Below are 144,179 nucleotides of genomic sequence, written 5' to 3'. Positions count from 1 at the left end.
GACTGATTCCCGCAAGGCAGCTCGCTGAGCTGGCCTACGAAGGCCAGCTCGCCCGAGCAGGCCCCTGAGGGCTTGCTAGGCGAGCTGGCCTCTAGGGACCAGCTCGGCCGAGCTGGCCCCTTAAGGGCCTGCTCGATAGGCTGGCAGTGCTAGCTCACCGATCTAGCCCCAAAAAGGCCATTTCGATGAGCGGGATTGCCCAGAACGCCTTGCACGACTGTTGGATGCCCCAAAACGCAAATTTCATCCGAACTCGTTCCTGTTTTAGCCTGCACATGCACGGAAACTCCAAATAACATTAGTCCCGAGGCTAAATTGACTCGTCAATCGCTTATTTCCAGTAAACACTCCATTTGGTGCGACTTTTGGCGGATCAATTACCTATAAAAGGTAATGGAATTTTAACGCACATGCTATTTTGGCCATATTTGCCTAAAATAACCAGAAAACGAGCCTAAACAACGAAAAGTAAATAAAACATTTCCAATTTACAACACAAAAGCATATAAATGCGAGAATTGCTCTCTTATTCATGAAATAACGCTAAAAACCGTCCTAAAATCGTACCTAAAGATAGGGTTTTTTAACCCCTATCATCCGCCGCCTGCTCCGGATTATAAACTGGTGCGCTAGATTCCGTCGGGTTCGAAATGGATTAAAGTGAAACCGACGGGTCTGCTGAAGGAGCGCCGGGTCCAGCGGGTGCAGGGGGGATTTTTAGAAATGGGAGAGGCTTTGCTCGAGGGTGTTTTGCTTTTCCGATACTAGACAACTTTGCACACCTTGCGGAACTAAGAGCTGTTATTTTCGCCATTGAGATAGCTTGAGAGAAATAATGGTTTCATTTATGGATCGAATCAGATTCAAGCATGGTGGTTCACTTGCTCCGCCAACGCTCTTCGGTGGTGCCTTGGGAAATAAAGAACATATAAATAAAGAACTGGTCTCAAGTGGGAAACCACTAGTATCGTAAAAATAGGCTAGGATATTGGGAAGTGGGTTGCAAATTATTGTATTTAATCCCTTGGGCTTTTCTAGAGAGGATATCTGAATTTTGAATTATAAATTTCTTATTGTGGTTTGTTCTTACCCGAAATAGAACTCAATTTCATTGATTGAAAATCATCTCCTGATTGGGACCTAACATTGGTATCAAAGCGAGGTTTTCATGGCGAGCAACAAAGAGAGAATAGAGAATTTAGAGAAAGAAATCGGTAGTCTTCATGACAGTTTCACCAAAATAGAATTGGGAATTACAGACAAGATGACTAAGATTGAAGAAGCCATCAGCAAGATGTCAGGATCGTATGGGCCAAATCATACTAGTGAAGGTAGCAACAATTCCAGGCACTCTGAAAATCGACACGTGACGGGTGAGGAGGAAAACAAGAAGACTTTTAGAGGAGGAAAACCAATGTTTTCTTCACAACTAGCCAAACTCAAATTTCCTAGGTTTGCTGGGGAGGATCCGACTGTCTGGTGTACACGAGTCGAACAATTCTTTGACTACCAACTGACCACCGAGGCTCAAAAGGTACCGTTAGCATCGTTTCACCTAGAGGGTGAAGCTAGTGAATGGTGGCAATCTCTAAAAAGAACGTACAAAGAAGAGAGCATGGAGATATCATGGGCCATTTTTTTTGGAGGAGTTGTGGGCCAGGTTTGGTCCAACAAATTGTGAGGATTTTGATGAAGCTTTATCCTGGGTGAAGCAGATAGGGTCCTTGCATGAATACCAAAAAGAGTTTGAACGCCTCAGGAACCGAGTACAAGGATGGACTCAAAAGGCACTGATATAATTAGTGGAATGGTTTTTGTGTTTTAAAGTTAGAGTTTGATGCAATGAAACTAATTTTGTTCTAAATTAGTAAATGAATATGTTGTTCTAGACATGTGCACCTAGTGATGTTCAATTTCCAATTCCAAATGATTATTTGGAGTTTCTCATATTTGGAGTTTGCCCTCGAATTCCATTACTTGCCAACTAAGAGTAGTTTAAGCTTCCCTATAACTTCGTCGCCAGATTAAAGAAAATTAGGGATAAGATATGTTTTTTTCCTGCCACTGGCTCCACCCTTTCTTAACTCTAGCTTTCCACGGGTGGGACTCAATCAAACTGTTCTTCTAGAAACAATGGGATACTGACAACACCAAAGAAATCTTATTTTTGGATTTAGTTTCAGACAAATCAATCTACTTAATCTTATAATTAATAAATTTTAATAACTTTTTTAATTGCAATATCCTTTCAAAAATCAAGCACAAACATAGTATGCATATCATGTGATTTTATTTTGTTTAATCCATTATTTTTCTCAATTAAGTACTTATAAGCCTAACTCCTTCCAAAGTCGTTGAAAAAAATAATGATTTTGTCCTTATCTTATAAAACAAGTTAATTTTTTCCATTCATAATTTTTTTGTGATTTTTATTTTGATAATAGAAAATTGGATTTAATTTTATCATTTTCAAAATAATTTCGAATAAAACGTGCCCACGGAATTTATTAGAAAATGATAAAATTGAACCAATATTTTACGGCAAGGATAAAAATTAATGAGATGGAGAATCCCAATAACCTGAAGATTAAAAGTGAGGTTTTCCTAAAAATAAATTTGATCCAAATTAAAATTAAATATGACTCGACAACACCACACGTAATCGATACTATCCCGATTAGGTTAATACGAGATTGATATGAAATTTTTTGGGTTGGACTATGGTTTAATCATTTTGACACTAATTCGAAATTGACACAACATGATCACAATACAAACTCAATAATTGCAACATGTGATATTTATGTTGTAAGTTTTTGTACATTTTTTTTATTGGGATAAGGGTCAAATTTAACCATAACGCTTCAATCAAAGTGCATATTTAGCCCCTAACATATGAAGTGATGCAAATTAAATCCTAATTTTTTCAAGCAAGACTAATTTTAGCAAAACACTGTTGAAAATTTAAAAAGATTGGTTTACTGTTATTTAATTGTCACATTGTATCTTCTAAATAAGTTTGTCAATAAATCGAAGCAATTTCATATATTTTTTAATTGTTGTTTATAACTATATTAATAAGACTGTAATGTTTTACACAATTTGATAAAAAAAATTGTGATTAATTTATATGTAGCAGATTTAGTTTTTAGCATTTTAGCAGAATTTTTACAATTTTTTTAGTAATAAACTAATAACCTAAAGTGGTAGTAAAATACAAATAAAACATGTTTTTTCTAATTTTTGATAATGTAGGACTAAAATTGATCTTACTTGGAAATATTATACTTAAATTTGCACCATTTTGTACGTTAAGGTTAAATCAACACTACACTTAAAAATATTAGGGTTAAATTAAAGACTAATATTTGGCCTAAACTCTTGCAGTGAGAGACACCCTGTGTCACATGTAAAAATAAATAAAATAAATTATAGGTAAATACTTATGAACTTTTAAAAATTTAGACAAAAATTGAAGTTTTGAGGCTTTCGAATTTAATTATATAAAGATAGAAGTTATTAAATGCAATTGGACAAACATAGGAGGTTATTAAAGATAATTAGACAAAAATAGAGGGTGTAATTTAAAACTTTAAAACTTTAGGGAGTAGGTGAGGTTTGAGAGTAAGGGATGACATCACCTATATAACTGGACTTACACCTTTGCTCTTCTCAATCGCGGAATAGCAATTAGGGTTACCCAATGTTCATAGATATCTCCTCTTTGAGATCTGAATAACAGATAACCCTTATATCAATTATGGACACGGTTAGGATTAGGGTTTATCTTCTCCAGAAAGTGGCGTAATCAAATCTATAGAAATCAATGGTTAGAATTAGGGTTTTTCTTCTCTATCAAGTTAGCATTCAACAATGGTTTTAAGATCTCATCTCTAACTGCTCGTTCGTCGGGTAAATTTCCAATGAGAGTCAAGCTTAATTCGGTAGAAACCCTTCCTCAAGAAATAAGGGAGGAGCATCAAGTGATGGTTATTAACCCTACAAAATCATCTTCCAGATTAATAATCTCCATAACTTTATCTGCTAAAATATTATTAGCAAAAAAGGGTTGTGTTTATTTACATGTGAATTGAGCAATTGTAACTTCTTTATGTATTTTTGTTTTTTTGTTGCTCACTAATCCATATGTATTTTGATCCTATCTTTTTTTGCAGGAAACTATCTTGCTTAACAAATCAAATTACTGCTTACAATTGTTTATGGTAAATCTTTGCACTTTTTCTTTGTTGGGTTTTATGTTTTAATGGCAATTCTGAAGATATAATGAGTTTTGCCGCTACCCTATCTTATTATATGTGTTTACAAATGGTGTATCATTATTAATCTTTCTTTAATTACTTGTTTACTATAGTGGTTTTTTTAAAATTATTATGCCAAAATGTGAGAATTTGAGGATTGTAATTGTGATTTCAATAGATCTATTGTTAAATGTGTTTGCTTATGAGTGGCTTACATAAGCTGTCTGATGTGTTCTATGATGATATGATATGATTATTTGAAACCCTATATGTTTGTTTTAAACTGGATATGCTAATTTTTGTTATTAGATGTTGCTCTCTGGTGTGTTTTTCTATATAACCTAGCTATCTGATGTGTCTGGATGATATGATTACTTGAAATTGAAACCATAAGTTTGTTTATGCTTTTTTTGTTATGATAATTTTTTGATACAAATGAAGATTGTTTGTTATTTGTTGTGATGAGACTATGCTGGTGATGCTTGATCTGAATATTATCTAAATTTCATCAGACAATTATCTTTGTTGTAATTTCATTCATTTCCAACTAGTTGAGATTGCGGCTTTGGGAGTAACCATTTTTAGCTTAATTTGCAATGGAGAAAATTGCAGAGTCCAAATCGTGTTTGTTCATTTAGTAAAACATTAGCAATTGTTCATTTTAGTTTGGCAATGCTAGATATTTCTCTCAAAATACTAATTTGTTGTTTGTAACAAATTATTACGAAGTTGTTGGCGTCTGATTTTCTGAAATGCTATTATTGTTTTGCTTCAATTCAGTTGCATACTTTTAGGCAGATTGATTCAACTCATGTACTTTTTATGCTTTTCCTGCATTCTTGTTTGGTATTTTCTGGTAGTAATTCATTGCATTTGTAATGACTATATTATATGGGTATTTTAATTGTTTGATCAACACCGAATGAATTTAAATCCATTGAACATCTTAATCTATTTCCATTGTTTCCAAGTAAAGAGAGCGAATTATGAGATGAGCATTTTTGAGGATTATATATGTGCTATGTTGCACTGAAACTGAATTTGAAACGAAATGCTGAAAAGCTAAGAAAGAAGAGTTCAACATAGTATATAAAAATGTAACTTGCTGGAAAAGAAAAATGTCTCCGTCTGTACAGGAAATGGAAGGATGATTTGAGCCATGTTAGGAATTCAATTCTTACGTTTACTGGCTTTTTAGATGCTTAATTAATTCCGATTTAGGAAAACTTATGCGCAATAATCAGTGATTCATCAGAGAAAGAGAAAAGAATTCTTGTTAGAATATTTTAGATTCCATTGAGACAAGATGAAGATAATAATTAATTAATTAATTATAAAACAGATGAAGAAATTAATTCTGTTTTTATGGTTGTTTCGTCTTTGATCTACATGTCGGTTGAAGTTGATATGTTCCCTTACATGATGAAATCTAATTCGATCGAGGGCATTTCTTAAAAGCAAATGCCTTTATGTGGATGTCTTAGATTATCCATTTGTTTTATTATAATTAAAACCGCATCCTGCTTTCAGATCGTGATCCTTATTTTTGCATCCTGTCTGCAGTTAGTGGAAATCCAAAGCAAGGAGATTCAGATGGCGATGATTGCTCAAAGATTTTTTTTCTAAAAAAGATGGACGCAGCAATGGAGATTCAGATGCTCCATCATCTGGTTGCTGCAAGAAGAAATGGTGGTCATCCAGCTTTAATGTCCAATCACTATGTGCCTTGACAAGAGTGATGGCTTTGACAAGTTGTTGTGGCAAGCATATGTTTCTGGTAATAAAATTTTTGCACATAGGGTTATGAAGGTTATTAATCTTGAAGATGCTTTTGTATGGGTTCATGACCATCACTCTATGGTCCTCCTTACATTTTTGAGGAAGTGTTCCTACCGAGTTGAGCTTGGTTTCTTCATAAGTAGTTCATTAGAGACGAGATTATGTAAGCATTGCTCAATGCTTTGATATATTAGTGGAATGGTTTTTGTGTTTAAAGTTAGAGTTTGATGCAATGAAACTAATTTTGTTCTAAATTAGTAAATGAATATGTTGTTATAGACATGTGCATCCAGTGATGTTCAATTTCCAATTCCAAATGATTATTTGGAGTTTCTCATATTTGGAGTTTGCCCTCGAATTCCATTATTAGCCAACTAAGAGTAGTTTAAGCTTCCCTATAACTTCGTCGCCAGATTAAAGAAAATTAGGGATAAGATATGTTTTTTTCCTGCCACTAACTCCACTCTTTCTTAACTCTAGATTTCCACGGGTTGTACTCAATCAAACTGTTCTTCTAGAAACAATGGGATACTGATAGCACCAAAGAAAACTTATTTTTAGATTTAGTTTCAGACAAATCAATCTACTTAATCTTATAATTAATAAATTTTAATAACTTTTTTAATTGCAATATCCTTTGAAAAACCGAGCACAAACATAGTAAGCATATCATGTGATTTTAATTTGTTTAATCCATTATTTTTCTCAATTAAGTACTTATAAGCCTGACTCCTTCCAAAGTCGATGAAAAAAATAATGATTTTGTCCTTATATTATAAAACAAGTTAATTTTGTCCATTCATAATTTTTTTTGTGATTTTTATTTTGATAATAGAAAATTTGATTTAATTTTATCATTTTCAAAATAATTTCGAATAAAACGTGTCCACGGAATTTATTAGAAAATGATAAAAGTGAGGTTTTCCTAAAAATAAATTTGATCCAAATTAAAATTAAATATGACTCGACAACACCACACGTAATCTATACTATCCCGATTAGGTTAATACGAGATTGATATGAAATTTTTTGAGTTGGACTACGGTTTAATCATTTTGACACTAATTCGAAATTGACACGACATGATCACAATACAAACTCAATAATTGCAACATGTGATATTTATGTTGTAAGTTTTTGTACATTTTTTTATTGGGATAAGGGTCAAATTTAACCATAACGCTTCAATCAAAGTGCATATTTAGCCCCTAACATATGAAGTGATGCAAATTAAATCCTAATTTTTTCAAGCAAGACCAATTTTAGCAAAACACTGTTGAAAATTTAAAAAGATTGGTTTACTGTTATTTAATTGTCACATTGTATCTTCTAAATAAGTTTGTCAATAAATCGAAGCAATTTCATATATTTTTTAATTGTTGTTTATAACTATATTAATAACACTGTAATATTTTACACAATTTGATAAAAAAAGTTGTGATTAATTTATATGTAGCAGATTTAGTTTTTATCATTTTAGCAGAATTTTTACAATTTTTTTAGTAATAAACTAATAACCTAAAGTGGTAGTAAAATACTAATAAAACATGTTTTTTTCTAATTTTCGATAATGTAGGACTAAAATTGATCTTACTTGAAAATATTATACTTAAATTTGCACCATTTTGTAAGTTAAGGTTAAATCAACACTACACTTAAAAATATTAGGGTTAAATTAAAAACTAATATTTGGCCCAAACTCTTGCAGTGAGAGACACCCTGTGTCACATGTAAAAATAAATAAAATAAATTATAGGTAAATACTTATGAACTTTTAAAAATTTAGAGAACAATTGAAGTTTTGAGGCTTTCGAATTTAATTATATAAAGATAGAAGTTATTAAATGCAATTGGACAAAAATAGGAGGTTATTAAAGATAATTAGACAAAAATAGAGGGTGTAATTTAAAACTTTAAAACTTTAGGGAGTAGGTGAGGTTTGAGAGTTAGGGATGACATCACCTATATAATTGGACTTACACCTTTGCTCTTCTCAATCGCCGAATAGCAATTAGGGTTACCCAATGTTCATAGATATCTCCTCTTTGAGATCTGAATAGCAGATAGCCCTTATATCAATTATGGACACGGTTAGGATTAGGGTTTATCTTCTCTAGAAAGTGGCGTAATCAAATCTATAGAAATCAATGGTTAGAATTAGGGTTTATCTTCTCTATCAAGTTAGCATTCAACAATGGTTTTAAGATCTCATCTCTAACTGCTCGTTCGTCAGGTAAATTTCCAATGAGAATCAAGCTTAATTCGGTAGAAACCCTTCCTCAAGAAATAAGGGAGGAGCATCAAGTGATGGTTATTAACCCTACAAAATCATCTTCCGGATTAATAACCTCCATAACTTTATCTGCTAAAATATTATTAGCAAAAAAGGGTTGTGTTTGTTTACAGGTGAATTGAGCAATTGTAACTTCTTTATGTATTTTTGTTTTTTTGTTGCTCACTAATCCATATGTATTTTGATCCTATCTTTTTTTTTGCAGGAAACTATCTTGCTTAACAAATCAAATTACTGCTTACAATTGTTTATGGTAAATCTTTGCACTTTTTCTTTGTTGGGTTTTATGTTTTAATGGCAATTCCGAAGATATAATGAGTTTTGCCGCTACCCTATCTTATTATATGTGTTTACAAATGGTGTATCATTATTAATCTTTCTTTAATTACTTGTTTACTATAGTGGTTTTTTTAAAATGATTATGCCAAAAGGTGAGAATTTGAGGATTGTAATTGTGATTTCAATAGATCTATTGTTAAATGTGTTTGCTTATGAGTCGCTTACATAAGCTGTCTAATGTGTTCTATGATGATATGATATAATTATTTGAAACCCTATATGTTTGTTTTAAACTGGATATGCTAATTTTTGTTATTAGATGTTGCTCTCTGGTGTGTTTTTCTATATAACCTAGCTATCTGATGTGTCTGGATGATATGATTACTTGAAATTGAAACCATAAGTTTGTTTATGCTTTTTTTGTTATGATAATTTTTTGATACAAATCAAGATTGTTTGTTATTTGTTGTGATGAGACTATGCTGGTGATGCTTGATCTGAATATTATCTAAATTTCATCAGACAATTATCTTTGTTGTAATTTCATTCATTTCCAACTAGTTGAGATTGCGGCTTTGGGAGTAACCATTTTTAGCTTAATTTGCAATGGAGAAAATTGTAGAGTCCAAATCGTGTTTGTTCATTTAGTAAAACATTAGCAATTGTTCATTTTAGTTTGGCAATGCTAGATATTTCTCTCAAAATACTAATTTATTGTTTGTAACAAATTACCACGAAGTTGTTGGCGTCTGATTTTCTGAAATGGTATTATTGTTTTGCTTCAATTCAGTTGCATACTTTTAGGCAGATTGATTCAACTCATGTACTTTTTATGCTTCTCATGTATTCTTGTTTGGTATTTTCTGGTAGTAATTCATTGCATTTGTAATGACTATATTATATGGGTATTTTAATTGTTTGATCAACACCGAATGAATTTAAATCCATTGAACATCTTAATCTATTTCCATTGTTTCCAAGTAAAGAGAGCGAATTATGAGATGAGCATTTTTGAGGATTATATATGTGCTATGTTGCACTGAAACTGAATTTGAAACGAAATGCTGAAAAGCTAAGGAAGAAGAGTTGAATATAGTATATAAAAATGTAACTTGCTGGAAAAGAAAAATGTCTCCGTCTGTACAGGAAATGGAAGGATGATTTGAGCCATGTTAGGAATTCAATTCTTACGTTTACTGACTTTTTAGATGCTTAATTAATTCCGATTTAGGAAAACTTATGCGCAATAATCAGTGATTCATCAGAGAAAGAGAAAAGAATTCTTGTTAGAATATTTTAGATTCCATTGAGACAAGATGAAGATAATAATTAATTAATTAATTATAAAACAGATGAAGAAATTAATTCTGTTTTTATGGTTGTTTCGTCTTTGATCTACATGTTATAGCCATAAACTGGAGACCTTTTTTGCTTAATTTGAAAAAGTTTGAGACTGATGTCGGTTGAAGTTGATATGTTCCCGTACATGATGAAATCTAATTCGATCGAGGGCATTTCTTAAAAGCAAATGCCTTTATGTGGATGTCTTAGATTATCCATTTGTTTTATTATAATTAAAACCGCATCCTGCTTTTAGATCGTGATCCTTATTTTTGCATACTGTCTGTAGTTAGTGGAAATCCAAAGCCAGGAGATTCAGATGGCGATGATTGCTCAAAGATTTTTTTTCTAAAAAAGATGGACGCAGCAATGGAGATTCAGATGCTCCATCATCTCGTTGCTGCAAGAAGAAATGGTGGTCATCCAGCTTTAATGTCCAATCACTATGTGCCTTGACAAGAGTGATGGCTTTGAGAAGTTGTTGTGGCAAGCATATGTTTCTGCTAATAAATTTTTTGCACATAGGGTTATGAAGGTTATTAATTTTGAAGATGCTTTTGTATGGGTTCATGACCATCACTCTATGGTCCTCCTTACATTTTTGAGGAAGTGTTCCTACGAGTTGAGCTTGGTTTCTTCATAAGTAGTTCATTTTCCTCGTCGGAAATTTATCAAACTCTACAAGTTGGAGACGAGATTATGTAAGCATTGCTCAATGCTTTGATATATTAGTGGAATGGTTTTTGTGTTTAAAGTTAGAGTTTGATGCAATGAAACTAATTTTGTTCTAAATTAGTAAATGAATATGTTGTTCTAGACATGTGCATCCAGTGATGTTCAATTTCCAATTCCAAATGATTATTTGGAGTTTCTCATATTTGGAGTTGGCCCTCGAATTCCATTATTAGCCAATTAAGAGTAGTTTAAGCTTCCCTATAACTTCGTCGCCAGATTAAAGAAAATTAGGGATAAGATATGTTTTTTTCCTGCCACTAACTCCACTCTTTCTTAACTCTAGATTTCCACGGGTTGGACTCAATCAAACTGTTCTTCTAGAAACAATGGGATACTGACAGCACCAAAGAAAACTTATTTTTAGATTTAGTTTCAGACAAATCAATCTACTTAATCTTATAATTAATAAATTTTAATAACTTTTTTAGTTGCAATATCCTTTCAAAAACCGAGCACAAACATAGTATGCATATCATGTGATTTTAATTTGTTTAATCCATTATTTTTCTCAATTAAGTACTTATAAGCCTGACTCCTTCCAAAGTCGATGAAAAAAATAATGATTTTGTCCTTATCTTATAAAACAAGTTAATTTTGTCCATTCATAATTTTTTTTGTGATTTTTATTTTGATAATATAAAATTTGATTTAATTTTATCATTTTCAAAATAATTTCGAATAAAACATGTCCACGGAATTTATTAGAAAATGATAAAATTGAACCAATATTTTACGGCAAGGATAAAAATTAAGTCATTTTATAACATGAGAGGGAGAATCCCAATAACCTGAAGATTAAAAGTGAGGTTTTCCTAAAAATAAATTTGATCCAAATTAAAATTATATATGACTCGACAACACCACACGTAATCGATACTATCCCGATTAGGTTAATACGAGATTGATATGAAATTTTTTGGGTTGGACTACGGTTTAATCATTTTGACACTAATTCGAAATTGACACGACATGATCACAATATAAACTCAATAATTGCAACATGTGATATTTATGTTGTAAGTTTTTGTACATTTTTTTATTGGGATAAGGCTCAAACTTAACCATAACGCTTCAATCAAAGTGCATATTTAGCCTCTAACATATGAAGTGATGCAAATTAAATCCTAATTTTTTCAAGCAAGACCAATTTTAACCAAGCGCTATTGAAAATTTAAAAAGATTGGTTTACTGTTATTTAATTGTCTCATCGTATCTTCCAAATAAGTTTGTCAATAAATCGAAGCAGTTTCATATATTTTTTAATTGTTGTTTATAACTATATTAATAACACTGTAATATTTTACAAAATTTGATAAAAAAAAGTTGTGATTAATTTATATTTAGCATTTTAACAGAATTTTTACAATGTTTTTTAGTAATAAACTAATAATTTAAAGTGGTAGTAAAATACTAATAAAACATGTTTTTTCTAATTTTCGATAATGGAGGACTAAAATTGATCTTACTTGGAAATATTATACTTAAATTTGCACAATTTTGTACGTTAAGGTTAAATCAACACTACACTTAAAAATATTAGGGTTAAATTAAAGACTAATATTTGGCCCAAACTCTTGCAGTGAGAGATACCCTGTTTCACATGTAAAAAAAAAAATTATAGGTAAATACTTATGAACTTTTAAAAATTTAGAGAACAATTGAAGTTTTGAGGCTTTCGAATTTAATTATATAAAGATAGAAATTATTAAATACAATTGGACTAAAATAGGAGGTTATTAAAGATAATTAGAGAAAAATAGAGGGTGTAATTTAGAACTTTAAAACTTTAGGGAGTAGGTGAGGTTTGAGAGTAAGGGATGACATCACCTATATAACTGGACTTACACCTTTGCTCTTCTCAATCGCCGAATAGAAATTAAGGTTACCCAATATTCATAGATATCTCCTCTTTGAGATCTGAATAGCAGATCGCCCTTATATCAATTATGGACACGGTTAGGATTAGGGTTTATCTTCTCCAGAAAGTGGCGTAATCAAATCTATAGAAATCAATGGTTAGAATTAGGGTTTATCTTCTCTATCAAGTTAGCATTCAACAATGCTTTTAGGATCTCATGTCTAACTGCTCGTTCGTCGGGTAAATTTCCAATGAGAATCAAGCTTAATTCGGTAGAAACCCTTCCTCAAGAAATAAGGGAGGAGCATCAAGTGATGGTTATGAACCCTACAAAATCATCTTCCGGATTAATAACCTCCATAACTTTATCTGCTAAAATATTATTAGCAAAAAACGGTTGTGTTTGTTTACAGGTGAATTGAGCAATTGTAACTTCTTTATGCGTTTTTGTTTTTTGTTGCTCACCAATCCATATGTATTTTGATCGTGTCTTTTTAATCACGTGTTTATGTTTAATAAAAAAAATACGTTTAATTGATGGAATTGGTTTGGGTAAATTAGAGAACAGTTATGTCTTGAGATTTTGATTATAAGACAGATACTTCCGTAATTGGAATAAATAGAAGGTATAAAACTTATTTTCATTAAGCAAAGAAATCAACTTTAACTTTGTAAGATTATGGACATGTAATAATATAGGAATTTATTCAATTAAATGGCTTTGAACCGTAGAAATCTCTCTGGATCGGAGCTGATTTCTACCTTAATCAAACTAGTATTTTATGTCTGATAAGCCGCCATCAGCGATCATATCATCCATAAAAACTAAATCTGTCAAGTGTTCAACAAAGTTCTTATATGAATAAGATGGAATAGAACGTTTTAATAAAAACACCAATTTATCATTTTGAAAATCATTTTGTCAGAACAATATCAAAATAACAACAGTAAGAATGTATTGAATAAATAAGTATGTCATTAATTAAATGTGAATTTTCACAAGTTAACAGAGAAGTAGAAACTTGGATAGCATTGCAACGAAAATTTTGAGATCCTGGTTGTCAATCTTTCCCTCAAACTCCGTAGGTTTGTCAGACCTTAAACGCTTCAGCCGTCAATCCTTCTCACTGAATTTTCGGAATAGAGACTGGTTAGTCCACTATCAGAATGAAAACTTGTCTCTGATCTACCTTTGAAACTAAACTAATACCGTGTTTATAACTAATCTAATAACAACTTGTGTACAGCAAGTTTGTTTATACAGAAATGTAATCTAACTTTCTGACTCATTTCTGAGTCAGAGTTTCTTCAAAATAACAACTCTCTAATTTCTCTAACTATTTTCCAACATAACCAACATTTTAATTTCTGAAATGGATCACTTATTTATAGTTGTTGAAGGGTTGTAAATGATGGGTCGTGTCCGTTGGTGAAGGGTCGCTTTTATCCAAATAAACAGACGCGTTTCTTCGCTGTCTCATATGAGATTCCGAAAATCTCATATGAGATTCTGAAAATTTCAGTCGCGACAGGGGGTGCAGGGGCGAGTTGAAAGTTGCATTTTTTCCCGTGACGCCTTTCATAAGTCGCGACTGAGATTATGAAAATCTCAGTCGCGACAGGGACTTGTCTCCCCTTCTCTGGACTGCTTCTTGTCCTCATTGAGCGTTCTTCTGACTAATATGCATTCTTGGTACGTTTTTTAGGTTTTTCCTCCATTTTAGCTTCGTTTTAGCTCCTATTTGGATTTAACCAAATAATTAAGTACATTGCATCAAAGAAGTGAATAAAGACGTAAAAGTATTCCAAATGAATATAATTAGTACGATTTCAATGTAAATTTAACATATTTATATAGGATATTTTAGGTATATTTTGGGCTTAACATCAGCACTATCAGGTTAGCCCTTGCTCCCCAAATTAAGATGATTGTGTTGACGGAGACATCTCCGAAAGAGTTATGGAATAAGTTGGAGAGCACTTATTTGTCGAAGTCATTGGCTAGCCGGTTGTGTCCGAAGATGGATATGTACACACTCAAAATGGAACAGGGAGGTAACATTCTTGACCACATTAATAATTTTAATCAATAGGTGTGTCAGTTATTGAGTATTGGAAATAAGATTGACGATAAAGAGCAGTTGTTGCTCATGTTAGCTTCTTTGCCTAGATCTTTCAAATCCTTAGTGTAAACGATGTTAGTGGGGAAGAACACGTTGCACCTAAATGATGTTATGGCGGCTTTGAAAGAGAATGAAAAGATGATGCGAGAAGATGACAGTTGTCCCAAGATACTCATAGCTGGAGAGAGTGGAGAAAGGGGGAGGAACTATAAGAAGAGTGACTGTGGCAGGAGATCAAAATCTCGACAGAAGGATATGAGTACTGTTGAGTGCTTTTATTATGGTGAATCCGGTCACATGCAATCCCGTTGCCCACATTTTTTGGAGGACTTGAAGAGTCTACGGAAGGGTAATGGTAAAAATGGTGAATCCTCTACTAATGTGGTTGAAGATCATGATTTTTTATTGACGTTTGCTGATGATCTTGTTGAAGATCATTATGATTGGGTGTTAGATTTGCTGCTGATATTCATATTTGTAGAGATCGAGTTTGTTTTGACACTTTACTAGTTGATGGAGATTTTGGCTACATTCGGAGTGGGAGCAATTGAAGATGACGATTAAAGGCATCGGAAGAGTTCGCCTGAAGCTCCAGAATGGTGTAGTAAAAAACTTGCTGATGTGAAGTTTGTGCCTAGTGCTAGAGCCAGTATAATTTGGTTGGGAGAGTTGGCTTCACGTGGGTACAAATATGTTGGAGCCGACAAGTTTTGCAAAGTGTTTAAATGTGGAAGCTTGATACTGCAAGGAATGAAAAGAGGGAAACCGATTTATTATCTGGATGGATGTTCCCTTGGCAGAATGAAGAAAAAGAAGACTGCAAAGAGGGTTCATTTTTCTAAAGATGTTGAGATATGTGGGGATTTGGGTCGAGGGAGGATTTGTTGGGATATCTCCCCAAATCCCACATTGTTTAAAAGTGTTGTAAAGGAATGTGTGAATCCCACCTTCCCTACAAATAAGGAAGTCAAGGGAGAGTTCCCCTATAAATAGGTTTTAGGCATTTAGTTGATGTATTCCATATTCTCAATGCTAGTTAACTAGGAGGTGTAACTTAGGCTTTGAGTTTGTGTGAGAGAGCGAGGGTTTTTGTTACAGTTTTGTCCATCCAAAAATTGTAGTCCTTCGATAGTAGAGTTTTAAGAGGCCTACGGGTCCCGTGGTTTTTATTTATTATTGAAGAGGTTTCCACGCTAAAATTGTTGTATGCCTTTGTTGCTTTTCTCTATTATTTTTTTTGTGTGGGTTGTGTTTGTTTGTTTGTTTGGTCCCAACATCACTATAGATCAAATTTATTTTTAGGAAAACCTCAATTTTAATCATGAGGTTATTGGGAATTTCCCTCTAATTTTATAAAATGGCTTAATTTTTATCCTTGCCATAAAATATTGGTTCAATTTTATTATTTTCTAATAAATTTTGTGGAAACTTTTTATTCGAAATTATTTAGAAAATGATAAAACCAAATCAAATTTTCTATTATCAAAATAAAATTCACAAAAGAAATTATTATGAATGGACAAAATTAAGATGTTTTATAAGATAAGAACAAAATTAATTTTTTTCAATAACTTTAGAAGGAGTTAGCCTTATAAGTACTTAATTGAGTAAAATAACGAATTAAACAAAATAAAATCACATGACATGCATACTATGTGTGTGCTTGTTTTTGAAAGGATATTGCAATTAAAAAAGTTATTACAATTTATTAATTATAAGATTAAGTAGATTGATTTTTCTGAAACTAAATCTAAAAATAAGATTTGTTTGGTGTTGTCAGTATCCCATCGTTTCTAGAAGAACAGTTTGATTGAGTTCCACCCGTTGAGGGGTTAGAGTTAAGAAAGAGTGGAGCACTTGGCAGGGGAAAAACCTATGTTGTCCCTAATTTATACTATATATAATTACGGAAGCAAGAGAATTTGCAAGAAGAGTTTTAGAGGAGCAAAGAGAATAAAAGAGTTAATAAGTTCTAATTATCTTTATATAATTAGTACTATATTAATACATTATTTATTTTCAATTAATAGTCCATCAATTAAGTAATAAAATAAAGTAAAAGTTACAAGAAGATGAAAAAACACAAAGTGAAGGAAATCCAAAAGTCACAAATAAACCTATATATAAAGCATGACAGATAGCATTCTATCAGTATACTCATTGGCCAACGAAAATCAAAGTCATCATCAACTTTTATTTTTTTTATTTATGTATTAGTTTTGTTCTTAATCATATATTTTTTTATATAATTTTGTTCTGATTTCATTAAGAGATTCAGATTTATTTAGGTGCGATTTCCATTGATAAACTGTATTAATAACATTTTCTTCCAGAATTGTCAAAATTTAGACTTTGATATCTCCAATTGAAGAAATCTGATGGAAATAAAAGAGGCATGGACAACTGGAATTGGGAAAAGCAAAAGAGTAAAAAATTCAGGAAATCGTTATGTTTCCCAAGGTAATAAAAAATTCAGGAAATCGTTATGTTTCCCAAGGTAATATTCTATCATTATATTCATTGGCCACCGAAAATCAAAGTCATCATCGACCTTTATATTTTTATTATGTATTAGTTTTGTTCTTAATCATATAATTTTTTGGGTAATTAATTTATTAGTCCCTATATTTTGACAAAACACAATGTTTAGTCCCTGTATTTTCAAAAACACACGGTAAGGTCCCTAACCTTTTTCTCGATGAACTGTTTAGTCCCTAACGTTTTTCTCGGTGAACTGTTTAGTCCCTACCGTTAAACTTTCATGAAGATTCTGGTAGTCAATTTGGATTTGAGTCAAAATCTATTTAAAAAAATGTAATACCTTAACTATCTTTTGCCATAAAATCAAATATATAAGACCATTATCTTCATTATTTCTGATCTCTGTGTTCTTCTGGTTGATTTGAGTCGATTATGGGTTAGAGATTCAATCATTTCTCCATTTTTTTAGTGCGAGTTGCGAGAGAAAGATATAAAGGTGTGAATTGCTTTTGACTGATAAATATTAAAGGGTAATTTAGTCATATCTGAATTCATAAACGGTAAAAAATCTAACAAATAGACAAAAGGAGTAAACAGTTCACCGAGAAAAAAAGTTAGGGACCTTACCCTGTGTTTTTGAAAATACAAGGACTAAACAGTGTGTTTTATCAAAATATAGGGACTAATAAATTAATTACCCTAATTTTTTTTTTATAATTTTGTTCTGTTTTCAGTAAGAGATTAAGATTTATTTAGTAACGATTTCCATTTATAAACTCTATTAATTGTATTTTTTTCTTCAAGAATTGTCAGAATTTAGACTTTGATATCTTCAATTGAAGAAATCTGATGGAAATAAAAGAGGCATGGACAACTGAAATCGGGAAAAGCAAAAGAGTAAAAAATTACAGGAAATCGTTATGTTTCCCAAGGTAATTATTTGATTTTTTTATATGTAATAGTTAGTTTGTTCTCAATTCATGTTTTGTCATGATTACTATTATAAGTTTCTTTCTCATTTTTAAAGATGGATTTTATATCTATATCTATATTTTATATATAATAGTGGAGTCGGAGAGAAATAGATGAGAAGAGTTTTAGAGACATTTTTTATTAGTTACCAAAATAGTAACAAAAGAAAATTATAAATATGTAATCTAATTTATATTTAATAGATATGATAAAATAACTTACAAAATATCAAAATGAAAGAAAATTATATGATGAAACATATATGTAAGGATCCATTCAAATTCCATTCATTTAACTTTAATAAATAACATTAAAACCAATATAACTGAAAAAAAATTATATTTAAATTTAATAGATATAATAAATTAAGTTACAAAATATCCCAACGAACACAAATTATGTAACGATAAAAAAATATATGTAAGGATTCATTCAAATTACATTCATTTTACTTTAATAAATAGCATTAAAGTTAATATAACTACAAAAATTTATAACACATAATAATTAACACAATATTTAAACCTCGAAAATACAATCTAAACTAAATAAAATTTAAAAAGAAAGACGTACTTATTTCAAATTCATTGATTTATCAAAGGATTTAGAAAACACGTAAAAAAAATTTGAGGAGACCTAAAATTTGATTGAAAAAATATCGCTACAAAGTGTAATAAATATTTTAAAATTATAAGATTATATAAAAAAAATATTATGCAAGAACGGAAATGAATGATCCTTGCAAACATGTGAACATGGTATTATCAAGCAATTATAAACGGTTTAGTTAATTTATTTACAATTTTTAAATTTAAATTATTTTAAATCAAAATATTAATGTCACTATATATAAATGATACAAAATTTTAAAAATATTAAAATGTTAAATTTATATACAAAATTATTTAAAATGTTGCGCGGGCATAATACTAGTTTTCTTCAATCTAGAGACAAAGTTACAGGGAAGCTTAAACTACTCTTAGTTGGCTAAGAATGGAATTTGGGGGAAAACTCTAAATATGAGAAAGTATGTTGTCTACCATATAATAAAATACTGTTAACCTTCGGTGATACATAAAAGAGGAACACCAAAGAAAAGAAAAGATAAGATAAGAGATATAGCAGCCACTCAAGAGATATGTTTAGTTACTTTTACCGTTTCAGTCATTTTTTCCACACGTTGAAACCATACGAAATTTTTTTACCATAGGAGGAGATGTGAATAAGTTCGATAAAATACATTTTCTGCATAGATATCTGGTCTGTCCAAATCTGATATTCACGTATATCAACAATCATGACAACATTCATTTGTTCTATTCTAATTTAGAGTGAAATGCCGATTTTGTGGTGTGGAATGATTGTGAAAGGAGAGTCAGAAGCTATTAGGAAATTCAAGTAGCCTGAAAATGCAAATATAGCACCTACCTTGGTTGTAACAATCTGAAATATTTTTGTAACATCCTCAACAAAAAATATAATAATTTGGAATTGGAAATGACTAGAACAACATATGACTAAAACAACATATTCATTTACTAATTTAGAACTTCATAGCAATCAAACTCTAACTTTAAAAGACAAAAACCATTCTACCTATTAAACTAGAGCATTGAGCAATGCTTACATAATCTCGTCTGTAACTGGTAAAGTTAGATAAATTTCCAACGAGAAAAATGAACTATGAAGGAAGAACCAAGCTTAACTCGGTAAGAACACTTCCTCAAAAATGTAACGACGACCATAAAGTGATAGTCATGAACCCATACAAAAGCATCTTCAAGATTAATAACCTTCATAACCCTATGTGCAAAAATTTTATATGCACAAACATTTGCTTGCCACAACAACTTGTCAAATCGACAATCCTTTTCAAGGCATAGTGAATCAACATTAAAGCTGAATGACCACCTGCTGGAATTTCTTCTTGCAGCAACAGGATGATGGAGCATCTGAATCTCCATTGCTGTGTCCATCTTTTTAGAAAAAAATTCCTGGAGCAATCATGGCCATCTGAATCTCCTTGCTTCGGATTTCCATTAACTACATAGAGGATGCAAAAATAAGAATCACGATCTAAAAGCACGTTGCAGATTTAATTATAATAAAACAAATGGGTAATCTAAGACATCCACATAAAGGCATTTGCTTTTAAGAAATTCACCCTAGGGAGTTAGATTTCATCATCTATCCGAACACATCAAGTTTAACCAACATCAGTCTCAAACTTTTTCAAATGAACCAAAAAAAGGTCTTCAGTTCATGGCTATAACATATAGATCAAAGACAAAACAACCATAAAAACAGAATTAATTTCTTCATCTGTTTTATTATTACTTAATTAATTTCTTCATCTTGTCTCATTGGAATCTAAAAAATTCTACCAAGAATTCCTTTCTATTTCTCTGATGAATCACTGATTATTGTGTATAAGTTTTCCTTAATCAGAATTAATTGAGCATCTAAAAAGCCAGTCAACATAAGAATTGAATTCCTAACATGGCTCAAATCATCCTTTCATTCCCTGTACAAATGGAGACATTTTTCCTTTCCAGCAAGTTACATTTTTATATATTATGTTCAACTCTTCTTCCTTAGTTTTTCCGCATTTCATCTTAAATTCAGTTTCCGTGCAACATAGCACATATATAATCCTCTAAAATGCTCATGTTGACTCTATTTACTTGGAAACAAATGGAAATAGATTAAGATGTTCAATGGAATTAAATTCATTTTATGTTGAACAAGCAATTAAAAAAAACCCATATAATTAATATAGTCATTACAAATGCAATGAATTATTACCAGAAAGCATCAAACAAGATTAATGAAGAAGCATAAAAAGTACATGAGTTGAATCAATTTTGCCTAAAAGTGGGCAACTGAATTGAAGCAAAACAATAATGCCATTTCATAAAGTCTGACACCAACAACTTCCTTATCATTTGTTACAAACAACAAATTAGTATTTTGAGAGAAATATCTAGCATTGCCAAACTAAAATTAACCATTGCTAATGCTTTACTAAATGAACAAACACCTCCATTGAAAATTAAGCTAAAAATGGTTACTCCCAAAGCCGCAATCTCAACTAGTTGGAAATGCAGGAAATTGCAACAAAGATAATTGTCCGATGAAATTTAGATAATATTCAGATCAAACATGACCAGCATAGATTCATCATAGCAAATAAAAGACAATCTTGATTTGTATCAGAAAAACTTATCATAACAAAAGAAGCATAAACAAACTTATGGTTTCAATTTCAAGTAATCATATCATCCTGACAGATCAAATAGGGTATATAAACAACACCAGAGAGCAACATCTAATAACAAAAATTAGCATACCAAGTTTAAAACAAACTTATAGGGTTTCAAATAATCATATCATCATAGAACACATCAGATAGCTTATGTAAGATACTCATAAACAAACACATTTAACAATAGATATATTGAAATCACAATTACAATCCTAAAATTCTCACCTTTTGGCATAATCATTTCAAAAAAACCACTATAGAAAACAAGTAATTAAAGAAAAATTAATAATGATACATCATCTCTAAACACATATAATAAAATAGAGTAGCTACAAAACTCATTATATCTTTAGAATTGCCCTTAAAACATAAAACCCAACAAAGAAAAAGTGCAAAGATTTACCATAAACAATTGTAAGCAGTAATTCGATTTGTTAAGAAAGATAGTTTCGTGCAAAAAAAATTAAGACAACATCAAAATACATATGGATTGGTGAGCAACAAAAAACAAAAACACATAAAGAAGTTACAATTGCTCAATTCACCTGTAAACAAACACAACTCTTTTTTTGCTAATAATATTTTAGCAGATAAAGTTATGGAGGTTATTAATCCCAAAGATGATTTTGTAGGGTTCATGACCATCCCTTGATGCTCCTCCCTTCTTTCCCGAGGAAGGGTTTCTACCGAATTAATCTTGATTCTCATTAGAAATTTACGCACGACGGAGCAGTTAGAAATCAGATCCTAAAAGCATTGCTGAATGCTAGCTTTCTAGAAAAGATAAAACCTAATCCTAAGCATTGATTTCTATAGATTTGATTATGCCACTTTCTGGAGAAGGTAAACCCTAATCCTAACTCTTGAGTATACATCCCAAGTCCCACATTGGAAAGATATAAGGGAGTTGCATAGTTTATAAAGAAGTTCACCAACTACATTAGGATGAGGCCTTTTGGGAAGGAGCCAAAAAACAAATCCGTGCGGGCTCGGCCCAAAGCGGAAAATATTATACTAATGGTGGAGCTGTTGGTGAACTTGTGGGCCCAACAAATGGTATCAGAGCCCGACCTTGCGATGTGAAATCTAAGGAGATGTGGGAGGCTCTCAGTCCGACCTTGCGATGGGAAATCTGTGCTTGGTGCCTTCTGTCGAAAGTCTTCCTGATATTGTGGTGGTCAGGCGGCGTGTTTCGTGGGTTGGCGGCGTACAAGATGATTAGACAGATTATCGCTGAAGGGGAGGCTTGTGGTCCTTGGTCTGAGGGGAGGATTGTTGAGTATACATCCCAAGTCCCACATTGCAAAGATATAAGGGAGTTGCATAGTTGGAGCTGTTGGTGAACTTGTGGGCCCAACACTAACAGTATCCATAATTGATAGATGGGCTACCTTCTATTCAGATCTCACATAGGAGATACCTATGAATGCTAAAAATTCTGCTAAAAAAAAAAATTGAAAAACAAATAAAAAATATATGAAATTTCTTCGATTTAACGACAAACTTATTTGGAAGATACTATGTGACAATTCAATGACAGTAAACCAGTCTTTTTAAATTTTGGACAGAGCTTGGTTAAAATTGGTATTGCTTGAAAAAATTAGGGTTTAATTTGCATCACTTCACACATTAAACCTGCACTTTGATTGAAGCGGCACACTTAAATTAGACCCTTGTCCCAATAAAAAATGTATAAAAACTTACAACATAAATATTACATGTTGCAACTATTGAGTTTGTATCGTGATCATGTCGTGTCAATTTCGAATTAGTGTCAAAATGAGTAACCGTAATCTAACCCAAAAAAGGTCATTTCAATCTCGTATTAACCTAATCGGGATAGTGTCGGTGTTGTCGAGTCATATATAATTTTACTATGGATCAGATTTATTTTTAGGAAAACCTCAATTTTAATCATGAGGTTATTGGAAATTTCCCTCTAATTTTATAAAATGGCTTAATTTTTATCCTTGATGTAACATATTGGTTCAATTTTATTATTTTCTAATAAATTGCGTGGAAACTTTTTATTCGAAAATATTTTGAAAATGATAAAACTAAATCAAATTTTCTATTATCAAAATAAAATTCACAAAAAAAATTATGAATGGACAAAATTAAGATGTTTTATAAGATAAGGACAAAACTAATTTTTTTTCAATAACTTTAGAAGGAGTTAGCCTTATAAGTTTGAGAAAAATAACGAATTAAACAAAATAAAATCACATGATATGCATACTATGTGTGTGCTCGGTTTTTGAAAGGATATTGGAATTAAAAAAATTATTACAACACTACAAGAAAATTTACAGTTAGGGACTGAAAATTCGGTCGCAATTCAGTCCCTAAACTCGTTTACCGACTGAATTTCATGAGTTACCGACTGAAATCTTTCGGTCAGTAACTGGCTGGTTGGTAACAGGTTAGTGACAATTTTTTTGATTCAGTCGTTAGCTTCGCGACCAGCATTATATGGTTGTAAAAAGATGTCGCTAGGTTACCGACTAAATATTTAGTCGCAAACCACATACAATTTGGTCGCTAATTGTGCTTATGAGATATTGCCCATCCCTGCCTTACTGACGGAAATGGCATATTTGTGGCCAACCTTTCCGTCACTAAACTGGATAACTTTTTCTTTTTTGTAAATTAATTAATTTGCAGCAAAACAGAAAACTAGCTTTGGATTGAAGAGAGTTCATGTCCAACAAACAAATAACTAAAACATAAATTACACAACTTGTTCAGAAATCTAAAAGTAAGAGAACTAAAAAATCTATCAGTAATTAATGCCAAAAGGTCATGAAGCTTTCCACGAAATCAATATGTCATACATGGACGCCCTCTGAGCATACAGTTCCTTAATCAAATCAAAAGAGAAAATGGGTAGAAAGAAAAACCCTAGAAATCTAAGAAATGCAAGATTTTAGTAAGAGAGAAGGAATTAAAGCAAAACCCTAAGTACCTGCTCTTTCGGAACGATGATTTCGCTACTTCGCTCTCTCAGATCGACAGTTCAGTAGTTCTCCGTAGGTTTTCAGTTTTCGCAATTAGAAAAAACAAAAACATGGACAAGAGAGATAAAGGAGAGGAGAAGGATGTTGGGTGGAGAAGAGAGGGATGAACAGATCTAGAAGGGATGCCCGATGTTTTAGCCGAAGTTGAGAAACGAGAGCTAGGTTTATGTCTCGGTTTTCTCTCCGTCAATGTTATGTTCTGAAGAGCAGTAGAGAGATAAAAGAGGAATAATAGAAATAATTATATATATTAATACTTTTATATTAATATTTTTGAGGACCCAAAAAGATAATGACCAGCATTTGGTCTTTATTTGTGCAGCGAATTCACTATCTATTAATTTCCAACCAACAAAAATGTTAGTGACTGACGTTAGTAGTAAATTAATGACTAAAATTGATTTAGTCATTAATTTCAGTCCTTAACTAGTGATTTTCTTGTAGTGCAATTTATTAATTATAAGATTAAGTAGATTGATTTGTCTGAAACTAAATCTAAAAATAAGATTTGTTTGGTGCTGTGAGTATCCCATCATTTCTAGAAGAACAGTTTGATTGAGTCCCACCGGTTGAGCTGCTAGAGTTAAGAAAGCGTGGACTACTTGGCAGGGAAAAAAACTTATCTTATCCCTAATTTTCTTCAATCTTACCACGAAGTTACAGGGAAGCTTAAACTACTCTTAGTTGGTTAAGAATGGAATTTGGTGGTAAACTCCAAATATGAGAAAATATGTAATAAAATACCATTTTACTTAAATTCAACCATTTGGTGTGAAGCTGTTGTCTACCATATAATAAAATATTGTTAACCTTCTGTGATACATAAAAGAGGAACACCAAAGAAAAGAAAACATAAGATAAGAGATATAGCAGCCACTCAAGAGATATGTTTAGTTACTTTTACAGTTTCAGTCATTTTTTCTACACCTTTAAACCATAAGACAAAATTTTACCAGAGGAGGAGACGTGAATAAGTTCGATAAAATAAAATTTCTATATAAATATGTTTGGTCTGTCCAAATCTGATATTCACGTATATCAATAATCATGACAATATTTATTTGTTCTACTCTAATTTAGAGCGGATTGCTGATTTTGTGGTGTGGAATGATTGTGAAAGGCGAGTCAGAAGCTGCTTACGAAATTCAGGTAGCCTGAAAATGCAAATCTTGGTTGTAACATTCTGAAATATTTTTGTAACATCCTCAACAAAAAAAAATAATAATTTGGAATTGGAAATTGAACGTCATTAGGTGCACATGACTAGAACAACATATTCATTTACTAATTTAGAACAACATTAGTTTCATTGTAATCAAACTCTAACTTTAAAAGACAAAAACCATTCTACCTATTAAACCAGAGCATTGAGCAATGCTTACATAATCTCGTCTCTAACTGGTAGAATTTGATAAATTTCCGACGAAGAAAATGATCTATGAAGGAAAAAACCAAGCTTAACTCGGTAGGAACACTTCCTCAAAAATTTGAGGAAAGACATTGTTTTGGCCTCATTGGAGCATAAAAGAAAATGCATAACCCTTCATATGTTGGGAGCCGCAATCGCAAATAAAGATGGATAGATGAGTAGGGGCCAAACCATCCCTATAAATGATGGTTCTCCGTTGTAAAAAAAAATATGTCGGTACCGTTATGCAAACAGTCCGTGTTCCCTTCTGTGAATCTTCATATATGCCCTTAAAAGAATGCAATTTCTTTAATCAAACATCTATCCTTAAAAAGAGCATTATTAAAGAGAGGAATGGACTATGAAGGAAGAAACAATGCTTAACTCGGTAGAAACACTTCCTCAAGAAAGTAGGGAACACCATCAAGTGATAGTTATGAACCCATAACCCGATCTGCAAAAATTTCATTAGCAGAAAAGTATGCTTGCTGCAGCAACTTGTCAAAACTTATCAAGCCACATACTAAATCCTCATCAAAGCTGAATAACCATCTACTCCATTTGAACCTTATGATGATGGAGCATCTGAATCTCCTTTATAGTGAATAAAAGAAAGATGTCAATTATTTCCATCACATTTATTAACGTGGTGGGTTTAATTTTGAAAATATGGAGCAAGTCTTACATTTATATGACCACAACTGAAATAAAAGTCAAAGATGAACATAACATTTCTTTTTCGTTTATATTTACGTTTCTTTTTAGAAATAACATTTCTGATATCTATTTGTGTGAAACTTAGCACATATATAATCCTTCTAATTCAGAAATGCGCATATATAAATTTTCACTCTATTTACTTGGAAACAATGGAAATACATATTAAGATGTCAAATGGAATTAAATTGGATCAAATAATTTCAATTAAAAACATCTCATAAAGATACAGAGGATCATAGGCTGATGTAGATAACATTCAAATCAAGTTACCTTCCAAGCATAGCTGGCATAGTTTTATCATAGACAAACTAATTATGATAGAAACGTCTAATAACAAAAATTAGCATACCAATAATGTTTAAAACAAAGTTAAAAAGTTTCAATCAAATTTCACTTAAAACATAAAGTTGGATCAGTTAAATAGATTGTTGAGTAACTTGTTTTTCGGATGGAGCACATTCTGTCATATCTTATTCTTCAGCTGGAGCATATTGTGTCATCTCTTCTTTAAAAGGCAACTTCTCCTGTTCACCCGTGCTCAAAATAGGACCACCAGACCCTGTATCCATGTAAATTGGTTCTTCAGGACCACCATACTCGGTGAATTCTTTAGTTGTCTCCTTCAAAGCTTTTTTCATAGCCATCTAAGAGATTTCTCGTCATGTATAGTTCGTGTTTGAGCCTAGAAGTCTCCATATGTCTTCTGATGATCGAACTCGCTAAGCAACATTTGATGTTGCATAATCAAGTTTTGATAAGCCTGCTCTTTCTCATGGTAGGACATCCAAGCTTTTTCCAAGACTTGTTGCATTTGCTCCATATACATATTGAATTGGGATGCTGACTTCAAATTATTATCCCAATTTCCACGAAAAACAATAATATAAAGAAGTGATTATAGTTCATGTTCGGATGTGAAAACCACTGGTACCAAAGAAAATGACACTTTCTTATATGCATATTTATAAATAGGAAACATCTAGCAGATAAATACCTCTAACATGAACAAGCATGTGAGAGTTTTTCTCGAGGTTGTCATAAGGGTCAGAATTGACTCTTACAATACTTCGTACTATCTTTTCTTTAAATGTTTCTGAATCCTGGAGAAGCTCCTGAACTAAACTCTTTTTCAGGTAGATAAGTTTAATATTATCAGGAATAATGAAATGGTGATTGCTGATAATATTAAACTTATCTCCGGATAAGTTTAGTTCAGGAGCTTCTCCAGGATTCAGAAACATTTGAAGAAAAGATAGTAGGAAGTATTGTAAGAGTCAAATCTGAGCCTTATGACTACCTCCAGAAAAACTCTCACATGCTTGTGCAAGTTATAGGTATTTATCTGCTAGCTGTTTCCTATTTATACATATGCATTAAGAAAGTGTCATTTTCTTTGCTACCAGTGGTTTTCACATCCCAACATGAAATATAATCACTTCTTTATATTATTGTTTTTCGTGGATTGATACTTCCGATGTACCTATTTCCAAGACTTGTTACTATTTGGAGATTCTGCCTCCTTAAACTAATAAAAGGAGTTCCTGAAGCTTCTATGACAACTATAAGACTCTCAGAACTACCCCTGGAAATTCAATAGATACACATATTTCCCAATAGCGTAGATTAGGAGTAATATAGATCGCTTCGCAATTCTCATTAAAACCTAAAATTCAAGAGATGAAAAGTCCAAAGTTTTACCAGAAAGAATTATGCTTCTAAAATTCAATAGCTTTCAAGTAGTTGCTCGGAAAGAAAATATTTCCTGCAAAAAAAAAACATTATAGAATTAAAATCCAATGAGCAACAAATAGTAAATGCCAACAAAAACTCAGAAATAACTTGGAATTGGGCAATTCAAATATAGAGCTTTGTGCTATTAATATTTTAGCAGATAACGTCATGGAGGTTCATGACTATCACTTGATGAGATTCTAAAAGCATTGGTTTTCATAGATTTGTTACCTAGAAGATCTGTTGAGATTCTAAAACATCAACTATCTCGTTGAAGTTCCAAGAGTTCATAATTATTTATATATTTGGCATTCCTTTTTGACATGTGGCGGAACATGTCTCTCACTTTCTACATCCAAAAGATTCTATTCAGAAATATGAGGTTATCGAATGTAATTACAAAGGAATGACTGACCATTTAGAACTTTTGAAAGTTCGGGGCAAGTTAAACTTTGGGTAATTAATTTATTAGTCCCTATATTTTGATAAAACACACTGTTTAGTCCCTGTATTTTCAAAAACACAGGGTAAGGTCCCTAACATTTTTCTCGATGAACTGTTTAGTCCCTAACGTTTTTCTTCGTGAACTGTTTAGTCCCTACCGTTAGACTCCAATGAAGATTCTGTTAATCAATTCGGATTTAAGTCAAAATCTATTTAAAAAAATAACTACATTTACCACAAAATTAAATATATAAGACCATTATCTTCATTGTTTCTCATTTCTGTGTTCTTCTGGTTGATTTGAGTCGATTATGGGTTAGAGAATCAATCATTTCTCCATTTTTTCCAGCGCCGTTTGTGAAAGAAAGACATAGAGATGTGAATTACTTTTGACTGATAAATAGTAAAGGGTAATTTAGTCATTTCCGAATTCATAAACGGTAAAAAATCTAACAAACAAACGGAATGACTAAACAGTTTATTAAGCAAAAGGTTAGGGACCTTACTGTATGTTTTTGAAAATACAGGGACTAAACAGTGTATTTTGTCAAAATATAGGGACTAATAAATTAATTACCCTTAAACTTTTGGGCCAAGTAGATGGAACAAGAGAAAATAAGAGAGTAAAATCGTATCAGAATTTTATGGGTAGATAATTTATTAGACCTCTCTTTTATCCCCAACACATTGTTTAGTACTTCTATTTTGAAAACACATCATAGAATCTCTAAAATCTGTTACTCTTAATGTTTTGGTCTGTGGTTGTATTTTAAAAAAAGTAACCGTTATATTTTGGCGTAAATAGATAGACAAAAAATAACAGAGTAATAGGATCGTTTTGTATCCCAATATGACTGTCGTGAAAGATACCATATGTTTGCTTAAAAAAATTAAAAAATAGACAAAAGGACTAAAGGACTAAGCGTGACAAATGATAGGGACCTCATAATGTGTTTTTCAAAATAGGAAGACTAAATAATATGGTGCGCAAAAATATGAAGACTAATAAATTATTTATACTAATTTATTAACCGAATTGAATTCATGTCTTGCAAATATTGTTTTGGCGTGACATATGATTTTACTTTTTATTTTTTGTTAATATAAACATGGAAAAATACAGGAGGAATATAGTATTCATACTAATTTAGGGATAAGACTAGATAGATTTTAGGGATAAAACCAAGTTTAACCTTAACGTCTTAAGGATGTGTCGATTTAACGTTAATATATGAAACAATACAAATTTAAACGTTTCCAAGTAAGATCAATTTTAGTCCTACGTTATAGAAAATTAGAAAAAAAAAACATGTTTTATTAGTATACATTTTACAATCACTTTAGACCATCCAAATATCAATTATGTCTAAGATATTTAGTTTAACAAAATTACAAAAATTTTGCTAAAATGCTACTAAAAACTAAATCTGCTACATATAAATAATCATAATTTTTATGTCAAACTGTCTAAAATATTTAGAGTGTTATTAATATAGGAATAAAAAGTATATGAATCTGCTTCAATTGATCGACAAACTTATTTGAAAGATTCGACGTGATAATTAAATAACAGTAAATCAGTCTTTTTAAATTTTCGATAGCGCGGGGCTAAAATTGATATTGCTTGAAAAAAATTAGGGTTTAACTCGCATCATTTCATACGTTAGGGGCAAAATCTGCACTTTGACTAAAACATTAGGGTTAAATTTGACCTTTATCCAAATAAAAAATAGTGTATAAACTAACAACATAAATATTAGAGGTTGCAATTATTGTGTTTGTGTCGTGATAATGTCGTGTCAATTTCGAATTAGTGTATTATATTAAACCCTAACCAACCCAAAAAAAATTCATTTCAATCTCGTATTAACCTAATCGGATAGTACCGATTCGTGTTGTGTTGTCGAGTCATATATAATTTTACTATGGATCAAATTTTTTTTTAGGAAAAACTAAACTTTAATGTTGAGGTTATTGGAAATTTTACTTAGTTTATAAAATGGCTTAATTTTTATCTGTGCCGTAAAATATTGATTCAATTTTATCATTTTCTTTTTTTTTTTTGGTAGAAATTTAGGAACTTTTTATTCAAAATTATTTTGAAAATGATAAAATTAAATTTTTTATTTTCAAAACAAAATTCATAAAACATTTTATGAATTGACAAAATCAAGCTATTTTATAAGATAAGAACCAAATTATTATTTTTTTCAATAACTTTAGAATGAATTAGGTCCTGTTCTTTTTTACTGAAATCAAATTAACTGAACTGAACTGAATGCAACTGAACTGAACTAAACTGGACTTAACTTAACTTAATTGATTGCATAAAATAATTATAATTATAATAATTTTATACATAATGATATATTTTATATATAAAAATTATAATTACAATAAATAATGATAAATTATATATATAAAACGATAAATGATATCTTATATATAAAAAATTATAATTATAATAAACTTTATATATTATATATATAATAAATTACATATAAGTAATTATAATTATAATAAATAATGATGAATTTATATATTTTTTATAGAAATTGGGACGAGATAGAACTTGGGCCGGGTGAGCACCCGTGGTCCAAGAACTGACATACCCACAATATATTAATAAACGAAAAATGAGTGTTTGAACAAGAGAATAGGAAGGAGAACAAACAAAAAGAAGGGGGGGAGGAGAAAAGTTTAGGAAAGTCAAGAAGAACGCAAGTGAGAAATACTACAAATGTCATCATTGATAAACCTATGACAAAAAGCAGGAGCTGAAGGCCACCAATTGATCACCGAGGAAGAGACTCCAAACTTTTCCGGTGGATCAGCAACTCTATTTCCTTCCCTAAATATGTGTGAAAAAAGAATGTTCATCCTAAAACAAATACTGAGACAATGCAACCATTCTTGACGAATACTCCAAGGAACATCCATAGAACGTGACTAAGCAGATTAACAACGTACATTGAGTCTGACTCAACCCAAAGCCGATGCCAATTTTTTCCCAAGCAAGTTCAATTGCAAAAATAGTGGCTCTCAATTCAGCCATATAAGCAAAAGAAGGAGGGGTAGAAAAATCAAAACAGCCTTTGGAAAATCCACGATAGTTGCGAAAAATACCTCCCGCTCCTGCCTCACCTGGAGTGCCAAAAGCAGAGCCGTCCACATTGACTTTAACCCAACCCGGAGGAGGTTTAAGCCAATGGACCAGAATAATGTTGGGAACTGGAGGCGGCCTAGGAGAAGCCAGAAGACGGGATACGATAACATCATCTCTTCGTAAAGAGCAAAAACCTTTAGAAATGGCAAAGGACTCTCGAATCATTCGAAAAAGGGTGATCTTCGAGTGCTGAATAGAAGGAGAAACTTCTTTAAAGATTGCTTCATTCCTGCAATGCCAAATTAACTAGATGCAAGTGACAGCGGCAACACGCCAGATCATCGACACCTCTGAGCCAAAATGAATGCTAGGAAGAGAGCTGAAGAAGTGGATGAATTGTGAATAACGAGGCAAAGAGCAGCCAAAGTGAAATTCAAGGGCCCTCCAAAGAGAATCTGCAAAAGAACAGCTAATGAATAGGTGGCTAATGACTCAGCATCCCTACCACATAGAACACAACGAGAGGCAAAGGAGAATCCAAGATGCTGTAAGAGGTCGTGATCGGAACCCGACCATGCAAAACTCTCCAGAAAGTGAAGGAACGAAAAGGGGGAGTGTGAGCATTCCAAACAAATTTATACCAGTCCATCGAAGAGGAACTAGGACTCATAATTAAATAGTACTCTTTGGCAGAGAAAATACCCTTCGTAGAGGGCTGCCAAGCGCAGAAATCAAGATCATCTCTACCCCTATGAATAGATCGAATACTGTCTTGAACAACCAAAGGAAGAGTGCCTAAGTCAATCCACTCCGAATTAAGAAAAAAAATCATCAACAGAATTAAAGCGTCAACGCTTATCCCGATGATCAAGATCCAATCTGTCCGCCACCGATGGAATAATCCACCTATCAGTCTAGAAATTGAGCTTTGAAGACAGGCCAATCCACCAAAAGGTCTGGTCCCAAATGGATGAATAAACAAACTTACAAGAAGACCAAATCGAGGACGGAGCAATTGAAGCTTTAGGCAAACTAGAGACAGCCATAAATCCAGACTTCATCAGAGAAATAGCAAGACTGGTGCCTTGAATTAATTTCCAACATATCTTAACCAAGAGAGCATGGTTAAAGATCCTAAAGTCCTTAATGCCCAAGCCTCCATCCTCCAAACTTTTGCAACAAGTTTTCCAGGGAACCGTGATTGACTTCCTCTGGTCAACACAACCCGTCCAAAGCCAACTTGGAGCCAAAGGTAAGCTAGATGGCTTTATTGTTATGATTATTATTATTATCGTTATCATTATTATTTGTTATTTCATTTTTTATTTATTTATTTATTTTTTTTAAATAAAAGCTAACAAATGCACTTGGCATTCGGCCAAGTGCATTTGCTGCACTTGGCCGAATGCCAAGTGCAGGGAGGGCTGGGCCTGGGCGGCCCAGCCCTCGTCACGGGCCGTCCAACGGCCCGTGACGTAAATACCGGCCCCGACGGGGCCGCGTTTATATATACTAAAAAAAATAAATAAGTTTAACTAAATAAAATACATCTAAAAACAACCAAAATCAATAACGATTGATTTTCGTCAAAACCGATTTTATTAGCTTTTATAAAATTGATCCTTTTACAAAACCATATATATATATGTATTCTTTGGATTGCTCGAATACCAAAATAAATCCCTCTATCATCCGGAGATTTTATTAATAATAAAATTAGTAAGAAAAGGGTGTGAAATACCCCGAACTCGGCTAAATTCCTCACCAGAGACAGCCATAAATCCAGACTTCATCAGAGAAATAGCAAGACTGGTGCCTTGAATTAATTTCCAACATATCTTAACCAAGAGAGCATGGTTAAAGATCCTAAAGTCCTTAATGCCCAAGCCTCCATCCTCCAAACTTTTGCAACAAGTTTTCCAGGGAACCGTGATTGACTTCCTCTGGTCAACACAACCCGTCCAAAGGAAATTCCTAACACTTATATTGAGCTTATTCAACAAACCCACTGACCACTTATAGATCAAGAATAAGTGAACTAGAGAACCAATAATAGCAGATTTAATTAGAGTTAAATGCCCTGCAAATGAGAGAGAGCTACCTTTCCACTTACTAAATTGAGAGAGAAATTTGTCTGCAAGACTGCTGAGTAACAAGCTCTTGGAGCTCCTTTAAATAGAGGGAATCCTAAGTAACCGAAGGGGAGAGACTCCAAACGGATGCCAAGATAGTGAGCAAGATGAACCCTCCTCAGAGGACTCACTTGAGAACCAAAAAAGACAGCAGATTTGTCCCAACTAACCTGCTGACCGGAGATCTGTCCATATAGCATGAAGAAATTCTTGAGAGCATGCAAATTGCTCAAGGATGCCACTCCAAAAATGAGCATGTCATTAGCAAAAAGAAGGTGAGAGGGAAAAGAATTTCCACCAGAATAATACGTAGAAGAATAAATACCATTCCTCACCATCTTGGCAAGCCAACGAGAGAAAAAGTCCTCAGCAATGTCAAACAGAAGAGGAGAGAGGGGTCCCCTTGTCTAACCCCTATGGAACAAGAAACGTAACCCTTTGGAGAACCGTTAATCATCACAGAAATACGAGCAGAAGCCAGAATGTTTAGGATTCAATCTCTGAAAGTGAGAGAAAAACCAAAAGAGTCTAATACAGCCAAGAGAAAGTTTCAATCTAAAGTATCAAAAGCCTTACGAATATCAACTTTTAAGGCCATGTGACCACCAAAATGTTTTCTGTCAAGCATATTAATTCCCTCAGAAGCTAAGGCAATCCACTAGTGAATGCTTCTACCTTTAAGGAAACCATACTGGTTGGAAGAGACAATCCTTGCTGCAATAACTGCAAGGCGATCTGCAAGAATTTTTTAGATGATTTTGAAACTAAAGTTACTCATTACAATTGGACGAAAATTCTCTATTCTGTCAGCTTCAGCAACTTTAGGAATTAGAGCCATAATACTAGAGTTTAAGCCAGACAGGATGCAACCATGATCAAAGAAAGCCTGAACCATGTTGCAAACATCCTCCCTTATAATATCCCAAAAGAAATGATAAAAAGTTCCCCCAAAACCATCAGGACCAGGTGCACTGTCAGGATCCATGGAAATGACCGTATCTTTAATAACTTCAATGGAAGGATTAGAAATTAATTCTTCATTCTCTAAGGAAGTTACTAAGTTGGGAATTACCTCATTTCTTTAGGAACTTTTTATTCAAAATTATTTTGAAAATGATAAAATTAAATTTTTTATTTTCAAAACAAAATTCATAAAACATTTTATGAATTGAAAAAATCAAGCTATTTTATAAGATAAGAACCAAATTATTATTTTTTTCAATAACTTTAGAATGAATTAGGTCCTGTTCTTTTTTACTGAAATCAAATTAACTGAACTGAACTGAACTAAACTGGACTTAACTTAACTTAATTGATTGCATAAAATAATTATAATTATAATAATTTTATACATAATGATATATTTTATATATAAAAATTATAATTACAATAAATAATGATAAATTATATATATAAACGATAAATGATATCTTATATATAAAAAATTATAATTATAATAAACTTTATATATTATATATATAATAAATTACATATAAGTAATTATAATTATAATAAATAATGATGAATTTATATATTTTTTATAGAAATTGGGATGAGATAGAACTTGGGCCGGGTGAGCACCCGTGGTCCAAGAACTGACATACCCACAATATATTAATAAACGAAAAATGAGTGTTTGAACAAGAGAATAGGAAGGAGAACAAACAAAAAAGAAGGGGGGAGGAGAAAAGTTTAGGAAAGTCAAGAAGAACGCAAGTGAGAAATACTACAAATGTCTTCATTGATAAACCTATGGCAAAAAGCAGGAGCTGAAGGCCACCAATTGATCACCGAGGAAGAGACTCCAAAATTTTCCGGTGGATCAGCAACTCCATTTCCTTCCCTAAATATGTGTAAAAAAAGAATGTTCATCCTAGAACAAATACTGAGACAATGCAACCATTCTTGACGAATACTCCAAGGAACATCCATAGAACGTGACTAAGCAGATTAACAACGTACATTGAGTCTGACTCAACCCAAAGCCGATGCCAATTTTTTCCCAAGCAAGTTCAATTGCAAAAATAGTGGCTCTCAATTCAGCCATATAAGCAAAAGAAGGAGGGGTAGAAAAATCAAAACAGCCTTTGGAAAATCCACGATAGTTGCGAAAAATACCTCCCGCTCCTGCCTCACCTGGAGTGCCAAAAGCAGAGCCGTCCACATTGACTTTAACCCAACCCGGAGGAGGTTTAAGCCAATGGACCAGAATAATGTTGGGAACTGGAGGCGGCCTATGAGAAGCCAGAAGACGGGATACGATAACATCATCTCTTCGTAAAGAGCAAAAACCTTTAGAAATGGCAAAGGACTCTCGAATCATTCGAAAAAGGGTGATCTTCGAGTGCTGAATAGAAAGAGAAACTTCTTTAAAGATTGCTTCATTCCTGCAATGCCAGATTAACTAGATGCAAGTGACAGCGGCAACACGCCAGATCATCGACACCTGTGAGCCAAAATGAATGCTACGAAGAGAGCTGAAGAAGTGGATGAATTGTGAATAACGAGGCAAAGAGCAGCCAAAGTGAAATTCAAGGGCCCTCCAAAGAGAATCTGCAAAAGAACAGCTAATGAATAGGTGGCTAATGACTCAGCATCCCTACCACATAGAACACAACGAGAGGCAAAGGAGAATCCAAGATGCTGTAAGAGGTCGTGATCGGAACCCGACCATGCAAAACTCTCCAGAAAGTGAAGGAACGAAAAGGGGGAGTGTGAGCATTCCAAACAAATTTATACCAGTCCATCGAAGAGGAACTAGGACTCATAATTAAATAGTACTCTTTGGCAGAGAAAATACCCTTCGTAGAGGGCTGCCAAGCGCAGAAATTAAGATCATCTCTACCCCTATGAATAGATCGAATACTGTCTTGAACAACCAAAGGAAGAGTGCCTAAGTCAATCCACTCCGAATTAAGAAAAAAAATCATCAACAGAATTAAAGCGTCAACGCTTATCCCGATGATCAAGATCCAATCTGTCCGCCACCGATGGAATAATCCACCTATCAGTCTAGAAATTGAGCTTTGAAGATAGGCCAATCCACCAAAAGGTCTGGTCCCAAATGGATGAATAAACAAACTTACAAGAAGACCAAATCGAGGACGGAGCAATTGAAGCTTTAGGCAAACCAGAGACAGCCATAAATCCAGACTTCATCAGAGAAATAGCAAGACTGGTGCCTTGAATTAATTTCCAACATATCTTAACCAAGAGAGCATGGTTAAAGATCCTAAAGTCCTTAATGCCCAAACCTCCATCCTCCAAACTTTTGCAACAAGTTTTCCAGGGAACCGTGATTGACTTCCTCTGGTCAACACAACCCGTCCAAAGGAAATTCCTAACACTTATATTGAGCTTATTCAACAAACCCACTGACCACTTATAGATCAAGAATAAGTGAACTAGAGAACCAATAATAGCAGATTTAATTAGAGTTAAATGCCCTGCAAATGAGAGAGAGCTACCTTTCCACTTACTAAATTGAGAGAGAAATTTGTCTGCAAGACTGCTGAGTAACAAGCTCTTGGAGCTCCTTTAAATAGAGGGAATCCTAAGTAACTGAAGGGGAGAGACTCCAAACGGATGCCAAGATAGTGAGCAAGATGAACCCTCCTCAGAGGACTCACTTGAGAACCAAAAAAGACAGCAGATTTGTCCCAACTAACCTGCTGACCGGAGATCTGTCCATATAGCATGAAGAAATTCTTGAGAGCATGCAAATTGCTCAAGGATGCCACTCCAAAAATGAGCATGTCATCAGCAAAAAGAAGGTGAGAGGGAAAAGAATTTCCACCAGAATAATACGTAGAAGAATAAATACCATTCCTCACCATATTGGCAAGCCAACGAGAGAAAAAGTCCTCAGCAATGTCAAACAGAAGAGGAGAGAGGGGGTCCCCTTGTCTAACCCCTATGGAACAAGAAACGTAACCCTTTGGAGAACCGTTAATCATCACAGAAATACGAGCAGAAGCCAGAATGTTTAGGATTCAATCTCTGAAAGTGAGAGAAAAACCAAAAGAGTCCAATACAGCCAAGAGAAAGTTCCAATCTAAAGTATCAAAAGCCTTACGAATATCAACTTTTAAGGCCATGTGACCACCAAAATGTTTTCTGTCAAGCATATTAATTCCCTCAGAAGCTAAGGCAATCCACTAGTGAATGCTTCTACCTTTAAGGAAACCATACTGGTTGGAAGAGACAATCCTTGCTGCAATAACTGCAAGTCGATCTGCAAGAATTTTTTAGATGATTTTGAAACTAAAGTTACTCATTACAATTGGACGAAAATTCTCTATTCTGTCAGTTTCAGCAACTTTAGGAATTAGAGCCATAATACTAGAGTTTAAGCCAGGCAGGATGCAACCATGATCAAAGAAAGCCTGAACCATGTTGCAAACATCCTCCCTTATAATATCCCAAAAGAAATGATAAAAAGTTCCCCCAAAACCATCAGGACCAGGTGCACTGTCAGGATCCATGGAAATGACCATATCTTTAATAACTTCAATGGAAGGATTAGAAATTAATTCTTCATTCTCTAAGGAAGTTACTAAGTTGGGAATTACCTCATTAATTGAAGAAAGGTCAATATGCTCCCTAGAACTACGAAAAATATTAGAGAAATACTCAATAACATGATCAGCTAATCTTACAGTGTCAGAAGTGGGACCCCATCGCCGATTCTTAAATGATGAACGCCAGCCCAAGTCTTTCTAACTTTAACAGACCTTTGGAAAAAATTAGCGTTCATATCCCCCTCTTTAAGCCACTTAACACGACTTTGCTCTCTATACATCATCTCCTACCGAAGAAGTTGTAAATCCAGGTTGGAGCAGGTGACAGAAGTAGCACTACTCAGCTCCGGAGAATCTCATTGCTCTAAAATTTGCTTTTGAATATCGGCAAGATGAACTTCTGCCAGAGGGATATTAGAATCAATTCTACCAAACACATTTTTATTCCAATCCCTGAGAATAGGCCTAAGAGTGACATAATAGTTGTGCAGGATGGAGAGAGGTGTGGGATGTTGTCCAGTGATTAGCAATTACCCCCTTTAAAGAATCATTATTGGTTCACATGGCATGGAATCTGAACCTAGCAATCCTTGGTTCCCCAAATCTGCATTGAAGGAGCATAGGGAAATGATCAGAACTATACCTTGCCAAAGACGTGCAAGAGATAGAGTCCCAAGAATCTAAAAAGCCCTCGGACACCAAAGCTCTATCCAGACGACATTCAACATGAGCCGCCTCATGCCGACCATTGGACCAAGTAAACCTCTGACCCAAAGTATCAATATCAATAAGATCACAATCATGAATAAAATTCCTAAATTCCCTGTAGGATCCAGCAGCAGGAGGAGAACCAAGTTTCTCATGAGAGCCCATAATAGCATCACTACAAGAAAAAGAGCTTTTAATGATCAAAATTTAATGTGGGTTAAAAATACACTCATTAAAAATATGTTTTCAAAATATTTAATGAGTGGATAAAGACAATGCTACTATTATTGACTAAAATATGCCTTTTCTCAATTTCACTAAAAATTTCCACTCATTATTTCCTCCTTTTCACCTTTACTTTTACCGCCCTTAACTTCTCCCAAAATTTTCCCAATTTTTCAAGGGTTACAATTTAGGGTTCCCCCCAATTTTTCACTTTAGTTAAAAATCCCAGACCTTGATAGTCATCCATTGCTTCACCTAATCGAGCCCTTCACACCATCAGCAAGAGTCTGACCCAGCTCCTCCCCTGCAACGGCTTCTGCCATTCACCACCGTAGTCATCCACTCCCCTTAATCGTCGATCTACTTCCAATTTCTTTCTATCCTACATTTTCTTTCTCCTCTACCTTTTTAGATCTGGCCATTGAACCGACATTTCTCGAACCAACCCTTTCTTTCTCCTCTACCTTTTTAGATGAGGGTTTATAAATCACTTCGACTTTAATGGAAGAATCTCCAATTGAAAGTTTTCTCCTCAGCCGTGTGTCCTCTAGTACTTCTATTGTGCTGCTCTGTGCACCACCGCTGCTCAGGTACCTTTTCGGCTTTAGAATCTGTAAAAAAAGTTGATGCTCGATATGTTTTACTATTTGTATTGATTTAATAGTTTAATTGAATGGTTTTTGAGTTGGATTTTATTTAGTTGTAGTTTAAGAGTCTAAGAGTTCAAAGATTTTGCTGTTACAAAACTCGTATATTTCACCTTGATGACACCAACTCAACTTATAAGGCTGTAAAATCCTCATAATTTTTTTTTGTTACATAAAATCCTGTTAACTAACTGTGGTAAACATGCATATTATCAATGACACTGGCTCGAATCATTTAAGGTCGAAGTTTTTTATTTTTTTTGTATGAGCAACATGATGCTAAACATGACATTTGTGACAAAAACTTCAAAATCTTTAAAGTGAAAAGTCCAATCTTTGAAAATGAACATTTGTGAAAAATTGCAGGATATGCTAGAGAATTAGAGAAAAAGAGTAAGTGATCCTCGGGAGAGCTTATCTGTGTTCATTTCGATCCAACACCAAGATTTTCGTGACTATTTTACAGCTACATTAAAAGCTAAAAGAATTCCCGCATCATTGGTGTCAGATCATGATCTGTTCTTCTGGTTGATGCCTCGTAAAGTTAAAGTATGGATATATTTGCTTGTAAGTGAATTATGCTAAAGATAATCTTTGTCTGACTCATGTTTGTCATGCTGACTTACTAATCTAATGTCACAATTGTCTATTGACTTTGCTCAATCATATTATCTTAGTTTCAAATTAGGAATGTGCTCTTATCTTCATAATAATGATATATTATTTAATTTCAGAACAGGCAAACAACTATTGTTTTGCCTAATTGCTGTTAGAATAACTCATACTCTCCTCTGTTTTCAAGTTTCAAAATTCTGGTTGTAGAAGACTCAAAATTGTTCAAGAACTATTTGAAATTGATTACTATAGATGTATGCTCTCTTTCACTATCACTTATGCAGGCTCTGTGGTGGAAAATGTGGAATTTATCCAACACTTAAGGTATAGTTATCGTAGATATAGGGGGGAGGCTTAACAACAGGCTCTTAAGTTGCTTTGTTTAAATATTTATTTCTATTGTACTTACAATTCTTATATGTTTGAAATTTGATCCTTCAAATGCAATACCTTAGGCTAGCTATCAATGGATTTTTTCTTCACTATTTTGCTCATGTTAGCACGATGCTTATTTGTACGAAAGTATCTTAGGATAATAATGATGAAAATTATTAAATTTGCAAGTGTGAAAATTAGTATAAGCAGCATGCTTAAGCATTTGAAAACATGAATATTACTGCCTTCACAACTATTTTGTGATCTCACATGCACCTCTTCTCCTAAGAGATTCCATTCAGCCATTGCAGGTGAGGTCTGTGTGGATCTGAGGGGATGTCTCTTTGCCAAGATATGTTCACGATCCTTAATTCAATTGCTGCTTCATCAATGGCATGTGTTTCAGTTTGTTGTTGTGATTCATACTATTTTGCTTCTGGGAATGATAGGATGTGCTATTCTTGTTTTAACCATTGTCTTAACTTAAAGATTTTGTACTGGAAAAATTTGGCATGGATGATTGGGTTTTTATCAGTTGTCAGGCTGAACAGTTCTTGTTCAGAGTGGGGTTCAATTTCTACTTCACCAATGATATGTAATGTAATGACATGTAATGTAATTGTTCTGTCTGCTGGATCTTTTCATGCTGACAGTCAAGTCATGCTTTCATGACATGCCACAAGTGTGTGCTTGGATGAAATAGCTCAATTTGGTTGAAGTGATTTAGTGTTATGTTCCTATGATGATTATATTAAAAACCCTCAAGAATATTGGTCTAATCTTTATTTTGTATAATTTTGTGGATGTCACTTTTATTGCACCATCAAAGGTCAATCTGATAAATTCCTGTAGTTTCCAACTGCCTAAACGATTTACTGCATATGATTTGGACATGCATTTTAAGGTCATCTTCTGTAAAATTTATGAGAGAAACTAAACTAGTTATCAATGCCCTGTTGTTTGCTGGTACATGCTTGGAGATCAGGCTCGTAGCAGTTAAATTACATATCTCCCCCCAAATCCAGAAGTGAAACTAGTCGATATCAGATCAAAACTCATGTATTCCGTGAATGGTTTCATGGAATGAATATATTATGTTTTGCTTAACATTGAGTAGTTTGATTGTGTGATAACCATGAGCGCTACATGATCATTTTTGCATTTTCACTTGTGACTCACTCATTGCGTGCAAGCATTGTCTTCATTGCGTGATCACTGTCTTACTGTTCCTGCCTGCCATTGTTAAATAACATGCAACTAGGAACATCCTAAAGCATTTGTTCCATGGCTTTGCTTTATTGAAAATCTGGTGATGGATTTTTATTATGGCTTGGCTTCAGATGAGATGGTCATGGTCCAAGTATTAGAACCACAACTTGAATGTGCTAATTCTCTACTTTGTAGTTCAACTTTTTTGGTTCTTCTTTCATTTTTGGTTCTTGACACAATTGGTCATACATTTAGTCAGAAGTACCACAATAGAGTTGTTCAAGTAAGATATCCATCTCTCTTATTTTACTTACCTAGGCCTTTGTACTTGTCCGGAACTTTGTAGATGTACGTTAGCCTCCTCAACTTGCTTACAATATTGACCTCTAAACTTGTTTAAAGTGACCAATAACCTTTCAAAGTTGTTAGAATGATCTATTAGCCCCTAAACTTTGTTAAAGCGATGCATTTTAAGTTGTCAAGATATCTCTTATTTTGCCAAGTGTATTTAGGGGGCTAACGAGACATTTTCAACAAGTTCAGGAGCTAATGAGATATCTCCAAAGTTCAAGAGGCTAATCGGATAACCTGGACAAGTACAAGGCCCCCATGATGTATTAATCCCTTGCTTTTATTTGAAATTAGACATGTTAGTATGTGCCAATTTCATTTCCATTTTATTTTTATTGACTGCAGCATGAAGCTGGCCATTGATTGATTGCCTATTTGATGGGAATTCTTCCAAAGGGGTATACATTATCTAGTTTTGCTTTTATTTGAAATTAGACAGCCTTTCTGTATGGAGATTTGGAGGAAGAGATCTACATGACCCAACCAGATGGTTTTCAGATTCCTGGGAAGGATAATTATGTTTGCAAGTTGAAGAAGTCCTTGTATGGACTTAAGCAATCTCCCAGGCAGTGGTATAAGAGGTTTGACAGCTACATGATGCACCTTGGCTACACCAGGAGCCCATATGATTGTTGTGTCTATTACAATAAACTAGAAGATGAGTCTTTTATCTATCTGGTGTTATATGTAGATGACATGTTGATAGCTGCAAGGAAGAAGCACGACATTCAGAAGTTGAAGGGTCTTCTCAGCGCAGAGTTCGAGATGAAGGATTTAGGTGCAGCTCGGAAAATTCTGGGAATAGATATTTATAGGGACAGAAGCAAAAGGAAACTTTTTCTGTCACAAAAGGGCTATATTCAAAAGATCTTGTCAAGATTTGGCATGTCTACCGCAAAGCCCATAAATACTCCTAGTGCTGCAAGTGCACATCTGTCTATTGCTTTTGCATCTAAGTCTGCTGAAGAGAAGGAGTACATGTCTCGAGTTCCCTATGCTAGTGCAGTAAAAAGCTTGATGTATGCAATGGTCTGCACTAGACCTGATCTTGCACAGTCTGTTAGTGTTGTTAGCAGGTTTATGGTTGAACCTGGCAAGGAGCATTGGCAAGCTGTGAAGAGGATCTTTCGGTACCTAAAAGGTACATCTGACGTTGGTCTTATTTATGGAGGTGATACAGAGTGTTTGGTGACAGGTTTTTCAGACTCTGATTATGCTGGAATGTTGACACTAGAAGATCTATGACTGGTTATGTTTTCACTCTTGGCGGTTCAGTTGTCAGTTGAAAGGCTACTTTGCAGCCTACAATGACTTTGTCTACTACAGAAGCAAAGTATATGGCACTGACTGAAGCTGCTAAGGAGGGGATTTGGCTTAAAGGACTGGTTAGTGATCTTGGTTTACATCATGATCAGGTAACAGTGTATTATGACAGCTTGAGTGCAATCTGTTTAGCCAAGGATCAGGTTCATCATGAGAGGACCAAGCATATAGACGTGAGGTATCATTTTCTGAGAAGTGAGAAGAGGGTCAAGGTGAAGAAGGTAGGCACTACTGACAATCCGGCTGACATGTTTACCAAGCCTGTTCGACAAAGCAAGTTTCAACACTGTTTGGACTTGCTAAACGTTAGAGATTACTAGTTACCCCGTGGGGGCAACTTTGAGGTAGAGGGAGAAGTCTGTTCATCTAGCACTGTCATGGGTGCATCTGTTATGTTTTCAAGAGGATTCAAGTCAAGATGGAGATTTGTCGTAATGCCTTGAATCAGTATATCCCATTTCCTATTCGGAGTAGGATTTGGGCTTCGGATTCCTAGTTGGATTAGGATCATGGGTTCCTATTTGGATTGGGATCATGAGTTCCTAGTTGGATTGGGATTGGGATCATGGGTTCCTAGTGGGATTAGGTTAGATTGGGTATTCTAAATACCCCATTATGTAACCTAATCATTGTAATCTGATTTTTGCCTCCTAATAATACTATTCTCCTTCTGCCTGTGGACTAGCCAACACAACGTTGGTGAACCACGTAAATCTGTGTTTTTCGATTGATTGTTTATTTATCTTTCATTAATTCCGCACAACACGTATATAAATAATCATCACAAAACTCCTTTGTTCTACTCTAATTTAGAGCCAATTGCTGATTTTGTTGTGACGAATGATTAGGAAAGGCGAGTCAAAAGGTACTTAGAAAATTCAGGTAGCCTGAAAATGCAAATATAGCACATTGGTTGTAAAATTTTGAAACTTTTTTTTGACAGCCTAAAAAAAATAATCATTTGGAATTGGAAATTGAACATCATTGGGTGCACATGATCACTGGAACAACAAATTTAGAACAACATAAGTTTCATTGCATCAAACTCTAACTTTAAAACACAAAAACCATTCTACCAATCAAGTCAGAACATTGAGCAATGCTTACATAATCTCGTCTCCAACTAGGAGAGTTCGATAAATTTCCGATGAGGAAAATGAAGGAAGAAACCAAGTTTAATTCGGTAGAGTGTTGGTTGAGAGCTTACCTATGACCATAGAGGTCATGGATTAGAATCACATGGTGTGGGGTGGGTTGATGGTTTTTCTTTCTCTTTAATGTAATCTTCTTGAGTTGAATGTGGGTTAATCCTAATATAAATAGTCACATCTGCCAATTTTAAGTCTACTATTTTAATGGAATTGCAAATTTAACTCAGGCATACCTTACAGAAATTTTAAAAGGATTGGTTTGACTAAGCAGTTTCATAAATTTGTTTGTTCGTTATTTGTAATCATGTTAGCAACATAGTAATATTTTAAACAGTTTGACTAAATTAAAATTGTGATTAACTTATAGTGAAAAATTTAGTTGTTAACATTTTATCAAATTTTTTTTTTTTTTTTTGTATTTGTTCTAGTAACATACTAAATATCTTAGAATAATGGGGTAAGGTTCCAAATTTCCCTTACCGTTTTTGGAAAGTCATATTTACATCTAATGTATGAAATGATGCAATTTTACCATTAAAATTTCCAATCAATATCTTTTACCTCTATCCAATAGAACTTTGAACTGATTGATTTGACAGTTATTTGTCTATCAAATCGCATCTTCTAAACAAATTTGTTAATAAAATAAAACAGTTGTGTATAGTTTATGACTGTTTTAATAACATAGTACAAAAGTAAGGTTTTTTTCGTGGGTAACTTGTATTTGTCAAACTTAAATATTGACATTTCAACATGTTGTTTATAACTGTGTTATGAAGAGAATAAATATTTCAGAAACTGTTGACGTTTGAAATGTCTGGTGTTAATTAAATAACGAGTCAAATAACAGTAAATCAATCTTTTTAATTTTTATTTTGTTAAAACATAGATAAAATTTATCTTATTTGAAAACATTAGGAGTAAAATTGTACCATTTCATATGTTATGAGTAAATCTGCAAGGTAGGCCAAGACTATGATGCCTTGGATCTCTTGCAAATTCTTTCATATTTCAAATAAAGTGAACCTATATCCGGGTAGGCTTTCCCACACTTCATAAGTCTTGGTTGCATCTTTGCTCTCTGAGCCTATATCCCGTAGGCTTTCCCAAAAATAATAAGGGAAGTTTGCAACTAATTCCTAAAATAATTGATATTTGGAAAGAGTAAAGTGCATTAAAACCAGTTTTTTAAAGTTTTCTATTAACATATATTATAATTTCTAGGCCAAAACCATACACAGCCCCTAAATTTGTCACTTTTGGTCATTTTGTCCCCGAACTAATGGGACGACGTATTTGTCCATTCAACTATTTAAAAGTGGTATTAACAACCTCATGTTTTCATTATAACGGAAACAATCATGACATTTTCTCTTTCTAAATCGTCTACATATATACTGTATGATTCTAACACTTCCATTAACACTTATACTAATGTTGAAACTACATCTTGTTTCCGTTTGTTAATACTACTTTTAAATAGTTGAGGGGGAAAATAAGTTATCTTGTAAATTCAGGGGGCAAAATGACCAAAAGTGATAAGTTCAGGGGCTGCCTATGGTTTAGACCTAATTTCTAATACATTAACATGATTTTCAATGAATATGATAATCACATTGGATTCAAATTGTAAAAAAATCATGCTATAATTTTAAATATTATAAAAAAAATGTTACTTACAAAAAATACAAAAAATAATTAAGATGTTGCCAACACAATTATTAATTAAATGAAACAAATTATAACTTATTTGATACGATGTAATAATCAAATAATGTTCAAACTAGTACAATCATTCTACCACAAGAGCCCTACTGGCAATCTATTTTGCCGTCAATTCTCATGCTTAATGTTATTTGTGATCTTATGCCTTCTGATGCATCTACTACCTCTGCATTTACTTCTTATTTTTCTTTCTCAAACATTATATAATTTGGCTTAATACGTTACAAGGCATCATATATAATTGTATTTAGCAATAATCCAATTGAGGCTAACCCTTGTCGGCGCCGCCACCCCCTTTATCCTCTTTCGCCGGCCTGCCCCATTTCAATGGCTGCTAACTGCGATTCCCCTCCGGAAGACCATGTTAGCATTCGAGTTCTCTTCAATCCAAATCTCAGATTCAACAAACAACCTATATTTCAACCTGCGACAGAAAATAGAGCTTCATTCTCTCAGATTCTCAAAAAGAATATTCCTGTTCTGTCGGTGTCAACGGCCTCTGTATCAGAAATCGGAGGATTCAGGACAGTGAAAATTTCGCAAGCAGCATATGAAAGCAGAATAGCTATGTGTGCTCATTCACTGATAGGAAGAATCATCCTTGCTAAGGGAGAAAGCCCATGGAAAATAACAGCGCTCAAGGCAAAATTGAACAAGGAATGGGGAATCAAAGAACCATGGAGGCTAATTTCAGTAGGAAGAGGATACTTCCAGGTTTTTCTCGGCTCTAAGGAGTCGAAGGATCTAGCGCTAAGCAAAGGTATACTGAACTTGATGCCGGGTACGTTCAGACTCTAACCTTGGAAACCCGATTTTAATCCTTATGCAGAGAAATCCTCCCACGCACAGGTCTGGGTTCGGCTCTATGCATTACCATGGGAATACTGGGACACACAGATCCTGGCAGATATTGCAAAAGGAATAGGAGGCCTCATCAAGCTGGATAGAGCAACTCTTGAGGGAGATTTTGGGCACTTTGCCAGGCTCCTTATTGATATTGACCTAGCGGAAGAAATTCCTACTCAGCTGGGAATCGAAAGAGATGGTAAGCAATTCTGGATCGATGTTTCTTATGAAAACTTGCCTTCTTTCTGTAAAATTTTCTCAAATATTGGACACATGCCGTATGAATGCCGAAAAAACATGAAACCTAGTGAACCCAATAAGCGAACAGATCATGAAAAAAGTAGGGGAATCCAAAAGCAGAAATTGGAATGGACAGAGAAAATAAATGAAGTAGGAAAGGCAGAACAAACACTAATCCCAGTTGCAGCTATCACAAATAAGATCATCACAGCACTAGAAACAGACCCCAAGCCGAAAAATGTTGAAGTGAATGGAACGGTTCTACACCCGGAGCCGTTAGAATCGGATGAGGAAGTGGAAAACTGGGATGAAGAGGTGGAAAACTGGGAGGAGAGATGCGACAGAGCAGAATCACCAGGAAATTCCAACATTGTTTCCAACATTGTAGAGACCACTACAGGAATTGACTCACCGACTAACTCTGGGAGCTCACATGATAGAAGCACAGAAAAAACTCCTTCTTCAATCCGGTGGGCTGATCAGTTGGAAGAGGAAGAGCAGGAATGGGAAACAGTGACTTCAAAACAAAAGAAGGGTTCAAAAAATCAAAACAAGACAGAATTTTCCAAAGCTCGTGCAAAAAGAGCCATTAAACCGCCGGCCCGCTTCCAATGACTGTCATCTATTGGAATTGCAGGGGGATCCTGAACGTGGACACCCAGAGGTATGTTTATAACTTATGCAATACTCATAAGCCGGATTGGCTCTGCATTGCGGAACCAATGGGAAATTTTAGCTCTATTGACAGTCGCTATTGGAGGAACCTTGGAATGACTCTCTTTGCTGAGAACCAGGGTAGCAATTCAACACTTTGGTTATTTAAATCTGATAGAATTACTTACCCTGCATCGATCATCATAAGCCGTGATCAATTTATCTTAATCCAATGTCTTCTTATGGGACAAGTTCATCAGTTTTGCTTCGTGTATGGCAGCGTCTGGGCTAACAGACGGAAAATTATGTATAAGGAAATTGCAGATCTCCGTGCAGGTGCTCAGGGAAATTGGTTTGCGATTGGTGACTTCAACGCGGTTCTGGGTGCTCATGAAAAGACGGGCAGGACACCTGCACCACGACCCTGCAGAGAATTTAGAGCTTTTCTTGATGAAGGAGAATGGCGTGATGTCCAGGCGTTGGGTTCTTTCTTTACCTGGTCTAATAGTAGACATGGTCAATCTCGAGTGGAGAGGAGACTTGATAGGGCTATTGTTTCAGGCGAGTTTGCAGAATTATGGAATTATAGCTGTACCGTTTTAACCAGACACCACTCTGACCATCACCCCCTGCCTTTTCGGTTTGATCAAGGTGCCAAAATACCGGCCCGCTTTCGCTTCCAATCAATGTGGGTGACACACCACGGTCTGTGGGAAGTAATAAAAAAATTCTGGGACGACAACAACCCTGCAATGGGACCGATGCAGTTACTCTGTTTTAAATTACGGGGTCTCCGTTCTGTCCTTCGGCAATGGAATAAAGATGTGTTCGGGAATCTTGATAGGAATATTGCGGTCAGCCAAGCCTCTCTAGACTCCATACAGTTAGAGATACATAATTCAGGTTTCACATATGACCTTCACAAGCAGGAACTGCTAGCTCATGATTTACTTGACCATCATCTGCTTAAAAAAGAGATTTATTTGAAAGAGAGTAGTCGTGTGAAATGGTTGGAAGCTGGGGATAGGAACAACTCTTTCTTTCACAGAATGGCCAATCAGAGACGAGCAACGGCATGTATCTCTTCTTTGACCATCGAGGGCAAAATCTGTACTGATAAGGATCAAATTGCTATGCACATCACCGATTATTTTGGCAATCAGTTCAAAAATCCGTTGGTGGAGCCAGCGAATCTCTCAATTGTCCATGAGATCATCCCGAACTTGGTCACACCGGAGATGAATGCAGAGTTACTGCGCTGCCCGCTAAAAGAGGAAATTAAGATGTCAGTTGACAGTATGAGTGCGGAAAGCGCCCCCGGGCCAGATGGATTCACTGGGAAATTTTTTCAGGTTTATTGGGACATTGTCGGTGCAAATTTTTGTCAAATGGTGCAATGGTTCTTCCACACAGGAATAATCAGTACAGGTCTGAACTCAAATATCATGGCCCTTATCCCCAAGACTGCGGATGCTGTGAGCATTGCCCAATACAGGCCAATCGTGATGAGCAACTTCGGTTTCAAAATCATCTCGAAAATATTAGCTGACAGATTAACAATAGTGGCTGGCTTGATAACCTCTCAGAACCAATTCGGTTTCATCAAAGGACGGAATATTCATCATTGCATCGCCTTGGCTTCGGAAGGGATAAACAATCTGCAAAAAAAGAGCTTTGGGGGGAATATAAGTCTCAAAATTGACATCTCAAAGGCGTTTGACACCCTGGACTGGAATTTTATCTTAACAGTGCTCGAAGCTTTTGGGTTCTCCTTGCAGTTCCGTGATTGGATGCTGAACATTCTCTCCTCCGCAAGGATTTCTATTATCACAGGAGCTGGCATTAGAGGATACTTCCCCTGCTCTCGGGGTGTGCGTCAGGGGGATCCCCTTTCTCCAATCTTGTTCAGCCTAGCAGAGGATTTTTTGAGCAGGATATTGACTCGGTACACTGAAAGAGGGGAGCTAATTCCTTCTGCTTACTCTAGCAAATGCAACATGCCAACTAATCTTATGTACTCTGACGATATTCTGATATTTTGCAAAGCCTCAATTTCTAACGTTCAGATCTTGAGATCAATCTTCGACCTCTATGGCAATATCTTGGGTCAGATGGTGAATTGGAGCAAATCCGAAGTGTTTTTTGGGGATAGCATTACACAACGGCGTCGAAACAGACTTGCAGGGATCACGGGTATCAGATCTGGCAAACTCCCCTTACTGTATTTAGGGGCTCCGCTGTTTGTTGGGGCTCCTAGAGCTCGTTTTCTCTCCTCCACAGCAGATAAAATTACAGATAAATTTTCCAGGTGGAAAGGCAGTGCGCTGTCTATGGCGGGAAGGCTTACTTTAATCAAGACGGTAATTACGGGCTCTCTAACTCACACCTTTATGTTATACAAATGGCCATCCAGCTTAATGAAACGTCTTACCAAATATATGAGGAACTTTCTCTGGTCGGGATCAATTACTGAAAGGAGGCTTGTTATCCCTTCCTGGGACTCCTGCACTAAATCACTAAAGGAAGGAGGTCTATGTATTAAAAAACTTGAGATTTGGAATATGGCGCTCACGGGGAAGCTTGCTTGGGGAGTGTTGACTGAGGATTCTTTATGCTTCAATACCTTACGATCTCGTTTCATAAACTTGGCTGGCTTACCAAGGAAGATCCCTGCCCTCTCTTCGGTTTGGTGTTCTATCAAAAACGTCTACAACACTCTGAGAGATAACTGTTGTTGGCTACTGGGCACGGATACGAATCTCTCCTTTTGGAATGCCGAATGGATTATCCCAACCATTGCTGATCAGATGGGGATTAGTAGATCTGAAAGAGCCAAATTCCGCGATAGCACGAGAGATTTCCGTTTTGATGACCGATGGACAAACATGCCGGATTTAAGCACGGAAACCGCAGAGGCGGTAAATCTGATTAGCGGAAGTGGAGATCACAAAGATAAGTGTTATTGGCGACGTGCCTCAGATGGTATTTTCACGGTTAAGCTCTTCTATAAATGGCTGCAGAACCCGCCACAGAACTGTACGATTAATCTGATATGGCAACCGACTATCCCCCCATCGCACTCTTTAACTCTTTAGCGAGCTTACATGGGGAGGCTCCCCACGCATGACAGTTTGAAATCAAGGGGAATGGTGATCGTTTCCCGCTGCTGTTACTGTTTGGTGCAGGAGGAAAGCCTTGAACATCTAATGATAAGATGTAAATATGCAAAGCAGCTTTGGCAGGGCATTGCTACACTGTTTGGGAGGCGGCTTCGATATGATGATGATTTTCGTGATTTTGTGGATCAGGCACTAAAGATGAGGTTCAGCCCGCAGATAAAAAACCTCTGGATAAGCGCGATTGTTCATGTAGTTTGGGTCATGTGGAGAGTTAGGAACGACTGTTTCTTTAACAATGTTATACCCAATATTCATGTAATGTTCAGGTCTCTATGGTATCAAATAAGGCACGCTGATCACTTTGAGAAAGGCTCTGTTTGGAATGCAACGATCGAGAGGAAGATTCTTTACTCGCTGGCCCTCAAACCTAGACTTCAGAAAGCTCCGAAGATCATTCCGGTCAAATGGCAACCGCCACCAACGGGCTGGATAAAGGCGAATACAGACGCCTCGGTCATGAACACAACGGCCGGATGTGGGGGAATATTCAGGGACAGCTCAGGGAAGATGGTGGGAGCTTTCACTTTTCCAACAGCAGCGCCTCTTGCACACATTGCAGAGCTAAAGGCGGCAATCGCGGCAATCTCTTACGCTTATAATCAGGGTTGGAATCGGCTTTGGATTGAAAGCGACTCGTCATATGTCATTACGATCATGCGGTCACGCACGAGCAGGGTTCCGTGGGAGTTAATTACTGCATGGTCAGATTCTAACAAGAAATTGAAGAAAATGCAAGTGTCCTTCTCCCACACTTACCGGGAAGGTAATCAAGTTGCCGACCGTCTAGCGAACTACGCCCGCAACAATACAGGAGAGCGTTGGTGGGATGCCCCTCCAGTTTTTTGTAAATTTCTACTGGCAGACAACAGCTCTGGTCGAGCCTCTTATAGGTTCAACTAATTTTTGTCATCATTCTTTATTCTGTTTAGCTCTGTAATTTTTTGACTTTCCTCTTAATAAATCGGGTCGGAGCATTCGCTCCCTCCTCATTTCCATCAAAAAAATAATCCAATTGACACATGATTACTCCTAAGTCCTACATGACATCTACATAAAAATAGATATTCAGATAAGTTAAAGTGATGATCATGAATCCATACAAAATCAGCTTGAGGGCTAATAACCTCTATAACCGGATGTGCAAAAAATTTATTGGCAGAAATATATGCTTGTCCCACCAACTTGTCAAAATGATCACCGTGATAAGGGGACATAGTGAATCCTCATCCAAGCTAAATGACCACTGGCTCTAATTTGAATCTTTATAAGCATCTGAATCTCCATTATTTTGTGCATCACCACCACATGTTTCAAACACAATTCTGGGAGCAGTCATCACCGTCTTAATCTCCTTGCTTCGGATTCCTATTATTTAAAGGGAGGATGCAAAATAAGAATCAAAATCTAAAAAGTAGATTACATTTTTTATTATAAGAAAACAACTGGAAATAATGAACAAGAGAAGGATATCAATGATTTTATTCACATTTAGTAACATAGGTTGCTTATATTTTCAAAACAGCTAGTCCTACATTTATACCAACTAAATTCGATTTTTCAGTAAGGAACGCAACTTAAATGGCAGTAATATTAGATGAACATAAATATATTGCACATAAAATCTTTCTCATTAGTGTTTCCGTTCCAGTTTCTTTTCTGTTTCCTAGCTATATTTTTAGAAATAAAGATTCTCTTGTGTCCTTTTCCATCTCTATGCAACATATCATATATATAACCCTCTAATCAACAAATGCACTATATTTACTTGGAAACAATGGAAATAGATTAAGATGTTCAATAGAATTAAATGCAATGAACATATATTATAATCCAAAGGCTTGCAGCAAAGACACGAGTTTAACAGCAAAGATAATGTTCTAAACACTGATTATATACATATTAGATTAGAGAGCATCCCATTAATACATATAAGTTTGGAATATTTATACATTTATTCGTCTTGCAAGGATGTTGTTCATTCTTAAAAAGCAGAAATTCAGAACAAGAGGCTATGATGGAATTGTTACTGGAGGAGATTGTGACAGAAATTCTATTAAGGTTGCATGTGAAATCTCTTTTGAGATTTAAGCATGCTTCATATTCATGTCTTTTTACAAAGAAGATTATGATAGCAGTATACCTGAAGGATTTGATTTTCCATATAATTTTTTTTGGTGATGAAAAGCTGATTCCTGTCAGTGTTTCTAAGTCGTGTGATGGATTAATAGAGATCAAAGGCCCATGTGAGTATAAAATAATACAATCTCCATTTGAAATATTTGAAATCAATGGAGATTGTATTATCTTATACTCATTTGGACCTTTGATCTCTAAGGAAGCATATTAATCCATCACAAGAGTTACAAAGGCTGACACAAATCCACTTTTCATGATAAAAAAAAACTCATATGGAAAATCAAATCCTTCAGTATGTATAGTGCCATCATAATCTTCTATGTACAAAAGACATGAATAGAAAGCATGCTTAAATCTCAAAAGAGATTTCCGAGGCAACCTTAATAGAATTTATGTCACAATCTCCTCCGGCAGCAATTCCCCCATAGCCTCTTGTTCTGAACTTCTCCTTTTTTTATCCATTTCGCCTTTGGCAACCAAATCAACATCTGCACATCTTAAAAAGCATATGTATTTGATGTTTTTCCTCTTTACCTTCCATTTGATTCTGCCTCTTTTTCCAGAGCATTCCAATCAATGGACTCTCTTATTTCATCTCCAACCCTTCTACTTTTGGCTTTTTTTTTATGCAGTTGCTGCTTTCTGCAATATCTTCTTGTTTTCCCTGACGGTTTTGGTAACTTAATATTTTGCTGCAGGTTCTCAACAATGGTGAGGTCTTTGACAATCCTATTGCCATGACTAGGAACTTCATGTAGTTCCTTCAAGCCTTCATCAAGAGTTCCATAAAAGTATTACATCTGTTTAAACATCTATCTTTGTGTCCATCAATAGCATTTTTTCTTGGTTGTCTGACAATGATTCCTTTATGTCAGGAGTTTAGAAGAAAATTAAAGTTAGTATGTATTTTAACATAAATTCTATTATAAACCACCTGGACTAATAAAAAAAATGGATGCATACCAATTCATGGGAGATTGTTTGCCACTCACTTCTAGGAAGCTTCTGATATTTGGTTTGAAGAAGCATTGTCCATTCCAGTCTCAGATCCCTAAATTATTTTAAAACAAGTTTTTAGTTTTGAAAACTTAAATTGACATTGTCCTTGAGCTTTTTCTTTCCGTCATAACCTGTAGCAAGAATCACAACATCAACTTTCAATTAGGAGCATCAGATTTCAGATTAATGATAAAATAAAAGTCCATACTTTTAAGTTCATGGTTGTATAGACTTTGAATCTAAATGTCCATACTTTTAGAGATATAAAAGCTACTTTCGAAAACTTAAGTTCTACAAAAAAACAAAAGCTAAAAGGCACAAGATCAAAAACTTCATTTGCAACAATTTTTTTTAGTTATAACATATTCAATTAATTCTTAAACTATTTTTGAATTTAACATCATATGATTCTTAATGCATCCGAAGAACACACTATTTAAATATTCAATCAATATGCCCCTTCTCGTACACTCCCTATTTCATTAATAACAATCAAGTTAGGATTAGGGTTTATCTTCTCCAGAAAGTGGCGTAATCAAATCTATAGAAATCAATGGTTAGAATTAGGGTTTATCTTCTCTATCAAGTTAGCATTTCAACAATGCTTTTAGGATCTGATCTCTAACTGCTCGTTCGTTGGGTAAATTTCCAAATCTGAATCAAGCTTAATTCGGTGGAAACCCTTCCTTAAGAAAGAAGGGAGGAGCATCAAGTGATGGTTATGAACCCTACAAAATCATCTTCCGGATTAATAACCTCCATAACTTTATCTGCTAAAATATTATTAGCAAAAAAGGGTTGTGTTTGTTTATAGGTGAATTGAGCAACTGTAACTTCTTTATGTATTTTTGTTTTTTTGTTGCTCACTAATCTATATGTATTTTGATCCTATCTTTTTTTTTTTGCAGGAAACTATCTTGCTTAACAAATCAAATTACTGCTTACAATTGTTTATGGTAATCTTTACACTTTTTCTTTGTTGGGTTTTATGTTTTAATGGCAATTCTGAAGATATAATGAGTTTTGCCGCTACCCTATCTTATTATATGTGTTTACAAATGGTGTATCATTATTAATCTTTCTTTAATTACTTGTTTACTATAGTGGTTTTTTTAAAATGATTATGCCAAAAGGTGAGAATTTGAGGATTGTAATTGTGATTTCAATAGATCTATTGTTAAATGTGTTTGCTTATGAGTGGCTTACATAAGCTGTCTGATGTGTTCTATGATGATATGATATGATTATTTGAAACCCTATATGTTTGTTTTAAACTGGATATGCTAATTTTTGTTATTAGATGTTGCTCTCTGGTGTGTTTTTCTATATAACCTAGCTATTTGATGTGTCCGGATGATATGATTACTTGAAATTGAAACCATAGGTTTGCTTATGCTTTTTTTTTTGTTATGATAAGTTTTTTGATACAAATCAAGATTGTTTGTTATTTGCTGTGATGAGACTATGCTGGTGATGCTTGATCTGAATATTATCTAAATTTCATCAGACAAATATCTTTGTTGTAATTTCATTCATTTCCAACTAGTTGAGATTGCGGCTTTGGGAGTAACCATTTTTAGCTTAATTTGCAATGGAGAAAATTGCAGAGTCCAAATCGTGTTTGTTCATTTAGTAAAACATTAGCAATTGTTCATTTTAGTTTGGCAATGCTAGATATTTCTCTCAAAATACTAATTTGTTGTTTGTAACAAATTATCACGAAGTTGTTGGCGTCTGATTTTCTGAAATGGTATTATTGTTTTGCTTCAATTCAGTTGCATACTTTTAGGCAGATTGATTCAACTCATGTACTTTTTATGCTTCTCCTGTATTCTTGTTTGGTATTTTCTGGTAGTAATTCATTGTATTTGTAATGACTATATTATATGGGTACTTTAATTGTTTGATCAACACCGAATGAATTTAAATCCATTGAACATCTTAATCTATTTCCATTGTTTCCAAGTAAAGAGAGTGAATTATGAGATGAACATTTTTGAGGATTATATATGTGCTATGTTGCACTGAAACTGAATTTGAAACGAAATGCTAAAAAGCTAAGGAGGAAGAGTTCAACATAGTTTATAAAAATGTAACTTGCTGGAAAAGAAAAATGTCTCCATCTGAATAGGAAATGGAAGGATGATTTGAGCCATGTTAGGAATTCAATTCTTACGTTCACTGGCTTTTTAGATGCTTAATTAATTCCGATTTAGGAAAACTTATGCGCAATAATCAGTGATTCATCAGAGAAAGAGAAAGGAATTCTTGTTAGAATATTTTAGATTCCATTGAGACAAGATGAAGATAATAATTAATTAATTAATTATAAAACAGATGAAGAAATTAATTCTGTTTTTATGGTTGTTTCGTCTTTGATCTACATGTTATAGTCATGAACTGGAGACCTTTTTTGGTTAATTTGAAAAAGTTTAAGATTGATGTTGGTTGAAGTTGATATGTTCCCGTACATGATGAAATCTAACTCGGTCGAGGGCATTTCTTAAAAGCAAATGCCTTTATGTGGATGTCTTAGATTATCCATTTGTTTTATTATAATTAAAACCGCATCCTGCTTTTAGATCGTGATCCTTATTTTTGCATCCCGTCCGTAGTTAGTGGAAATCCAAAGCAAGGAGATTCAGATGGCGATGATTGCTCAAAGTTTTTTTTCCTAAAAAAGATGGACGGAGCAATGGAGATTCAGATGCTCCATCATCTGGTTGCTGCAAGAAGAAATGGTGGTCATCCAGCTTTAATGTCCAATATGTGCCTTGACAAGAGTGATGGCTTTGACAAGTTGTTGTGGCAAGCATATGTTTCTGCTAATAAAATTTTTGCACATAGGGTTATGAAGGTTATTAATCTTGAAGATGCTTTTGTATGGGTTCATGACCATCACTCTATGGTCCTCCTTACATTTTTGAGGAAGTGTTCCTACCGAGTTGAGCTTGGTTTCTTCATAAGTAGTTCATTTTCCTCGTCGGAAATTTATCAAACTCTACAAGTTAGAGACGAGATTATGTAAGCATTGCTCAATTCTTTGATATATTAGTGGAATAAAATGAAACTAATTTTGTTCTAAATTAGTAAATGAATATGTTGTTCTAGACATGTGCACCCCAGTGATGTTCAATTTCCAATTCCAAATGATTATTTGGAGTTTCTCATATTTGGAGTTTGCCCTCAAATTCCATTATTAGCGAACTAAGAGTAGTTTAAGCTTCCCTATAACTTGGTCGCCAGATTAAAGAAAATTAGGGATAAGATATGTTTTTTTCCTGCCACGGGCTCCACTCTTTCTTCTAAAAACAATGGGATACTGACAGCACCAAAGAAATCTTATTTTTAGATTTAGTTTCAGACAAATCAATCTACTCAATCTTATAATTAATAAATTTTAACAACTTTTTTAATTGCAATATCCTTTCAAAAACCGAGCACAAACATAGTATGCATATCATGTGATTTTATTTTGTTTAATCCATTATTTTTCTCAATTAAGTACTTATAAGCCTAACTCCTTCCAAAGTCGTTGAAAAAAATAATGATTTTGTCCTTATCTTATAAAACAAGTTAATTTTGTCCATTCATAATTTTTTTGTGATTTTTATTTTGATAATAGAAAATTTGATTTAATTTTATCATTTTCAAAATAATTTCGAATAAAACGTGTCCACGAAATTTATTAGAAAATGATAAAATTGAACCAATATTTTACCGTAAGGATAAAAATTAAGTCATTTTATAAAATGAGAGGGAGAATCCTAATAACCTGAAGATTAAAAGTGAGGTTTTCCTAAAAATAAATTTGATCCAAATTAAAATCATATATGACTCGACAACACCACAACTAATCGATACTATCCCGATTAGGTTAATACGAGATTGATATCAAATTTTTTGGGTTGGAGTACGGTTTAATCATTTCGACACTAATTCGAAATTGACACGACATGATCACAATACAAACTCAATAATTGCAACATGTAATATTTATGTTGTAAGTTTTTGTACATTTTTTTATTGGGATAAGGGTCAAATTTAACCATAACGCTTCAATCAAAGTGCATATTTAGCCCCTAACATATGAAGTGATGCAAATTAAATCCTAATTTTTTCAAGCAAGACCAATTTTAGCCAAGCGCTGTTGAAAATTTAAAAAGATTGGTTTACTGTTATTTAATTGTCACATCATATCTTGCAAATAAGTTTGTCAATAAATCGAAGCAGTTTCATATATTTTTTAATTGTTGTTTATAACTATATTAATAACACTGTAATATTTTACACAATTTGATAAAAAAAGTTGTGATTAATTTATATTTAGCAGATTTAGTTTTTATCATTTTAGCAGAATTTTACAATGTTTTTTTAGTAATAAACTAATAACCTAAAGTGGTAGTAAAATACTAATAAAACATGTTTTTTCTAATTTTCGATAACGTAGGAATAAAATTGATCTTACTTGGAAATATTAAATTTGCACCATTTTGTACGTTAAGGTTAAATCAACACTACACTTAAAAATATTAGGGTTAAATTAAAGACTAATATTTGGCCCAAACTCTTGCAGTGAGATACACCCTGTGTCACATGTAAAAAAATAAAATAAATTATAGGTAAATACTTATGAACTTTTAAAAATTTAGAGAACAATTGAAGTTTTGAGGCTTTCGAATTTAATTATATAAAGATAGAAGTTATTAAATGCAATTGGACAAAAATAGGAGGTTATTAAAGATAATTACACAAAAATAAAGGGTGTAATTTAGAACTTTAAAACTTTAGTGAGTAAGTGAGGTTTGAGAGTAAGGGATGACATCACCTATATAACTGGACTTACACCTTTGCTCTTCTCAATGGCCGAATAGAAATTAGGGTTACCCAATGTATCTCCTCTTTGAGATCTGAATAGCAGATAGCCCTTATATCTTCTCCAGAAAGTGGCGTAATCAAATCTATAGAAATCAATGGTTAGAATTAGGGTTTATCTTCTCTATCAAGTTAGCATTCAACAATGCTTTTAGGATCTGATCTCTAACTGCTCGTTCGTTGGGTAAATTTCCAAATCTGAATCAAGCTTAATTCGGTAGAAACCCTTCCTCAAGAAAGAAGGGAGGAGCATCAAGTGATGGTTATGAACCCTACAAAATCATCTTCCTGATTAATAACCTCCATAACTTTATCTGCTAAAATATTATTAGCAAAAAAGGGTTGTGTTTGTTTACAGGTGAATTGAGCAATTGTAACTTCTTTATGTGTTTTTGTTTTTTGTTGCTCACCAATCCATATGTATTTTGATCATGTCTTTTTTTTTTGCAGGAAACTATCTTGCTTAACAAATCAAATTACTGCGTACAATTGTTTATGGTGAATCTTTGCACTTTTCTTTGTTGGGTTTTATGTTTTAATGGCAATTCTGAAGATATAATGAGTTTTGCTTATGAGTGGCTTACATAAGCTGTCTCATGTGTTCTATGATGATATGATTATTTGAAACCCTACAAGTTTGTCTTAAACTTGATATGCTAATTTTTTTTATTAGATGTTTCTCTCTGGTGTGTTTGTTTATGAGTGCATTATATAACCTATCTAATGTGTTAGGGTGATATGATTACTTGAAATTGAAACCACAAGTTTGTTTATGCTTCTTTTGTTATGATATGTTTTTTGACACAAATCAAGCTTGTTTGTTATTTCTTATGATGAAACTATGCTTGTGACACTTGATCTGAATGTGAGAAAATGGCTTTGTTTTGAAGAAAATGAATTTGATTGGTGGGGGTGTATTTGTTATTAGGGACTTTGCTCTTAAGAGCTCTTTTCCTATCCCACGTGGAAAACTTACCAATAGTTGAAAGAGTATATATAGAGTTGGGTCTCACAAGCCTTTAAATTTTGTTTAGTAGGTTTTGGCAAATACACCACATGCATGCATTGCAATTTTAGGAGTAACAATTTTTAGCTTAATAAAGCATTAGCAATTGTTCATTTTAGTTTGGCAATGATCAGGAAGTTGTTGGTGTCTGATTTCTGAAATGGTATTATTATTTTTCTTCAATTCAGTTGCCTACTTTTAGGCAGATTGATTCAACTCATGCACTTTTTATGCTTCTTCTTTATTCTTGTTTGATATTTTCTGGTAATAATTCATTGCATTTGTAATGACTATATTATATGTTTTTTTAATTGTTTGATCATCACCAATAAATCATCTACCAATAAAATTATGAGACGATTTTACTCTCTTATTCTTGTTTGATTGCCTTTAAGCTCCCCCGAACTTTCAAAAGTTCTAAATGGTCTCTTATTCTTGTTTGATTGCATTCAATAACCCCTTATTTCTGAATAGAATCTTTTGGATGTAGAAAGTTAGATACATGCTCGGCCACATGTAAAAAAAAACTTCAAATATATAAATAATTATGAACTCTTGTGATTTCATGGGGATAGTTGAAGTTTTGAGATTATACAATTGGACAAATATAAAGGTTATTGAATGGCATTGGATAAGAATATAATGTTATTGAATGTAATTAGATAAGAATAGAGAGTAATTTAGCACTTTTAAAAATTTAGAGGGTTGTTGGAATGTATGAAACTTATTATTTGATACTGATTAAATATCTCAAACAAATGGTCTCGCCTATATAACTTTACTTACTTCACAACTTTGGTTTTCTCCGTCCCTCTCTTCTCTTCTCTGTAAATGTGTGTGCATTCTAATGATACCTCCCCCGATAGATCTCAAATCTGGAAAGTTGTTGTGATCTCAAATCTATGAAAACCAATTAAATGAGCATTCAACAATGCCTTCAGAATCTCATCAAGTGATGGTCATGAACCCTGCAAAATCATCTTGACTATTAATAAACTCCATGACTTTATCTGCTAAAATATTATTAGCACAAAGCACTATATTTGAATTGGCCAATTCCAAGTTATTTTTGACTTTTTGTTGGCATTTACTATTTGTTGCTCATTGGATTTTGATTCTATAATGAATTATTTTTTTTTGCAGGAAATATTTTGTTTCCGAGCAACTAGTTAAAAGCTATTGAATTTTAGAAGCATAATTCTTTCTGGTAAATCTTTGGACTTTTCACCTGTTGAATTTTAGGGTTCAATGAGAATTGTGAAGATTATACACCTAATCTATGCTATTGGGAAATATGCTTATCTAATATTAGTTGAATGCTAGGAACGACATCACTATATTCCATGAATTACTGGTAATGAGGTTTGGGGCTTACTAATTGTTTTCTAACCGTCAAAAAAGATTCTCTGTAATTATAAATATAATCATAATTTTTGTGGAATAGTAATAGTCTTCCAATTCAATTGAATTTCTAGTTTGAAAACTTTATTTGTTTATAACCAATTATAATTCAATTTAATTAATTGTCATAGTAAAATTCAATTAATTATTTTGTAAGTGTAAAAAGAAGACTATAATTAAAATGCATAGTCCGTTGGTTCTGGCTGGTCAGGAAGAGATTCACATAGGGACTAATGTTATTTGGAAATTACTTTCTATATGAGCTAGCATGCGGGCTTCCAGTGGTAGTTGTGAGAGTCTTATACTCCATCGTTCCACAATACATGTCTTTCTAGAGAATTTTTTTTTGTTCCACAATACATGATATTTTGCTTCAATTTATGCACATTAATTTGCTTTGACCAAATATACCCCTATTTTAGTTGACTTTTTGCCTTGGGAATAGATAAAGTTACTAATAGATGCAGTTAATATAAGGTAACAAAGTCTCTCACTTAAAATTAATTGCATTTCTTAATTAATGTGCATTAACCTTAAAAGGGATGTATTTTGGAACAGAGGGAGTACTTGTCATAGAAGCTTCACAAACTCCTTTTATTAGTTCAGGGATGCAAAATCACCAGATAGTCACAAGTCTTCGAAATAGGTACATTGGAAGTATCAATCCATGAAAAACAATAATATAAAGAAGTGATTATAGTTCATGTTCGGATGTGAAAACCACTGGTACCAAAGAAAATGACACTTTCTTAATGCATATTTATAAATTGGAAACATCTAACAGATAAATACCTATAAGTTGAACAAGCATGTGAGAGTTTTTCTGGAGGTAGTCAAAGGGTCAGATTTGAATCTTACAATACTTCCTACTATCTTTTCTTCAAATTTTCTGAATCCTCAGAAGCTCCTGAACTAAACTCTTTTTCAAATAGATAAGTTTAATATTATCAGGAATAATGGCAGACTAATAGCAAATTCAATTTTGACTGTTGTTCGCTGTTTGAAATTAATTGCATTAGTGTTAATGAATATCTCCTTGCCTTTGTTCTTTATTTGTTCAGAAAACTACCAACAAATAAAGAACAAAGGCAAGAAGATACCCATTAACACTAATGCAATTAATTTCAAATAGCGAACAACAGCCAAAATTGAATTTGCTACCAATCTGCCATATTCTTGATAATATTAAACTTATCTGTTTGAAAAAGAGTTTAGTTCAGGAGCTTCTCCGGGATTCATAAACATTTGAAGAAATGATAGTAGGAAGTACTGTAAGAGTCAAATCTGACCCTTATGACTACCTCCAGAAAAACTCTCACATGCTTGTTTAAGTTATAGTTTTTTTTATTTGCCAGCTGTTTACTATTTATAAATATGCATTAAGAAAGTGTCATTTTTCTTTGGTACTAGTGGTTTTCACATCCGAACCTGAACTATAATCACTTCTTTATATTATTGTTTTTCCTGGACGTTGGGATAATAATTTGAAGTCAACATCCGAATTCCATATGTATATGGAGCAAATGCAACAAGTCTTGGAAAAAGCTGGGATGTCCTATCATGCGAAAGAGCAGGCTTATCAAAACTCGAGTATCCAACAACAAATGTTTCTTAGCGAGTTCGATCATCAGAATAACATGGTTCATAATTTGCACAAGGCGAAGATGGAGGAGCAACAAAGAAGACATATGGAGACTTCTAGGCTCAAACACGAACTATACATGACGAGAAATCTCTTAGATGGCTATGAAAAAGCTTTGAATGAGACAACTAAAGAATTCACCGAGTATAGAAAGAAATGCCATTTGCATGAAGAACCAATTTACATGGATACAGGGTCTGGTGGTCCTGTTTTGAGCACGAGTGAACCGGAGAAGTTGCCTTTTAAAGAAGAGATGATACAATGTCACAATGTGCTCCAGCTGAAGAACAAGATATGACAGAATGTACTCCATCCGAAAAACAAGTTACTGAACAATCTATTTAACTGATACAACTTTATGTTTTAAGTGAAATTTGGTGGAAATTTCTTAACTTTGTTTTAAACATTGTTGCTATGCTAATTTTTGTTATTAGACGTTTCTATCATAATTAGTTTGTCTATGATAAAACTATGCATGCGATGCTTGAAAGGTAACTTGATTTGTAACTATATGAGATGTTTTTAATTGAAATTCTTTGATCCATCACTGATAAAGAGAGTCAATTAAATTCCATTTGACATCTTAATGTATTTCCAACGTTTCCAAGGAAAGAGAGTGAATTTATAGATGAGCATTTCTGAAATTGCATTCTTTTAAGGGCATATATGAAGATTCACTGAAGGGAACACTATCTGTTTGCATAACGGTACCAATATATTTTTTACTAGGAAGAACCATCATATCTTTAACTGTACATGGAGCACTGTTTGTATATGTGTGTTTGTATAACTATATACTTATTTACCATATGAGTACAAAAGCAATCCAATATATTAGCTAATATCTATTAGCTACCAGCAAAATTGTAAAAATAACTGAACAAGTATAGTATTCTAATGGAATCTAATGTATTATTCCTATGGTCGCATGGCATTTGATAATATGAACATAAAAAAAGTGACTTTACATTTGTGCATACACATTGTTTCAGCTTAATACATTTGTTTCCTCTTTATTTGGCTCAAAACCTTAACTGCTCCCACATTTGTTGCCTCTTTATTTGTTGCCCTTTGCCTCAATTTTTAAAAGTTCCTAATGACCCACATTCATATCTAATTTCATCCAATACCCTCTATTATTGTTAGAGAAGTAACTAAAAACATTAGTATAATTTTTTGTTGTATAAATGAGAAAGTTGAGTTACAAGATTATATGTTTATATTATTATAACTTTAACCCAAACATTTTAAGAAAAATGCACATATAGCCTTTCCAAGTAAGATCAATTTTAGCTCTACCTTACTGAAAATTAGAAAAAACTGAATTAACTAATATTTGTCAATCACTTAAAATCTTCCAAATATCATCTAATGCAATGATATAAACCTTTTCCTAAAAAAATGAAAAATACCGTGTAACTTTAAAATTTGGGAAAAAAGAAAAAAATAATCATAAAACATAACAATATTATTATCTAAAATTTGCCATGACCCTTTTAGATGTAAAATTGCTAATTAAAATTTATATTCGATGTTAATTTTTATTTATTTTTAACAGATAATACAACTAATCAATAAAATATTATTCATATATGAAAAAATTATTATATATGCACCTATTTTTTGGCGCACCTAGGCGACCGCTCTATTCCTAAAGGCAGAGCTGGCGCTGCTTATATCTCAATAGAATTTTCGGGATGTAGAAAGTGAAAGACACTTTGCCACATGTAAAAAAAACGCAAAATATATAAATACCAGGGTAAATAATTATAAGGTTTTTATGTATTTACTTAACACGCTAGTAAATCCATCATATTATTATAAGTTCCCTAAGTTTTATCTTAATCAATTCTTTAGTCTTTACATTTGTTTTTGTAAATGAAAGTCTAAAATTGCCTCTAGTTATATACATAAAAAAAATTTATCTTTTAGTTTCAAATTTAATCTAATTAATTTTAAAGAAGTTTTGGAACTACATATACACCAAAATTAATATACTTGAAAAAATGTATTATTAATTTTTTCAAATTGTAATTATTTTTTAATATAATATCTTTAAACCAATATTAAATATTATTATAAATTTTTTAACATCATATTTTTTTTTCTTCATTCATAAAATTTATTTATGTGTTTTTGTTTTTTTTTGTTGCTAACAAACCCACATGGATTTTGATTTTGTCTTAAATTTTTTTGTAGGCACCTATTTTTCTTAACCAATCGAGTTAGCCTTATGGTAAATCTTTGCACTTTTGCTTTGTTGGGTTTTATGTTTTAATGGAAATTCTGAAAACACTGTAATGATTCTTCAAAAACTAGCATATTACGTTGTCCTAAGAACTGAATAAATAGAAACAACCTTCAAATTCAGAGATAACCATGGATTAGACAAGATGATTAAAACGTGGGCAATATTGATACATTAACTCTAAACTGAAGTACAACCAAAGCCTGTAATCTCAACTACTTGGATTATTTATACCTTTGTTCATTCTAAGTGTCTTTATTATTTTGGCAACCTCATCAACATTTGCACATCTTGCATTCCCAATATAGTGAATCCATTGTATTTGGTGTTTTTTCTCTTTACCTTCCATTTGATTCTGCCTCTTTTTCCAATGTAGTGCATTCCCTTCATCTAGCTGTTGCTACTACTGCTTTGAATTACTCTGTTGCTGCTGCTGATGTAAAAATTACTCATGGAGGTGTTCTTTCGCCCAATATGACAGAGAAATCTATCCAGGATCATTTTTCCAAACAATGGTTGTTCATTTTCTGGCATTTTTTTTTTGCATCTTAACATCAACAACACCCACACCAATTAACTCAATGAAAAGAGTTGTAACTTCCTTCGTCACTGGAAAACCTCTTGAAAACGCCACGAACATAGTACGGTCATCTTCAGGGACGTTTTTGCAAGGATCCCAGTCCCATAATTCACGTGCACCCAAGTCAAAATCCACAGCGCTTGGGACAATGCTCATACTCCCGAACACTCGATGAGGAAAACTGGGAATTACTAGCGCTTCGCTTGAGCTTGACGATCCTAGAACATGTCGCAATATGTCAGTGAAAATTTTTTATGGCGGAACATTTATAAAGAAACTTCTTTCTCCACTATCCTAGCAGTGAGAGAGATTTCTGCTGACATTTCTAAAGGTAATGTGTTTGCATCAAGACTTTTCAGACATAAAACAGCCTCATCTGCAATGGCATTGAGCAAAATATCCTAGAGGGGGACGGGGTTCATAACAATACCCAAGAGTGTTCTAGATATTAAGTACTCTGTTGCTGCTGCTTCTCTAAACAAATTGATCAATATTAATTTTTAGGTACAGCACCATGGTTTTGTAGGATCAATCAACCAAAAATGCATCTAAACAACACAAGATCTCTAGAATGATTTTCTTTAAATAATGCATATTTAAAGAAGAAATTAGTAATTTAAACATAAACTTACTTGCAGTCTCATATCATCCTCGCTGTTAGAAGAGATTGTTTTCGCCGGCAACATTCAGCAATCACTGATAAAATATCCTTTTTTTGTTCTTGAGAAAGCCTGAAAGATCTTTGCTGTTCTCATGTTTCTTCACCATTGTTTTTCCTGCACATAGTTAAGGTTTTTCAGATTTTTGTGAATATTTTCCGTTCTTAACAACCCTAGCTATCTATAAAATAATGATTCTTATTACCTCTTTGATGTTGATTTCGATTTGATTTTATTTGTTGCCTGCCAGATCTGTTGAGCCGCTTTTTGTGGAACGTAAACCCTAATCCACAGCACATAAGATTGGAGATATCAATGTCTAATGCACAACCACATTTACAATATGCATTTATGTAGGTCAGGCTATTTGTATGGGATATTGAATTCATATCAAATAATAGGCATCATACATAAAACAACCCCTACATTTTTTAAGTTCTAAATTACCCTCTATTCTAATCTAATTACATTAAATAACCTTATAATCTTATACAATTACATTCAATAATCCATATTATTGTTCAATTGTATTTAATAATCTCAAAAATCTCATGAACTTTCAAAAGTTCATAATTATTTATATATTTGGCGTGTCTTTCACTTTCTACACCCAAAATATTATCTAAAAAATTCTAACAAGAATTCCTTTCTCTTTCTTTGATGAATCACTAATTATTGTGTATAAGTTTTCCTTAATCGGAATTAATTAAGTATCTAAAAAGCCAGTCAATGTAAGAATTGAATTCCTAATATGGCTCAAATCATCCTTCCATTTCCGGTACAAACGGAGACATTTTTCTTTTCTAGGAAGTTACATTTTTATATACTCTGTTGAACTCTTCTTCCGTAGATTTTCCGCATTCCGTTTCCGTGCAACATAGCACATATATATTCCTCAAAAATGCTAATCTCTAAATTCAATCTCTTTACTTGGAAACAATGGAAATAGATTAAGATCTTCAATGGAATTAAATTCATTCGGTGTTGATCAAACAATTAAAAAAGCTGATAATATAGTCATTACAAATGCAATGAATGATATCGGTTGAATCAATCCGCCTAAAAGTAGGCAACTGAATTGAAGCAAAACAATAATACCAATTGAGAAAATCAGGCACCAACAATTTCCTAATCATTTGTTACAAACAACAAATTAGTATTTTGAGAGAAACATCTAGCATTGTCAAACTAAAATGAACAATAGCTAATGCTTTACTAAATGAACAAACACAGATTTGGACTCTGCAATTTTCTCCATTGCAAATTAAGCTAAAAATAGTTACTCCCAAAGCCACAATCTCAACTAGTTGAAAATGCAGGAAATTACAGCAAAAATAATTGTCTGCTGAAATTTACATAATATTCAGATCAAGCATTAGCAGCATAGTTTCATCATAGCAAATAACAAACAATCTTGATTTGTATAAAAAAACTTATCATAACACCAGAAGCATAAACAAACTTGCGGTTTCAATTTCAAGTAATCATATCATCCTCACACATTAGATAGGTTATATAAACAAACACACTAGAGAGCAACATCTAACAAAAATGAGCATATCAAGTTTAAAACAAACTTATAGAACACATCAGACAACTTATGTAAGGCACTCACAAACAAACAAATTTGACAATAAATCTATTGAAATCACAATTACAATCCTAAAATTCTCACCTTTTGGCATAATCATTTTTTAAAAACCACTATAGAAAACAAGTAATTAAAGAAAAATTAATAATGATAGATCATTTGTAAACACATATAATAAGCTAGAGTAGTTGAAAAACTCATTATATCTTCAGAATTGCTATTAAAACATGAAACCCAACAAAGAAAAACGCAGGAATTTGATTTGTTAATAGTTTCCTGCAAAAAAAATTATTAAGATAGGATCAAAATACTGACCATCACTTGATGCTCCTCCCTTCTTTCTTGAGGAAGGGTTTTTATAGAATTAAGCTTGATTCTCTTTGGAAATTTACTCGAGGACAGAGCAGTTAGAGATAAGATCCTAAAAGCATTGATGAATGCTAACTTTCTAGAGAAGATAAACCCTAATCCTAAGTATTGATTTCTATAGAATTGATTATGCCACTTTCTGGAGAAGATAAACCCTAATCCTAACCGTATCCATAATTGATATATGGGCTATCTACTATTCAGATCTCACACAGGAGATATCTATGAACATTGGGTAACGCTAATTGCTATTCCGCGATTGAGAAGAGTAAAGGTGTAAGTCCAGTTATATAGGTGATGTCATCCCTTCCTCTCAAACTTCACCTACCCACTAAAGTTTTAAAGTTCTAAATTAGACCTTCTATTTTTGTCTAATTATCTTTAATAGCCTCATATTTTTGTCCAATTTTATCTTTATATAATTAATTTCAATAACCTCAAAATTTCAATTGTTCTCTAAATTCTTAAAAGTTCACAAGTATTTACCAATAAGTTATTTTCTTTTTGACATGTGACACATGGTGTCTCTCACTGTAACAGTTTGGGCCAAATATTAGTCTTAAATTTAACCCTAACGTTCTTAATTCTATTGTGATTTAACCTTAACGTATGAAATTATGCAAATTTAACTCTGATAGTAAGATCAATTTGAGTCATACCTTACGAAAATTAGAAAAAACATGTTTTATTAGTATTTTACTATCACTTTAGTTTATTAATTTATTAGTAACAAAACTATAAAAATTCTGCTAAAATGCTAAAAACTAAATCTGCTACATATAACTTAATCACAAATTTTTTATCAAATTCTCTTAAATATTTATAGTGTTATTAATATAGTTATAAGAAAAATAAAAAATATATATAACTGCTTCAATCTAACGACAAACTTGTTTGGAAGATACGACGTGATAATTAAATAACAGTAACCAGTCTTTTTGCATTTTCGACAGAGCTTGGCTAAACTTGGTCTTGCTTGGAAAAATTAGGGTTTTATTTGCATCACTTCATATGTTAGGAGCTAAATATGCACCTTGATTGAAGCGTTATGGTTAAATTTGACGCTTATCCCAATAAAAAAATATACAAAATTACAAAATAAATATTACATGTTGCAATTATTGAGTTTCTATAGGGATCGTGCCGTGTCAATTTCGAAGTAGTGTCAAAATTATTAAACCGTAATCCAACCCAAAAAATTTCATTTCAATCTCGTATTAACCTAATCAGGATGATATCGATTACGTGTGGTGTTGTCGAGTCATATATAATTTTACTATGGGTCAAAATTATTTTTAGGAAAACCTCAATTTTAATCTTGAGGTTATTGGGAATTTCCCTCTCATTTTACAAAAAGGCTTACTTTTAATCATTGCCCTAAAATATTGGTTCAATTTTATCATTTTCTAATAAATTCCGTGGAAACTTTTTATTCGAAATTATTTTGAAAATGATAAAATTAAATTAAATTTTCTATTATCAAAATAAAATTCACAAAAAAGTTTATGAATGGACAAAATTAAGCTGTTTTATAAGATAAGGACAAAATTATTATCTTTTTCAATAACTTTAGAAGGAATTAGCTTTATAAGTAGATTGATTTGTGTGAAACAAAATCCAGAAATAAGATTTGTTTGGTGCTGGAGAATTCTTCAATTCCACGATAACACCTGCTGGCCCATTCGCCGACTTCTTCAATGATTTGCAACATCGAAGGATTCCTAAACATTTGATGAACCTTTGGAGAGTGGCAATCATCACTTGCCCTTGGCTGATCCGGAAAACTCAGAACCATGCTTTTTTTAAAGATATCAATCCAAATTACTAAATCCCGGCTATGGCTCTCGGTTCGTGAGACTAGACATTTTGCTGACCCCGGAACCATTCGACAGCGGCCTGCCCCGAACATAATTATCGTTCGCTGGGTCCCCCGCCGGCGGGATGGACCAAAGCCAACACAGATGGATCCGCATCAGGCTCACCAGGTTTGGCAGGTTCAGGAGGCATTTTTCGACACCATAGAGGGTTCCCGAAGGGCTGTTTCGCCTTCCCCATTGGTGAATCCTTTGTGCATATTGCTGAGCTGGGGCTGTCATTTTCGCAATTGAAATCGCATGGGAAAAAGGGTGGCACCAACTATGGATAGAATCAGACTCTTCTTTTGTGGTAAGCATGTTAAAACAGCGTTCTTCGAAGGTCCCGTGGCTGATCCGACAAGCTTGGACGAGATTTTTACACTAATGCGCTAATATGGAGGTAATAATTACACATTTACAGGGAAGGAAACCGCTCGGCTGACTCTTTGGCACGCTTTGGAGCTTCATCCCCGTGATTAACCTGGTGGCACTCTGCCCCTGAATTTTGTCAATCTTTTATTTTTGACGATCTATGTAACGTTGGACATATCTGTTAGAAAAATGGCTTTGAAACTTTGGTGTGTTGAATAAAAATGGGTTTGAAAGTGTGGGGTATATTTGTCTTTAACCACTTTGCTCTCAAGAGCACTTTTACAATCTCACATGGGAAACTTATAACCCTTTGAGTGGGTATATATAGAGTTGGCCTTTAGAAGCCTTTAAATTGTGTTAAGTGGTCTCCGCCACGGCACAGTTCGATTTCCGATTTCCGTTCTTAATTTCAATTCGGTTTTTCTGTAACCCTCATTTGTTTCCTACAATATCCGTTCTGTTTTATCCTTTCTTTGTACTCTTTTGGATTTTTTAATATAATGGGCTGGGCAGTTTAAGCGGCTAGGGGTGCCAGCCTGGCTTGGATGTTTGGCTTCTTTTTCTGTCCTTGTTCCAACCTTCATTCAAAAAAAGTTGTGTATCCCATTGTTTCTAGAAGAATAGTTTGATTGAGTCTCACCTGTTGAGCTACTAGAGTTAAGAAAGAGTGGAGCAAGTGGCAGGAAAAAAAACATATCCTATCCCTAATTTTCTTCAATCTGGCGACCAAGTTAGAGGGAATCTTAAACTACTCTTAGTTGGCTAAGAATGGAATTTGGGGGCAAATTCAAAATATGAGAAACTATGTAATAAAATACCTTACACTATTTGCTTAAATTCTACCATCTGGTATGAAGTTGTTGTCTACCATATAATAAAATACTGTTAACTAAGACGGATCCTGAGATTTTGGAGGCGTAGGGGCGAAGCTTCAAACCAGGGCATAGTAAATAAGTACAGGTAAAAAATCAATTATATAAAAAGAAAAATTACTTATAAATGACACATTTTTATTACTTTTAACAAGGGATCTAATAAAGTTTGAAATAAAAAAATATTTTATTTCATATTAAAAACTTAGTTGCTCATACAAAATATTATCTACGAGCATTTCTAAATGCAGAATCACTAAAAATAAGCATACACCAACATTCTCTAATATATTTTTCTCAATAGATAAAATTATTAAACTATTTAATCTTTTTTTGCGATGATGATCTCAAATAGTTTTTCAATAATTTTAACTCTAAAAAATTTCTTTTAGCAGATATATAGTTAAGTGGATTCGAAGCGCAATCGAAACATTTTGATAATAATCTGCTGTTTTGACAAACTCAAGAATTTCAAATGCTGCAGCAATAATTTTGGCCAAAGATTTGCGAAACTTTCATTTCTGAAAAAGAATCATTTGCATCAACATGTGAAAAATTATTATAGTAATAAATTTATGTGTTGTGACTATTTAGGACTATGACATGTATTTATCATTTTGAGATTTTAATTTCAGTATTTTTTATAAAACATTATATTTGGACCCTTCCCTCCATTGTGCCTAGATATGTGTTGCAAATTATTTAAGCCTAGGATTATTTCCTTAACTGTTTTATCTTTTAAGATTTCATTTTTGTATTTTTTTTTCTAAAAATATTATTTTTGGGCTCCTCCATACCCTAGACCCTGGTTTGTCCAAATGCGATATTTACGTGTTGTCGTAATGCCTTGAATCAGTATATCCCGTTTCCTATTCGGAGTAGGATTTGGGTTTCGGATTCCTAGTTGGATTAGGATCATGGGTTCCTATTTGGATTGGGATCATGAGTTCCTAGTTGGATTGGGATCATGGGTTCCTAGTGGGATTAGGATCATGGGTTCCTAGTGGGATTAGGTTAGATTAGGTATTATAAATACCCCCATTATGTAACCTAATCATTGTAATCTGATTTTCGCCTCCTAATAATACTATTCTCCTTCTGCCCGTGGACTAGCCAACACAACGTTGGTGAACCACGTAAATCTGTGTTTTTCGATTGATTGTTTATTTATCTTTCATTAATTTCGCACAACAAACTGGTATCAGAGAAAGATGTCTGCGATGAACGTGAAAATCGAAAAGTTTATTGGGAGAAATAGTTTCAGTCTATGGCAGATCAAGATGCGGGCTTTGTTAAAACAACAAGGTCTGTGGACGCCGTTGAAGAAGGCAACGGGAGAAGTCACTGCTGAGATGACGATTCTGGAAGAAAAGGCACATTCAACAATTATGTTGTGCCTCGCAGATGACATCATCACTGAGGTCTCAGACGAAGAGACTGCTGCCGGTCTGTGGATGAAGTTAGAGAGCTTATACATGACGAAATCTCTAACGAACAAACTTCTTCTGAAACAACATCTGTTTGGCCTGCGAATGCAGGAAGGTACGCAACTCAGGGATCATTTAGATCAATTGAACACATTATCATTTAAATTTTGGACAGAGCTTGGTTAAAATTGGTATTGCTTGAAAAAATTAGGGTTTAATTTGCATCACTTCATACGTTAAACCTGCACTTTGATTGAAGCGGCATGGTTAAATTAGACCCTTGTCCCAATAAAAAATGTATAAAAACTTACAACATAAATATTACATGTTGCAACTATTGAGTTTGTATTGTGATCATGTCGTGTCAATTTTGAATTAGTGTCAAAATGATTAAACCGTAATCTAACCCAAAAAATTTCATTTCAATCTCGTATTAACCTAATTGGGATAGTATCGATTACGTGTGTTGTTGTCGAGTCATATATAATTTTACTATGGATCAGATTTATTTTTAGGAGAACCTTAATTTTAATCATGAGGTTATTGGGAATTTCCCTCTAATTTTATAAAATGGCTTAATTTTTATCTTTGCTGTAAATTATTGGCTCAATTTTCTAATAAATTTGGTGGAAACTTTTTATTCGAAATTATTTTGAAAATGATAAAACTAAATCAAATTTTCTATTATCAAAATAAAATTCACAAAAGAAATTATGAATGGACAAAATTAAGATGTTTTATAAGATAAGGACAAAATTAATTTTTTTCAATAACTTTAGAAGGAGTTAGCCTTATACAATTTATTAATTATAAGATTAAGTAGATTGATTTGTCTGAAACTAAACCTAAAAATAAGATTTGTTTGGTGCTGTGAGTATCCCATCATTTCTAGAAGAACAGTTTGATTGAGTCCCTTTGGTTGAGCTGCTAGAGTTAAGAAAGCGTGGACCACTTGGCAGGGAAAAAAACTTATCTTATCCCTAATTTTCTTCAAGCTTACCACGAAGTTACAGGGAAGCTTAAACTACTCTTAGTTGACTAAGAATGGAATTTGGGGGCAAAATCCAAATATGAGAAAGTATATAATAAAATACCTTACACCATTTTACTTAAATTCAACCATTTGGTGTGAAGCTGTTGTCTACCATATAATAAAATACTGTTAACCTTCTGTGATACATAAAAGAGGAACACCAAAGAAAAGAAAACATAAGATAAGAGATATAGCAGTCACTCAAGAGATATGTTTAGTTACTTTTACAGTTTCAGTCATTTTTTCTACACGTTTAAACCATAAGACAAAATTTTACCAGAGGAGGAGATGTGAATAAGTTCGATAAAATACAATTTCTATATAGATATGTCTGGTCTGTCCAAATCTGATATTCACGTATATCAATAATCATGATAACATTTATTTGTTTTACTCTAATTTAGAGTGATTTTGTGGTGTGGAATGATTGTGAAAGGTGAGTCAGAAGCTGCTTAGGATATTCAGGTAGCCTGAAAATGCAAATCTTGGTTGTAACGTTCTGAAATATTTTTGTAACATCCTCAACAAAAAAAAAAATAAGAATTTGGAATTGGAAATTAAACATCATTGGGTGCACATGACTAGAACAACATATTCATTTACTAATTTAGAACAACATTAGTTTCATTGTAATCAAACTCTAACTTTAAAAGACAAAAACCATTCTACCTATTAAACCAGAGCATTGAGCAATGCTTACATAATCTCGTCTCTAACTGGTAGAGTTTGATAAATTTCCGACGAGGAAAATTAACTATGAAGGAAAAAACCAAGCTTAACTCGGTAGGAACACTTCCCCAAAAATGTGAGGAAAGACATCGTTTTGGCCTCCTTGGAGCATAAAAGAAAATGCACAACCCTTCATATGTTGGGAGCCGCAATCGCAAATAAAGATGGATAGATGAGTAGGGGCCAAACCATCCCTATAAATGATGGTTCTCCGTTGCAAAAAAAATATGTCGGTACCGTTATGCAAACAGACCGTGTTCCCTTCAGTGAATCATCATATATGCCCTTAAAAGAATGCAATTTCTTTAATCAAACATCTGTCCTTAAAAAGAGCATTATTGAAGAGAGGAATGGACTATGAAGGAAGAAACAATGCTTAACTCGCTAGAAACACTTCCTCAAGAAAGTAGGGAACACCATCAAGTGATAGTTATGAACCCATAACCCGATCTGCAAAAATTTTATTAGGAGAAAAGTATGCTTGCCGCAGCAACTTGTCAAAACTCATCAAGCCACATACTAAATCCTCATCAAAGCTGAATAACCATCTACTCCATTTGAACCTTATGATGATGGAGCATCTGAATCTCCTTTATAGTGAATAAAAGAAGGATGTCAATTATTTCCATCACATTTATTAACGTGGTGGGTTTAATTTTCAAAATATGGAGCAAGTCTTACATTTATATGACCACAACTGAAATAACAGTCAAAGATGAACATAACATTTCTTTTTCGTTTCTATTTCCGTTTCTTTTTAGAAATAACATTTCTGATATCTATTTGTGTGCAACTTAGCACATATATAATCCTTCTAATTCAGAAATGCTCATATATAAATTCACTCTATTTACTTGGAAACAATGGAAATACATATTAAGATGTCAAATGGAATTAAATTGGATCAAATAATTTCAATTAAAAACATCTCATAAAGATACAGAGATCATAGGCTGATGTAGATATCATTCAAATCAAGTTACCTTTCAAGCATAGCTGGCATAGTTTTATCATAGACAAACTAATTATGATAGAAACGTCTAATAACAAAAATTAGCATACCAACAATGTTTAAAACAAAGTTAAGAAGTTTCAATCAAATTTCACTTAAAACATAAAGTTGGATCAGTTAAATAGATTGTTGAGTAACTTGTTTTTCGGATGGAGCACATTCTGTCATATCTTGTTCTTCATCTGGAGCATATTGTGTCATCTCTTCTTTAAAAGGCAACTTCTCCTGTTCACTCGTGCTCAAAACAGGACCACTAGACCATGTATCCATGTAAATTGGTTCTTCAGGACCACCATACTCGGTGAATTCTTTAGTTGTCTCATTCAAAGCTTTTTTCATAGCCATCTAAGAGATTTCTCGTCATGTATAGTTCGTGTTTGAACCTAGAAGTCTCCATATATCTTCTGATGATCGAACTCCCTAAGCAACATTTGATGTTGCATACTCAAGTTTTCATAAGCCCTCTCTTTCACATGGTAGGACATCCGAGCTTTTTCCAAGACTTGTTGCATTTGCTCCATATACATATCGAATTGGGATGCTGACTTCAAAGTATTATCCCAATTTCCACGAAAAACAATAATATAAAGAAGTGATTATAGTTCATGTGCGGATGTGAAAACCACTGGTACCAAAGAAAATGACACTTTCTTATATACATATTTATAAATAGGAAACATCCAGCAGATAAATACCTATAACATGAACAAGCATGTGAGAGTTTTTCTCGAGGTTGTCATAAGGGTCAGAATTGACTCTTACAATACTTCCTATTATCTTTTCTTTAAATGTTTCTGAATCCTGGAGAAGCTCCTGAACTAAACTCTTTTTCAAGTAGATAAGTTTAATATTATCAGGAATAATGAAATGGTGATTGCTGATAATATTAAACTTATCTATTTGAAAAATAGTTTAGTTCAGGAGCTTCTCCAGGATTCAGAAACATTTGCAGAAAAGATAGTAGGAAGTATTGTAAGAGTCAAATCTGACCCTTATGACTACCTCTAGAAAAACTCTCACATGCTTGTGCAAGTTATAGGTATTTATCTGCTAGTTGTTTCCTATTTATACATATGCATTAAGAAAGTGTCATTTTCTTTGGTACGAGTGGTTTTCACATCCCAAAATGAACTATAATCACTTCTTTATATTATTGTTTTTCGTGGATTGATACTTCGGATGTACCTATTTCCAAGCCTTGTTACTATCTGGTGATTCTGCCTCCTTGAACTAATAAAAGGAGTTGGTGAAGCTTCTATAACAACTATAAGACTCTCAGAACTACCCCTGGAAATTCAATAGATACACATGTTTCCCAATAGCATAGATTAGGAGTAATATAGATCTCTTCACAATTCTCATTAAAACCTAAAATTCAAGAGATGAAAAGTCCAAAGTTTTACCGGAAAGAATTATGCTTCTAAAATTCAATAGCTTTCAAGTAGTTGCTCGGAAAGAAAATATTTCCTGCAAAAAAAAATCATTATGGAATCAAAATCCAATGAGCAACAAATAGTAAATGCCAACAAAAACTCAGAAATAACTTGGAATTGGGCAATTCAAATATAGAGCTTTGTGCTATTAATATTTTAGCAGATAACGTCATGGAGGTTCATGACTATCACTTGATGAGATTCTGAAAGCATTGCTGAATGCTGATTTAATTGGTTTTCATAGATTTGATTTGCTTTGTTACCTCGAAGATTTGTTGAGCCACTTTCTGCAGAAGGTAAACCCTAATCGCACACCATCAACATCACAACAACTTTCCAGATTTGAGATCTCTCGAGGGGAGGTATTAATATGGAATGCACAGACACATTTACAGAGAAGACAAGAGAGGGGCGGAGAAAACAAGAGTTGTGAAAACAGTAGCTATAGTTATATAGGCCAGGCCATTTGTGTGAGATATTTAATTAGTATAAAATATTAAGCTTGATATATTCCAACAACCCCCTAAATTTTTAAAGTGCTAAATTACTCTATATTCTTATGGGATAAGGTACTAAAATAGACCTAACGTGTTTTGAAAAGTATCAATTTAGGCTCAACGTTCAAAATAGCACCAATATAGCCTTAACGTTTACAATATAGCATCAATTTAGGCCTCACGTACAAAATAGCATCAATATTGGCTTAACGTTTACAAAATATATCCAATTTAAACTAAACGTCACAATTAAATTAACCATATTATATTCTTTTCCTATTAACTTTACATGTTATTTTTTTATTTAGTTCTATTTTATTATTTATTATAATATAATTAATTAGTATTATTGTCCATTAAAACCTTATATTTGTTTTTCATCATCATTCCATGATCCTAAATTCTATGGCTCATGTAATATATGAAAACTAAAAGTAATTGAATATTTCGAACGCTAGTTAAAATAATATTGATATATGTCATTGACTATCTACAATATTTCGAACAAAATTGTAGATATTCAATTACTTTTAGTTTGCATATATTACATGAGCAATGAAATTTAGGAGTCATGGAATTATTGATGAAAAACAAATATAAGATCTTAATGGACAAGAATATAATATGATTAATTTAATTATGACGTGTAGCGTAATTTGGATATATTTTTTAAACGTTAAGCTTAAATTTGTATTATTTTGTAAACTTTAAGCCTATATTGGTGCTATTTTGTACGTGAGGCCTAAATTGATGCTATATTGTAAACGTTAAGCCTAAATTGATATTATGTTGTAAACGTTAAGCCTATATTGATGATATTTTGAACGTTGAGCCTAAATTGATACTTCCCCAAAAACCTTAGGCCTATTTTGATACCTTATCCCTATTCTTATCTAATTACATTAAAAAACCTTATATTCTTATCCAATTGCATTTAATAACCTCTATACTTGTCCAATTGTATTCAATAATCTCAAAACATCAACTATCTCGTTGAAGTTCCAAGAGTTTATGAGGTTATCGAATGCAATTACACAGGAATAACTAACCATTTAGAACTTTTGAAAGTTCGGGGGAAGTTAAACTTTTGGGCCAAGTAGATGGAACAAGAGAAAATAAGAGAGTAAAATCATATCAGAATTTTATGGGTATATAATTTATTAGACCTCTCGTTTTTTCCCTAACACATTGTTTAGTACTTCTATTTTGAAAACACATCATAGAATCTCTAAAATCTGTTACTCTTAACGTTTTGGTCTGTCGGTGTATTTAAAAAAAATTAACCGTTATATTTTGGTGTAAATAGGGAGACAAAAAATAACAGAGTAATAGGATCGTTTTGTATTCCAATATGACTGTCGTGAAAGATAACATATGTTTGCTTAAAAAAATTAAAAAATAGACAAAAGGACTAAAGGATTAAGCGTGACAAATGGTAGGGACCTCATAATGTGTTTTTCAAAATAGAAAGACTAAACAATATGGTGCGCAAAAATATGAAGACTAATAAATTATTTATACTAATTTATTAACCGAATTGAATTCATGTCTTGCAAATATTGTTTTGGCGTGACATATGATTTTACTTTTTATTTTTTGTTAATATAAACATGGAAAAATACAGAAGGAATATAGTATTCATACTAATTTAGGGATAAGACTAGATAGATTTTAAGGATAAAACCAAGTTTAACCCTAACGTCTTAAGGATGTGTCGATTTAACGTTAACATATGAAACAATACAAATTTAAACGTTTCCAAGTAAGATCAATTTAAGTCCTACGTTATAGAAAATTAGAAAAAAAAACATGTTTTATTAGTATATATACAAAATTAGAAAATTTTTGCTAAAATGCTAGTAAAAACTAAATCGGCTACATATAAATAATCATAATTTTATGTCAAATTGTCTAAAATATTTCGAGTGTTATTAATATAGGTATAAAAAGTATATGAATCTGCTTCAATTGATCGATAAACTTATTTGAAAGATTCGACGTGATAATTAAATAACAGTAAATCAGTCTTTTTATATTTTCGATAACGCGGGGCTAAAATTGATCTTGCTTGGAAAAAAATTAGGGTTTAACTCGCATCATTTCATACGTAGGGGCAAAATCTCCACTTTGACTGAAACATTATGTCAAACCCGGCCCAAAATAAGATCAGATAAGACGGTGAGACATTACCACTGACTTATTATATAAACCAGTAGCAATATCTCTCAATTAAGGAGAAAAATCAAATCAAAAACCAAATTCTGGTTTAAAGCTAAAATGAATAACATATATCGTTTCCAGCTTAACTTTTTCATACGGAGTCCGATTAATGCGATTCAAAAACCCCTGGAAACATAAGATAAAAATAAAGAACTTTCATTTAGGACTCCATGACAGATTCGGCTTATCTGGTCGAAAAATGCATCACAAGATTCAGATATGAATCTGATCTTCCAGCAGCACCTATATAGATAATTCTCTATATCACTAGCTCAAAGTTATGACTTAATCATAACCGATATCACACTATTCCATAAGTTCTCAACTCCAGCTAATTATAGATATACCAGTAGATAATACAAACCAAACAAAAGGACACTGCCAAAAACAAGTTATACAAGTGTCCGTATACTATCCACATATATGTACATGAACAAAATGGATGCAATACCCTAGAGACGACTTGCACCTCGTAGCTGTAACCGAACCTCGCCCTAGGATCGAGTACCCCTCTCGGTACCTTGCAATTCCTCGCCTAAAACAAAACAATAAAAACATTTGGAAAACATGAGATAAAAATCACAATAAGAAACTATCAGCTCTAAAAATCAACTTTACTTAATATAACTACATATATAGACATTTATAAAGGATTTAATCAAAACCATGTAAAATATACTCAAAACTAAAGTTCATAATAGGATCAAGGTATTAAACCAAAAACCAAAAATATATAATCTTGTATCCATTCTTGAGTTCATCCCCTTATAATTCAAATCACAATTCACAACATATACGAGACGTCTCTTAACATTGCCTATCCCATATGATCTTACCCAACACTTCTCTGTCATACCCAATAGGTCTTCAGACTGTGTACACAGGCCATATTTCTCACTAAATATGGTCTTTGAAAATTAAATCCACCATACCGGACTACTCCCAATGGATACCAAACATTTAATTCCATATATATATATATATATATATTGAAACCAAAAACATATATGTATATGTATATACTTCACTTGATCATAATCAAGCTCACAAGTGTTCAATTCTCCAAAATATCAATCCTTAATCAACTAAAATTCCAAAGTTAATCAATCAACGAAAACCTCAAATCAACATAACCAAGTAAAATTTGTAATTCATATATAAACATAGTCAATAGTTCATTTGAACTATAATTTCACAATAAAAAGCAAGATTGTGAAAAACCTCAATTTTATAAAATTTCGGCATAACCCTAAAATATCAATTTCTGGAAATTCTTTGATTATATATATATATCTGTATACATAAAACTCAAAATATAGTTGATAGTTACTTACCTCCGCTAAATCAGTCTAAGACGTTTCCCCTCCAAACACTTTCAAAATTCAGAAACTCTTCGATTAGGATTTAGATCTATGCCTAAGGATGCTATAGTTTAAATTTCAAGTGATTTGGACGGTTGAATATCCGTAAATCAAAGAAACGGTCGAAGACGACGAAGAGACAAAAGAAACAGGAAAGAAAAAGAAGGAAAAGAAGATGATGTCGAGAGAGTCTGGAACATTTGGGATTTATATCCCAAATTTATCAAATATCCCTTTTGGTCCTCCATCTTTATATAATCTTTTAATAATTACCCTAAACTTTTAATTTACACCTAAACCCATCGAATTAACTCCAAATTTTTCCTATAACACCAAATAAAAATCACATACCCAATAATTATAATATATATTAATATCTAGGTATAAATTCTAAAAATTTAGACACGGACGTGACAATCCTCCCCACCTTAAAAAATTTCGCCCACGAAATTTATACTTACTCGTCTAGGTGAATAAATGGGGTAAATTTCATTAATGGTGTACAACCTTTGATCCATTTCATACTTTGGTATACAACCTTCAATTTGTCTCACTAATATGTACGACCTTATAGGTAACCTCCCATTATGGTGTATAGTAGGTAAAAATGACCGGTCAACGTCTGGTCAACGCGCCATGTTAGCATTTTTTAACTTTTAAAAAATTGAATTGTGGGACCACCAATTAAAATTACTTTTATACCCATTTCTTTTCCCTTAATTAAAAACCCTACTTTCTTCCTCTTTCAACATCTATCTCTTGCAGTCACTCTCTAACTCCTATTTCTCTCTCATCTATTTCGACTCATTCCTCTTCAATCTCTTCCATTCTCTCTCTAGTCTATTCTGCCATAACCAATAAATTTGTAACATACAAAAATCACAAAATTGTATTTTCACTAACTCAATTCATATTGAAACCTTTTTCTTTTGTAATTTTAACAGAATAATAGAGAGAGAAAAAAGAGTTAGAGAGAGAAAGTTTTATTTCATTAGATCAAGATCGCTGCCTTATTTCATTTTAATCATTATCTAACACCTCCACCAAGCACCACCACAAGTGGTTTTGTCCCGTCAGTCCCGGTGTTATCACCGTTGACGTTGGTGGCTCCAGCGAGTTCCAGTCGGTGCAGGAGTTCTATTTCGAATAAAACGTGCCCACGGAATTTATTAGAAAATGATAAAATTGAACCAATATTTTACGGCAAGGATAAAAATTAAGTCATTTTATAAAATGAGATGGAGAATCCCAATAACCTGAAGATTAAAAGTGAGGTTTTCCTAAAAATAAATTTGATCCAAATTAAAATTAAATATGACTCGACAACACCACACGTAATCGATACTATCCCGATTAGGTTAATACGAGATCGATATGAAATTTTTTGGGTCGGACTACGGTTTAATCATTTTGACACTAAGTCGAAATTGACACGACATGATCACAATACAAACTCAATAATTGCAACATGTGATATTTATGTTGTAAGTTTTTGTACATTTTTTTATTGGGATAAGGGTCAAATTTAACCATAACGCTTCAATCAAAGTGCATATTTAGCCCCTAACATATGAAGTGATGCAAATTAAATCCTAATTTTTTCAAGCAAGACCAATTTTAGCAAAACACTGTTGAAAATTTAAAAAGATTGGTTTACTGTTAGTTAATTATCACATTGTATCTTCTAAATAAGTTTGTCAAGAAATCGAAGCAATTTCATATATTTTTTAATTGTTGTTTATAACTATATTAATAACACTGTAATATTTTACACAATTTGATTAAAAAAGTTGTGATTAATTTATATGTAGCAGATTTAGTTTTTAGCATTTTAGCAGAATTTTTACATTTTTTTTAGTAATAAACTAATAACCTAAAGTGGTAGTAAAATTCTAATAAAACATGTTTTTTCTAATTTTCGATAACGTATGACTAAAATTGATCTTACTTGGAAATATTATACTTAAATTTGCACCATTTTGTACGTTAAGGTTAAATCAACACTACATTTAAAAATATAAGGGTTAAATTAAAGACTAATATTTGGCCCAAACTCTTGCGGTGAGAGACACCATGTGTCACATGTAAAAATAAATAAAATAAATTATAGGTAAATACTTATGAACTTTTAAAAATTTAGAGAACAATTGAAGTTTTGAGGCTTTCGAATTTAATTATATAAAGATAGAAGTTATTAAATGCAATTGGACAAAAATAGGAGGTTATTAAAGATAATTAGACAAAAATAGAGGGTGTAATTTAAAACTTTAAAACTTTAGGGAGTAGGTGAGGTTTGAGAGTTAGGGATGACATCACCTATATAATTGGGCTTACACCTTTGCTCTTGTCAATCGCAGAATAGCAATTAGGATTACCCAATGTTCATAGATATCTCCTCTTTGAGATCTGAATAGCAGATAGCCCTTATATCAATTATGGACACGGTTAGGATTAGGGTTTATCTTCTCCAGAAAGTGGCGTAATCAATTCTATAGAAATCAATGGTTAGAATTAGGGTTTATCTTCTCTATCAAGTTAGCATTCAACAATGCTTTTAGGATCTCATGTCTAACTGCTCGTTCGTCGGGTAAATTTCCAATGAGAATCAAGCTTAATTCGGTAGAAACCCTTCCTCAAGAAAGAAGGGAGGAGCATCAAGTGATGGTTATGAACCCTACAAAATCATCTTCCGGATTAATAACCTCCATAACTTTATCTGCTAAAATATTATTAGCAAAAAAGGGTTGTGTTTGTTTACAGGTGAATTGAGCAATTGTAACTTCTTTATTTGCTTTTGTTTTTTGTTGCTCACCAATCCATATGTATTTTGAACCTGTCTTTTTTTTTTTTGCAGGAAACTATCTTGCTTAACAAATCAAATTACTGCTTACAATTGTTTATGGTAAATCTTTGCACTTTTTCTTTGTTGGGTTTTATGTTTTAATGGCAATTCTGAAGATATAATGAGTTTTGCCGCTACCCTATCTTATTATATGTGTTTACAAATGGTGTATCATTATTAATCTTTCTTTAATTACTTGTTTACTATAGTGGTTTTTTTAAAATGATTATGCCAAAAGGTGAGAATTTGAGGATTGTAATTGTGATTTCAATAGATCTATTGTTAAATGTGTTTGCTTATGAGTGGCTTACATAAGCTGTCTGATGTGTTCTATGATGATATAATATGATTATTTGAAACCCTATATGTTTGTTTTAAACTGGATATGCTAATTTTTGTTATTAGATGTTGCTCTCTGGTGTGTTTTTCTATATAACCTAGCTATCTGATGTGTCAGGATGATATGATTACTTGAAATTGAAACCACAAGTTTGTTTATGCTTTTTTTTGTTATAATAAGTTTTTTTGATACAAATCAAGATTGTTTGTTATATGATGAGACTATGCTGGTGATGCTTGATCTGAATATTATCTAAATTTCATCAGATAATTATCTTTGTTGTAATTTCATTCATTTCCAACTAGTTGAGATTGCGGCTTTGGGAGTAACCATTTTTAGCTTAATTTGCAATGGAGAAAATTGCAGAGTCCAAATCGTGTTTGTTCATTTAGTAAAACATTAGCAATTGTTCATTTTAGTTTGGCAATGCTAGATATTTCTCTCAAAATACTAATTTGTTGTTTGTAACAAATTATCACGAAGTTGTTGGCGTCTGATTTTCTGAAATGGTATTATTGTTTTGCTTCAATTCAGTTGCATACTTTTAGGCAGATTGATTCAACTCATGTACTTTTTATGCTTCTCCTGTATTCTTGTTTGGTATTTTCTGGTAGTAATTCATTGCATTTGTAATGACTATATTATATGGGTATTTTAATTGTTTGATCAACACCGAATGAATTTAAATCCATTGAACATGTTAATCTATTTCCATTGTTTCCAAGTAAAGAGAGTGAATTATGAGATGAGCATTTTTGAGGATTATATATGTGCTATGTTGCACTGAAACTGAATTTGAAACGAAATGCTGAAAAGCTAAGGAAGAAGAGTTCAACATAGTATATAAAAATGTAACTTGCTGGAAAAGAAAAATGTCTCCGTCTGTACAGGAAATGGAAGGATGATTTGAGCCATGTTAGGAATTCAATTCTTACGTTCACCGGCTTTTTAGATGCTTAATTAATTCCGATTTAGAATATTTTAGATTCCAATTGAGACAAGATGAAGATAATAATTAATTAATTAATTATAAAACAGTTGAAGAAATTAATTCTGTTTTTATGGTTGTTTCGTCTTTGATCTACATGTTGTAGCCATGAACTGGAGACCTTTTTTGGTTAATTTGAAAAAGTTTGAGATTGATGTTGGTTGAAGTTGATATGTTCCCGTATATGATGAAATCTAACTCGGTCGAGGGCATTTCTTAAAAGCAAATGCCTTTATGTGGATGTCTTAGATTATCCATTTGTTTTATTATAATTAAAACCGCATCCTGCTTTTAGATCGTGATCCTTATTTTTGCATCCTGTCTGTAGTTAGTGGAAATCCAAAGCAAGGAGATTCAGATGCCGATGATTATAATTAGTCGAGGGCATTTCTTAAAAGCAAATGCCTTTATGTGGATGTCTTAGATTATCCATTTGTTTTATTATAATTAAAACCGCATCCTGCTTTTAGATCGTGATTCTTATTTTTGCATCCTGTCTGTAGTTAGTGGAAATCCAAAGCAAGGAGATTCAGATGGCGATGATTGCTCAAAGATTTTTTTTCTAAAAAAGATGGACGCAGCAATTGAGATTCAGATGCTCCATCATCTGGTTGCTGCAAGAAGAAATGGTGGTCATCCAGCTTTAATGTCCAATCACTATGTGCCTTGACAAGAGTGATGGCTTTGACAAGTTGTTGTGGCAAGCATATGTTTCTGCTAATAAAATTTTTGCACATAGGGTTATGAAGGTTATTAATCTTGAAGATGCTTTTGTATGGGTTCATGACTATCACTCTATGGTCCTCCTTACATTTTTGAGGAAGTGTTCCTACCGAGTTGAGCTTGGTTTCTTCATAAGTAGTTCATTTTCCTCGTCGGAAATTTATCAAACTCTACAAGTTAGAGACGAGATTATTTAAGCATTGCTCAATGCTTTGATATATTAGTGGAATGGTTTTTGTGTTTAAAGTTAGAGTTTGATGCAATGAAACTAATTTTGTTCTAAATTAGTAAATGAATATGTTGTTCTAGACATGTGCACCCAGTGATGTTCAATTTCCAATTCCAAATGATTATTTGGAGTTTCTCATATTTCGAGTTTGCCCTCGAATTCCATTATTAGCCAACTAAGAGTAGTTTAAGCTTCCCTATAACTTCGTCGCCAGATTAAAGAAAATTAGGGATAAGATATGTTTTTTTCCTGCCACTAGCTCCACTCTTTCTTAACTCTAGATTTCCACGGGTTGGACTCAATCAAACTGTTCTTCTAGAAACAATGGGATACTGACAGCACCAAAGAAAACTTATTTTTAGATTTAGTTTCAGACAAATCAATCTACTTAATCTTATAATTAATAAATTTTAATAACTTTTTTAATTGCAATATCCTTTCAAAAACTGAGCACAAACATAGTATGCAAATCATGTGATTTTATTTTGTTTAATCCATTATTTTTCTTAATTAAGTACTTATAAGCCTAACTCCTTACAAAGTCGTTGAAAAAAATAATGATTTTGTCCTTATCTTATAAAACAAGTTAATTTTGTCCATTCATAATTTTTTTGTGATTTTTATTTTGATAATAGAAAATTTCATTTAATTTTATCATTTTCAAAATAATTTTGAATAAAACGTGCCCACGAAATTTATTAGAAAATGATAAAATTGAACCAATATTTTACGGCAAGGATAAAAATTAAGTCATTTTATAAAATGAGATGGAGAATCCCAATAACCTGAAGATTAAAAGTGAGGTTTTCCTAAAAATAAATTTGATCCAAATTAAAATTAAATATGACTCGACAACACCACACGTAATCGATACTATCCCGATTAGGTTAATACGAGATTGATATGAAATTTTTTGGGTTGGACTACGGTTTAATCATTTTGACACTAATTCGAAATTGACACGACATGATCACAATACAAACTCAATAATTGCAACATGTGATATTTATGTTGTAAGTTTTTGTACATTTTTTTATTGGGATAAGGGTCAAATTTAACCATAACGCTTCAATCAAACTGCATATTTAGCCCCTAACATATGAAGTGATGCAAATTAAATCCTAATTTTTTCAAGCAAGACCAATTTTAGCAAAACACTGTTGAAAATTTAAAAAGATTGGTTTACTGTTAGTTAATTATCACATTGTATCTACTAAATAAGTTTGTCAATAAATCGAAGCAATTCCATATATTTTTTAATTGTTGTTTATAACTATATTAATAACACTGTAATATTTTACACAATTTGATAAAAAAAGTTGTGATTAATTTATATGTAGCAGATTTAGTTTTTAGCATTTTAGCAGAATTTTTACATTTTTTTTAGTAATAAACTAATAACCTAAAGTGGTAGTAAAATTCTAATAAAACATGTTTTTTCTAATTTTCGATAACGTAGGACTAAAATTGATCTTACTTGGAAATATTATACGTAAATTTGCACCATTTTGTACGTTAAGGTTAAATCAACACTACACTTAAAAATATTAGGGTTAAATTAAAGACTAATATTTTGTCCAAACTCTTGTAGTGAGAGACACCCTGTGTCACATGTAAAAATAAATAAAATAACTTATAGGTAAATACTTATGAACTTTTAAAAATTTAGAGAACAATTGAAGTTTTGAGGCTTTCGAATTTAATTATATAAAGATAGAAGTTATTGAATGCAATTGGACAAAAATAGGAGGTTATTAAAGATAATTAGACAAAAATAGAGGGTGTAATTTAAAACTTTAAAATTTTAGGGAGTATGTGAGGTTTGAGAGTAAGGGATGACATCATCTATATAATTGGACTTACACCTTTGCTCTTCTCAATCCCCGAATAGCAATTAGGGTTACCCAATGTTCATAGATATCTCCTCTTTGAGATCTGAATAGCAGATAGGCCTTATATCAATTATGGACACGGTTAGGATTAGGGTTTATCTTCTCCAGAAAGTGGTGTAATCAAATCTATAGAAATCAATGGTTAGAATTAGGGTTTATCTTCTCTATCAAGTTAGCATTCAACAATGCTTTTAGGATCTCATCTCTAACTGCTCGTTCGTCTGGTAAATTTCCAATGAGAATCAAGCTTAATTCGGTAGAAACCCTTCCTCAAGAAAGAAGGGAGGAGCATCAAGTGATGGTTATGAACCCTACAAAATCATCTTCCGGATTAACAACCTCCATAACTTTATCTGCTAAAATATTATTAGCAAAAAAGGGTTGTGTTTGTTTACAGGTAAATTGAGCAATTGTAACTTCTTTATGTGCTTTTGTTTTTTGTTGCTCACCAATCCATATGTATTTTGAACCTGTCTTTTTTTTTTTTTTCAGGAAACTATCTTGCTTAACAAATCAAATTACTGCTTACGATTGTTGATAGTAAATCTTTGCACTTTTTCTTTGTTGGGTTTTATGTTTTAATGGCAATTCTGAAGATATAATGAGTTTTGTCGCTACCCTATCTTATTATATGTGTTTACAAATGGTGTATTATTATTAATCTTTCTTTAATTACTTGTTTACTATAATGGTTTTTTTAAAATGATTATGCCAAAAGGTGAGAATTTGAGGATTGTAATTGTGATTTCAATAGATCTATTGCTAAATGTGTTTGCTTATGAGTGGCTTACATAAGCTGTATGATGTGTTCTATGATGATATGATATGATTATTTGAAACCCTATATGTTTGTTTTAAACTGGATATGCTAATTTTTGTTATTAGATGTTGCTCTCTGGTGTGTTTTTCTATATAACCTAGCTATCTGATGTGTCAGGATGATATGATTACTTGAAATTGAAACCATAAGTTTGTTTATGCTTTTTTTGTTATAATAAGTTTTTTGATACAAATCAAGATTGTTTGTTACATGATGAGACTATGATGGTGATGCTTGATCTGAATATTATCTAAATTTCATCAGATAATTATCTTTGTTGTAATTTCATTCATTTCCAACTAGTTGAGATTGCGGCTTTGGGAGTAACCATTTTTAGCTTAATTTGCAATGGAGAAAATTGCAGAGTCCAAATCGTGTTTGTTCATTTAGTAAAACATTAGCAATTGTTCATTTTAGTTTGGCAATGCTAGATATTTCTCTCAAAATACTAATTTGTTGTTTGTAACAAATTATCACGAAGTTGTTGGCGTCTGATTTTCTGAAATGGTATTATTGTTTTGCTTCAATTCAGTTGCATACTTTTAGGCAGATTGATTCAACTCATGTACTTTTTATGCTTCTCCTGTATTCTTGTTTGGTATTTTCTGGTAGTAATTCATTGTATTTGTAATCACTATATTATATGGGTACTTTAATTGTTTGATCTAACACCGAATGAATTTAAATCCATTGAACATCTTAATCTATTTTCATTGTTTCCAAGTAAAGAGAGTGAATTATGAGATGAGCATTTTTGAGGATTATATATGTGCTGTGTTGCACTGAAACTGAATTTGAAACGAAATGCTGAAAAGCTAAGGAAGAAGAGTTCGACATAGTATATAAAAATGTAACTTGCTGGAAAAGAAAAATGTCTCCGTCTGTACAGGAAATGGAAGGATGATTTGAGCCATGTTAGGAATTCAATTCTTACGTTCACTGGCTTTTTAGATGCTTAATTAATTCCGATTTAGGAAAACTTATGCGCAATAATCAGTGATTCATCAGAGAAAGAGAAAGGAATTCTTGTTAGAATATTTTAGATTCCATTGAGACAAGATGAAGATAATAATTAATTAATTAATTATAAAACAGATGAAGAAATCAATTCTGTTTTTATGGTTCTTTCGTCTTTGATCTATATGTTATAGCCATGAACTGGAGACCTTTTTTGGTTAATTTGAAAAAGTTTGAGATTGATGTTGGTTGAAGTTGATATGTTCCCGTACATGATGAAATCTAACTCGGTCGAGGGCATTTCTTAAAAGCAAATGCCTTTATGTGGATGTCTTAGATTATCCATTTGTTTTATTATAATTAAAACCGCATCCTGCTTTTAGATCGTGATCCTTATTTTTGCATCCTGTCTGTAGTTAGTGGAAATCCAAAGCAAGGAGATTCAGATGGCGATGATTGCTCAAAGATTTTTTTTCTAAAAAAGATGGACGCAGCAATGGAGATTCAGATGCTCCATCATCTGGTTGCTGCAAGAAGAAATGGTGGTCATCCAGCTTTAATGTCCAATCACTATGTGCCTTGACAAGTTGTTATGGCAAGCATATGTTTCTGCTAATAAAATTTTTGCACATAGGGTTATGAAGGTTATTAATCTTGAAGATGCTTTTGTATGGGTTCATGACCATCACTCTATGGTCCTCCTTACATTTTTGAGGAAGTGTTCCTACCGAGTTGAGCTTGGTTTCTTCATAAGTAGTTCATTTTCCTCGTCGGAAATTTATCAAACTCTATGAGTTAGAGACGAGATTATGTAAGCATTGCTCAATGCTTTGATATATTAGTGGAATGGTTTTTGTGTTTAAAGTTAGAGTTTGATGCAATGAAACTAATTTTGTTCTAAATTAGTAAATGAATATGTTGTTCTAGACATGTGCACCTAGTGATGTTCAATTTCCAATTCCAAATGATTATTTGGAGTTTCTCATACTTCGAGTTTGCCCTCGAATTCCATTATTAGCCAACTAAGAGTAGTTTAAGCTTCCATATAACTTCGTCGCCATATTAAAAAAAATTAGGGATAAGATATGTCTTTTTCCTGCCACTAGCTCCACTCTTTCTTAACTCTATATTTCCACGGGTTGGACTCAATCAAACTGTTCTTCTAGAAACAATGGGATACTGACAGCACCAAAGAAAACTTATTTTTAGATTTAGTTTGAGACAAATCAATCTACTTAATCTTATAATTAATAAATTTTAATAACTTTTTTAATTGCAATATCCTTTCAAAAACCGAGCACAAACATAGTATGCATATCATGTGATTTTATTTTGTTTAATCCATTATTTTTCTCAATTAAGTACTTATAAGCCTAACTCCTTACAAAGTCGTTGAAAAAAATAATGATTTTGTCCTTATCTTATAAAACAAGTTAATTTTGTCAATTCATAATTTTTTTGTGATTTTTATTTTGATAATAGAAAATTTGATTTAATTTTATCATTTTCTAAATAATTTCGAATAAAACGTGCCCACGGAATTTATTAGAAAATGATAAAATTGAACCAATATTTTACGGCAAGGATAAAAATTAAGTCATTTTATAAAATGAGATGGAGAATCCCAATAACCTGAAGATTAAAAGTGAGGTTTTCCTAAAAATAAATTTGATCCAAATTAAAATTAAATATGACTCGACAACACCACACGTAATCGATACTATCCCGATTAGGTTAATACGAGATTGATATGAAATTTTTTGGGTCGGACTACGGTTTAATCATTTTGACACTAAGTCGAAATTGACACGACATGATCACAATACAAACTCAATAATTGCAACATGTGATATTTATGTTGTAAGTTTTTGTACATTTTTTTATTGGGATAAGGGTCAAATTTAACCATAACGCTTCAATCAAAGTGCATATTTAGCCCCTAACATATGAAGTGATGCAAATTAAATCCTAATTTTTTCAAGCAAGACCAATTTTAGCAAAACACTGTTGAAAATTTAAAACGATTGGTTTACTGTTATTTAATTGTCAGATTGTATCTTCTAAATAAGTTTGTCAATAAATCGAAACAATTTCATATATTTTTTAATTGTTGTTTATAACTATATTAATAACACTGTAATATTTTACACAATTTGATAAAAAAAGTTGTGATTAATTTATATGTAGCAGATTTAGTTTTTAGCATTTTAGCAGAATTTTTACATTTTTTTTAGTAATAAACTAATAACCTAAAGTTGTAGTAAAATACTAATAAAACATGTTTTTTCTAATTTTCGATAACGTAGGACTAAAATTGATCTTACTTTGAAATATTATACTTAAATTTGCACCATTTTGTACGTTAAGGTTAAATCAACACTACACTTAAAAATATTAGGGTTAAATATTAAAGACTAATATTTGGCCCAAACTCTTGCAGTGAGAGACACCCTGTGTCACATGTAAAAATAAATAAAATAAATTATAGGTAAATACTTATGAACTTTTAAAAATTTAGAGAACAATTGAAGTTTTGTGGCTTTCGAATTTAATTATATAAAGATAGAAGTTATTAAATGCAATTGGACAAAAATAGGAGGTTATTAAAGATAATTAGACAAAAATAGAGGGTGTAATTTAAAACTTTAGGGAGTAGGTGAGGTTTGAGAGTAAGGGATGACATCACCTATATAACTGGACTTACACCTTTGCTCTTCTCAATCGCCAAATAGCAATTAGGGTTACCCAATGTTCATAGATATCTCCTCTTTGAGATCTGAATAGCAGATAGCCCTTATATCAATTATGGACACGGTTAGGATTAAGGTTTATCTTCTCCAGAAAGTGGCGTAATCAAATCTATAGAAATCAATGGTTAGAATTAGGGTTTATCTTCTCTATCAAGTTAGCATTCAACAATGCTTTTAGGATCTCATCTCTAACTGCTCGTTCGTCGGGTAAATTTCCAATGAGAATCAAGCTTAATTCGATAGAAACCCTTCCTCAAGAAAGAAGGGAGGAGCATCAAGTGATGGTTATGAACCCTATAAAATCATCTTCCGGATTAATAACCTCTATAACTTTATCTGCTAAAATATTATTAGCAAAAAAGGGTTGTGTTTGTTTACAGGTGAATTGAGCAATTGTAACTTCTTTATGTTTTTTTGTTGCTCACCAGTCCATATGTATTTTGATCCTATCTTTTTTTTTGCAGGAAACTATCTTGCTTAGCAAATCAAATTACTGCTTACAATTGTTTATGGTAAATCTTTGCACTTTTTCTTTGTTGGGTTTTATTTTTTAATGGCAATTCTGAAGATATAATGAGTTTTGCCGCTACCCTATCTTATTATATGTGTTTACAAATGGTGTATCATTATTAATCTTTCTTTAATTACTTGTTTACTATAGTGGTTTTTTTAAAATGATTATGCCAAAAGGTAAGAATTTGAGGATTGTAATTGTGATTTCAATAGATCTATTGTTAAATGTGTTTGCTTATGAGTGGCTTACATAAGCTGTCTGATGTGTTCTATGATGATATGATATGATTATTTGAAACCCTATATGTTTGTTTTAAACTGGATATGCTAATTTTTGTTATTAGATGTTGCTCTCTGGTGTGTTTTTCTATATAACCTAGCTATCTGATGTGTCAGGATGATATGATTACTTGAAATTGAAACCACAAGTTTGTTTATGCTTTTTTTTGTTATAATAAGTTTTTTTGATACAAATCAAGATTGTTTGTTATATGATGAGACTATGCTGGTGATGCTTGATCTGAATATTATCTAAATTTCATCAGACAATTATCTTTGTTGTAATTTCATTCATTTCCAACTAGTTGAGATTGCGGCTTTGGGAGTAACCATTTTTAGCTTAATTTGCAATGGAGAAAATTGCAGAGTCCAAATCGTGTTTGTTCATTTAGTAAAACATTAGCAATTGTTCATTTTAGTTTGGCAATCCTAGACATTTCTCTCAAAATACTAATTTGTTGTTTGTAACAAATTATCACGAAGTTGTTGGCGTCTGATTTTCTGAAATGGTATTATTGTTTTGCTTCAATTCAGTTGCATACTTTTAGGCAGATTGATTCAACTCATGTACTTTTTATGCTTCTCCTGTATTCTTGTTTGGTATTTTCTGATAGTAATTCATTATATTTGTAATGACTATATTATATGGGTACTTTAATTGTTTGATCAACACCGAATGAATTTAAATCCATTGAACATCTTAATCTATTTCCATTGTTTCTAAGTAAAGAGAGTGAATTATGAGATGAGCATTTTTGAGGATTATATATGTGCTATGTTGCACTGAAACTGAATTTGAAACGAAATGCTGAAAAGCTAAGGAAGAAGAGTTCAACATAGTATTTAAAAATGTAACTTGCTGGAAAAGAAAAATGTCTCCATCTATACAGGAAATGGAAGGATGAGTTGAGCCATGTTAGGAATTCAATTCTTACCTTCACTGGCTTTTTAGATGCTTAATTAATTCCGATTTAGGAAAACTTATGCGCAATAATCAGTGATTCATCAGAGAAAGAGAAAGGAATTCTTGTTAGAATATTTTAGATTCCATTGAGACAAGATGAAGATAATAATTAATTAATTAATTATAAAATAGATGAAGAAATTAATTCTGTTTTTATGGTTGTTTCGTCTTTGATCTACATGTTATAGCCATGAACTGGAGACCTTTTTTGGTTAATTTGAAAAAGTTTGAGATTGATGTTGGTTGAAGTTGATATGTTCCCGTACATGATGAAATCTAACTCGGTGGAGGGCATTTCTTAAAAGCAAATGCCTTTATGTGGATGCCTTAGATTATCCATTTGTTTTATTATATTTAAAACCGCATCCTGCTTTTAGATCGTGATCCTTATTTTTGCATCCTGTATGTAGTTAGTGGAAATCCAAAGCAAGGAGATTCAGATGGCGATGATTGCTCAAATTTTTTTTTTCTAAAAAAGATGGACGCAGCAATGGAGATTCAGATGCTCCATCATCTGCAAGAAGAAATGGTGGTCATCCAGCTTTAATGTCCAATCATTATGTGCCTCGACAAGAGTGATGGTTTTGACAAGTTGTTGTGGCAAGCATATGTTTCTGCTAATAAAATTTTGGCACATAGGGTTATGAAGGTTATTAATCTTGAAGATGCTTTTGTATGGGTTCATGACCATCACTCTATGGTCCTCCTTACATTTTTGAGGAAGTGTTCCTACCGAGTTGAGCTTGGTTTCTTCATAAGTAGTTCATTTTCCTCATCGGAAATTTATCAAACTCTACAAGTTAGAGACGAGATTATGTAAGCATTGCTCAATTCTTTGATATATTAGTGGAATGCAATGAAACTAATTTTGTTCTAAATTAGTAAATGAATATGTTGTTCTAGACATGTGCACCCAGTGATGTTCAATTTCCAATTCCAAATGATTATTTGGAGTTTCTCATATTTGGAGTTTGCCCTCGAATTCCATTATTAGCGAACTAAGAGTAGTTTAATATATGTTTTTTTCCTGCCACTGGCTCCACTCTTTCTTAACTCTAGATTTCCACGGGTGGGACTGAATCAAACTGTTCTTCTAAAAACAATGGGATACTGACAGCACCAAAGAAATCTTATTTTTAGATTTAGTTTCAGACAAATCAATCTACTCAATCTTATAATTAATAAATTTTAACAACTTTTTTAATTGCAATATCCTTTCAAAACCGAGCACAAACATAGTATGAATATCATGTGATTTTATTTTGTTTAATCCATTATTTTTCTCAATTAAGTACTTATAAGCCTAACTCCTTCCAAAGTCGTTGAAAAAAATAATGATTTTGTCCTTATCTTATAAAACAAGTTAATTTTGTCCATTCATAAATTTTTTGTGATTTTTATTTTGATAATAGAAAATTTGATTTAATCTTTGCACTTTTTCTTTGTTGGGTTTTATGTTTTAATGGCAATTCTGAAGATATAATGAGTTTTGCTTATGAGTGGCTTACATAAGCTGTCTGATGTGTTCTATGATGATATGATTATTTGAAACCCTACAATTTGTCTTAAACTTGATATGCTAATTTTTTTTATTAGGTGTTTCTCTCTGGTGTGTATGTTTATGAGTGCATTATATAACCTATCTAATGTGTTAGGGTGATATGATTACTTGAAATTGAAACCACAAGTTTGTTTATGCTTCTTTTGTTATGATATGTTTTTTAACACAAATCAAGCTTGTTTGTTATTTCTTATGATGAAACTATGCTTGTGACACTTGATCTGAATGTGAGAAAATGGCTTTGTTTTGAAGAAAATGAATTTGATTGGTGGGGGTGTATTTGTTATTAGGGACTTTGCTCTTAAAAGCTCTTTTCCTATCCCACATGGAAAACTTACCAATAGTTGAAAGAGTATATATAGAGTTGGGTCTCACAAGCCTTTAAATTTTGTTTAGTAGGTTTTGGCAAATACACCACATGCATGCATTGCAATTTTAGGAGTAACAATTTTTAGCTTAATAAAGCATTAGCAATTGTTCATTTTAGTTTGGCAATGATCAGGAAGTTGTTGGTGTCTGATTTCTGAAATGGTATTATTATTTTTCTTCAATTCAGTTGCCTACTTTTAGGCAGATTGATTCAACTCATGCACTTTTTATGCTTCTTCTTTATTCTTGTTTGATATTTTCTGGTAATAATTCATTGCATTTGTAATGACTATATTATATGTTTTTTTAATTGTTTGATCATCACCAATAAATTATCTACCAATAAAATTATGAGACGATTTTACTCTCTTATTCTTGTTTGATTGCCTTTAAGCTCCCCCGAACTTTTAAAAGTTCTAAATGGTCTCTTATTCTTGTTTGATTGCATTCAATAACCCCTTATTTCTGAATAGAATCTTTTGGATGTAGAAAGTTAGATACATGCTCGGCCACATGTAAAAAAAAAACTTCAAATATATAAATAATTATGAACTCTTGGGATTTCATGGGGATAGTTGAAGTTTTGAGATTATACAATTGGACAAATATAAAGGTTATTGAATGGCATTGGATAAGAATATAATGTTATTGAATGTAATTAGATAAGAATAGAGAGTAATTTAGCACTTTTAAAAATTTAGAGGGTTGTTGGAATGTATGAAACTTATTATTTGATACTGATTAAATATCTCACACAAATGGTCTCGCCTATATAACTTTACTTACTTCACAACTTTGGTTTTCTCCATCCCTCTCTTCTCTTCTCTGTAAATGTGTGTGCATTCTAATGATACCTCCCCCGATAGATCTCAAATCTGGAAAGTTGTTGTGATCTCAAATCTATGAAAACCAATTAAATGAGCATTCAACAATGCCTTCAGAATCTCATCAAGTGATGGTCATGAACCCTGCAAAATCATCTTGACTATTAATAAACTCCATGACTTTATCTGCTAAAATATTATTAGCACAAAACACTATATTTGAATTGGCCAATTCCAAGTTATTTTTGACTTTTTGTTGGCATTTACTATTTGTTGCTCATTGGATTTTGATTCTATAATGAATTGTTTTTTTTTTGTTGCAGGAAATATTTTGTTTCCGAGCAACTAGTTAAAAGCTATTGAATTTTAGAAGCATAATTCTTTCTGGTAAATCTTTGGACTTTTCATCTGTTGAATTTTAGGGTTCAATGAGAATTGTGAAGATTATACACCTAATCTATGCTATTGGGAAATATGCTTATCTAATATTAGTTGAATGCTAGGAACAACATCACTATATTCCATGAATTACTGGTAATGAGGTTTGGGGCTTACTAATTGTTTTCTAACTGTCAAAAAAGATTCTCTGTAATTATAAATATAATCATAATTTTTGTGGAATAGTAATAGTCTTCCAATTCAATTGAATTTCTAGTTTGAAAAATTTATTTGTTTATAACCAATTATAATTCAATTTAATTAATTGTCATAGTAAAATTCAATTAATTATTTTGTAAGTGTAAAAAGAAGACTATAATTAAAATGCATAGTCCGTTGGTTCTGGCTGGTCAGGAAGAGATTCACATAGGGACTAATGTTATTTGGAAATTACTTTCTATATGAGCTAGCATGCGGGCTTTCCAGTGGTAGTTGTGAGAGTCTTATACTCCATCGTTCCACAATACATGTCTTTCTAGAGAATTTTTTTTTGTTCCACAATACATGATATTTTGCTTCAATTTATGCACATTAATTTGCTTTGACCAAATATACCCCTATTTTAGTTGACTTTTTGCCTTGGGAATAGATAAAGTTACTAGTAGATGCAATTAATATAAGGGTAACAAAGTCTTTCACTTAAGCATTTCTTAATTAGTGTGCATTAACCTTAACATGCATGTATTTTGGAACAGAGGGAGTACTTGTCATAGAAGCTTCACAAACTCCTTTTATTAGTTCAGGGATGAAGAATCACCAGATAGTCACAAGTCTTCGAAATAGGTACATTGGAAGTATCAATCCATGAAAAACAATAATATAAAGAAGTGATTATAGTTCATATTCGGATGTGAAAACCACTGGTACCAAAGAAAATGACACTTTCTTAATGCATATTTATAAATAGGAAACATCTAGCAAATAAATACCTATAACTTGAACAAGCATGTGAGAGTTTTTTCTGGAGGTAGTCAAAGGGTCAGATTTGAATCTTACAATACTTCCTACTATCTTTTCTTCAAATTTTCTGAATCCTCAGAAGCTCCTGAACTAAACTCTTTTTCAAATAGATAAGTTTAATATTATCAGGAATAATGGCAGAGTGATAGCAAATTCAATTTTGACTGTTGTTCGCTGTTTGAAATTAATTGCATTAGTGTTAATGAATATCTCTTTGCCTTTGTTCTTTATTTGTTCAGAAAACTAGCAACAAATAAAGAACAAAGGCAAGAAGATACCCATTAACACTAATGCAATTAATTTCAAACAGCGAACAACAACCAAAATTGAATTTCCTACCAATCTGCCATATTCCTGATAATATTAAACTTATCTGTTTGAAAAAGAGTTTAGTTCAGGAGCTTCTCCGGGATTCATAAACATTTGAAGAAAGATAGTAGGAAGTACTGTAAGAGTCAAATCTGACCCTTATGACTACCTCCAGAAAAACTCTCACATGCTTGTTCAAGTTATAGTTTTTTTTTATTTGCCAGCTGTTTACTATTTATAAATATGCATTAAGAAAGTGTCATTTTCTTTGGTACTAGTGGTTTTCACATCCGAACCTGAACTATAATCACTTCTTTATATTATTGTTTTTCTTGGACGTTGGGATAATAATTTGAAGTCAACATCCGAATTCCATATGTATATGGAGCAAATGCAACAAGTCTTGGAAAAAGCTGGGATGTCCTATCATGCGAAAGAGCAGGCTTATCAAAACTCAAGTATCCAACAACAAATGTTTCTTAGCGAGTTCGATCATCAGAATAACATGGTTCATAATTTGCACAAGGCGAAGATGGAGGAGCAACAAAGAAGACATATGGAGACTTCTAGGCTCAAACACGAACTATACATGACGAGAAATCTCTTAGATGGCTATGAAAAAGCTTTGAATGAGACAACTAAAGAATTCACCGAGTATAGAAAGAAATGCCCTTTGCATGAAGAACCAATTTACATGGATACAGGGTCTGGTGGTCCTGTTTTGAGCACGAGTGAACCGGAGAAGTTGCCTTTTAAAGAAGAGATGACACAATGTCACAACACTACAAAAAAAGAGAGTTTCAGGCACAAATTCTTAGGGACGATTATATTATATTGTCCTCTATTAACATTATTGAATTAGTAAAGAAGACATAATTTTGTATTGTCTCTAATACACTTTAATAGTATAATTGGGGACAATTTGATATTAGTATATATTTATATTAATTATAATCAATTAAATTTATTACTTTTTAACATATTTCGAATTAAATTTTTATTTTGGAAAACAATCTGTACTCTTTGGGGACCACGCAGCCAACCCTTCACCTACCTCATTTCCATGGCCGCCGTCTTCACCTCAAGAGCAAAACTCTCTGTAGAAATTAAGTTTTCATCTTTGGGTTATTCATTCTTTTCTTACTCTCTTTAAATCCACTGAAATTGAAACTGGTGTGAGATGAAATTCTATTATTATTTCATCTTTACTCTCTTCTTCTCTCTATTATTTCTTCATCAGCATCTTATTCTTCCTACCAAGCTGAGAAGGGCCAGCAATCTAGAAGCCAATTTATATTTTAATTGAAGCTGAAAGAATTAACCCCTAATTACTGGATGAGTTTATTGCCTAAGGAAGCACTTGACAATTCTGCCTTTTACTTAGATCTAGGGCGAAAATTGGAGACTATTTGTATACTCCAATCCATGACTCAGCTGGTAGATGGAGCTCAAGGTTTTCTTTCTCAAAGAAATAATAAAATTGGAGAGAACTGTGATTTCAGGGCTAGAATCCCTTGACAGGTAATTTGGTCCTCTATTCTAATGGAGTTTTGTATGCTCATATTAGATTTTTGAAATTTAGTAATTTGATTTATTCTGTGATTTAAGTTTCCTAAGGGATAAAAACCAAATACTGATGAAAACGTGTATCATTTAACACGATCTTAAGCTGTGATTTGGAGGGTAAATTTGGCGCCACTTTTTTTGTGGAATAAAACCCACATAATACAGACTCACTAAGTTTTCTTGTGCTATACCAACATTTTCTACAAGTCTGGTAGCGTTTTTGTTCTTTACACACTAGGTATTCCTTCTCTTTCTCTGTCAATTTTTTTTTTCAATATTTATGATTCATCTGTAGTTGGTTAACATTTGTTATTAGTTGGTTAACAATTGATTTTTATACTTATTTGTATGATTCACTTAAGAGTAATATGGAAAAAAAACAACAGGTGGAAATTTTGTATGCAGCTTGATTATTTTGCTTCCACGGAGTTTGGTGGTATGGGTTCAATTTTCAAATATCCTAATTGGTATTTGTTTAGTTAGCTAGACAAAACTAAATTATGAAATGGGAATTGGGAATTGGATTAAAAAAATTCCTGTGTTGGTCTTTGATTAAGCAATATTAGAATTTTTATGGCATATTTTGATGAAAACACAAGATTGAGTGCATCAAACTTGAGAAGTGGAATATTCCTGGAAACAAACCATGAGTATATTTAACTTCAAAGTGATTTTTGACTGTTCAGAGATGAATTTGATCACAAGAAAAATGCTTACATTTGTATATGTACAGAAAATATTGTCTTGAAAAAGATGAAATTTGATTATGAAAATGAGAATGTAGCCCATGAGTATGACTAATGGGAAAGGAAAAAGTAGTATTTATTATATGTGAGGGTATACGTAGTCATACATGTCAAGCTATACGTAGTCATACATGTCAAACTATAAATAGAGCATTGTGGTCAATTCATTAGATATCATGGTTATCTGGATCTGGAGTTTACACGCACAAAAAAAGGAAAAAAAAAGATATTACAATCTGGGAAAAGAGACAGGTCAAAAAAGAAGAAATGATGTCAGTTTCAATAGAAGCTCTGTTTTTTTCTCCTCTGTTGTTTGTTGTTCCCTTAGCTAATGTGTTTGATGTTTATATTCAGCACTTAGTCTTGTTCAGTTGATGTTAATTCTGTAAATTAGATTATAATTGTTTCTGTATAATTATGATTTCTGCTATGATTTAAATCTTAGACTTAGAAAACTAGGCATTTTGTTTACTTGATTTTTTTATTTTTTTCTATGAAGGATATAAAAATTATGAATCACTTAAGAGTAATTTCTATGTAACCCAAATCATAAATTAAGCCTTAAATAACAAAACAAACACAAAAAAAAACATCACAGTATATGTGTTTTTGGATCTGCTTCTTTAATACATGAAAGAATTTGACTATTGAGCTTGTATTTTATAGATGTATTTTGGACTAAGAAATTATTTCTGACAGGTTATAAAAAGGTTAATTCAATTGTTAGAGTATGGAGAGTGTAAAAAAACGCAAGAAGTACAAGAGGAGATTACGTCCGGTACTTAAACCTCACCGACCTATCTTAAATGATTATTCTGATGAAGATACAATTTCCCCGACAAGTCAACAATTGCCTACTTTAGGTGCAAATCAAGGTAAAAATATAATATTTTGAATCATTTAGCTTTTATTTTCCTAGTACCATGTATGATATTATATATGTTAACTTTTGTTTCATAGAGGGATGGAGACAAATCTCAAGAGAAAAGAAGGTACAGAGTGCTGCTAACATTAATGAAGCAACTAGAAATGCAACTGCACGTACACCATCTTCTGTTGCGTCAATGAACGGTACATTATATGCAAGTTATGATTTATTTCTTATTCTTGTATTTAATATGAATAAGCTATTTATAATATCTAGTAATCATTTTATTTTGTCAATTAAGATCTTAGAAATAAAAGGATTACAACGTCCAGTCCTCGTACACGTGCTACTTTCGATGATGAAGGTTTGCATTCTTCATTAAGCCGATCTACTCTCGGTATGACCACGGTTATTATACTTTTCATTTATCGAGTTTTTTTATATAAATGTTTTTTAGAATGTATAATAACTCTTTGTTCGTTATCTAATATTAGACAAAATGAGGCGTACTATAATCAACAATGCTGATAATGAAAATGTTGATGAGATAGATGCTTGTCACTTGCAAGGTTCTGACCATCCACAATCTGATAATCCCATTGATAATCATGAATCTGACTATCCTTGCCTATCAGATACGGAGATAAGCGCTGAAAATTCAGAAACTTTTCGAGGTTTGTTTCATTTATAACTTAACATCTTTTTTTAGCACTTTATACGAAAAATTAGAATATCTTCATTCTGTTTTTTTTAATTAATTAGTGTTGTTACTTATTTTTTAGCGAGATCAGTTGGTAGGGGACCATACAAAGGGATGGATCTCGACAAACTTACGAATGGAAGGAAAAACAAATTAGTTGTTTTCATTCCACCGGGTAGATATTTTAGACCAATTGGGAAGCATTCTAATAAATTATCGTCATGGTTAGGATACTGCGCTAGAATTTATAGACCTCCGACTGAGTCTTGGGATGAAATTGAAAAGAAGCACAGGTCCCGTTTGTGGGCTATGATTCAAGTAAATATTATTGTGTTGGACCGATTTTTATTTATTGTGTAGAATTGTTAAATTTTATTAAATATTTAATGAACCTACATATTGTACAGGACTATTTTGATGTTAGCACTGATAGCCCTGAAAAGTGGAAGAAACGTGAAGAGTTAGGAAAGGAGGAGCCCGATACGCCAGAAATGAAAAAAGCTAAATTTGAGTACTTCTGTTTCTTTCAGATGAAAACGGCATATCGCAGATGGAAATATAAATTACATAACCAATATCGCATGTATAGTAATGATGAGGAACGCTTGAAACATGTTCCTAAAGAACTATCTGGAGATGCTTGGAAAGACATGCTTAAAGTTTTTGGAAGCGAGGATTTTCAGGTTAATATATAATGTTTTGTTTAATTTATTAGGTGATGGTTAGTATGTATTATTGTTAATTTAATTTTAAATGAATGCTTTCTTACACATTATTAATTTGTAGGAACAAAGTTATATTAATTCAACTAATCGTGCTTCTCAAATAGTGGTTTCTTCAACTGGTCTAACCCCTTTCGCACAAGTAGAGTATAAAATGGTAAATATATAGAGCAACTCTTATCAATTATTTTTAAAGGGTTTGACTAGTTCTATTTAAGATGATTATACTATTAATGTTGAAGATGGATGAGGAATTAGGCGAATTGCCAAAGGCTTTTGATGTGTGGAAGGCCACTCATGGAATTACAAATGACCAAGGACAAACTACATTCCATGATTCACAATCAAAAAGGATTTATGTAAGTAATAGAGTTTTTTAAGCAATTGCCTTGTTAGGATACTGTCAAACTAGATTAACCTTTGTTTGATACGCTTATTTCATGTGTTTCTATTGATGTTGTGATTCTGATTTTAAATATAATCATAAAAGCTCTTTGCTTTTCTTGTACTTGGTTCAGATGCCTAAAATGTGCTTATGACATTTTCAGTTTCATGTGTTCTAGTTAGTTGAAAAAACTACAATAGTGACAAGTGTTATACAAATATTGTGGATTGGCATGTGGTTTTTTTGCATTTAGTTATTGGATGGATGATCAATTTGTGTAAAAGTCTGCATCAAAAAGCATAATGAAGAACTATTGTACTACTTTTATCATATGGGATGTGCAGGTTCTGAAATTTACATAATGCTGAAACTTATTTTCTTAAATCTAATTTCAAGTGAAATCTCTATTATGGTCTTATGATTGAGTTATTAGACAATTGGTGATTGATTGGTCCATAATATTATATATGTTTGGTCTTCTTTTTTAGGTATTTGTTTGTGTTTCAGGCTGTTTCATATCTTTATAATTCGCTTATTAAATTTCACTTATGTTTTACATAATATAGGAAGATATGCAAAGGGTTGAGGATCAGCCGATAAATGATAATGAGTCTGTTCCCACATCAGATCATGTGCTACAACAGGTATTTGGAGTTAGATCAGGATATGTTCGTGGTAAAGGATTGGGATATAAAGCAATTACTAGAGGAATGATGTCTAATGGTAAAAATGATGAAGTTAATGCGCTTAAAAATGAGGTTGCAAGACTGACAGCTGAATTAAAGGCACACGAAGGGCATAGAAAGGCGCAAGATGAACATGAGGTGGAGCGACAACAGGTTTCTGAATCGTATTGCAGAAGGATGGAAATAATGTTAAAAGAAAATAGCTCAAGGAGTACACATAATGCTTTGGTAAGTACTTAATTAAACACATTTGCTTTTGAACTATATAATAAACCATATTGTTAATTGGGTGTTTTTGTTCTTACAATTTTGTAGGAGGAAGAGATGCAAATGGACTTGTGAAGGTTGTCAATTGATGGATTCGTTAATTTTGAACTTGCTTGCTTTATTGATTAATATCACTAGTTTATTACTTTTCAACATTGATAGGGATGATGTTTTTGGTTTAGGATGAATTTTTAAATGTTTTGATTTCAATTTACATAAGGTTTTAGATTCTAAATTTATTAAATTTCATAGTGGACTGATGAAAGTATCAGAAAGTTGTTTAGAGGTTGCATATCAATATTGTGCGAATAAGATTGTGTTGTGTTTGCTGAGGAAGCTGGCTTGGCAGCAAAGCTGCTGCTTACGATAAAAAAAATGTGGGTGTAATCCTGAGCTAAAATGAAGGTCAGCCGAGCTATTGAAATTGTCTGCTTTGAAACTTGCCATCCATTGTCTGCTTTGAAAAGCAAGCTGTTTGTACAAGTAGTTAAATATGCTAAGTAGCTTCACCTGTCAAGGCTGAATATCGCTAATCATTAGCTGAAAATTAGAGGCTTTGGTCTTCCCCATTTCATTAATTGATTTATAAGTCTCATCTATGGCCACTTAGCTCTTCTACACAATCTTGCATAGATCCTATTCCCTTGGTTTCATCCATGGCTCCTAGAGAGTTATAATACTGTTTGAAGTATAATTAAGTTGATTTTGTTGGCATGGACAGAGAGGCGACGGTAGTTTAGTTGTGGATAAGTAGTCGAGTTTTTATCGAACTGAACACCAAACCACTCAAAAGCTGTTCAACTTTGACATGCTTATACTCGGATTATCAGAAAATACACAAGCTCGAACTAAAAGTTGAACTCGGTTCGAGCCTAAATTCCTATTTACTAAAATTGTAATCAAGCTCGAGTTATTTATAAATGGGATAAGGTGCAAAATATGCACCTAACGTTTACGGCCAGGAGCAAATTTACCCTTAACGTCAATGATGCAATTATACTTTAACGTTGGCCGCGAAGAGCAATTTTACCCTTAACATTCGGCGAAATATTTTGAATTTTTTTTTGTCCAACTCGTAAAATAGAAAGTATATTTTTTAAATTTTTTTCCAAATCTAATCCTATGTTTATGACACTCACATGCAAGAATGATGATCGAGAGGACAATTTGATGAATTATTTCTAAAATTGACCAAACTTGACAACGTTAGGGATAAAATGGCTCCTGGTTGCCAATGTCAGGGGTAAAATTGCATTATTTTAAACGTTAGCGGTAAAATTGCCCTTGGCTGTAAATGTTAGGGGGCATTTTTACACCTTTTCCCTTTATAAATTGGACGGAATACTATCAATCTTTTATCAAGCCTAACGTCAAAACCACTCATGAGCGGATCGAATAACAAATACAATTAATTGGAAAATTGTTTTAATAAATTAACAATAGACATAAGGCATGAATAATTTTGGGTTTAATACAAAAAAAAATGGATTGATCGGATATTTTGGAATCAAATTTTGAAGTGGGATTTATTTGAAATTCTGGTATTTAATAATGATTTATATTTAAATTTTTTTTTTCAATAGACCAAAAGGACATGGTTTCATTAGACACAGCGTTTCAATAAAACAAAATCAATTATAATCTAATCCCAAACTGCGAGCCCCTCTTTCATCCTAATTTCTTACGCCAAAATGGAGAAAACGCAATACCCTTGTCAGGCGATTCAGGCGAGACAACAGTAGCTACCGGAACCCAACCTCGGTTGCTTCGCGTCGTCAACGTTCGTCCATAGAGGTTAGATGATTGGTCGTTTTTTAATTTTTAAGTTTGTATCACTTGTTTTTTTTAATCTGTCTTCTAATTTATTCATCTCCATAATTGTGTGTTGGTTTATAGAATAGAACTGCTCATTTTGTTTGAAGTTAATCTAAAATTTCATTGCATATGATTGCTTTGGGGATTTTAGGTCTTTTTGTGATTTGGTGGCCTTTTCATCACCAAGTGTTTGTCAAAATACCTGACTGAGCCATATAAAAAATACTTCCAGTTTAAAATTATGGAAACTGTGAACTAAGTTCCTACTTGTCTCAAAAACCAAGATAGTATGCATCCTAATAGTAGTGGATGAGGTTTGTATTTATGATTGGTTTGATGCTTAGATAAAAAAAACTAAGAGATTGCAAATAAAGTAGTTGTATGTATAAAGTCTTGACTATTTTAGCTAGGCAAGTAGGCTCTGTCTTATATAATGGTATTTCTAGTTAGCTAACTAAATGTAAAATGAGCCATGAAATGCAAAGATAAATTCACATGAAGCCCTTGATAGGTCAACTTCAAATATAAATCTGGTTGACATAAATTATAGAGAAACTTTTTTTTCAAACCGTAAAAAATGCAATTTGAGACATTGATGGAATGAGTAACTCTTTTTGCTCTCAATTTTTTGGTTTTTTGGTGCTTAGTTCTAGTATCATATTTGACACTTAATCCTCATTATTGTATGTTAAATCAATTATACATAATGTTAATATGTGATTTAATTTCAGATTGGTTCATAAACGATATGGATATTGATAAGAGTTGGATGGCTCTTGCCAATAGAAAATATCGTAGTTACATTGAAGGAGTTGAAACTTTTTTGAAGTATGCGTACAAATTTAAATTGTTGACCGACGTGATTCAATGTCCTTGCAAAAAATGTAGAAATGTTGTTTATAATGATGAATCTACGATTAGATTTCACTTGTTGAAATTTGGAATTATAACCACATATACAGTTTGGTATTTTCATGGGGAGTCTCCAAATGAAGAACGTGGTATCAATGAATATCCGAATGATAATGATAATGATAATGATAATGAGTCGGATGATGATATGGTTGGATTGGTCAATGATATATATAGTGTTGATCATGATAGTTCAGTTGGTAATGATTGTGACAGTAATAGTATGCTATGGGAACCTAAAGGGGATGCTGGTGAGTTTTATCGATTACTAAATGAAGCTAAGGAGAAATTGCATTCAGGATGTGAACTCTCGAAATTAGCTACTATTGTCAAGTTACTTCACATGAAGAGTTTTCACAGATGGACAAATAAATCTTTTGATGATTTACTTAGTTATAATATTGAATGGGAAACATACAGTAGTGCAAAGAAATATATCCGTCGTTTGGGTCTTCATTATGAAAAATATGATGTCTGTTAAAATATGTGCACTTTATATTGGGGTCCACTTGCAAATGCAACATCTTGTGAAATATGTGGATTGTCTAGGTGGAAGTCTGATGACAATTCAAACGATAATAAGAAAATTCCACACAAGGTCTTACGCTATTTCCCATTAAAACCAAGACTGCAGAGGTTGTTTATGTGTACAGAGATATAATGCAGAATTTCCAAAATGGTTCGAGGATCATGTATGTGAATATATCTATGGATTATTATAATTTGTTTGAGGTTATATCTTATTATTAGTCCATGTTTTCAATAAATTACATTTATATTATTGATGAACTTGCAGGTTTATGAATTAAATGAACATGATGTTGTTTCTAAGGATCTTATGAATCTTGCTTTTGGTTCATACCCACGCTACAAGAGTTACTCGGGTCATATTGTGAATGGATATCGGTTTCATACTGTAAATCGTCAAATGAATCGCAAGAGTCAAAATTCAGGAGTCTTGTCTAGGGGTGATGATAGTTCTTGTGATAAAGAGTATTATGGGAATTTGACAGATGTTTGGGAGATCCAGTACTCAGGAATGAATTGTGTTTACTTATTCAAATGTGAATGGTTTGATGTGAGCCATAAAGGAAGTGGATATACAGTAGATGATTTCTCAATCACAAGTGTCAAGGCCATGGTCGATTAAAAATAGATGAGCCATTTATTTTAGCTTCTCAAGCTGAACAAGTCTTTTATGTTCAAGATCCCAAAAAAAAAAAATTGGCTTATTGTGGTGAAAAATCATCCTAGGGACATATATAAATTGCCTTTTCAATCACTAGAGGATATTTCTGAGAAAAATGAAGATGGTGATGTTTTTCAAGAAGAGAAGATCACCGCTGATTTTCATGCAACAAGACCTATAGATGATGATGATGAAGCCATGGAGAATGAGGTTGTTTTTGGTTTTGAAGAAATACCTCTTCCAATTGCTAATCAAGCAGAAGAAATAATTCCAATTAATATTGATGATTGTGATGATGATGATGATTACAATCAACTTGAAACCGACGAAGAAGTTAGTGGTGATGAAGATGTTAACGTGATCAATGATGATGATGATGATTGAAGGGGACAAAACATGACACTAATTTAAAGGGGAATAGAACATGATTGGTTGGTCCGAAGGTACTAATTTTGATTCTTAATTGGTGCACAATCTTGATATTTCTATAATTACTGATGAAGTTCAATTATCATTTTCTATTTTAGAACACAGTGTTGCATATATTTGTAAACTAAATTAAAAGAAAAGAATGTTTAGAATATGTTACTTCTGTTAAAAAAAATAGTAGGTTACCTCTTTTAGTCCTCAATTAGATGTTGCATAAATAGTGAATTTGAATTTTAAACAATTGTTTTGAGTATTAGAAATTGGATTCAAATTCTTGTTGTAGAATAGTCTTTTGGGTTTAGATTTCATATGCATGGGATTAGAATTTGTACGCCTAAACCTTTTTTACTATAATTTGAATGGAAGAATATTTTAAATTTTACCTTGAAATTAGAATTTCATATGCATAATTTAGTGGACTAGCTAACTTGCATGAAATTATTTTGAGCAGGAAAAGATTAACGGTCCAAGAAGAAAGCAAGGAACTACTACTGAGAGGATTTATCTACGATGAGCTAGTGTTGTAGGTTAGTTTCTGTGTATATAAATTGATGTCATTGTCTAACCATAGAACGTATAATGGGATATTAAACTAGAGCTGTAAATGCAATTTTATGCTTTTAACCTTTTGATGCTGAAGGGTTTTTACATGGTTAATTTATGTGTTATCTGATGCTTGAATTAGAATATAGCTGTAATATTCATGTTATAGTTCAGGGATAAGGTATCAAAATAGGCTTATGGTTTTTAGGGAAGTATGAATTTAGGCTCCACGTACAAAATAACACCAATATATGTTTAACGTTTAAAAAATGGTACCAATTTAGGTCTCTATAACGGAACGAGACACCTCAATTAGAACTTAACGGAGTAATAGGAATGATGTGTCCAATCCGTTCTCGATGTCTAAGTTGATACATTTTTTAAACGTTAAGTCTATATTAATACTAATTTATGTGGAGTCCAAATTGATACTTTCCCAAAAATCTATTTTGTGACTCCGAAGATGTAACTAAACCTATGCTGCTATGTCTATATGAGTCCCCTGAAATTTGAAAATACTGAATCATTTAGGCATTAATTATGCCTCTCTTCGAGCTCTGCGTAGTTCCTAATAATTATGCATTAGGTATTAATTGTATTATTATTTCTATGTTGTTTTATTTATGGCAGCATCCTATGTTTCTTTCATTCAAAAGGCTAAAGTTTCAATTAAATTGGAATCATTAACTCAACTGTATTCATTCTTTTTTTTCAAGGTCAAGTTGACCTTTTATTAATCAATCAGAGGACAAATCCTTGCTGATTACATCAGCAAGTACATCAGCAAGTTAAAACGGTAAAACATTTGTAATTAGACATTTGTCATACTTTTTTAGTTAATAGGAATTTTATGGAGGTTGTACTGTTTTAGATTAGAACTTTGCACTTCACAGCTTACTTGTTTAAGCTCAAGTAGCATCCTAAGCTCTGCACTTTGAATTTCATATTTTTCTCTCATAATGATATATAGCATTCTTAAGGGACATTTGCCATTCTAAACAAGGACGATAGTCATCCTAAAAAAATGGGGTCAAAACGATGTCCCTAGTAACAGCAATGACAATCGTTCTTATGAACAGAGACGAAAATTTGTCCCTAAGAACGGGGGCGACAGTTGTCCCTATGACCGGAGACGACAGTCGTCCCAACGAACGGGGACGACAATCGTCCTTATCAACAGAGATGAAATGTTGTCCCTAGGAATAGGGACGACAGTTGTCCCTATCAACGGGGAGGACATGTCGTCCCTAGGAACAGGGACAAAATGTCGTCCCTATCAATGGGGACGACATGTCGTCCCTAGGAACAGGGACAAAATGTCGTCCCTATCAATGGGGATGACATGTCATCCCTAGCAATAGTGAAAAATTGTCGTCTCTATCAACGGGGACGACATGTCGTCCCTAGGAACAGGGATAAAATGTCATCCCTAGGATCAGGGATGACTATCGTCCCTCTCAACGGGGACGATAGTCGTCCTTAAGAGCGGGGACGATAGTAGTCTCTCTAAATTGGGACGACATCATTTATTTCATCCCCAATAGAATCAAGGATGGAGGAAACAAGGACAAAAATTGAGGATGAAAAAATCGTCCCCAAAACTATAGGGGACAAATTTTTATGTTTTTTGGGGACGATTTTTTTCGTCCCTGAAACTCCTTTTTTTTGTAGTGCAATGTGCTCCAGCTGAAGAACAAGATATGACAGAATGTACTCCATCCGAAAAACAAGTTACTGAACAATCTATTTAACTGATACAACTTTATGTTTTAAGTGAAATTTGCTGCAAATTTCTTAACTTTGTTTTAAACATTGTTGCTATGCTAATTTTTGTTATTAGACGTTTCTATCATAATTAGTTTGTCTATGATAAAACTATGCATGCGATGCTTGAAAGGTAACTTGATTTGTAACTATATGAGATGTTTTTAATTTAAATTCTTTGACCCATCACTGATAAAGAGAGTCAATTTAATTCCATTTGACATCTTAATGTATTTCCAACGTTTCCAAGTAAAGAGAATGAATTTATAGATGAGCATTTCTGAAATTGCATTCTTTTGAGGGCATATATAAAGATTCACTGAAGGGAACACTGAATTTATAGATGTTTGATTTTAGAAATTGCATTCTTTTAAGGGCATATATGAAGATTCACTGAAGGGAACACTATCTGTTTGCATAACGGTACCAATATATTTTTTACTAGGAAGAACCATCATATCTTTAACTGTACATGGAGCACTGTTTGTATATGTGTGTTTGTATAACTGTATACTTATTTACCCTATTAGTACAAAAGCAATCCAATATATTAGCTAATATCTATTAGCTACCCGCAACATTGTAAAAATAACTGAACCAAACTTACCAAGAGTTTAATCAGCTTAGTACTGTTCTCCTTCAAGTATAGTATTCTAATGGAATCTAATGTATTATTCCTATGGTCGCATGGCATTTGATAATATGAACATAAAAAAAGTGACTTTACGTTTGTGCATACACATTGTTTCAGCTTAATACATTTGTTGCCTCTTTATTTGGCTCAAAACCTTAACTGCTCCCACATTTGTTGCCTCTTTATTTGTTGCCCTTTGCCTCAATTTTTAAAAGTTCATAATGACCCACATTCATATCTAATTTCATCCAATACCCTCTATTATTATTAGAGAAGTAACTAAAAACATTAGTATAATTTTTTGTTGTATAAATGAGAAAGTTGAGTTACAAGATTATATGTTTATATTATTATAACTTTAACCCAAACATTTTAAGAAAAATGCACATATAGCCTTTCCAAGTAAGATCAATTTTAGCTCTACCTTACTGAAAATTAGAAAAAAACTGAATTAACTAGTATTTGTCAATCACTTAAAATCTTCCCAAATATCATCTAATGCAATGATATAAACCTTTTCCTAAAAAAATGAAAAATACCGTGTAACTTAAAAATTGGGAAAAAAGAAAAAAATAATCGTAAAACATAACTGAATATGGTTTCATGCAGAATCCTGATGAACCCTGTGTGTATATGAAATTCAGTGGGAGCATATCCACTTTCCTGATATTGTATGTTGATGACATACTGCTCATTGGAGGCGATATACCAACACTGCAAGGCGTGAAGCAGTGGTTGAGTAAATGCTTCGCAATGAAAGACTTAGGAGAAGCCGAAACGATCTTAGGGATCAGGATCTACAGAGATAGATCCAACAGACTTCTAGGCTTGAGTCAGGCAACGTACATAGACAAAGTTCTTAGAAGATTCAGCATGGACCAGGCTAAGAAAGGATTCATGCCTATGCGCCATGGGTTGAAACTTGGTAAGAAAGATTGTCCTCAGACAAAGCAGGACACAGAGAATATGGAAAAGGTCCCATATGCGTCAGCTATAGGATCCATCATGTACTCTATGTTATATACAAGGCTAGATGTTGCGTTTGCACTTAGCATGACTAGCCGGTACCAGTCAGATCCCAGCGAGGAGCACTGGAAGGCAGTTAAGGCTATCGTAAAGTACCTTAAACGTACCAAGGATCTTTTTTTAGTTTTTGGTGGGCAAGAGGAGCTGGCAATATCAGGTTACACTGATGCAAGTTTCGAGACTGATGAGGACCAGAAACAATCACAGTCTGGTTATGTTTTTCTCCTGAATGGCGGTGCCATTAGTTGGAGATCCTCAAAGCAGCCTACCATTGCCGATTCTACAACGGAAGCTGAGTACATAGCTGCATGTGACGCTGCAAACGAAGCAGTTTGGATCAAGAAGTTCATAACTGACTTAGGTGTAGTTCCTACTATCCTAGGTGCAGTTGATGTTTTCTGTGATAACAACGGTGCCATAGCACAAGCACTCGAGCCCCGATCACACAAGAGATCCAAACATGTACTTAGAAAGTTTCACCTCATCCGGGAGATCCAGGCGAGAGGTGACATTACATTACAGAGAGTTGACACCGAGAACAATGTCGCAGATCCGTTTACCAAGGCACTTGCACAGCGCCTACATGATGGTCATACTAGATCTATAGGGATTAGGGCAATGCCTGCTTGGAACTAGTCCAAGTGGGAGACTGTTGGTGTGCCCTAGTTCTTAGGCATTGGTTCATGTATATTGTATTATGCTTTTTGATTATTCTTGCATAGATACACTATTTGTGTTACATTAATAAAGGCATTAATCTAGTTCATTTATATCTTGTGCTATAATATGAATAGAGAATCCATTGATTGATAATCGTAAAACCATATCCCAAGTCCATTCTATCATGGGAATGATTAGGACCACAGACTTGTATATTCGACGACTGTATGGTAGTAATTGATACTAGCTATAGCACTTGATAAGTCAGTTGTGAATATGGGTACATGTTGTATACATGTGACTGGATCGATCCGCCCGAGAAAACTACGTGGTGGTTGTGTCATTAGTTTTCTTAAGTAGGTCTCTAACTATCTTCAGACCATATTTCATTATAATATTAATATGGAATCCGGTTCACTTTGACATACGCCTAACAGGTCTGTAACAGGATGCTAAATATGGGTATGATTGGGTGAACAGGTGAACACGTTGGTATTGATATTGAAGTGATGGAATTACCACTCATGTAATAATGAGATGATATCACAGGCCACTTGATAAGTGAGATTGATAAGTGTGTGGCCACACCCTGATAAGTAGTTTACTTATCTGTTTCATCAATCTACTTTAGATCAAGAAATATCATAAACATCAGAGAGGATGACAGCCGCCATGGCTCTAGTTTATAATATCGATATCAAATGGTAAAAGAAGTTAAGAGATAACTACATGGTCTCTGCATCTTTAGACTACTGAAACTCTGTCTTGGTTAGGGACAGTAATGGTTTGCTAGAACCCACTTACTGTCTGTGGGCCGTGAGCCCACTGCTAACTAAGGACAGTCCCATAGGATCGTGCACATCGAACATCTGAGTTAGAACTTATAGAACGGTACATTGGAGAGATGAAATTAATTAATTGATTGACAGTAAAATGTCAAGGTAATTAATTGGTGGTTAATTAATTGATTAATTGGTACTTTGTATCAAGGTAATTGATTAATGGTTTTAAGTGTTGGGTATTTAATTGATTAATTAGTTTACGGGATGTAATTAATTAATTTGTAAATTAATGAAATTGCATTCAGTGAATAATTAATTAGATTAATACGTCAATTTATTAATTAGTGTTATTCATTTAATTGGGGTAATTAAATTTAATCTAATCACAACTAATTGCATAGAATAAATATTATTGGTATTTATTTATGTAATTAGATTAGGATTGGATTAGTTTTGTAATTAACCAATTAACCCTAAACCAATTAGGTTTAGGAATACACTATATATATAAATTAAAACACTCTAAACCTAATCTAACCTACATATACATTCGGCCACAACAAAATTGAAAAGGAGGAGCACTGAAATTGGCGGCCCCAACTTCAATTGTGAAGATTTTCTTGGCTAATTACGAAATCTCTCCAGTTCTTCTTCGTTCTTCGGCTAGCACCGGTTCTGGCTCAATAGCTGTTCGTGCACCTGACTACGGAGATCTTATTACCTTGTGGATTCTTCAGCCGTCTCTAGAAGAGACAGTCCGGGTATGTTTATATCCTTAAACGGATCAAAAGGTTTTATTCAATCAATGGTTAACGGACAAAGATCGAACTCAAAGGGATTAGAAATAAATTTTAAACCGCAATTCCGCTGCGCTACAGTTGATTAACTGGCTATAATCCTTAACAAGTATTTCCTTAGGTTTGGCCTTTTATTCCGTCTCTGGCTCGATGGAATAATTTAGATGATATGTCCATAACGCCAATGTATGTATGTATGTGTGTCTGATGTATGCTAAAGCAAATCAAGACTAAGTTAGATTATGAGACTTAAATAAAAATCCCTCATTAAAAAGTTAAGTAAATAAGCAAGTTATTAGAATCGGTTGCCCCTCCCTAATATTATAATTCAGCCGGCAGTACTGGGGGCCTTTGGGTTGTTGGCTAAAGTCAAGCTCGGGGTCTTATGGTAACACCTGGATTATCGAAAATCGTTCTTTCATGAATATGGGGTAATACTTAAATTAGATTATGATAATAGGATGGGAAAACTCATGTTGTCATAAACTAATGGGCAAAATGGTTGGGATTAATATGAATGACATATTAGTTACTAATGTGGTTAGTAACCCAATAACCTAGGAATCACATTCGAGATGTGATTGATTGCATGAATCTACCTAACAAATGGGACTAGCTTGTTGGCCAAAGTCAAGGCGAAATTTCAGGAGTTAGGATCCTAGCTCACTAAAGGATTTGTGAAATTCTTCGAATTAATATGGAGGGTTATTAATTTGGCAAAATAGTGGGAGCAATCTGAAATAAATTAAAAGGCCTATAATTTTAGATTGTGATACTTTAAAGCAAATGAATGACATACGTCTACTCTTTCTCACTCTCAAGTTTAATTAAACACTCTTAAAATCATGACTAACACCAATCTGCAAAATATACTTACCGATAACAAGTTGAATAGTTCAAACTTCACCGATTGGTTTCGTAACCTCAAAATCGTTTTGAAGTTCGATAAAATAGGGTATGTATTTGATACATCGATACCCCCTATCCCTGAGGATGATGCTCCCAATCGATGCTTATCAGAAGCACAAGGCTGATGCCGATCATGTCGGATGCATCATACTTGCATCGATGACATCGGAATTACAAAGGCAACTATGCATGTTCCATCATCATGCACCTAAAGGAACTGTTTGGGAAACAGACCAGGTGCGAACGTTACGAGATATCCAAGTTGCTATATCGTTGCAAGATGCAAGAGGGCACATCTATAATGACACATTGTGTCAAGATGATTGGCTACATTACCAAATTTTCTAGTATTGGATTCGCGATGGATAACGAACTAAGTGTAGACTTAATTCTTCAATCCCTCCCAAAGAGTTATTCATAGTTCATCATGAACTATCAGATGAATAACTTGCAAACCTCTCTTGAAGAACTTGTAAATATGCTCAAGTCAGTTGAGCCCAATATTTAGAAAGACAAGGCTATACCGGCTCTTGTCATAGAGGGATCAAAGAAGAGGAAAGGGAATTCTCCCAATCCTAAACATCCCAAGAAAGGTAAGAAAGCCATGCCCACTAAAGTTAAGGGAAAGGAAGTGAAGAAGCTCAAAAGAAAGTGCCACTATTATGGTGACGTGGGGAATTGGAAGAGAAATTGTTCTTTGTACCGAGCTACCCTCCAGAAGGGAAAAGCCGGTACTCCAACGTCTGGTATGTTCTATAAAGAACAAACATTGCAATGTTTATAGAGATTCGATTTTCTATTTCTCAGGAATATCACAAAATGGGATTTATGTGTTGATTTCTGTTTTCGCAATTGATACCAAAAGACATAAGCTAGATAATTCAACTTACTTGTGGCATTGTCATATAAACAAGAGACGCATGCTAAAGCTACATTCAGATGGGCTTATAGATCCAATTGATCCTGAATCATTGGAAACATGCGAATCATGTTTAAAAGGTAAAATGACAAAGACACCCTTTAGCAATAAAGGTGAGCGTGTATCAGACACTCTAGGACTTATTCATTCAGATGTATGCGGTCCTATGTCAGTCCAAGAAAGAGGAGGATTCAGATTCTTCATAAGCTTCATAGATGACCATACTCGATATGGTTACATCTACTTGATGAGGCACAAATCAGAAGCTTTTGACAAGTTCAAATGCTTCAAGAATGAAGTGGAAAATCAATTAGGAAAGAAAATAAAGACGCTTCGATCCGATCGAGGTGGCGAATATCTTTCAGATGATTTTCTGAATTATCTAACTGAATGTGGGATATGCTCACAATGGACACCTCCCTATACACCACAACACATTGGTGTACCCGAGAGGAGATACCATACCCATTTAGATATGGTACGATCCATGATGAGCATCGCCTTACTTCCAAAGACGTTCTGGGGCTATGCCTTAGAAACCGCCCTCTTCACCCTGAACCGAGTACTAACTAAATCCGCTTGTTCCACACCATATGAATTGTTCGTTGGTAGGAAACCCGTGTTCTCATTTATGAGAGTATGGGGTTGTTCAGCATATGTCAAACGCATTGCGTCCGACAAACTAGATTCTAAATCTGATAAATTTTTCTTCATTGAATACCCTAAGGAAACTATGGGATATTACTTCTATCATCCAGATGATCAGAAAGTAATTGTATCCAAGCACGCAACCTTCTTAGAGAAAGAGTTTCTCGAAGAAACACAAAAGGGAAACGTGATTGAACTCGACGAAGTTCAAAAGGAAGAAACACCGACTGAAACAACTGAAGCGGTTGAGGTACCCGAAGAAGTCCCATTAAATGAGACTCTAGTGGCACCTATTCGTAGATCACAAAGAGTTCGTGAACTCCCAGTTAGATATGGTTTTCTAGTGGGAGATGATAACGAGGTTCCCGTGTTTGACGACGAACCCGAAAACTACGAAGAGGCTCTTACTAGTCCAGATTCTAAAGCATGGCTTGAGGCCATGGATTCTGAAATGGATTCCATGTATACTAACCAAGTGTGTACTTTGGTTGATCCACCCGAAGGGATAATTCCTATTGGGTGCAGGTGGATCTTCAAAAAGAAGACTGACATGGATGGAAAGGTTAGCACCTACAAGGCTAGGCTGGTAGCGAAAGGATATCGTCAGAAACAAGGTGTTGATTATGACAAAACCTTCTCTCCTGTTGCTATGTCCAAATCAACCAGAATCATGCTTGTTATTTCCGCTCACTACGATTATGAGATTTGGCAAATGGATGTGAAAACAGCTTTCCTAAACGGAAACCTGCTTGAGGATGTATACATGATGCAGCCTGAAGGTTTCATATCAAAGGATGCAAATAAAGTTTGCAAACTTCAGAGATCCATTTATGGACTCAAGCAAGCGTCTAGAAGCTGGAATAAGCGTTTTGACGAAACCATAAAACAATTTGGTTTTGAACAAAATTGCGAAGAAGCTTGCATTTACAAGAAAGCAAGTGGGAGCTCTATAGCATTTCTCATACTATATGTGGACGATATACTGTTAATGGGAAATGACATTGCTCTATTACAGTCGGTAAAAGTATGGTTATCCGGTAACTTCTCAATGAAAGACCTTGGTGAAGCAGCTTATATACTTGGTATAAAGATCTATAGAGATAGATCGAGAAGACTGCTTGGTCTTTCACAGGCTACATACATTGAAAAGGTGCTAAATCGGTTTAGCATGCTTGAATCGAAACGAGGTAACTTACCCATGCTACATGGAATAAAGTTAAACAATCATCAATGTCCTAAAACTGATGATGACAAACGACGCATGGTTGTAGTCCCGTACGCCAGTGCGATCGGTTCGATTATGTATGCTATGCTATGCACTAGACCTGATGTAGCGTTCGCGTTATCTGTAACGAGTCGTTACCAAGGGAATCCGGGAGACGAGCATTGGATTGCCATCAAGAACATTCTTAAGTACTTGAGAAGGACTAAAGATATGTTCCTAGTGTACGGAGAAGGAGATATGAAAATTGAAGGGTTTTCAGACGCTAGTCATCTCACAGATGAGAATGATTTTAAATCCCAATCAGGATACCTGTTTATCTTGAATGGGGGCGCGGTCAGTTGGAAAAGTTCCAAGCAGGGAAGCGTAGCTTTCTCTATGATCGAGTCAGAGTACATCGCTGCTGCGGAAGCAGCAAAGGAAGCAGTTTGGATTAGAAAGTTCATTACAGAACTAAGTGTGGTGCCTGACATTGTCAATCCCATTACTCTGTACTGTGATAACAATGGAGCCATTGCGCAAGCAAAGGAACCACGGTCTCATAATGCATCCAAGCACTACCTAAAGTGATACCACATCATAAGAGAGATTGTGGCTAGAGGAGATGTGAGAATAGAAAGAGTACCTATAGAGGACAACGTTGCAGATCCGTTGACAAAGCCTTTAACCCAGAAAGTACATGATCGTCATTTAGCTTCTACTAGGATAAGTTTTAGAAATAATTGGCTTTAGTCCAAGTGGGAGTATGTTGGGGTTTAGTGTCCTATAGACAATTGTTGCAGGATACAAACTTAATATAAATGAATTGTTCTTTATATCATTTATTTTAATGAGATATATGTTTTATAACTATATAAAGGCAATCCCTTTAAGCACTAAATAAAGTCTAATAAAAGGAAATCCGTAAGTTTGTTTAAAGTGATTATAAAGTGTTCATACAAGCATGAAGTGAGACAAAACTTTATAATAAACTAATAAACTTAAAACCACCCCAAGTCAAGTGATATGTTTAGGATTGATATATCACTGTTGAGACTTGTATGTAACAATGTCATCTGTCCGATAGAAAGCTGATCTCACAAGCTTCATATATATAGATATCTGGACAGTTACATAGATCCGATGAAACGTTGTTCATTAGGATTGGGGACCCGACTTGAGATAACAGGATGGATGGATTTATCCCTGTCACCTGTTCATCACATTGGTATTAATAGGTATAAGTAATCCTCAGACTCAAAGAATTGTTAATTAGTGATTCTGGATTTTGGAATGTGATACTTTGACTCTGTTCAAACACGATCCATAACAGAGATGACTTTGGGGTGTGTGCGGGCAGGCGTTGGGTACCATAAGAAGTAATTGCAGGATAGTTAACATTGGATTGAGCATTTGTCACTCCTGATAAATGGGAGATACGTCCAAGGATCGCTTGTGGAAGACTTGACTCTAAATCCTTGCAAGGTGATAGCTTAAGACTTGAAATGCAGATTTCACTTAACCTATCTAATTGGAGTTAACTCGGCCTGTACAAGTAAAACGAATGTCTCGCTATATATGACTTGACATTATCCATAGTCATAAGATTCTGTTCAAGGATGTAGTTGATGAATGATCGAATTATACTGTAACTAATACGGAAAGGTCAACGATGGAATCAACCTGTCTTCTTATAACTCTGGGGGAATGTTTACGGTTCTCCCTATCACAGTCCTCGCACTCATTCCGTTATACAAAGATTAAAATTAACTTTGGGAAATTAATTTAATGGTTGTATACGGCTAGTAGTAATAAGAACCTAATGGGTCACAATAAGACTTAGAACCAAAAGAGGAATGGATGTTAATTAATAGATGGAAGCCTAATATAAAGGCCCAAATAGAAAAAGGGGAAATACATGCATTATATATATACACATATGAGAATTAATTTATTTTAGTCAATTATGATTAGATTATAATTATTGAATAATTAAGTTAGAAGGTTTAAAATGGTTAAATGCTTCTAAATATTATTTTACCAAACAACCTAATGTTATCTTTATATTTAGATATAACTTTAGATAATATTTATGAAGTTTTATTTTAGAATAAAACTATAAAGAAGTTATCTAAAACTGTGGATAATATTTATGAAGTTTTATTTTAGAATAAAACTATAAAGAAGTTATCTAAAAACCATAGATAATATTTATGAAGTTTTATTTTAGAATAAAACTCAAAAGAAGTAACCTAATTCTATCTAACTAAGGTTTTAGATACAAGAGGCTATATATATCCCCCCTTATAGGTATATTGGGTTAATCCGGAACAGAGAGAGAATTTCGACCAGTCTATTGTAGAAGAAGAAATTGCTCCGCTCGCTTCCATTCTATTGATTTCATCTCTTTCTCTTTATCCTTGATCTTGTGTTGACTTGTTAGAGGCAATCTATTTTGGTTGCTATTCATTGGTTGAGATTCTAACTTGTTTGATCTTGTCTTTTAGTTTGTGCTCGCGAACTCGGAACTAGAGTTGAGGGCACTTCGCTAGCAACTGTAGGTAGTTCTTCAAAAAGGTATTTCCTTCTATCCTTCCTTGTATGAAATAACGATTAACGGATCTTGGTTTAAGGAAATAGGTTAAAATTTTTATATTTCCGCTGCCAAACATTTGCCTATTTTCCTTCATATTCAACAGTTCCATCTTTTCAATTTAGCCTTGCTAGGCAAAATGTGCTGGGAATTGGTGCAAGGAGATTCCTTTGTGATTAATCTTCTGAAACAATGCTTCTTATATGGTTCAGGTCAGCCTCAGAGCTATCTGGTCAACTCCTCTGTTTGGATCTCTTGCAAGGCCTGTTTTCTGATTATCAAAAGCCAAGTCAAATGGTGGATTGGTAATGGCTCTTCCCTCAATTTTTGGACAGATGAATGGATCCTACCTTCGGTGGCGGATCAACTGAACCTTCTTGCAAAACAGTAAACAGGTATGTATAACTGTGTTAATGACTTCCTTGTTGGGGACCTTTGGGTCAATATTGATTTTTTGCCAATCAGGATCCAGGAAAATATAACTCAGGTTCGTCGGGATTTGGATGAATCAGACATTTGTATATGGAAGCCTTTTGTTACATGGCGCTTCACGGTGAAGCAATTCTTTGATCATCCTTCACCTCATGCACCGACGGTTCCCTGGGCTTGGTTCATCTGCAAAAATTTTATCCCTCCTTCGAGATCAGTTTGCTATTGGAAAATCCTACACGGTAAAATGGCGGCCCACGACGTTCTGATAAAATATGGTTTCTGTTGCGTTTCCAGATGCATCCTTTGCAAGGGTAGCATGGAATCAATTGACCACCTTTTCATAGTTTAGCCATTTGCTTCCACTTTGTGGACTTTTATTAGTAACTGGTTCAGGACGATTATCATCCCGACAGCCGACTTTAATGCATTCTTTGGACGATTATCATCCCCCTGTAAAATCATCGAATGCGGCGTGCTCTCTCTGCTAACTGGTCTTTGTCTGTTGTAACTTGTCCTTGGTTAATCTGGTAAATTCAGAATAAATCTGTGTTCGAAGATGAACTCCCTTCAATCCAAAATTCAGTCTTTAAGCTCAGATCTCACCTGTAGGAGTTAGAGTTTATTGCCAGAAGCCGTCCGCAGATGCGCCTCCGTTAAGAAGGCTCACTAAGGGATAAGTGTACCCTGTCGTTATCAAGTAATAAAATCTGGACAAGTCCAGGTATCGAATCCACAGGATTTATTTACCACAAGTATCGAGCTACTTGGTCTCAGGTGTTATCTAGGCTGTGTGGGTTTTGAGTTTGTTTTGTTAAGTTAATCTACTTCTAGTTGAATTATGCTACTCCTAGCTAAGTTATACTAATTCGACCTAAGTTATTTTACTCCTAATTAAGTTAAACTACTCCTAGGTGATCTTTCACTAATGCAATTACCTGAAGGAGCATGGTATGAACGATAGGTGCCCGCTATGGTTACTTTGTTTTTTACAAAGTACCGTTACTTGGTGTGGTTTTCACCATTGAATGATGGAGTAGAAAATTAAATCCAATGGTGAAAACCACACCAAGTAACGGAACTTTGTAAAAAGGAAAGTAACCATAGCGGACACCATGAACGATAATAATGAAGATAGATTATTAGGTCAATAGATTAAAAACCTAATCTAATTCACTTGTATTCAAGGCGATTAACCCTACTTACCATCCTGAAGTCTCTAGTGCGTGATTCCTTTGTAAGGCCGAAACTAGGTCTAAGGCTCAGCAATTTGGGCTTAATCAACTAAGAGATCGTCAATCTCCTAGGCTCTGACTAAGTCAGATTCAGCTCGCAATATGTGCCTACAAAATTTTGAGGCTTTTGAATAAGTTAAACCAATTGAATAAAGCGTAAGACAAAGATTAAACAAATAATCATAGAACAAAATAAGAGCTAAAATATTATTAAAGAAGAAGAATATTGTCACATGATACAATTAGCCTAGGATTCATAGACTATATCAAAGGGTACAAACATGGTAAGATAAAAGGTGATAAGAAAATCCCTTTCAAGGAACCTGTCTACCCTGCAGCCGGCTTCCTAGGTCTTAAGGATGGACCATGAATAATCCTCGATGGACTGAGCTTCGGAGCTTCGGAGCTTCTTCAATGGAGGTTGAAGGAGATGGAGGAGGTGGAGAGGATTCGTCAAGGGGGGAAATCTAAGGTAATTTACAATAATGAAAGATGTCTAATTTACAATTAGAAATTCCTATTTATAGACGCGGTTCGGGCCCTCTTTCTGACCTAATTCATATCCTTTTGCATGTGGGAAGTCGTGGGGTCAATCGTGTCTTCGTGGGGCCGGGAATCAATCTTTTAACTGATTCCCGCAGGGCAGCTCGCCGAGCTGGCCTCCAGCTCGCCCGAGCAGGCCCCTGAGGGCCTGCTCGGTGAGGTGGCATAACCAGCTCAGCGAGTTGGCCTCTAAAGGCCAGCTCGGCCGAGCTGACATAGCTAGCTCGCCGAGTTGGCCCTTTAAGGGCCTGCTCGACAGGCTGACAGTGCCAGCTCACCGATCTAGCCCCAAAAAGGCCATTTCGACGAGCGGGAGTGCCCAGAACTCCTTGCGCGACTGTTGGATGCCCCAAAACGCAACTTTCATCCGAACTCGTTCCTGTTTTTGCCTGCACATGCACGGAAACTCCAAATTACATTAGTCCCGAGGCTAAATTGACCCGCCAATTGCTTATTTCGAGTAAACACTCTGTTTGGTGCGACTTTTGGCGGATCAATTTAGCTATAAAAGGTAATTGAATTTTAATGCACATGCTATTTTGGCCATATTTGCCAAAAACTTGATGCGCCTCCATTAAAAAGGCTCACTAAGGGATAAGTGTACCCCGTCCTTATCAAGTAATAAAATCTGGACAAGTCCAGGTATCGAATCCACAGGATTTATTTACCACAAGTATCGAGCTACTTGGTCTCAGGTGTTATCTAGGCTGTGTGGGTTTTGAGTTTGTTTTGTTAAGTTAATCTACTCCTAGTTGAATTATGCTACTCCTAGCTAAGTTATACTGATTCGACCTAAGTTATTCTACTCCTACTTAAGTTATTCTACTCTTAATTAAGTTAAACTACTCCTAGGTGATCTTTCACTATTGCAATTACCTGAAGGAACATGGTATGAACGATAATAATGAAGATAGATTATTAGGTCAATAGATTAAAAACCTAATCTAAGTCACTTGTATTCAAGGCGATTAACCGTACTTAGCCTCCTGAAGTCTCTAGTGCATGATTCCCTTGTAAGGCCGAAACTAGGTCTAACGCTCAGCAATTTGGGCTTAATCAACTAAGAGGTCGTCAATCTCCTAGGCTCTAACTAGGTCAGATTCAGCTCGCAATATGTACCAACAAAATTTTGGGGCTTTTGAATGAGTTAAACCAATTGAATAAAGCGTAAGAAAAAGATTAAACAAGTAATCATAGAACAAAATAAGAGCTAAAATATTATTAAAGGCGAAGAATATTGTCACAGGATACAATTAGCCTAGGATTCATAGACTGTATCAAAGGGTACAAACATGGTAAGATAAAAGGTGATAAGAAAATCCCTTTCAGGGAACCTGTCTACCCTACAGCCGGCTTCCTAGGTCTTAAAGATGGACCTTGAATAATCCTCGATGGATTGAGCTTCGGAGCTTCGGAGCTTCTTCAATGGAGGTTGAAGGAGATGGAGGAGGTGGAGAGGATTCTTCAAGGTTGAAAAGCTAAGGTAATTTACAATAATGAAAGATGTCTAATTTACAATTGGAAATTTCTATTTATAGACGTGGTCCGGGCCGTCTTTCTCACCTAATTTGTATCCTTTTGCAGGTGGGAAGTCGTCGGGTCAATCGTGTCTTCGTGGGGCGGGAATCAGTCTTTTGACTGATTCCCGCAAGGCAGCTCGCTAAGCTGGCCTACGAAGGCCAGCTCGCCCGAGCAGGCCCCTGAGGGCTTGCTAGGCGAGCTGGCCTCTAGGGACCAGCTCGGCCGAGCTGGCCCCTTAAGGGCCTGCTCGATAGGCTGGCAGTGTTAGCTCACCGATCTAGCCCCAAAAAGGCCATTTCGATGAGCGGGATTGCCCAGAACGCCTTGCACGACTGTTGGATGCCCCAAAACGCAAATTTCATCCGAACTCGTTCCTATTTTAGCCTGCACATGCACGGAAACTCCAAATAACATTAGTCCCGAGGCTAAATTGACTCGCCAATCGCTTATTTCCAGTAAACACTCCATTTGGTGCGACTTTTGGCGGATCAATTACCTATAAAAGGTAATGGAATTTTAACGCACATGCTATTTTGGCCATATTTGCCTAAAATAACCAGAAAACGAGCCTAAACAACGAAAAGTAAATAAAACATTTCCAATTTACAACACAAAAGCATATAAATGCGAGAATTGCTCTCTTATTCATGAAATAACGCTAAAAACCGTCCTAAAATCGTACCTAAAGATAGGGTTTTTTAACCCCTATCATCCGCCGCCTGCTCCGGATTATAAACTGGTGCGCTAGATTCCGCCGGGTTCGAAATGGATTAAAGTGAAACCGACGGGTCTGCTGAAGGAGCGCCGGGTCCAGCGGGTGTAGGGGGGATTTTTAGAAATGGGAGAGGCTTTGCTCGAGGGTGTTTTGCTTTTCCGATACCAGACAACTTTGCACACCTTGCGGAACTAAGAGCTGTTATTTTCGCCATTGAGATAGCTTGAGAGAAATAATGGTTTCATTTATGGATCGAATCAGATTCAAGCATGGTGGTTCACTTGCTCCGCCAACGCTCTTCGGTGGTGCCTTGGGAAATAAAGAACAGATAAATAAAGAACTGGTCTCAAGTGGGAAAACACTAGTATCGTAAAAATAGGCTAGGATATTGGGAAGTGGGTTGCAAATTATTGTATTTAATCCCTTGGGCTTTTCTAGAGAGGATATCTGAATTTTGAATTATAAATTTCTTATTGTGGTTTGTTCTTACCCGAAATAGAACTCAATTTCATTGATTGAAAATCATCTCCTGATTGGGACCTAACATTGGTATCAAAGCGAGGTTTTCATGGCGAGCAACAAAGAGAGAATAGAGAATTTAGAGAAAGAAATCGGTAGTCTTCATGACAGTTTCACCAAAATAGAATTGGGAATTGCAGACAAGATGACTAAGATTGAAGAAGCCATCAGCAAGATGTCAGGATCGTATGGGCCAAATCATACTAGTGAAGGTAGCAACAATTCCAGGCACTCTGAAAATCGACACGTGACGGGTGAGGAGGAAAACAAGAAGACTTTTAGAGGAGGAAAATCGATGTTTTCTTCACAACTAGCCAAACTCAAATTTCCTAGGTTTGCTGGGGAGGATCCGACTGTCTGGTGTACACGAGTCGAACAATTCTTTGACTACCAACTGACCACCGAGGCTCAAAAGGTACCGTTAGCATCGTTTCACCTAGAGGGTGAAGCTAGTGAATGGTGGCAGTCTCTAAAAAGAACGTACAAAGAAGAGAGCATGGAGATATCATGGGCCATTTTTTTTGGAGGAGTTGTGGGCCAGGTTTGGTCCAACGAATTGTGAGGATTTTGATGAAGCTTTATCCAGGGTGAAGCAGATAGGGTCCTTGCATGAATACCAAAAAGAGTTTGAACGCCTCAGGAACCGAGTACAAGGATGGACTCAAAAGGCACTGATATAATTAGTGGAATGGTTTTTGTGTTTTAAAGTTAGAGTTTGATGCAATGAAACTAATTTTGTTCTAAATTAGTAAATGAATATGTTGTTCTAGACATGTGCACCTAGTGATGTTCAATTTCCAATTCCAAATGATTATTTGGAGTTTCTCATATTTGGAGTTTGCCCTCGAATTCCATTACTTGCCAACTAAGAGTAGTTTAAGCTTCCCTATAACTTCGTCGCCAGATTAAAGAAAATTAGGGATAAGATATGTTTTTTTCCTGCCACTGGCTCCACCCTTTCTTAACTCTAGCTTTCCACGGGTGGGACTCAATCAAACTGTTCTTCTAGAAACAATGGGATACTGACAACACCAAAGAAATCTTATTTTTGGATTTAGTTTCAGACAAATCAATCTACTTAATCTTATAATTAATAAATTTTAATAACTTTTTTAATTTCAATATCCTTTCAAAAATCAAGCACAAACATAGTATGCATATCATGTGATTTTATTTTGTTTAATCCATTATTTTTCTCAATTAAGTACTTATAAGCCTAACTCCTTCCAAAGTCGTTGAAAAAAATAATGATTTTGTCCTTATCTTATAAAACAAGTTAATTTTGTCCATTCATAATTTTTTTGTGATTTTTATTTTGATAATAGAAAATTTGATTTAATTTTATCATTTTCAAAATAATTTCGAATAAAACGTGCCCACGGAATTTATTAGAAAATGATAAAATTGAACCAATATTTTACGGCAAGGATAAAAATTAATGAGATGGAGAATCCCAATAACCTGAAGATTAAAAGTGAGGTTTTCCTAAAAATAAATTTGATCCAAATTAAAATTAAATATGACTCGACAACACCACACGTAATCGATACTATCCCGATTAGGTTAATACGAGATTGATATGAAATTTTTTGGGTTGGACTACGGTTTAATCATTTTGACACTAATTCGAAATTGACACAACATGATCACAATACAAACTCAATAATTGCAACATGTGATATTTATGTTGTAAGTTTTTGTACATTTTTTTATTGGGATAAGGGTCAAATTTAACCATAACGCTTCAATCAAAGTGCATATTTAGCCCCTAACATATGAAGTGATGCAAATTAAATCCTAATTTTTTCAAGCAAGACTAATTTTAGCAAAACACTGTTGAAAATTTAAAAAGATTGGTTTACTGTTATTTAATTGTCACATTGTATCTTCTAAATAAGTTTGTCAATAAATAGAAGCAATTTCATATATTTTTTAATTGTTGTTTATAACTATATTAATAACACTGTAATATTTTACACAATTTGATAAAAAAAATTGTGATTAATTTATATGTAGCAGATTTAGTTTTTAGCATTTTAGCAGAATTTTTACAATTTTTTTAGTAATAAACTAATAACCTAAAGTGGTAGTAAAATACAAATAAAACATGTTTTTTCTAATTTTCGATAATGTAGGACTAAAATTGATCTTACTTGGAAATATTATACTTAAATTTGCACCATTTTGTACGTTAAGGTTAAATCAACACTACACTTAAAAATATTAGGGTTAAATTAAAGACTAATATTTGGCCTAAACTCTTGCAGTGAGAGACACCATGTGTCACATGTAAAAATAAATAATTATAGGTAAATACTTATGAACTTTTAAAAATTTAGACAACAATTGAAGTTTTGAGGCTTTCGAATTTAATTATATAAAGATAGAAGTTATTAAATGCAATTGGACAAACATAGGAGGTTATTAAAGATAATTAGACAAAAATAGAGGGTGTAATTTAAAACTTTAAAACTTTAGGGAGTAGGTGAGGTTTGAGAGTAAGGGATGACATCACCTATATAACTGGACTTACACCTTTGCTCTTCTCAATCGCGGAATAGCAATTAGGGTTACCCAATGTTCATAGATATCTCCTCTTTGAGATCTGAATAACAGATAGCCCTTATATCAATTATGGACACGGTTAGGATTAGGGTTTATCTTCTCCAGAAAGTGGCGTAATCAAATCTATAGAAATCAATGGTTAGAATTAGGGTTTTTCTTCTCTATCAAGTTAGCATTCAACAATGGTTTTAAGATCTCATCTCTAACTGCTCGTTCGTCGGGTAAATTTCCAATGAGAATCAAGCTTAATTCGGTAGAAACCCTTCCTCAAGAAATAAGGGAGGAGTATCAAGTGATGGTTATTAACCCTACAAAATCATCTTCCAGATTAATAATCTCCATAACTTTATCTGCTAAAATATTATTAGCAAAAAAGGGTTGTGTTTGTTTACAGGTGAATTGAGCAATTGTAACTTCTTTATGTATTTTTGTTTTTTTGTTGCTCACTAATCCATATGTATTTTGATCCTATCTTTTTTTTTGCAGGAAACTATCTTGCTTAACAAATCAAATTACTGCTTACAACTGTTTATGGTAAATCTTTGCACTTTTTCTTTGTTGGGTTTTATGTTTTAATGGCAATTCTGAAGATATAATGAGTTTTGCCGCTACCCTATCTTGTTATATGTGTTTACAAATGGTGTATCATTATTAATCTTTCTTTAATTACTTGTTTACTATAGTGGTTTTTTTAAAATGATTATGCGAAAAGGTGAGAATTTGAGGATTGTAATTGTGATTTCAATAGATCTATTGTTAAATGTGTTTGCTTATGAGTGGCTTACATAAGCTGTCTGATGTGTTCTATGATGATATGATATGATTATTTGAAACCCTATATGTTTGTTTTAAACTGGATATGCTAATTTTTGTTATTAGATGTTGCTCTCTAGTGTGTTTTTCTATATAACCTAGCTATCTGATGTGTCTGGATGATATGATTACTTGAAATTGAAACCATAAGTTTGTTTATGCTTTTTTTGTTATGATAATTTTTTGATACAAATGAAGATTGTTTGTTATTTGTTGTGATGAGAGTATGCTGGTGATGCTTGATCTGAATATTATCTAAATTTCATCAGACAATTATCTTTGTTGTAATTTCATTCATTTCCAACTAGTTGAGATTGCGGCTTTGGGAGTAACCATTTTTAGCTTAATTTGCAATGGAGAAAATTGCAGAGTCCAAATCGTGTTTGTTCATTTAGTAAAACATTAGCAATTGTTCATTTTAGTTTGGCAATGCTAGATATTTCTCTCAAAATACTAATTTGTTGTTTGTAACAAATTATTACGAAGTTGTTGGCGTCTGATTTTCTGAAATGGTATTATTGTTTTGCTTCAATTCAGTTGCATACTTTTAGGCAGATTGATTCAACTCATGTACTTTTTATGCTTTTCCTGTATTCTTGTTTGGTATTTTCTGGTAGTAATTCATTGCATTTGTAATGACTATATTATATGGGTATTTTAATTGTTTGATCAACACCGAATGAATTTAAATCCATTGAACATCTTAATCTATTTCCATTGTTTCCAAGTAAAGAGAGCGAATTATGAGATGAGCATTTTTGAGGATTATATATGTGCTATGTTGCACTGAAACTGAATTTGAAACGAAATGCTGAAAAGCTAAGGAAGAAGAGTTGAATATAGTATATAAAAATGTAACTTGCTGGAAAAGAAAAATGTCTCCGTCTGTACAGGAAATGGAAGGATGATTTGAGCCATGTTAGGAATTCAATTCTTACGTTTACTGGCTTTTTAGATGCTTAATTAATTCCGATTTAGGAAAACTTATGCACAATAATCAGTGATTCATCAGAGAAAGAGAAAAGAATTCTTGTTAGAATATTTTAGATTCCATTGAGACAAGATGAAGATAATAATTAATTAATTAATTATAAAACAGATGAAGAAATTAATTCTGTTTTTATGGTTGTTTCGTCTTTGATCTACATGTTATAGCCATAAACTGGAGACCTTTTTTGCTTAATTTGAAAAAGTTTGAGACTGATGTCGGTTGAAGTTGATATGTTCCCGTACATGATGAAATCTAATTCAATCGAGGGCATTTCTTAAAAGCAAATGCCTTTATGTGGATGTCTTAGATTATCCATTTGTTTTATTATAATTAAAACCGCATCCTGCTTTTAGATCGTGATCCTTATTTTTGCATCCTCTCTGCAGTTAGTGGAACTCCAAAGCAAGGAGATTCAGATGGCGATGATTGCTCAAAGATTTTTTTTCTAAAAAAGATGGACGCAGCAATGGACATTCAGATGCTCCATCATCTGGTTGCTGCAAGAAGAAATGGTGGTCATCCAGCTTTAATGTCCAATCACTATGTGCCTTGACAAGAGTGATGGCTTTGACAAGTTGTTGTGGCAAGCATATGTTTCTGCTAATAAAATTTTTGCACATAGGGTTATGAAGGTTATTAATCTTGAAGATGCTTTTGTATGGGTTCATGACCATCACTCTATGGTCCTCCTTACATTTTTGAGGAAGTGTTCCTACCGAGTTGAGCTTGGTTTCTTCATAAGTAGTTCATTAGAGACGAGATTATGTAAGCATTGCTCAATGCTTTGATATATTAGTGGAATGGTTTTTGTGTTTAAAGTTAGAGTTTGATGCAATGAAACTAATTTTGTTCTAAATTAGTAAATGAATATGTTGTTATAGACATGTGCATCCAGTGATGTTCAATTTCCAATTCCAAATGATTATTTGGAGTTTCTCATATTTGGAGTTTGCCCTCGAATTCCATTATTAGCCAACTAAGAGTAGTTTAAGCTTCCCTATAACTTCGTCGCCAGATTAAAGAAAATTAGGGATAAGATATGTTTTTTCCTGCCACTAACTCCACTCTTTCTTAACTCTAGATTTCCACGGGTTGGACTCAATCAAACTGTTCTTCTAGAAACAATGGGATACTGATAGCACCAAAGAAAACTTATTTTTAGATTTAGTTTCAGACAAATCAATCTACTTAATCTTATAATTAATAAATTTTAATAACTTTTTTAATTGCAATATCCTTTGAAAAACCGAGCACAAACATAGTATGCATATCATGTGATTTTAATTTGTTTAATCCATTATTTTTCTCAATTAAGTACTTATAAGCCTGACTCCTTCCAAAGTCGATGAAAAAAATAATGATTTTGTCCTTATATTATAAAACAAGTTAATTTTGTCCATTCATAATTTTTTTTGTGATTTTTATTTTGATAATAGAAAATTTGATTTAATTTTATCATTTTCAAAATAATTTCGAATAAAACTTGTCCACGGAATTTATTAGAAAATGATAAAAGTGAGGTTTTCCTAAAAATAAATTTGATCCAAATTAAAATTAAATATGACTCGACAACACCACACGTAATCTATACTATCCCGATTAGGTTAATACGAGATTGATATGAAATTTTTTGGGTTGGACTACGGTTTAATCATTTTGACACTAATTCGAAATTGACACGACATGATCACAATACAAACTCAATAATTGCAACATGTGATATTTATGTTGTAAGTTTTTGTACATTTTTTTATTGGGATAAGGGTCAAATTTAACCATAACGCTTCAATCAAAGTGCATATTTAGCCCCTAACATATGAAGTGATGCAAATTAAATCCTAATTTTTTCAAGCAAGACCAATTTTAGCAAAACACTGTTGAAAATTTAAAAAGATTGGTTTACTGTTATTTAATTGTCACATTGTATCTTCTAAATAAGTTTGTCAATAAATCGAAGCAATTTCATATATTTTTTAATTGTTGTTTATAACTATATTAATAACACTGTAATATTTTACACAATTTGATAAAAAAAAGTTGTGATTAATTTATATGTAGCAGATTTAGTTTTTATCATTTTAGCAGAATTTTTACAATTTTTTTAGTAATAAACTAATAACCTAAAGTGGTAGTAAAATACAAATAAAACATGTTTTTTCTAATTTTCGATAATGTAGGACTAAAATTGATCTTACTTGAAAATATTATACTTAAATTTGCACCATTTTGTAAGTTAAGGTTAAATCAACACTACACTTAAAAATATTAGGGTTAAATTAAAAACTAATATTTGGCCCAAACTCTTGCAGTGAGAGACACCCTGTGTCACATGTAAAAATAAATAAAATAAATTATAGGTAAATACTTATGAACTTTTAAAAATTTAGAGAACAATTGAAGTTTTGAGGCTTTCGAATTTAATTATATAAAGATAGAAGTTATTAAATGCAATTGGACAAAAATAGGAGGTTATTAAAGATAATTATACAAAAATAGAGGGTGTAATTTAAAACTTTAAAACTTTAGGGAGTAGGTGAGGTTTGAGAGTAAGGGATGACATCACCATATAACTGGACTTACACCTTTGCTCTTCTCAATCGCGGAATAGCAATTAGGGTTACCCAATGTTCATAGATATCTCCTCTTTGAGATCTGAATAGCAGATAGCCCTTATATCAATTATGGACACGGTTAGGATTAGGGTTTATCTTCTCCAGAAAGTGGCGTAATCAAATCTATAGAAATCAATGGTTAGAATTAGGGTTTATCTTCTCTATCAAGTTAGCATTCAACAATGGTTTTAAGATCTCATCTCTAACTGCTCGTTCGTCAGGTAAATTTCTAATGAGAATCAAGCTTAATTCGGTAGAAACCCTTCCTCAAGAAATAAGGGAGGAGCATCAAGTGATGGTTATTAACCCTACAAAATCATCTTCCGGATTAATAACCTCCATAACTTTATCTGCTAAAATATTATTAGCAAAAAAGGGTTGTGTTTGTTTACAGGTGAATTGAGCAATTGTAACTTCTTTATGTATTTTTGTTTTTTTGTTGCTCACTAATCCATATGTATTTTGATCCTATCTTTTTTTTTGCAGGAAACTATCTTGCTTAACAAATCAAATTACTGCTTACAATTGTTTATGGTAAATCTTTGCACTTTTTCTTTGTTGGGTTTTATGTTTTAATGGCAATTCCGAAGATATAATGAGTTTTGCCGCTACCCTATCTTATTATATGTGTTTACAAATGGTGTATCATTATTAATCTTTCTTTAATTACTTGTTTACTATAGTGGTTTTTTTAAAATGATTATGCCAAAAGGTGAGAATTTGAGGATTGTAATTGTGATTTCAATAGATCTATTGTTAAATGTGTTTGCTTATGAGTCGGTTACATAAGCTGTCTAATGTGTTCTATGATGATATGATATAATTATTTGAAACCCTATATGTTTGTTTTAAACTGGATATGTTAATTTTTGTTATTAGATGTTGCTCTCTGGTGTGTTTTTCTATATAACCTAGCTATCTGATGTGTCTGGATGATATGATTACTTGAAATTGAAACCATAAGTTTGTTTATGCTTTTTTTGTTATGATAATTTTTTGATACAAATGAAGATTGTTTGTTATTTGTTGTGATGAGACTATGCTGGTGATGCTTGATCTGAATATTATCTAAATTTCATCAGACAATTATCTTTGTTGTAATTTCATTCATTTCCAACTAGTTGAGATTGCGGCTTTGGGAGTAACCATTTTTAGCTTAATTTGCAATGGAGAAAATTGCAGAGTCCAAATCGTGTTTGTTCATTTAGTAAAACATTAGCAATTGTTCATTTTAGTTTGGCAATGCTAGATATTTCTCTCAAAATACTAATTTATTGTTTGTAACAAATTACCACGAAGTTGTTGGCGTCTGATTTTCTGAAATGGTATTATTGTTTTGCTTCAATTCAGTTGCATACTTTTAGGCAGATTGATTCAACTCATGTACTTTTTATGCTTCTCATGTATTCTTGTTTGGTATTTTCTGGTAGTAATTCATTGCATTTGTAATGACTATATTATATGGGTATTTTAATTGTTTGATCAACACCGAATGAATTTAAATCCATTGAACATCTTAATCTATTTCCATTGTTTCCAAGTAAAGAGAGCGAATTATGAGATGAGCATTTTTGAGGATTATATATGTGCTATGTTGCACTGAAACTGAATTTGAAACGAAATGCTGAAAAGCTAAGGAAGAAGAGTTGAATATAGTATATAAAAATGTAACTTGCTGGAAAAGGAAAATGTCTCCGTCTGTACAGGAAATGGAAGGATGATTTGAGCCATGTTAGGAATTCAATTCTTACGTTTACTGGCTTTTTAGATGCTTAATTAATTCCGATTTAGGAAAACTTATGCGCAATAATCAGTGATTCATCAGAGAAAGAGAAAAGAATTCTTGTTAGAATATTTTAGATTCCATTGAGACAAGATGAAGATAATAATTAATTAATTAATTATAAAACAGATGAAGAAATTAATTCTGTTTTTATGGTTGTTTCGTCTTTGATCTACATGTTATAGCCATAAACTGGAGACCTTTTTTGCTTAATTTGAAAAAGTTTGAGACTGATGTCGGTTGAAGTTGATATGTTCCCGTACATGATGAAATCTAATTCGATCGAGGGGCATTTCTTAAAAGCAAATGCCTTTATGTGGATGTCTTAGATTATCCATTTGTTTTATTATAATTAAAACCGCATCCTGCTTTTAGATCGTGATCCTTATTTTTGCATCCTGTCTGTAGTTAGTGGAAATCCAAAGCAAGGAGATTCAGATGGCAATGATTGCTCAAAGATTTTTTTTCTAAAAAAGATGGACGCAGCAATGGAGATTCAGATGCTCCATCATCTCGTTGCTGCAAGAAGAAATGGTGGTCATCCAGCTTTAATGTCCAATCACTATGTGACTTGACAAGAGTGATGGCTTTGAGAAGTTGTTGTGGCAAGCATATGTTTCTGCTAATAAATTTTTTGCACATAGGGTTATGAAGGTTATTAATCTTGAAGATGCTTTTGTATGGGTTCATGACCATCACTCTATGGTCCTCCTTACATTTTTGAGGAAGTGTTCCTACCGAGTTGAGCTTGGTTTCTTCATAAGTAGTTCATTTTCCTCGTCGGAAATTTATCAAACTCTACAAGTTGGAGACGAGATTATGTAAGCATTGCTCAATGCTTTGATATATTAGTGGAATGGTTTTTGTGTTTAAAGTTAGAGTTTGATGCAATGAAACTAATTTTGTTCTAAATTAGTAAATGAATATGTTGTTCTAGACATGTGCATCCAGTGATGTTCAATTTCCAATTCCAAATGATTATTTGGAGTTTCTCATATTTGGAGTTGGCCCTCGAATTCCATTATTAGCCAATTAAGAGTAGTTTAAGCTTCCCTATAACTTCGTCGCCAGATTAAAGAAAATTAGGGATAAGATATGTTTTTTTCCTGCCACTAACTCCACTCTTTCTTAACTCTAGATTTCCACGGGTTGGACTCAATCAAACTGTTCTTCTAGAAACAATGGGATACTGACAGCACCAAAGAAAACTTATTTTTAGATTTAGTTTCAGACAAATCAATCTACTTAATCTTATAATTAATAAATTTTAATAACTTTTTTAGTTGCAATATCCTTTCAAAAACCGAGCACAAACATAGTATGCATATCATGTGATTTTAATTTGTTTAATCCATTATTTTTCTCAATTAAGTACTTATAAGCCTGACTCCTTCCAAAGTCGATGAAAAAAATAATGATTTTGTCCTTATCTTATAAAACAAGTTAATTTTGTCCATTCATAATTTTTTTGTGATTTTTATTTTGATAATAGAAAATTTGATTTAATTTTATCATTTTTAAAATAATTTCGAATAAAACATGTCCACGGAATTTATTAGAAAATGATAAAATTGAACCAATATTTTACGGCAAGGATAAAAATTAAGTCATTTTATAAAATGAGAGGGAGAATCCCAATAACCTGAAGATTAAAAGTGAGGTTTTCCTAAAAATAAATTTGATCCAAATTAAAATTATATATGACTCGACAACACCACACGTAATCGATACTATCCCGATTAGGTTAATACGAGATTGATATGAAATTTTTTGGGTTGGACTACGGTTTAATCATTTTGACACTAATTCGAAATTGACACGACATGATCACAATATAAACTCAATAATTGCAACATGTGATATTTATGTTGTAAGTTTTTGTACATTTTTTTATTGGGATAAGGCTCAAACTTAACCATAACGCTTCAATCAAAGTGCATATTTAGCCTCTAACATATGAAGTGATGCAAATTAAATCCTAATTTTTTCAAGCAAGACCAATTTTAACCAAGCGCTATTGAAAATTTAAAAAGATTGGTTTACTGTTATTTAATTGTCTCATCGTATCTTCCAAATAAGTTTGTCAATAAATCGAAGCAGTTTCATATATTTTTTAATTGTTGTTTATAACTATATTAATAACACTGTAATATTTTACAAAATTTGATAAAAAAAAGTTGTGATTAATTTATATTTAGCAGATTTAGTTTTTAGCATTTTAACAGAATTTTTACAATGTTTTTTAGTAATAAACTAATAATTTAAAGTGGTAGTAAAATACTAATAAAACATGTTTTTTCTAATTTTCGATAATGGAGGACTAAAATTGATCTTACTTGGAAATATTATACTTAAATTTGCACCATTTTGTACGTTAAGGTTAAATCAACACTACACTTAAAAATATTAGGGTTAAATTAAAGACTAATATTTGGCCCAAACTCTTGCAGTGAGAGATACCCTGTTTCACATGTAAAAAAAAAAATTATAGGTAAATACTTATGAACTTTTAAAAATTTAGAGAACAATTGAAGTTTTGAGGCTTTCGAATTTAATTATATAAAGATAGAAATTATTAAATGCAATTGGACTAAAATAGGAGGTTATTAAAGATAATTAGAGAAAAATAGAGGGTGTAATTTAAAACTTTAAAACTTTAGGGAGTAGGTGAGGTTTGAGAGTAAGGGATGACATCACCTATATAACTGGACTTACACCTTTGCTCTTCTCAATCGCCGAATAGAAATGAGGGTTACCCAATATTCATAGATATCTCCTCTTTGAGATCTGAATAGCAGATCGCCCTTATATCAATTATGGACACGGTTAGGATTAGGGTTTATCTTCTCCAGAAAGTGGCGTAATCAAATCTATAGAAATCAATGGTTAGAATTAGGGTTTATCTTCTCTATCAAGTTAGCATTCAACAATGCTTTTAGGATCTCATCTCTAACTGCTCGTTCGTCGGGTAAATTTCCAATGAGAATCAAGCTTAATTCGGTAGAAACCCTTCCTCAAGAAATAAGGGAGGAGCATCAAGTGATGGTTATGAACCCTACAAAATCATCTTCCGGATTAATAACCTCCATAACTTTATCTTCTAAAATATTATTAGCAAAAAAGGGTTGTGTTTGTTTACCGGTGAATTGAGCAATTGTAACTTCTTTATGCGTTTTTGTTTTTTGTTGCTCACCAATCCATATGTATTTTGATCGTGTCTTTTTAATCACGTGTTTATGTTTAATAAAAGAAATACGTTTAATTGATGGAATTGGTTTGGGTAAATTAGGATTGGATAAGAATATTATATCGAGTTTAGAGAACAGTTATGTCTTGAGATTTTGATTATAAGACAGATACTTCCGTAATTGGAATAAATAGAAGGTATAAAACTTATTTTCATTAAGCAAAGAAATCAACTTTAACTTTGTAAGATTATGGACATATAATAATATAGGAATTTATTCAATTAAATGGCTTTGAACCGTAGAAATCTCTCTGGATCGGAGCTGATTTCTACCTTAATCAAACTAGTATTTTATGTCTGATAAGCCGCCATCAGCGATCATATCATCCATAAAAACTAAATCTGTCAAGTGTTCAACAAAGTTCTTATATGAATAAGATGGAATAGAACATTTTAATAAAAACACCAATTTATCATTTTGAAAATCATTTTGTCAGAACAATATCAAAATAACAACAGTAAGAATGTATTGAATAAATAAGTATGTCATTAATTAAATGTGAATTTTCACAAGTTAACACAGAAGTAGAAACTTGGATAGCATTGCAACGAAAATTTTGAGATCCTGGTTGTCAATCTTTCCCTCAAACTCCGTAGGTTTGTCAGACCTCAAACGCTTCAGCCGTCAATCCTTCTCACTGAATTTTCGGAATAGAGACTGGTCAGTCCACTATCAGAATGAAAACTTGTCTCTGATCTACCTTTGAAACTAAACTAATACTGTGTTTATAACTAATCTAATAACAACTTGTGTACAGCAAGTTTGTTTACACAGAAATGTAATCTAACTTTCTGACTCATTTCTGAGTCAGAGTTTCTTCAAAATAACAACTCTCTAATTTCTCTAACTATTTTCCAACATAACCAACATTTTAATTTCTGAAATGGATCACTTATTTATAGTTGTTGAAGGGTTGTAAATGATGGGTCGTGTCCGTTGGTGAAGGGTCGCTTTTATCCAAATGAACAGACGCGTTTCTTCGCTGTCTCATATGAGATTCCGAAAATCTCATATGAGATTCTAAAAATTTCAGTCGCGACAGGGGGTGCAGGGGCGAGTTGAAAGTTGCATTTTTTCCCGTGACGCCTTTCATAAGTCGCGACTGAGATTATGAAAATCTCAGTCGCGACAGGGACTTGTCTCCCCTTCTCTGGACTGCTTCTTGTCCTCATTGAGCGTTCTTCTGACTAATATGCATTCTTGGTATGTTTTTTAGGTTTTTCCTCCATTTTAGCTCCGTTTTAGCTCCTATTTGGATTTAACCAAATAATTAAGTACATTGCATCAAAGAAGTGAATAAAGACATAAAAGTATTCCAAATGAATATAATTAGTACGATTTCAATGTAAATTTAACGTATTTATATAGGATATTTTAGGTATATTTTGGGCTTAACATCAGCACTATCAGGTTAGCCCTTGCTCCCCAAATTAAGATGATTGTGTTAACGGAGACATCTCCGAAAGAGTTATGGAATAAGTTGGAGAGCACTTATTTGTCGAAGTCATTGGCTAGCCGGTTGTGTCCGAAGATGGATATGTACACACTCAACATGGAACAGGGAGGTAACATTCTTGACCACATTAATAATTTTAATCAATAGGTGTGTCAGTTATTGAGTATTGGAAATAAGATTAACGATAAAGAGCAGTCGTTGCTCATGTTAGCTTCTTTGCCTAGATCTTTCAAATCCTTAGTGTAAACGATGTTAGTGGGGAAGAACACGTTGCACCTAAATGATGTTATGGCGGCTTTGAAAGAGAATGAAAAGATGATGCGAGAAGATGACAGTTGTCCCAAGATACTCATAGCTGGAGAGAGTGGAGAAAGGGGGAGGAACTATAAGAAGAGTGACTGTGGCAGGAGATCAAAATCTCGACAGAAGGATATGAGTACTGTTGAGTGCTTTTATTGTGGTGAATCCGGTCACATGCAATCCCGTTGCCCACATTTTTTGGAGGACTTGAAGAGTCTACGGAAGGGTAATGGTAAAAATGGTGAATCCTCTACTAATGTGGTTGAAGATCATGATTTTTTATTGACGGTTGCTGATGATCTTGTTGAAGATCATTATGATTGGGTGTTAGATTTGCTGCTGATATTCATATTTGTAGAGATCGAGTTTGTTTTGACACTTTACTAGTTGATGGAGATTTTGGCTACATTCGGAGTGGGAGCAATTGAAGATGACGATTAAAGGCATCGGAAGAGTTCGCCTGAAGCTCCAGAATGGTGTAGTAAAAAACTTGCTGATGTGAAGTTTGTGCCTAGTGCTAGAGCCAGTATAATTTGGTTGGGAGAGTTGGCTTCACGTGGGTACAAATATGTTGGAGCCGACAAGTTTTGCAAAGTGTTTAAATGTGGAAGCTTGATACTGCAAGGAATGAAAAGAGGGAAACTGATTTATTATCTGGATGGATGTTCCCTTGGCAGAATGAAGAAAAAGAAGACTGCAAAGAGGGTTCATTTTTCTAAAGATGTTGAGATATGTGGGGATTTGGGTCAAGGGAGGATTTGTTGGGATATCTCCCCAAATCCCACATTGTTTAAAAGTGTTGTAAAGGAATGTGTGAATCCCACCTTCCCTAGAAATAAGGAAGTCAAGGGAGAGTTCCCCTATAAATAGGTTTTAGGCATTTAGTTGATGTATTCCATATTCTCAATGCTAGTTAACTAGGAGGTGTAACTTAGGCTTTGAGTTTGTGTGAGAGAGCGAGGGTTTTTGTTACAGTTTTGTCCATCCAAAAATTGTAGTCCTTCGATAGTGGAGTTTTAAGAGGCCTACGGGTCCCGTGGTTTTTATTTATTGTTGAAGAGGTTTCCACGCTAAAATTGTTGTATGCCTTTGTTGCTTTTCTCTATTATTTTTTTTGTGTGGATTGTGTTTGTTTGTTTGTTTGGTCCCAACATCACTATAGATCAAATTTATTTTTAGGAAAACCTCAATTTTAATCATGAGGTTATTGGGAATTTCCCTCTAATTTTATAAAATGGCTTAATTTTTATCCTTGCCATAAAATATTGGTTCAATTTTATTATTTTCTAATAAATTTTGTGGAAACTTTTTATTCGAAATTATTTAGAAAATGATAAAACCAAATCAAATTTTCTATTATCAAAATAAAATTCACAAAAGAAATTATTATGAATGGACAAAATTAAGATGTTTTATAAGATAAGAACAAAATTAATTTTTTTCAATAACTTTAGAAGGAGTTAGCCTTATAAGTACTTAATTGAGTAAAATAACGAATTAAACAAAATAAAATCACATGACATGCATACTATGTGTGTGCTTGTTTTTGAAAGGATATTGCAATTAAAAAAGTTATTACAATTTATTAATTATAAGATTAAGTAGATTGATTTTTCTGAAACTAAATCTAAAAATAAGATTTGTTTGGTGTTGTCAGTATCCCATCGTTTCTAGAAGAACAGTTTGATTGAGTTCCACCCGTTGAGGGGTTAGAGTTAAGAAAGAGTGGAGCACTTGGCAGGGGAAAAACATATGTTGTCCCTAATTTATACTATATATAAGTACGGAAGCAAGAGAATTTGCAAGAAGAGTTTTAGAGGAGCAAAGAGAATAAAAGAGTTAATAAGTTCTAATTATCTCTATATAATTAGTACTATATTAATACATTATTTATTTTCAATTAATAGTCCATCAATTAAGTAATAAAATAAAGTAAAAGTTACAAGAAGATGAAAAAACACAAAGTGAAGGAAATCCAAAAGTCACAAATAAACCTATATATAAAGCATGACAGATAGCATTCTATCATTATACTCATTGGCCAACGAAAATCAAAGTCATCATCAACTTTTATTTTTTTTATTTATGTATTAGTTTTGTTCTTAATCATATATTTTTTTATATAATTTTGTTCTGATTTCATTAAGAGATTCAGATTTATTTAGGTGCGATTTCCATTGATAAACTGTATTAATAACATTTTCTTCCAGAATTGTCAGAATTTAGACTTTGATATCTCCAATTGAAGAAATCTGATGGAAATAAAAGAGGCATGGACAACTGGAATTGGGAAAAGCAAAAGAGTAAAAAATTCAGGAAATCGTTATGTTTCCCAAGGTAATAAAAAATTCAGGAAATCGTTATGTTTCCCAAGGTAATATTCTATCATTATATTCATTGGCCACCGAAAATCAAAGTCATCATCGACCTTTATATTTTTATTATGTATTAGTTTTGTTCTTAATCATATAATTTTTTGGGTAATTAATTTATTAGTCCCTATATTTTGACAAAACACAATGTTTAGTCCCTGTATTTTCAAAAACACACGGTAAGGTCCCTAACCTTTTTCTCGATGAACTGTTTAGTCCCTAACGTTTTTCTCGGTGAACTGTTTAGTCCCTACCGTTAAACTTTCATGAAGATTCTGGTAGTCAATTTGGATTTGAGTCAAAATCTATTTAAAAAAATGTAATACCTTAACTATCTTTTGCCATAAAATCAAATATATAAGACCATTATCTTCATTGTTTCTGATCTCTGTGTTCTTCTGGTTGATTTGAGTCGATTATGGGTTAGAGATTCAATCATTTCTCCATTTTTTTAGTGCGAGTTGCGAGAGAAAGACATAAAGGTGTGAATTGCTTTTGACTGATAAATATTAAAGGGTAATTTAGTCAT

The 144,179-nt window shown here is 33.3% G+C and overlaps 1 protein-coding gene and 3 long non-coding RNA genes across 6 annotated transcripts; 3 read left to right on the top strand and 1 right to left on the bottom strand.

The window, feature by feature from the left end:
• Window positions 1–65,981: 65,981 nt before the first annotated feature.
• Window positions 65,982–69,461, bottom strand: LOC136233984 (uncharacterized). The gene is made up of 4 exons (XR_010691006.1): window positions 69,164–69,461; window positions 67,463–67,540; window positions 67,231–67,374; window positions 65,982–66,816 (listed from the first exon to the last, which is right to left on the bottom strand). It is a non-coding gene; the product is annotated as an uncharacterized lncRNA (long non-coding RNA).
• A 24,240-nt stretch (window positions 69,462–93,701) lies between these two features.
• Window positions 93,702–96,419, top strand: LOC136231996 (uncharacterized). Its single transcript, XR_010690226.1, has 3 exons — window positions 93,702–93,950; window positions 94,035–94,082; window positions 95,737–96,419. It is a non-coding gene; the product is annotated as an uncharacterized lncRNA (long non-coding RNA).
• A 4,382-nt stretch (window positions 96,420–100,801) lies between these two features.
• On the top strand, window positions 100,802–106,051 carry LOC136234055 (uncharacterized). 3 transcript variants are annotated; one of them, XM_066023817.1, is made up of 11 exons: window positions 100,802–101,308; window positions 102,799–102,974; window positions 103,060–103,170; window positions 103,269–103,364; window positions 103,462–103,641; window positions 103,750–103,985; window positions 104,075–104,350; window positions 104,454–104,546; window positions 104,632–104,748; window positions 105,341–105,688; window positions 105,776–106,050. In XM_066023817.1, exons 2-11 carry the CDS (start codon window positions 102,830–102,832, stop codon window positions 105,800–105,802), a joined length of 1,629 nt encoding a protein of 542 aa, XP_065879889.1. In that variant the 5' UTR covers window positions 100,802–101,308; window positions 102,799–102,829; the 3' UTR covers window positions 105,803–106,050. The 3 variants fall into 3 exon arrangements, with proteins under 3 accessions (XP_065879889.1, XP_065879891.1, XP_065879890.1); XM_066023819.1 differs by having other exon boundaries at window positions 100,803–101,308; window positions 103,897–103,985; XM_066023818.1 differs by lacking the exon at window positions 100,802–101,308 and adding an exon at window positions 101,332–101,591 and having other exon boundaries at window positions 105,776–106,051.
• Window positions 106,052–107,250: 1,199 nt separating this feature from the next.
• Window positions 107,251–110,774, top strand: LOC136233209 (uncharacterized). The gene is made up of 3 exons (XR_010690732.1): window positions 107,251–107,521; window positions 109,251–110,086; window positions 110,524–110,774. It is a non-coding gene; the product is annotated as an uncharacterized lncRNA (long non-coding RNA).
• Window positions 110,775–144,179: the final 33,405 nt, after the last annotated feature.

This window comes from Euphorbia lathyris, chromosome 6, assembly GCF_963576675.1.
Source record: "Euphorbia lathyris chromosome 6, ddEupLath1.1, whole genome shotgun sequence".
In the NCBI taxonomy this organism is placed as follows: domain Eukaryota; kingdom Viridiplantae; phylum Streptophyta; class Magnoliopsida; order Malpighiales; family Euphorbiaceae; genus Euphorbia; species Euphorbia lathyris.
The sequence above is the reverse complement of the archived record's forward strand: the minus strand, read 5'-3'. Positions and strand labels throughout refer to the sequence as shown.

Bases quoted from the DNA above. Each gene is read 5' to 3' on its own strand.
- LOC136234055 (XM_066023818.1), top strand. From the start codon at position 102,830: ATGGAGAGTGTAAAAAAACGCAAGAAGTACAAGAGGAGATTACGTCCG. The intron at 104,351-104,453 runs GTTAATATATAA...ATTAATTTGTAG, and splicing joins TTGGAAGCGAGGATTTTCAG to GAACAAAGTTATATTAATTC. The intron at 105,689-105,775 runs GTAAGTACTTAA...ACAATTTTGTAG, and splicing joins GGAGTACACATAATGCTTTG to GAGGAAGAGATGCAAATGGA.